The sequence below is a fragment of the Ovis canadensis genome, chromosome 20, assembly GCF_042477335.2.
Source record: "Ovis canadensis isolate MfBH-ARS-UI-01 breed Bighorn chromosome 20, ARS-UI_OviCan_v2, whole genome shotgun sequence".
NCBI classification, from domain to species: Eukaryota; Metazoa; Chordata; class Mammalia; order Artiodactyla; family Bovidae; genus Ovis; species Ovis canadensis.
Window position 1 is genome coordinate 24,394,918 of NC_091264.1, and position 106,333 is coordinate 24,501,250.

Consider the following 106,333-nt stretch of genomic DNA (forward strand, 5'->3'; position numbering starts at 1 on the left):
CAGGGGAGACACGGATCATGCTTCTAGCTTTGCCTCTTTAATATGTCGTGTGACCTAGAGCAGTCATGTGACCTCTCAGTCTTCTGAAATCCTACCCCTGTGTGATTACCTCTTCTATGTAAAGGGGCTGATCTACCCCGAGTAATTAAATTGTAACAGTGGCAAGAAGATGTTGAGTCGCTGTGTTTTCAGAGGAGGCAGAAAAGAGAATGGGGAGGCCATACCCATTTCAGAGTCAAGCCTGCATCCCAGATCCTGGCTTCATCCGTTCTTAGTCAGTCATCTGGGCAGGCTGACGTTTCTTCACTTCAGTTTGCGCACCAGCAGAACGAGGCTAGCAGTTCTTGCCTGATGAGTTTGTGGTGGAGCGCCTGGCACACAGGAAAGCTCTGAGTTGATGGTAACCATGAGCTCTCATTAAAGTGTCTGTGCCTTCTGAAGGCCGGGTAGGAGGTACAAGGCGGTGGGGAAAGAGCTACTCTACCTGGTAGGTAAGTTTCCTTCCAGCCTTCCAGTTTGGAAGTGCTGCTGACAAGGGCAGTGTGCTGGAATGCATGGCATTTTTGGAACCTTCTCAGAAGAAATGTGTGACTGACAGGAATCTATGGAGGGTGGTGAGGCTTGGCTGCACTCGTACTCAGCTGCATCAGAGTCTGGCCTGAACGAGACTGCTCCTTCCCAGGCACTACTATACCTTTACTATCAAACAGTTGTGGTCCTTGTTCCTTCTGTGAAGTAGTCGAAATAACAGCAATAGCTACCACCTGTTGAATGCCTACTGTGTGCCAGGGTTTTCCCATTCATTAGCTCATTCAATTAACACCATAACCCAATGAGGTTTCTATTTCCTTTGTCATAAAACTGAAGCTTGCCGAAATTAACTTATCTGAATCACACAGCTGAGATTTGAACGGCAGTTTAATTTCACTCTAGGGCCGGTGTGATATATGCCTCAGCTATGCAGTTGTAGGCACATACCCGTTTTATAGATGAGGAAGCTGAGGCTCAGCGAAATGAAATAAATTACCCAAAATAGATGGCTGGGAAATGGTAGGGCCTGACATTGACCTTGGGGTACTGTTGTTTCAGTACATGCATGTTCTCCATTAAGACTATATCTTCTGTTAAGATAGAGGCACCGGATTCATTTAACAGATGGGGTAGCTCGGGAGCAGAGAGAGAAAAAGCAAAAGCTCATGGAAAGAGACTTGGCAGTGGAGGTGAAGCCCCTAGAGGCGGCAGAGAGCTGGCAGAGCTGTCCCTGGAGGCAGGATGAGAGCTGAGAGGTATTAGCTGTGGGTCCCCCAGCCCCACCCTTCTCCCTCGACATCTGCAAGAGCAATTAGAATGAAGTGAATGTCAGCGGTGTCCCTGAAGGATAGAGGCACCCAAAAGCAAACTGCCCCCTGAGGCGAGTGTGGGAGGCCCCGGAGAATGCAGGGACATTTTACCCACCCCACGCCACCTGCACCCCGCACCCCCCGCCCGCCGCCCCCTTGAGGGTGTGGCATGTGCTGCTGCTGTGTAGAAGCACTTGCAAGAGCCATCTCCTTATTCCTTCCTTGTCACCGTCCTGAGTAAGTCTCCCGTCGTGAGTCCCTGCGGAAGTGGACAGGACAGAGGGCAATGTGACCCACGCCCCGCTCCTACAGACTCCTCTGAAGGGCTGAGGGTAGGCACGGACTAGAATGGAAGGTGCGGAGCAGGGCGGGGAACTGCCTCTTCTGCCCAAAGGTGGAGAAAGCTCACCTTCCTGGAGGAACAGAGGAACAAACAGAGGAAAGTAAGGGGGGGGGGGGAAGGAAATGAGTAAAAGACACTGAGCCTCCCAGAGATATAGCAGCTAAGGTGGGGCCACCCACCCTTCCCTCCCTGCGAAGCCAGGGCAATGTCCACACTCAGAGGATCAGGAAATCACGCTGCCCTAGAGAGAAGGTCTGAGTTAACCTATCAATCTGCTCATATAGAACCCTCCATGCCCATGTCACCTGTGCTTTAGAGGGTGGGCGGGAGCCCTCCTCCCTAGGGACCCAGAGGAGCTCACACCAGTGTCCGAATCAAGGCAGAGACAAAGTGCAATCTCCCTTCCCTGCCTGGGGGGCGCTAATCAACCCTCTGTGCCCCAGTGTGGATAGGCACCCTCTGGTTCTTCTTTTTTTGAAACCACTCTCCTGTTTGGGGCAGAGTGGATGGCAGGTTTGCACTTGTCCTCTATCCCTACACATAATTGGTGGCAGCAGGCAAAGCTGTTTCACGGGGAGGGGTTTGCCAGGGGAGTGAAGGAGGGAGAGAGCCCTAGAGTGAGGGGGCTGAAACGGACCTCGGAGATCATCTGACCCAAACGTTCGTGGCCTTCACTCCATTCCCATGTTCTGTGTGCTCCCATCCCAACCGCCATCTCTCATGCCATGCAGGGAATTCTCAAGGCCTCCTCCCCTAGGCTTCCTGCGGGCACTGTCTCCTTCCAACCACTGAGCTAACCCAGCCTCTTCTTTACAGTGACGATGCTGAGGTGCGATTTGCCCAAAGGTAATCTTCATCCCAGGGTAGAGCCAGGACAGGAAACCCAGATGCCTGAGTCTGCATCCTCCCACTTTTCCACTCAGTCCCTAGAGGAGGAACGCCTTCATTCTTCTCCCTGGGGGTTAAGGAAACCTCTGACAAAGCATAACTGTCACTCAAGCTGATACGGGCTGCCAGTGTGAAGGGTCTAAGAACTGAGTTATTTTCAGGGGGATGCTGAACATTATCCCTTCCTCCAGGGTACCCTAAAGACAGACTCTTTGAGGTTGGTCTGGGTCCCAAAGGTCTCTTTCCTCCAGAAGTTTGGCTCTGAAGCACAAGTGACTGCCTAGGGCCTGGCAGTCTTGTTCTGACCGAACAAAGCTCCACACTCCAGAAAAGCTCTCACCACTATCAAGAAGCCCTTCATCTTTCCCCTAGGATGGAAGGAGAGAAGAGGCAGCGCTGGTACATGCATCAGGTGGTGCTGTCCATGCTTCAGGGACACTGCGATGTTGACACACTTTGCCCCTATTTCTTAAGATATCGTTTATCTTCCCCTTTCTGCCCCTGCAAGTTGGAAGGATGAAGGCTTAAGAATGTTCTTGTGAGGACCACATCTTGAAGGTGGGAGGGCAAGTTTGGAGGAGAGAGTTGCGCCTATTTTGGGGGTCTCTGTGTTTATACACATAGTCAGGTTTCTGCGGGTTAGCTTTTGCCCTGTGCTGAGCGCGAGAGTGTTTTTTACACATGAGTCCAGGTCTCTACCGGGAGAAGGCTGAGCGGGCTACCTCCGAGACAGTAACTGCAAGGCAGTCTGCCCTAGAGCTAGCACTTTCAGCTGGGGAAAGGCTAACTTCTTTTTGGTCCTCGATTAAAGTGGACTAGGCACTAGGAATGGGAACTGAGTCCCGAGGGCGTGGGGGGTGTGGCGGAGGTGAGTTAGGAGGGCATTAACCCGGCCGCTGTCAGCCGCTCTCAGCTTTCCGAGGTCCTGTGTGGCTGTGCCCCGCGTGTCGGGCTGTGTCTGCGGGCGTCCCGGAGTGCTGGTGCGATTCGGTCTGCCCCGGCCTCCCCGACACCCTTCTCTCTCTTTGTCTGCTCTGTAGGTGTGCGTGCAAACCCGCGTCGCATAGCCCTCGTCGCGTGCGAACGCGGGGGCGCACCCTGGCTCCCCCGCGCTTTCCGCCGGGTAGACAGGACTAGCCGGAGCCCGGTGCTGTTTGGTCTGGAGCCGAGCGGGGCTTGCATTGATCCATTGATTGTGCGCGGTCTGCGCCTGACCTCCCTGCTCCCGGGGAAGCCGTCTCCATGGAGACCGGGCCCGCTCCCCCAGCGCCGGATTGTAAATTCCTGCAGGCAGCGGCCCGGCAGCCTGGGGAGGGGGCCGCCGCGCCCGGGCGCGCAGGGGGAGCGGCCGCCGCGCCGAGGCCCCATTTGAAAGAAAAAAGGGCACGGAAAAGGAGGTGGAGGAGGAGGAGGGGGGGGGGAGGAAGAAAACGAAAAGGAGCGAGGAGAGGAGGAGAAAGAGGAGGAGGAGGAGGAGAGAGGCGAAGAAAAAGAGACGGAGCCCGAGACACGGAGAAAGAGCGAGAGAGGAAGAAAGAGAGGCAGAAAGGGCGTGTTTCTGGCGCTGCGTTTCTCCTCCCCTTTCCCAGGTCCCTCGCCGGGGCTCTGCGCGCTCTCCGCGGCAGCTCTCTCCCGGCGGAGCTGGGAATTGGGTGGGATTGTACGGAGCAGCCCCGCCGCCGCCGCTAGCGGAGCCGGCCTTGGAGAGGGCGGGGGCTCCCCTCCGTCAGCGGCGCCGGGCGCCCCCAGCCCCGTCGCGCCCTCCTCCGCCTCGCTCTCCCGGGCGTCGCGCCGGGAGAAGCCGGTAGCACTGGGAGCCTCCCGCCGAGGGCGCCGCTGTCCGCGCCCCGCGCCCACAGACCCCGGCCCGGCCCCGGCCGGGCGCCCTCGCCCCTCTCCCCTTCGGCTCGCGGGGGCCCGGCCCGCTTCCGCCCTCCCTGGGCTGCGAGACCGGCCCCGGCCGCCCGGCCGCCCGTAGCTCCAGCCATGGGCTCGGGGCGCGTGCCCGGGCTCTGCCTGCTTGTCCTGCTGGTCCACGCCCGCGCCGCCCAGCACAGCAAAGCCGTGCAAGGTAAGGAAGGAGGGGCGCGCGGCCGCGGGGCCGCCGGGGTTTCAGGGTCCGAGGGCGGGGGCGCGATTTCCGAGGGGCAAGGCAGGTGCTGGGAAGAGTGCTCCCGTCAGGACCGGGCACCGTGCACCCAGCCTCCTCGGCGGGGGCCCTGACCTCTGGGCACTACGCCCCGGGCGAAAGGCTGCAGGAGACGGCGCAGCATGGATGAGTGAGAAGCTTGGGGAGCCCTGGGCAGAAGTGACCACGCGCCTCCGAATGCTGCCCGACTTCACTGCCACCCCAGCATCTTCCAAAGACTTCCTGCCCTCCAAAAGTATGAGAGAGAATCTTCTCTTCTCCCAAACATTGCCAGAAACTTAAGTTTTGGCCTGGAGAGACGGAAGGAATGAAAACTTTTTCAGCCATGTCATACATTTCTTCCCCTTGCCCCCAATTCTCCTCAAAGTTAGAAATTTCATAGTTGTCTTATCAGAAAAAAAAAATGTTAAGGAAAAATAGGATCTTTTATGGAAAACAAAACAAAACAAAAAAATCAACTTGTTTCCCTCTGGATGCAAGAGGGCTGAAGAAGTGAAGAAAATTTCTGTGATTCTGGCTCCGGGCAAGAATGTCGCATTTCTGCCTCTTTGGGGGAAATCTTTTTCGTCTTGCATGGCTTTCATTTCTTATCATAATATTTATTTATTAAGGCCTTGGGTTTCCAATTCCATTTAAATCCAGGTCAGAATTGCATTAAAATAACAAAGTAAAATTCCAGGCTGGGGAGCTCTGACAGATCCCTCTAGGAATTAGGGAGAGAGAGAGAGAGGCCCTCCCGCCCCCATCTCTGACCCCAGGCTCCTTGCCTGGTCAGTCCCAAGGCTGTGCTGGGAGAAACCAGGCTGGTGGGCTCCAGTTCTCTTGGGGACAGCCTCCCCTCCCCCTTGACCTCCTGCTGCACCCTTCCCCCATCGAGTCCTCACCCAAGAAGAGATTTACATGGACAAAAAGAAAATTCCTCCTAGCAAAGCTTCACGCAGGAGGATATGATTCTGCCTATTGTCCTAGGGGCTCCTTGAAGCTGGGCTGGGGTGTGGAGGTGGCTGGGCCAGAAGGGAAAGTTGAACTTGGGAGTCAGGCAAGCCTGAGTCTCTGGCAGTCAGGTTGCTGTGTCCTGGAACCTGAGCACTTGGCTCTTAGGCTGCTCCGGGTCCTGGATGGACTCCTGCTCCGTTGAAAGGAAGGTGCTGTTATCGGTGCACCCTCTTCTCTAGCACTGCCTCTTCAGCTGCCCTCTCCCTCCTCCAACCTGTTCTTCAACAGAAACAAAACACGAGAGACCCTCTGCTGTCAAATACCAGACCCCATCCCTACCCCCTCCAAGCCCAAACTACCTCTCTTCCCTAGTCCTGGTTCCAGACAGCCCACTACCACTGCCACCCCCAGCCTGGGAACAGCCCTCCTTCCACTGTGGATTTGCTTGTGTTTTCATAAACAAAGCTGGCTTTTGTAGTGCATGCTGACTTACTCATAACATGGAATTAGCTAGGGAGTTTAGTCTGAAGGAAGGAACAGATTTCATGCAGTAATCTAGAGACAAGATAAGGGCCTCTTTCAAGTTGGAGCCAGTGTCTGTAGTGGCCTCATGAGACTGGAGCCAAAACGGGGAGCAATCAGTATCCTCAAGGGGGTTCTTGGGGCAGATGGAGAGTCTGAGAAGGGACAGGTGCCCTCAAGCCAAGGCTTTCAAGCCTGGGAGATCAACTATCCTTCAGGGACAGAGGGACTCAGAATCTCCAAGGTTCTTTAGGGCTCCCGCTTTCATTTTATCCTGCTGCTGCTGCTACTGTGGGAAACGCAGCCAGAGTGGAGACCCCTGCCCTCAAGGGACTTACAGACTCTAGTGTTGCCCAGTGCTGAGCTCACGTCAGCCACACTTGCTCTGTCTGCACTGCAGTTAGCTTGGCATCGTCCTTCCTTCTGACCCCAGAGTCTAGCCAGGCATAGATTCTAAGCCAGTCACCTTTAACCCTACTATTCAGGACATTCAGGTTTGCTGGGTTAGTGGCACATCTTTGGTCCCAGATCTGCACGCCAGTGTTGCAGGAAGGGCAGTTACTGAGCAGGCAGGGCAGCCTTACCCATAGGCAGAGCTGTGGCCATCCCTGGCTCTCAAACCTACCTCCAAGATCTCACCAGTGCCAGAAGGTGTGCCTTGAATGCCACATGCTTTCAAACGAAGCTCTAGTGGGTCTTTAAAATACAAATAACCTTGGCAAGTATCTTGTCAAGAGTTACTATAGCACTGGGGATAGCTGGGCCTCTGTGCCTATTCTTGAGAGATTCACCAGGGGGAGAGCCAAAGTAGTGTGGACTGGAGAGGAGGGGAGAGACACAGAAGGGAGCCCGGAGTATACAGGTGAACGTGCGAGCGTGTGTGCGTGTGTGTGAGGTCTACCACCATTACCCACAGGTGACACAGTTGGGTGTATGTGTCTGCTGTGACTGTTGTTAGGCATGTATACAGATGTTTTGGTGTCTTTGAGAGCTGGTATGGATGAGTGGGTGGGTAAGCTTCTGTGACTAGGAATTGAGTGAGCATGAGGGTACATGGTTTTGAGTGTTTTTCAAGTGCCTGTCTGTGTATTTTAAAGTAGACAGACTGGATAACCAGGATAATTGTTAACTTAAAAGCATTAATTTGCTTTGCTTTTTTTTTTTTTAAGGGGGGTGGTGTGCAGCAGTGGTTAAAAAAGACCTAATCCTTGCATGGGGCTCAGGTTACAGCTGAATGAAAAGGTCTCCTGGGGAAGACTTGTCCCCAGGGCGGCAGGGCGCGCCAGCCTGGACATTTAGTTTACCTGGTTGTTTTCTTTCCTCATTAGAGACAGAATTTTGATAAAGTCGTATATTTAGAGTTTGCAAGTAGCACCGTCCCTGGGACTGGGAGCGTTCATCTGGCAGCAAACAGTGTCTCTCTGTCTCGGTGCGTCTCTCCAGGTCTCTGTCTGGGTGTAAGTGTGTCTCTCTCTTTCTTCCCCCCACCCCTCTCTTCCTCTTTAATGTGGCTGTTTCCTCTCCTCCCTGCTTCCCTGGGCTCCTGTGGCTGGCTCTCACAGTGAGGGGACTGTTCCTCCTAGCCCCTCCCTCCAAAATACAAAATGAAAACTATAACCCTGTCAGCGGGTGAGGGTGGCCCCGTGGGCTGCTGGCTGCTGCCCGGGCCCCAGCCAGGCCACTTGGGGGAGAAACAGGGAGTCAGCCCCAACCTTTGGAGCCTGATCGTCCCTTTAAGCCTGACCCCCACCCCTCATTTTTCCAGAGGGTGGAGAAGGGGGGTGGACTGCTTAGAAATTCCTCAGGAATCCCTTTGACCTCTCTTCTCTCAGTGACATGTCCCCTAGGGGGATGGGGAAAGCCCACAGCCAAGGGAGAACTTTTCCCCTTCCTACCTCTCATCTCCCAAGTCTCTGCTGGGTGGAGAGAGAGAGAGGGGACAAGAAGGCACAGAAGCCAGAATCACTACAGGCGGAGGAAGAAAGTTATCAGCAACCCCTCAGTGAGATTGTTTCCTGAAACCTTCAGGAATCTGAGCGCATGAGAACCGGTTTGAAATGTGAATGGCTGGGGCCTGTTGTAAAAGGAGCCAGCCCTGGGTGTGAGTTTGAGAATGCGTGGTGTGCACTCACTAGGGTGTGTGAGCGTGCGTGTGCATGACTCAGGGTGTGTGTGTGTGTGTGTGAGCGTGTGTGTGCATGACTCAGGGTGTGTGTGTGTGTGTGTGTGTGTGTGCGCGCGCGCGCCACTGCTCCGGTGAGAGGAAAAAGGAAGCAGAAAGTGTGCGTTTTGTTTTCATTGGAGAAGTGAAGAAGTGGAATGGCTTGGTCCTGTGCCTTGAACTGGGTGTGGGGGAAGGGAGCAGATGGCTTCAGACCCTCCTGTGAAGATGGAGGTGAAGAGCTGCTGCCTGAACTCACCCCAGGCCCTGCCCCCGGCTCGGGTCCCCTCGTGTCGGGGTGTGGGCCTCCGTTGACGGCCCATACCCCTAGCACATGACCGCTAATAAGAAAGAGTCCCTGTCAGGGCTGGAAACTGCGGAGCTGCTCTGAGGTTGGCAGTGCCCGCAAGAGGCCCAGACCTGGGGACAGCTTCTTCGGGCTCAGCTATTAGACAGGAGTCTGGAAACAGAGGGACTGCCGATCCTTGTGGGGGGAAGTGATACAGCTGCCAACCCAGAGCTGTTTGAGGGGTGGGGGAGCTGGGTACCTGTGCTGGGAGGGAACATGGACCCTCTCCTTGCCCCCTTTGCCCCCTCTGTCACCAGACTGCCCATTCTGTTCATTTCATACCCACGTACTGCCAACCCCACAAGGCATGGGGTAGGGACTATAACAGGTACCAGTGGGTTTAGGTCAATGCAGAGCCCGGGAATTGGACCGTTTGAGGAGATAACTGAAATTCTCCTCCTCACATATAAAATGGATGAGAGTATCAGTAGGGTCCTTTTCATCTCTGAGATTATGCATCTCTTCAAAATACTTCCTGCTGGGGGGGGAAAAAATCCTTCCTGCTGACGGTAGAAGACACTGTAGCAAGCCCCTGTCCCGCAGCTGGGCCTCCCCAGGCTGAATCTCATGCCATTTTCTCCCGATTCCCGCTTCACGGTTCCCTGCCAAGTCCAAGTCCTCCACCCGTTTCCTGGGGCCCCATGGGCCTGCTAGTTCTTACTGTGTCCTTAAGTGGGGTATTTCCCCTTGGAAACAGTCCCTGCTGCACAAGTGTGTGCTTCTATGTGTGTAAATGTGTGTGTCTCCAATAGCGTTGGGAAGTAGAGCTGAAATGTTTCTCTTCTGGGAACTGAAGACCAGCTAGGCAAGGCCCCACGGCCCCAGTCCTTGGTCCTCTACCCTGTACTCTCAGTTCCAAGACTAGCCCTTGCTGTGCTTCTCCAGCCTAGATATCTCCCCTCGTCAGGCCACGGCACTGCTTTGTAGCTGCCACTGGGTTTGCGCTTTGGCTCTGCAGGTGGACGGACACCCCTGAAATAGCGTACTGTGGCCCTCACGCTTCCCTGTGCTTTCCCTGTGGCTGGAACCAGGGCCCTGGAGAGCTGTGGGGTTGGGGTTTCAGAGCCCCGGGCCAGGGGCTGTCTGCATCTGGGAACAGACCTGGGCGGGACCCGCTGGGCTGGAGGGGAGATCCAAAACAAGGAAACAGACCTGAGGGGTCCCTGGAAGAAGGTGGGGTGTCAGGATATGTGGGCTTGGGAGGGGAGTGGGAAGAAGTGGGGTGCTTGAAGCATAGACCCTGGGGAGCAGGTTTACAGAGAGGACGTTTTTACAAGTTTCCAATTGTATTTGTTTGGAGTTTTCCTCCGGCGGTCTGAAGCTGTTAACAGCAGGAACCTGTATCCCTGGTGTTTGGTTTTGTTTCTAACCAGCTGCTTGGCCCAGTCTAGTGACTCCAAGGGCAGGAGGCACCTGCCCACGGCCGTGTCTCCTACCCCTCCTCATGGCAATGCCGTCTGCGCCCACCACGGTGCAGCCCGTGCCCTCCCTGCCCACACTCAGCCCTGCTCTCTTCCCGGCTGCTCCTGTGCCCCAAGCCGGGGAGGACCCGCACCCCCAGGAGCATCCTAGTAACAGCTCCAGGCCATTCCGTGGTTCTGGAGTGGACGCTTGCTTCATGCTGAACCAAGTGCTGAGTTGGAGTGGGTGGCGGGGGAGGCCACAGTGACAGCTAAGGCGTGCATCTCTCCCTCATGTGTTTATAAAAGGCAGTGTGCAGTGTGAGAACACCAGACTACGGGCCAGAAAACCTGGGTTTTCTGACACTGGCTGTTTTCTCTTCCCCAAGATATCATCTCTGGGCTTGTTTCTCATCTAGTCAGTGACAGACAGGACTGTTTGAGGATCACATGAAATGACCTAAGTGAAAGGCCTTTACTGGAATTAAACATCATCTGCATCATCGTTTATCTTGTTATTTTCCACATCACTGTGAAGAGATAAGACTGGTCTTCATGAAGCAGGGACTCTGCCTGCTGCCTGACTCCCTGTCCCGTGTCCTGTCCTTTCCTCTCCACTCCCACTCCCTCTCCTCTACCCGTTCTCTAAAGACCTCTGACTCACGGTGGCGGGTTCAGTCCACACTGAAAGGGAGAACATTCTTGTCCATCTGGGGGCATATTCAAGTAAGCAAGGAGCTGGGTTGGGGATCAGATAGGACACTGTGAGGCTCAGCCCTGGGCCTCTCCAGCTGCCAAGCACCAACTGCTTTTCCTGGCTCTTCAGTTGAGCAGGCTAAGCTTGGATAAGAGGGAAGTGTACTTTTTAAAAAGAAGAAAGTGCTCTGTCCTCTCTGCCCATGGGGTCATCTGTGTGGTTTCTGGGCTCTTTCCAGGCCTCGTCACCCCTGCCTGGGCTTTGTCCAGGCCGAGGATGGGCCCAGGCTCCGGCTGCGGTCATATCCCAGTTCCAAATTGGGAAGACGGCCTGATAAGCCAGAGCTGGGGAGCCAGGCTCGCCCAGTTCCTGTAGCTGACCTAGAGGTGGAGCAGATGTGCACACGTCGCAGGTCAGGGTATCGTGGGTGACAGCTGGGCTCGCTCTACTTTGAGTGTTACTTGGATGTGGGAGGCAACATGGAAGAGCGGGTAAGAGAACTGACGAGGAGCAGCAGTGGAACCGTGGGCCCTGGTACCGTCATCGGGTGTTAGCACGGAGGCTAGGGGACATCTGTCTAACAAGGATGCACTCAAGAGATATTTGAGAAGCCCCAGGTAACATCTGAAAACCCTGAGGTTCTGTGAAACCTGTAGGATTCCCTAGAAATCCTGTCTTAAATTTGTCGGTCCCCATCTCTTCTTACCTCAGCACAACCAAATAGATGCCTTTAAGTGGGTATCTTCCCTTCTCTGAGTTTCCTGTCTCCCTACCCTTAACTTAGGACTAAATTCCTTGGGATTGTCTTCTACCCAGAACAGTTGTAGGGTTACAGAGGAGAAAAGAAATGAATTTTTTCTCTATAGAAACATAGAAAAGATGCCAAAATATAGACCTCACCCACTCACCCACAACCGATCCATCTATCCATCCATCTACACATCTGTTTAGCAAATATTTACTAAGTGCTTTCAATACATTAGTTTGTCTTGTTCACTGCTGAATCCTAGCACTAGTGCTTGGCGTGTTACGAATGCTGTTTGTTGAACTGTTGCAGGAATATGCTCAGCTCTGTTCTAGCTGCAGTACAGGTTTCAGAGATTCAGAAACCATGGCCTCAGGGAGCTCACAGCTTCCTTTGGAAGATAATACACAGAAACTAAAAGTTAAATAATGGTATATGGTAGCATATAAGATGGAGAAGGCAATGGCAACCCACTCTAGTATCCCTGCCTGGAGAATCCCAGGGACGGGGGAGCCTGGTGGGCTGCCGTCTATGGGGTTGCAGAGTCGGACACAACTGAAGTGACTTAGCAGGAGCAGCAGCTGCATATAGGAGGTATCTGTACAAGACAGCAGTTGGTCAGAGGATGCAAGAACCTGATAGTAAAATCTCCAGAGTTAAGAGAAAGGATACATTAGAGAAGGCTACCACAGTCAAAAGGCGGCTTCCCAGCAGGGGTACCTGCACTGGGTCCTCAGTGATGGGTGAGGTTCAAAGGCATCTCCAGAGAGGAAAATAGAAGGTCGATGCAGACCTGGCACACATCTGCGGGTATCCTGGCTGGGCAGGAAGAATGCCACAGCCATGTGAGCACGTGAGGGCATCAAGCAAACTGCTCTGGACCTTCTCACTGGGCCCAGTAAATTTGTCCACAACTACCCCCAGCCCCTCTGAGTGTAGTAAGGTAACCACGGTAGTAACCCAAAGGTGGAGTAGACTCTACCTACAGGCATCTGCTTATCTGCAGCCTGCATTCCTGCTCATTTCAGTGGTGGTTATTCCAGAGCTGGATCTGGGCAAAATTTTGAAGCAGATAAAGCATTTCCTTGAGGGTCCTCCTGCCTGCCTTTTAGGGTACACTTCCCCATCCTCAGAAGGGAATCTTAGGGCTGCCCGTGTCATAATACTTCACCTTTTCTAGTCTGCTCTACCCTCATATTCCCTGCCTCATCCCATCCCTCCTCCCTACATGTATCAGAATTTATGGAGTGCTCTGCTAGGTGCCGAAGCAAATCCAGAAGAGACGTCAGATGGTGCTAGGAAAAGCTGCTGCCGTTACAGACCTGTGCGTTCATGCCGGAAGGGTGAGACAGGGAAGTCCTGGCTTGTCTATGGTGACTTTGCAGCCGCCACTCTCCCCTAATTCAGCTTGTGAGCCAGCCCAGTGCTTGAAGTTGGGGTAAGGGCACAAAAGAACTGCCTTCACAAAGGACTGTGGAGGGCAGCTTTGTGCTTCCCAACTGGCCGCCCACCCGCTTCGCCCCACTCCTGAACCAGCACAGGCAGAGCAGGCAGTGATGCAGATGCCCCCGGGGATATGTCTCTCCAGATCCCCTGCTCCATCACATGTTCCCCTGGGGCTGCATCTCCCCACACCAGGCCTCCAATGGGGCTTTGATAAGGGGACTGGGGGAGAGGACAGGGTTCAGAAAGGATACTATGGGGACGGTTGGAGAGAAGGAATAAAAATAACAAGCCTTTACTGAGCACTTACTGTATGCCTGCACTGCAGTACTAAGTACTTGCCAGGACTAACTCTTTCGATGTTCCTGGTGGCCCCATAACCAGATGCTATATCATTATTCCCATCTACAGAGGAAGGAGCAGTTAAGTTCAGAGGCTGGCCCAGGACCACACAGACATGCATGCAGCTGGCATCTGAGCAGACACAGTCTCACTCCAGAAGCCCCTTTCTCAAATACTCTGTCGTGCTGTTGCCCCTGGTCTCTTGCCGGCTTGGGCAAATAGTCTATCACATTGTCTGAGTTGGGAAAGGAAGACAGACAGCGGTCCAGCCTCATCCTGGAGATCCCGATGCAGCTGGTCTAAGAGAGACATTTTCAAAAGGGGAACCCCAGGGTGCAGCCACTGGTCTAAACCAATCCCCACCCGACAGCATCCCCTGGTTTGTCAGGCCAGCTCATAAACACCTGCACCCTGAGAGAATGAACTAAGATGAGACTGTGCCCATGGGTGCTGAAGGGATCCCCACAGACTGGTTGTGAGTGGGCAGATGTCAGGGGAGGGAGCCTTGAAAGAATGGGCTGGCAAATGGAGACACTGGATATGATTTGGGGCCCTACTTCAGAACTCTGTTTTAGGACTGTTCTGCTGCAAAAGATTCCATCCAAATAGTTGAAGGGTCCCTTCCTCAGTCAGTAACCAGTCAAGTGAGGAGAGCTGAACATGCCGCACAAGATGAGTGAGCTGAGGCAAACCCAGTCTCCTCAGACCTGGGACTCATCTGGAATAGGGCTTACTAGGAAGAGCTTTTGGGAAGACAATTTTTGAGCTAGGTTTGGAAAGTTGGGAACAGTGCGTCTACAAGAAAAAAGAAAGGACTGCATCTCAAATGCAAAAAATGAGAAGTGCAAATGTGTGGAAAGGAATTGAAGCGTTTGGTGTTGGAGAGGGCAAGTTTCATGAGCCGAGAATGGGTGGCAGTGGTTGAAACGGCATGAAAAGCCCAACTGCCCGAAGGGTCTAAAGGCTCTTCCAGGAGGCCCGGGGTTTGCTGCAGTCAGCATCAGGACCCACTCTAGTACCTGCAAGCACTGGATCGGCAGCAGAGGAGAGAACCAGGAGCTGATGTGGACTGTTGAAAAGCCCCAGATGATTCAGACAGGCGGGTACCTCTAAGATGGCCCCAGAGGAGGAGCTTCCCGATGAGTATCCAAGGTGCCCTGCTGGCTGCTGGGGAAGAGGGCTCAAAGCAGGATAATAGGATGGTTATTAGTCACTGGGATTGCCCTGTGCTCTGCACCTGCCTCTGAGACTCACAAGTTACCAGAGTAGAGAGGGGACCTGACGAGAACATCTCAAACTTTGGATTCCATTTCAAGATTGGAATTAGTTGTTAAAAGATATTTTCCCCACCATGGGGGCACGTGCAACTAAATGTGGGGACAGAGAATAAGGATTTAGATCTCAGAGTGCCTTGTCTTTCTTCATGCATCTAACTATGCTTGAAATTTCCTTTCCGCTTCTAACACTTACCCAGCTTCCAAAACTCAAACTTGAGTCCCACTCCAAAGAGTTTTTTGGCCTACTTCAGTTCAGTTCAATTCAGTCGCTCAGTCGTGTCTGACTCTTTGCGACCCCATGAATTGCAACACACCAGGCCTCCCCGTCCATCACCAACTCCCAGAGTTCACTTGAACTCACTAGGCCCAGGGTATTTCTCATTCAGAACTCCTAGAGCTGAATAAGGTTCCAATAGAACCTCCCACGCTGTTGGAAACATTCCGTACCTGTGCTGTCCACTAGGGTAGCCTTTAGCCACATATAGCTATTGAACATTTGGCCTGGGGCCAAACTTTACATTAAATTAAAAATACCCCCATGTACCTAGTCGGAGAAGGCAATGGCACCCCACTCCAGTACTCTTGCCTGGAAAATCCCATGGACGGAGGAGCCTGGTAGGCTGCAGTCCATGGGGTTGCTAAGAGTCAGGCACGACTGAGCGACTTCACTTTCACCTTTCACTTTCATGCACTGGAGAAGGAAATGGCAACCCACTCCAGTGTTCTTGCCTGGAGAATCCCAGGGACAGAGGAGCCTAGTAGGCTGCTGTCTGTGGGGTCGCACAGAGTCGGACACGACTGAAGCGACTCAGCATCAGCAGCAGGACGTACCTAGTGGCTACTATCTAAGACAGTATAGTCTTAGAGCACCTATTGTCTGAACCAATGATTTTATACTTATCATCTCAAGCTTCCATGTATTAGGAACCTAATATTTACTAAATACTTTATTAGGTACTTTATACAAATTATCTCATCAACTGTTCACAGCCTCTCATGAGAAGGCAGCCCTACATTAAAGATGAAGAAATAAGAGAATCGGAAAACCCTATTGAGTGACAGAGCTGAATTTGAATTTGGGACTGAACTAACTCCAGAGTTAAGGCTCTTTCTATGCTAGAGTGTTTCTTAGTACCACTTTGTCTTCATCAGTTGGACAGACTGATTCTCCATGCAGCCTCTTACTGTCTAAGGTCCCTCTTGTCCTCTCCCATGAACTAGAATCCTGTGCCCCCCTCCTCTCCATCCATTCACTTTGGGGTAACTTCCTAGGGTGAACCAGCAGGCAGACACCATCACTGCAGAGCCTGAGGGAGGTGAAGAAAAAATAAATGTGAATTACAGCAATTAAATCACTGGGCATGGTGGGCTTTGCAGAGGGGGTCCAAGAGAGTTGGAGGATAGAATGCAGAGCTGAACAGAAGCCCAGAAGACTTGAGGCAGGTGTTTGAGAGCACTCTTCCAAATTTCAGTTCTCTTCTTAGCCCTAGGAAGCCTCAGTCCCTGCCCCTGAAGTACTTGAAATAAAAGATAGATAACAGATAAACTGTTTCAAGCTAGGACTCATGGGTGTCTATACATTGGAGCGATTACTGGTCCATTCATTCATTCAGTGAAAAATATATCAAGCACCTTAAGGATTTAGATTCAGTAGGTCAGCAATCGAGCCTGAGAATCTGCATTTGAACAGAAGCTAAGCAATTCTGTGGCCCACAGATCAAACTTGGAAGTTATGATCATTTTCTGCAAGTAAACGAAAAAAACGTTTTCTTTTTCTTGCAGGTTGCTATGCTATCCTGGGTTTTCCCAGTTCACAGCTGGAAGTGGTCTCTTCCTCTTCTGATCTTCTCTGTAGTGGAGATTCTCAAGCCTGGCTGCATGTTAGACTCCCCTGGGTAGCTTTAGAAGCCTACTGATGCCCACGTTTCAGCCCAGACCAGCTGACCAGCATTCTGGGGGTGGCACTTGGGCATCTCCTAGGGGAGCTGACTCTGATATGCAGCCACGGCTGAGGACCCCCTTTTTTATTCTAATGCCCTCACGGCACCCAAACATATCCTGCTTCATGTCACTCGCGTGTTTCTCCTCTTGGGTGGGCTGAGTCATCTCTGAACCGCCACAGCCCCAGTTATAAAGCATTTCAGCTGAAACAAACACTTCCCCCTATTTCAGTTCAGCTTTATGGGCATCATAACATTGCCCCAGAAGCTGCAGTCTTTTGCCCAAAGGTGATAAATTCTTCTCTTTCCTGTGTCCTTTCTGAACATCATCTTTTTCTGCCAGGTCTTGGGTGGCCCCTTCTTCAGCGTAGCTCTTGTGAGTAGATCAAGGTGCACCTGGGGTTAGATGAAAGCACTCAGAGTGGCGGGATGGATGGGCCTGGATGAGTCAGCTGGGGAACTGCAAAGACTGCACTTATCAGGCTTTGGGTTGCTGGTGCCAGCCCCTGCCAGCTCCTAGTCCCTCCACTGTTGACAGCACAGGGGCCTCGGCAAATCTTCTGGGATGGAGCTTCTTTCCTTTAAAGATTCTTGGCGCCATGGTGGGCAAGTGGGAGCAGGCCTGGTCTCAAATAGAACTGTGAGGCAGAGGAAGATTCCTCAGATGCCCCGTCTCCCTTTCTTCCTCCTTTAATTACCAGCAGTCACTGGACACTGCCACTTGCCCAGAGGCCACTGTCCTCGTGCCTTTCTCTTCCCCTCCCTCTAAGCCTGCTCCTCAGAAAGGTAAACTAATTCACCCTAGGTTGAAAGTTTCTAATCAAGTTAAGTGTGCTACCTACCCAGTCCAAGGGTTTTTTGTTTTTAAATCAAAGAGTAGTGTTTCAAATGATGGAATTTCAGCTGTCATTGTGGATTAAGTATTTTTGAGGGGAGTGGGGGTTCTTTCTGAATTCCTGAAATTACAGGGTCAGCCCACTCTGAAATCAGAGAGGTGTGGGAGGCCACCTGCTTCTGGAGGGGTTGCTGTCTGTTGTAGAGGAGACGGGATTTTGCCCCAAGGAACCACCTTCAAGATACCCCTTGGGAGGCACCAAGAGAGGGTCTCACACGTCCCTTCTGCCCCTGCCAGATGTGGACGAGTGTGTGGAAGGGACTGACAACTGCCACATCGATGCCATCTGCCAGAACACCCCACGATCGTACAAGTGCATCTGCAAGTCTGGCTACACGGGGGATGGTAAACACTGCAAAGGTGAGGCTGGGAGCGCACCTGGAGAAGGGAGAGCTGCCAGAGGGGGAAACCGTGCCCCCGTCTTCAGCTGGCCACGCTGTGCACCAAGCCCTGCACTCCCTGCTGGCGTGGGGACGGGGCTAGAGGAAAGCAGCTCCTTCCCAGAGAGGGTATTGTTTTCTAATTTGCACAAAGACACCATATATACACACTCAGGCCCGGGTGGGAACAGTTCACAGCCATACAACCTGACTGGGTGAGGGGATCAGGATCACGGGACTAAGGCCTCAGGTTCCCTGCTATTGGAACCTCTGTCTTTAGACTCTTACACCATGCCCCAAAAGTTTGAGAACAGACAATTTACCCTAGGGCAAATTCATACTATAAACAAACACATCTCCTCATAATTAAAGCAATGCAAATTAAAGCAGTCTTGAGATGTTATTTTAAATTTATGACCTTCTGTGTTGGTTAAGACTTCAATAGACAAGGTATACTTATTAATTCCCGGTGACATTATAAATTGAAAAGTGATTTTGTCATACCTAGCAGGAATCTTGAAGTCATTTATACCCTCCAACTCAGGAATTTCATGTTTAGGAACTTATTTAAAGGAAATTCAAAGAAACAATATATGAGAGAAGATGTTTTTGATGCATTTATGAGAGAAAAATAAATGGAAGGAATCTAACAATAGAAAAAAGGGATTAATAAATTATGATGTAGCAACATAATGGAATATTTTGCAACCATATACAGTGATAATTAGAAAGATCTGATGGAAGTGTAAAAATATTTATGACTGAAGTTTAGATGCAAATAGCTAAATGCAAAATGGTTTGCAGGCTATGAGAGTAACTATGGAAACAGAGAGACACACAAGCACACACACACACACAGAGGTTTTATATTTTTTAAAAAACCACCATAAAGCTGAGCCCAGGGACAGACGGTCAGGGGCATGCAGGTGGGTCCAGCTGCCACAACTATTTGCCCACAGATGTGGATGAGTGCGAACGGGAGGATAATGCAGGTTGCGTGCACGACTGTGTCAACATCCCTGGCAATTACCGATGCACCTGCTATGATGGATTCCACCTGGCACATGACGGACACAACTGTCTGGGTGAGCGAGGGTTGAAGGGATGTGGGCAGGGGATGTCTTGTGGAGAAGGAGATGTTTTCAGCATTTCCCACTCTCAGGCATGGAGAGGAAAAGTAAACGAAAAGCTGCATTCCCACAAAATAGAAAACAAGGCCAGCCTCCCCTTTGAGACAAGATGCTGAGGATGAAAAAATCCTTCTGAATGAAAACATTAAAGAGATGCTGCTATAAAGTGTTCTCAGGGGAAGGGCCAGGCGATGACAATAGTGGGCTTGGTCACAGCGGGTGGGGCATGGCGGGAAGGTGGTTTGGCTCCAGACAGATCCTGGCCCTGCTGCTTACTCGCCATGCAGACTTGGGCAACAGGGAAGGTAATAACCACCCAAAGGGCTGCAGTGTGATGACACAATGTGTGTAAAGAGCCCTGTACCATCCTTAAGAAATTGGTAAGTGCTCAGAAAACAGGAGGAATGTCATTGACGATGGTGCTTCCCTAAACTTAGGGTTAGGGTTCCAAGTCTTATTAACCTTTAGCTTTTACGGGAACCCTATATAAGTCATCCATGCCCTGGGCCTCAGTTTCTCCACTGCAAATTGTAGGAAAGAACTTGGCTAGAGTCACAAAATCACCAGGTTGGACTAGAAGGGAGCAAACAGAAGGACGGAATGTGGGACAGGCTAAGAGGAGGAGGACAGGGATGGGGAGAAGTCAGGGGCGTAGGAGACGGGACGGGAACAAGGCAAAGCCAAGGACTCCTTGGCTTTTCCTCCAGGTGCACTCCTCAGTCAGGAGCCTGCGAGGCCTGGGCCCCTCTGCCCTTGGCCAGAGTGAAGCACAGGGTCTCAGGGCTCAGCAGAGAGGAGCGGAAGAGAAGGCCCTAAGGAGTCAGATGCCTTTGGACCTAGACTGGCCCATTTGGGTCCCTCTCCGATGCCTCCTGCACCAAGGAAAACGGAGAAGGACTGTGAACTTGGGAGGGTAGTAAGGCGCATGAGATGGAGTCAGGGCACTGAAGCGGGAGCCCCGGGATGAGCCTGGGGATGGTGATTTGGGGTTGGTAATTAGGGTGTGGCCTGGCAGCTCTTTCCCCATCCCTCTCCGCCAAGCTACCAGACTTTGTTTTGTTAAACCAAAATAGGAGAAAGGCTAGGGAATGTGGCAGCAAGCCCAGGCATGGGAGAAAGGGAGGAAGGACAGGGCCATGGTCCTTCCACAGAAATGGTCCCTGCCCCGCAGTGAGTTGAGGCTCACTACCTCTCCCCACCCGGCCCCTCCAACCTCAGCACCATTGCCAGAGCTCTCCCCGCACACAGAGCCCTGAGTCCCTGGCTGCTCGTCACAACCAGCTGCTCACAGGTCTTGCCCCTGACCAACCTCCATCCTTGTCTTCATCTCTGCTCCTCTCGCTCTGCCTCCTTTCCTGATCTCCTCTGCCTTCAGACCCAGTTTCAACAGGTGAGGGAAAGAGAGGCACATCCTCCCTGAGTGAGCCATTCTCGCATGTCCCCTCCCCACTCGCTTCCCTGAGCCTGGCGGTGGGATGTGAGAACCGCCTGGCTTCCGGCTGGGTGCTGGGTTTCAGGGAAGGCCCGGCTGTGCCCGCAGCCTCACCACCCGCCTGTCCTGCGCAGATGTGGACGAGTGTGCCGAGGGCAACGGCGGCTGTCAGCAAAGCTGTGTCAACATGATGGGCAGCTACGAGTGCCACTGCCGGGAGGGCTTCTTCCTCAGCGACAACCAGCACACCTGCATCCAGCGGCCGGAAGGTCAGCCTCTGGCCGGGGGGGCCGGCCCCGAACGCCCGCGCTTCTCTCTCCGTCTGCTCAGGAGCCCTCCCTCAGTCCCCTCAGGTCTACCCTCTGCTGCTCCTTTTGTCCCTGAACCCAGTCATATCCTGAGGGTTCCGTGGACAGATACTCCGGTAGAGTGAAGTCTGGGAGAATTCATCTGGGGCTGGGGGTCACGGTGGGATAGAGGCTACCCTGGGACATCCTCTGTGTCCAGATCTAAGGCGGGTTTGCTCCTCACTGTAGAGCACTGACCAGAAAGTTCACTTGGGCTTTTCCATAAGATGCTACAGAAAGACCCGAATGAACTTTTTTGCCAAGCCCAATAGATGGCCGAACCCTAAACCGAGGTCACCTGGCCTCGCCTGTGCCTCATTCCTCGGGTTGGACTGCGCACGCGTTGTCTGTTTCTGTGACTCCACCCTCACCTGCCTGCCCACCCCCAAGGGCAAAGACTAAGCCTAATTCATCTCTGTATCCCCCAAACCTAATATACTGCCCTGATTGTAGTAGAAGCTTAATAAATATTTGTTGAATAAAATGTATAATAATGACCCATGCCAATTACTCTTCACTCACATGATAGATGTTATTTATCTTTTCCCAGTTTGACTGTAAACTCTTTGAGAAAAGAGATCATGTCAGATTTTTCTGGGTCCCTCCTACATCTACCCAGTATAAGCACAGTGCTGGGCAACTATTAGACACTGTTTTTAGTTGCTTGAAGGAGAGGGTGATCATGTAGAGTTTAGGGGGCCTGGATGTATCATTCAGAATAGCTATGAGCTCTGCTCGGTGGCCAGGACAGGGGGCCTGTGATGGGGAGAGTCAGTCTCTGTACTGCAGCCTCCGTGAAACTGTCCCAGTTCCCGAGGCTCATGGCTTCCCTTCTAGTCTCTCTTCCTCTAGGTGCCCAGGAGCACAGCACATTCACCCCGCCCTCCTCTTCCCTTTTAGAAGGAATGAACTGCATGAACAAGAACCATGGCTGTGCTCACATCTGCCGGGAGACACCCAAAGGGGGTATTGCCTGTGAATGCCGCCCTGGCTTCGAGCTCACCAAGAACCAACGGGACTGTAAATGTGAGATGACTGGGATGGCAGTGGGGGAGAAGGGGCGTGGGGCCTCAGCAGCAGGAGTGGGGAGAGACGGGTGCGCGGGAGAGGCAGCTAGCTTCGAGGGCCAGATTCTGCGTTACAGAGAGCCGGAGTGCCCGGGGGAGGCAAGCTGACAGGCCTCCTGCCCTCTCTGCACAGTGACGTGCAACTATGGCAACGGTGGCTGCCAGCACACGTGCGATGACACGGAGCAGGGTCCCCGGTGCGGCTGCCACATCAAGTTTGTGCTCCACACTGACGGGAAGACATGCATCGGTGGGTGAGGCCAGTGGAGAACTCAGTCCACTTGCGATGGGGGCAGGGGTGAGGGCATCGGGGAACCAGGGGAGGGGGAGCACCGAGGTGGGGCTCAGGTGCTGAGCACAGGAGCACTGGGGAGTGGGCTGAAGCCCCCAGCCGGTGGCAGGTCTAGTGAGAGTGAAGGGCTCACCCAACCTTCCTCCTCTCCCCACCCCTTGGTTCTGCACCGCTCCGCCCCCTACCCCCACCCCAGGAGCCTCACCATCCTCTTAATGCAGGATGAAGTGTTGACAGGTTGGGAACTATCAGCTGAGGTGCTTGCTTGACCCCAGGCTGTGGTCAAGAAGGAGGAAAAAAGATGGGGCAGTTGGTGAATTAAGCCTGACCAGAGGCCCTAGTTGAGTAGTGTGGTGAGATGCGAGCTGTCACAGCCCACTGTCCACACTCAAGGGTGGGACAGAGTGCCCTTTCCTGGGATAAGTGGGGTTGCCTGGCTCCAGTATCTTCCTCTTTCTTCTGTCCCTCCTTGCTCTCCTCCTTCAAATCTCCTTTCCAGTCCTTCCCCCTAGGCCCCCATGTTCTCCTCTCTCCTCCATATTCCAGTGGAGCTCTGCCTGGGGTCCTCCCATTTCTTCCCCAACTCTAGAATCCCACCCTCTCACCCTTACTTGGTCTTCTTAATACCTGGGCCCCTTTTCCTGAATCCCTAGGCCTTACCTCACATATCTTTAGGTCCATAGATGAGTTCAGTTCTTTGATTCCTAATTCCCTAAATCTTCAGGGGTTTTGTGTGTGTGTGTGTGTGTGTGTGTGTGTGTGTGTGTGTGTGTGTGAAGGTCAGTTACAGAATGCTGAGAAAGATGATGGGACAAGGTGTTCCCTTGGCAAAGTGGAAATGAAAGTAGAGTCTGGGCAGGGGAAAGGCTGTGTCTTGGGCCGGGCAGAGGCAAGCTTGTCCTGTGGGCATGCGTGTTTACAAATGGCCATTCATCTCATGGGCTGCAACATGCTAGGGATGGGAAGGTGTGAACACAGTCGTTTGGTGTGTTTATCAGAGACAAGACATTCTGTTTCAGAACCAGACTGTCTTCCAACTCACTCCAGAAACCCCTCTGTCTCTGCAGAGAGCACTGCCTTTCCCCCAGACACAAGGACTGAGCAGGTGGGGCTCTTCAAGGCCTCCCTCAGGTGCCTGCTCCAGAAACTTGCACACACAGTTCTAAAGTTCCTTAAATTCTCTCTTGCTACGTTTCCCTCTGAACTAACTCTCTTAAACCTTGCAACATATTCGGGTCCTCATGTTGCCTTCTCGAGGCTGGTTTATTCCAGCTCCATTCATTTTTTCCCTCCTAAGTCTAATTCTTCTGCTTTCCAAACCTCCTGCGATGCCCTGGACGCACTTACACACCCTTAGAGACTCCCAGAAGAAACTGCATGCAGCCCCCAAAGGAAAGCTGCATGTGTCACGACGGGGCTGTGGATGGGAGGCCGGTCCCTCTCTGATGTTCTGTTTAGATAGTCCCGGGCATGGCTGCTTTGAACATACTCCCATTAAGCTTGAGCTCTGCTATAATGCAAGACCCATCCACCCTCTGGGCCATGGCCAAGTGAGGCAGAAGAGAGCAAATGAGGCTGTTCTAAGGTTCTATGTCTTTTTCAAGTCCCTCTCCCTTTTCTCCAGAAGAACTCATTTTACCTTGACCTGCATCTCATTTTTCTCCCCAGCCCTGGTAGGAGGAAATGCCATCATCTGAGGCCATCGGGATGTTCAGATTTAGTGGGGAGACTGAGAGGGCAGTAGTTGAGCAGTCAGGGTGGGCGCCCTCTGGGATTTGGGATTCGGCAGTTTGTAAGACTTGAGGTTGCACCCCAGCTCTGCCTCTGGCATGCTGTGTAGTACTGGGACCATGACTGCCCCTCCCCGAGACTCCATTTCCCACCAATTGCTTGGTGGGAGCCTGGCTTCTTTGAGGGTACCAGGCAGGGCGAGGCTGGGGAATGAAGTGTAGGAGTCTCAGAGCTCATCATCTGGGGCCAGTGGTTTGGGCCTGCAGGGCGGAGGAGGAGGGTGGGAGGGGGTTGGGGCACAGAGGGCCACAGTAGCTCTGCCCAGCATCTAAACAGCTTTTTTACAATGTCAAACAGGGGAAAGGCGGCTAGAGCAGCACGTACCCCCTCAGGCCGTTTCTAATGGTAAATATGTCTGCTCTCTCCGCTTGCTCTCACTGGCTTGCTAGGGGAAGGGCTAACCCGCTGGGGCTCCCACTAACCGCATGCCCACTGGGCCCAGCCTGACTGGGCTCCCCGGCAGCCTGAGCGCTGGGCCCATCGAGTGACAGGAAACCTGGGTCCCCAGGAGCTGGCCCAGAAGACTTCGTGTTGGTTTTCTCTCTCTGATGCGGTCACTCTCCTCTCCTTCCTCTCACATTCCTTTGTCCCAGCTCCTTCCTCACCCAGCTTCTAACACCTCCCCCACTTCCCAACTATCTGCCCCCACCCTCCTACACAGCTGAAGACTGCGCCAGCTCCACGTAGCCAGCATGCCCACAGTGCCACCCGAGATCAGGGTGGGATAGGGTTAGGCGCCATCCCCTCCTTAGGGTCTCTTTCTTGGGTTCTTACCCGTGTTAGCTCACAGTCCCAGCACCTCTTGTCCTTCTCTCCCACCATAACGGTTCAGTGCACGACATTTGAGTTCAGACAGACCTGAGCTTGAGTCCTGGCTCTGCCACCTTCTAAGTGTACCTCCCTAAGCAAGCTCCTTTCCTCTCTGGTCCTCAACTTACTGCTAAGTCACTTCAGTCTTGTCCAACTCTGTGCGACCCCATAGATGGCAGCCCACCAGGCTCCGCCGTCCCTGGGATTCTCCGGGCAAGAACACTGGAGTGGGTTGCCATTTCCTTCTCCAGTGCATGAAAATGAAAAGTGAAAGTGAAGTCGCTGTCATGTCTGACTCTTAGTGACCCCATGGACTGCAGCCCACCAGGCTCCTCCGTCCATGGGATTTTCCAGGCAAGAGTACTGGAGTGGGCTGCCATTGCTTCTCCAATAAAAGAGAGAGAACGAGAGTCCTCTCTTAGTGTTCCTGCGATAATGGAGATAGCGCACTAGAGCGTCTACTAAGTGCCTGACACAGAACAAGCACAGATTAAACCATGATTTTAATGCACGACCTGAGGAGCAAAGGTTTGAGGCAGCCAGAGAGGCCACTCGGGAGAGCTCTGCCCTGGGGTGGCGGGCAGGTTCGCCCACCTCCTGGTCCAGCCTGGGATGACCCCATGCTGGCCCTGCTGCTCCTCGCTGGGGAGCCCCCGGAATTGACTAGACTTGGTGCAGGCCCTCTGTTCCCCTCTCCCTGCTCCGGGGCTTAGAGGGCTTCTCATGCTAAGAACACTTGTGGGGCTGGCTGGGCTTGGAACCTGAAGCCAGGGTTCCCGCCTAGCTTCCTCCCACGGTCTTGGAGACCTAAGGAGACTGAGGTGGGGGTGGCACACAGGAGATCCCACTGGGACCAGGGCATGGCCGGGGACCCATAGATAGAGGTGGGCTTTTTCTGAGCCCTTGCTTTGCTCTTCTCCTCAGTGACGTGGGTTGGGCCTGAGTTTCAGGAGTCAGAGATTCAAAATGATAGCGCTCTCCAGTACGTTTCTCTCAGTTCTCTTGATTCTGAGATCCTCTCTTCTCTCTTCCACAGCAGAAGCCTTTTATCTCTCTAATGGGAGAATTCTAAGCCCCACCCCCCCCCACCAAGGATGGCCCACACCTCCCTCACAGTCCCTGTCAGGGCCTTGCACTTTTTAAGCTGATGTTTCCCCCACCCCCCCCCCCCACCCCCGGGCTCATCTCACTCTCCTGAGCTGCAGTTTAAACCTATTTTTCTCCTGCTCTAAATTCAGAAAATAGGGAGTATGGCCCAACTATATTCCCCCCAACTCCAACCTCTCAGCAAAGGTAAAGCTTCAGTCAAGAGGGAAGCAACAGAAGAAAGGCTCTGAGGTCCTTTAACTCTCTCACTTACTTTCTTATGTCCTTCCTTCCCCCCTGGATTCTTCTCCTTTTGCCCCTTCCCCTTGCTTAGACAGTATCTCCCCATTAGGAAAGTAAAATAACAACAGAACAGCCAGCTTATCTCTATCTGGAACTAAGAGGACTGGGGAGGAGCTGGAGGTAGCCAGGAAGGCGCTGGGGAATGATGGAGTAGGAGCTGTCTCCTCTGGGATCTGTCTTAAGATAGCTGAGCAGAGAGGAAGGGGAAGATGAATTGACGGTCGTCTCCCGGCTGTCTTAGGAATCACCAGGCTCACTCTCCTCAGGACTGTCCCACCGTGACCCCACCCGCCAACGAGAGAGTCAGGGGGAAAGAGGAGGAAACGCCTGTTGCCCCTTCTTGTTTGCTCCCTGGCAGTGAGAGCCACCCTTACTTAGCTTTCCCTCCCTGCACCCTCCCCTCTCCGCCTCCTCCACCCTCAGCACATTCCTGCCTGACAGCTCTGGCTTGTACCTGCCTCACCGCTGTCCACCTTGTTTCAATCAAGTAGGGGGCAGGGAAGTGGACTGCTTGGCTGCACTTGTGAGGGGCTGGGGGCTGGGAGTGATGGGAGGAAGGGGGCTGGGAGCCTCCACTTGATGCTCCTTCCGCAGCACAGGGAGGCAGCCAGGGCCTCCTCTTGGGCCTCTGTGCCCTTTCTCTGCCCTCTCCTCTGGGACTCCTCCACGCCAATAGCCAGGTGACCATCCCCCACCTCCCTCCTAAACAGAGACCTGTGCTGTCAACAATGGGGGCTGCGACAGCAAGTGCCACGATGCAGCGACAGGCGTCCACTGCAGCTGCCCCGTGGGCTTCATGCTGCAGCCAGACAGGAAGACCTGCAAAGGTAAGGGTTTTCAGAGGACAGGAGCGTAAAGATAAGAGATTGTGACCGGAGACAGGGTACCTCATTGTGGGACCTCCTCAACCCCCGCAAGTTATCCTGACTCTAAAGAACTGAGGCTGTGACGCAGGCTTGTCTCCTGTCCACCTTCCCCATCTCAGGCCAAGGGGCACAAAAGTCCAGCCAGTTCCTTAGTGTCCCTGCCCCGCTTTGTTTTGCTTCCTCTCGTTCCTAGTCTCCCTGCGGGTCTCTAACCCTCTTGGTTAATGAACATGCCCTTCACGTTTGTTCCTGAGTCTGGAAGGGTGTTTGCGCCCTGATTATGTATGCACAAGGTCACAGGTGTGTTCCTTCTTAGCCCACAGTCCCCAGACCTTCCCCGTGGAAAGGCTGTCCCCATCAGAGGGAGATTAGGGGAGCAGGTGGGAGCACTGACGTTAGAGTCTGGCTCCCTGGGTCCAGATTCCAGCTCGGTCTCTTATTAGCTCTGTGGTCCTGGGCTAGTTCTTTAGTGTCTCTGTGCCTCAGTTTCACCACAGTAAAGGTTCAGTGCCTCACAGAGATGCTACAAGGATTAAACGAGTTACATATAAACTACATGTAAAGTCTTAGAACAGTGCCTGGCAAATGGTAACAATGTGTTAGCTACTATTATGATAGAATTTCCCACACTGTCCATTCTATTTCCCTCTCCTTTTGATGAGCCCAGTTTAGGGGAAAGGCGCAACAAGGGAGGAAAACGGGAGGGTGGCCCTACTGAAAATACGATTCATCGGGTCTGTGTCCCTCGGTCGCAAGGTGGAGGGACTGGAGCAAGGCTGGGCATGCTCTTTGTGCCTCTTGGCCCAGCAGCTGGCAAACAGACCAGGGAGGAGGCTGGGGCCGGGCTAGGGTGGGGGTGTATGTGGTTGGGGCAGCAGGTCAGACAGCCAGAGTTGAGAAGTTTGCTGCTAGGAAGGACTGCTGACAGGTACGCTGAGAGTAAAGTGCAGGACTGCCCTCTCTGCCCCCTCCCCCAAGTCAGGGTGAGTAGCCTGGGTCCTGTCTGCCACCAGCTTGGGGAACTTGACCTCAGGAAGGAAGCCACTCACATACCCCCTCCTTCCCTTCCCTTCCCAGTGCTGAAAGCTGCCTCGGGCCTGAGTCTCTCCAGACCTCCCCAGTCCAGCCCCCTGCCTGGCCCCCGCCCTCCCCCAGCAGCTCCCCAGCCTTACTGGCTTTCCTGGAGGTCCTTTCGCCTGGCCTCTCTTCCAGCTCTTCCTCTCTGACGTGCTGCCCCTTTGGGTCTCCACCTCTTTGCCGCCCCCACCCCCAAAGGCTCTTACGACAGGCCGGGGTGGGGGAGAGTGAAGGGATAAATCCTGTCCACCAGCTTTTTTGGAGAGGGGCCATCAGTGGCAGAGTGAGGGGCAGAGACTAGCCCTGTAGGCCAGATGCCCACCTACTTCTAAGCCACTCCCTGAGGGTCTGACACTGGTTCCCATCTCTCTCGTTCTAAGAGGACTCTCAGACCCAAGAAATAAGGTGTTACTAATGGCCACAGATATCCTGAAGAGGGAAGAAACAGAATCCTGAAGAGCGAAGAAACAGAGATGGGAGAGAAAAAAAAGTCAGCAGAGGCAGACCCAGGGCCCTCCTTGATGTTCCCTGTCTCTGTGAGGGAGGGAGGGTCTTGTCTCCTCATTTGTCCCTAGCCTTCAGTATTACCTTTGGTTCTATTTTGTCCTGATCCCCAGACATAGATGAGTGCCGCTTGAACAACGGGGGCTGTGACCACATTTGCCGCAACACAGTGGGCAGCTTCGAATGCAGCTGCAAGAAGGGCTATAAGCTTCTCATCAACGAGAGGAACTGCCAGGGTGAGCAGACCTGGGCCAAGGGAAAAGCCTCTGGAGAGTTTCTAGAGTAGGAGAGCTTCAAAGAGGCCAGAGGGCCAGAGTATGAGAAGCTCAAAGGACACTGTGGGGAGTCTCCATAGGCAGTGTCATGCTGTGACCTAGCAAACATGCTCCTTCCTCTTGGCAAATCAGCCCTTCTGGGGCACGCGGCTCGACAAGGAGGGAGGAGGGGATTTCACCCCAGTTCACATCCTTGGCAGGATCTGACCAGCCTAACCACACATGGTGGCCCTAATCCACAGCACAGATCTCCAAGTTCCTGACTTCAAAGACTGCAAATGGAGGGGCTTAGGGGGGTAGGTAGGCATTGCTGAGTCACAGCTCTTAGGGCTGGGCCAGAGGTAGGAACTCTTCAGTTTGAGGGAGAAAGCCAAGGCCCCTCCCTGGGGCCCTTCACCTGAGTAGGAGTCACAGGGTCAAGTGGCCCCAAGACAGATGCAGTGGCTTGAAACCTTGCCCTTCCAGATATAGACGAGTGTTCCTTTGACCGGACCTGTGACCACATCTGTGTGAACACGCCAGGGAGCTTCCAGTGCCTCTGCCGTCATGGCTACCTCCTGTATGGCGTCACCCACTGTGGGGGTAAGCCGGCACCTCTGGCCCTCAGCCCCTCACCTCCTCGCCTTTCAGCTGAACACACCCCTGAGGGGGCTTGTGTCTGTGGGCGGTCCCCAGGTGCATGTGCCATGCCTACATCCATCATGAGGAAATGGGAGAAATGAAGACAGTGGAGACACTGGGGTATCAGGGAACAGCATCCTGTTTCCAAAACTTCTGTCTCCCATCCTCATCACTGTCCCTTGACTTTCATCCTTAGCCCCCAGATTACAACTCCTCTGCTAGGTAGGCATGGAAAGCTTTTAAAACTTTGTTAGCTTGGCCCCTTCTCAATCCTTCTTTGGACTGAGAACAGAGACCAGGGAAGAAGGTCCTAGGTTTGAACTCTTCTCAGACCCGGGAATCATCTTAGGGTACCTGGAACTCTAACCAAAGGCCCCCCACTCACCGCTCATGTCCTGGCTCCTGCTCCCCCCATTGTTTGTCTGTGTCTCCCGCCTCCTTCCCCTAGATGTGGATGAGTGCAGCATCAACCGGGGAGGCTGCCGCTTTGGCTGCGTCAACACTCCTGGCAGCTACCAGTGTACCTGCCCAGCAGGCCAGGGCCGGCTGCACTGGAACGGGAAAGACTGCACAGGTGGGTGGCGCCCTCTGCTGGCGGAAGCTTGCACTGCAGTTTCAGGGTAGGGGGTCCCTGGGGTCCTGGAAATTGTGGAGTTAGGGTATGAAGGAGTAGGGGATGGAGAATGTAGTCGTTTGAGACATGGGGTTCCCAGTAAATAACTCCTTCGTCCATTTCCATGTACAACTGCAATTCTGCATGTAGCTCATTCTCTTCCTCCAATTACACACCTGACTGACAGGCTAGAGCGGGTAGGGGAGGAAGAGCCTCTCTTCCTCAGGCTTCTCTCCTCTTCCTAGAGCCAGTGAAGTGTCAGAGTAGTCCTGGTGCCTCAAAAGCCATGCTCAGCTGCAACCGGTCTGGGAAGAAGGACACCTGTGCCCTGACCTGCCCGTCCCGGGCCCGGTTTTTGCCAGGTATGTAGAGGAGGTTGCTGGAGGGCTGGCAGGGAGGAAGCCTGGCTGTTTAGGCAGCTCCCCTGCTCCCCTTGGGTTCCTTCAGCCAGTGAGGGGCAGGGGGCATGTCAGAGCTGTGACAGCCCCCTTCTCTCAGAGTCTGAGAATGGCTTCACCGTGAGCTGTGGCATCCCCAGCCCCAGGGCTGCTCCAGCCCGAGCTAGCCATGCCGGGAACAGCACGAACTCCAACCACTGCCATGGTGAGCACCAGCCCAGACGCCTTGTCTCATGCTACTCCTGGCTTATTAACCCCAATTTCCCTTCCTTATTAATCCTCCTGGCCTTATTTTTTCCTGGATCCCCTTCTTTACTCTGTATTTGTCCAGCCCTGCTGCCTTGCTCCCTCTGCCCTTGATGTCTGATGCTCTTGGCTTTTGTAACCCCTCTCCTCCAGCCAAGACCCCGGGCCCAGCTTCCCAATACCCTCTATAGCCACCCCCACCCTCACGGGGCCCCCAGGCTGTGCTGAGCTTCTGCCATCCCTCTAGAGGCTGCAGTGCTGACGGTTAAACAGCGTGCTTCCTTCAAGATCAAAGACGCCAAGTGCCATTTGCACCTGCGAAACAAAGGCAAAGTGGAAGAGACCAGCAGGATCGCGGGGCCAGGTCTGGACTGGGGACCCCGATCCAGTGGGCTATCTGGCCGCCAAACCCTTCCCACCCCTCACCTCCTCAGCTTAGTGAGAGCTCCAAAACCCACTGACACCCTGAATTCTGGACAGAGCAGGGGAAGAAGTGGTTGCAGGCGCAGGGTCCAAGGAAGTCCTAGGATGTTCCCCACAAACTAATTTCTATACTAAACTAGAAGGACAGTCAAAGATCTGGTGAGATCTGTCTGGGTCGGGATGGAAAAATGAAAGCCAGGAGTGAGAACACTGTCTCCAGGGGGTACCCCTGAGGTTGACAAGGCCTCTTCCCTAGGTGGCACCCCCTGCTCTGACTGCCAGGTCACCTTCATCCACCTCAAATGTGACTCCTCTCGGAAGGGCAAGGGCCGACGGGCCCGGACCCCTCCAGGCAAGGAAGTCACTCGGCTCACTCTGGAACTGGAGGCAGAAGTCAGGGCCGAGGAGACCACAGGTGGGACTGGGGACACCGTTGGGAGGATGGAAAGGGGAGGGCAAAGGTGGGCAAACAGCAGTCTTGGCAGCAAAGGGAAAGGGCAGAGCCTGTCAAAGGGCGGAGCCTGTCAAAGGGCGGAGCCTGCCTAAAGCTAAGTTGAGGACCCAGTCCCTCTACCCAAGCCCCTCCTAGCTCCTCGCTTTGCTGCCTCGCCCTCCTGCTCACAACCACTCTTTCTCTTTCTTCTCCAACTCATAACACCATCCATCACCAGCTGGCTGTGGGCTGCCCTGCCTCCGACAGCGAATGGAACGGCGGCTAAAAGGATCCCTGAAGATGCTTAGAAAGTCCATCAACCAGGACCGCTTCCTACTGCGCCTGGCAGGCCTCGATTATGAGTTGGCCCACAAGCCAGGCCCAGTAGCTGGGGAGCGAGTTGAACCAGTGGAGGCCTGTAGGCCTGGGCAGCACCGCTCTGGGGCCAAGTGTGGTAAGGGAGCTTGCTGGGGAGCAGGGGAGTAGGGAAGGCTCAGCTCGGGTCTGGTTCAGAGCAGGACACTTTACATCTCTCAAGGTGTGAGGCAGCCAAGACCCTCCTGCCCATCATCTTCCCCTCCTTGGTCCCAGACTGAGCTCTAGAGGGCCATCATGTGGAGCTACCAACACTCCTGCACATGGCTTTGGCCCCTGAGCCTCCCCAGCAGGATTCTGTCTGATCCCAGACCAAGAGGTTCTCCTTGAATCTGGGGGAGAGGGAAGGGGAGCCCCAGACCTGGGTGGTGGGAAATAGGTGGGGGTGGGTGGCTAGCGCGGCCGACTCTCCCTCAGTCAGCTGCCCGCAGGGAACGTATTACCACGGCCAGACGGAGCAGTGTGTGCCATGCCCAGCGGGCACCTTCCAGGAGAGAGAAGGGCAGCTCTCCTGCGACCTTTGCCCTGGGAGTGATGCCCACGGGCCTCTCGGAGCCACCAACGTCACCACATGTGCAGGTGCCAGGGGAACAAACAATACAGAGTGGGGTAGGGTGGGCACTGGGACGCCCACAGCATGGGACTTCCCAAGGGCAGGCCCAGGTGCCAGGCCACTCTCCTCGTCAACATCCTATTTGTGTGTGCCTCTGTCCCGAGACTGGGGGACCCTGTGGGGATAACCAGGACCACCCCCATCAGAGTCGGGCCCTTGGCTCATTGCAGGTCAGTGCTCACCTGGCCAACACTCTGCAGATGGGTTCAAGCCCTGCCAGCCGTGCCCACGTGGCACCTATCAACCTGAAGCAGGAAGGACCCTGTGCTTCCCATGCGGTGGAGGCCTCACCACTAAGCATGAGGGAGCCATCTCCTTCCAAGACTGTGACACCAAAGGTGAGTGGGCTCCTTACCCTGGTAGGATCCCCGGCCCCAACTGCCTCCCAAACTCTCTCCAGATCCCCAGAGTAGACCCAAGTATGCTGCCCAACCATCTTCCCCAAACCACTAAAGGCCCAGCTGCATGACCAGCCCCACCATCCTACTCACACGACGCATCCTGGCCCTCCAGCAGTCCTAAGCCTGGGAACTGGGGAAAGAGTAACAGCTCCACTTAGCCCTCTGCTTTGCAAGTGGCGCCACCTCCCCTCAAAGCTGCAAACGAGTTTCTCTGCAGATGGCTGTGCTCAGTGCCCGAGAGAACAGGCTGACACTGTGACCAACCGCGCTGGCTAGTTTGTTTCCTCCTGGGCCTAAATTCTGGCGTGACTAGGGAAGGTTGGGACTCCAGAAGGAACTCTAGTGTCTTTTGTTTATTCTCTATGGTGAATGTGTCCCTGCCCCAGAATTCCTGCTGGCCTGCCATCTTAACCCCTGCTCCTCCCCCCTGCCTGCAGTCCAGTGCTCCCCTGGGCACTACTACAACACCAGCATCCACCGCTGCATCCGCTGTGCCATGGGCTCCTATCAGCCTGACTTCCGTCAGAATTTCTGCACCCGCTGTCCAGGAAACACAAGCACTGACTTTGATGGCTCCACCAGTGTGACCCAGTGCAAGAGTATGTGGCAGGCCAGGCTGTGGAAAATGGGGTGGGGAGGCCTGGGAGCAGTAGGCTTGGGAAGAAGTGGGAGGTGGGCAGGGTAGTGAACCAGCAAGGAGCAGAGCTGGGGGGCGTGGCTAGGCAGGCAGGTCCCACCCTCCCTCTCTCCCCAGCCCACCTACACTCAAGGCCTGTTGTTGGGCTGGGCCCTGAAGTGCCCTATCCCTGCAGGGGAAGGAGACAGGTAGGAGGGAGGTACGGACAGGTAAAGGGAGGCAAGATGGTACTAAAAGGGCAGGAAGGAAAGGGGAACCCAGAACTTGGAGGAGATGATGAACTCCATGTGTCTGACTTCCACTTCAGAACTCTTCAATTTCCCCAGCCTGTTCACCCACTGACTTCTCTTCTCTTTCTTGCTTTGCTCACCGGGCTTGGCTACAGATCGCCAGTGTGGTGGGGAGCTGGGTGAGTTCACTGGCTATATCGAGTCCCCCAACTACCCAGGCAACTACCCAGCTGGTGTGGAGTGCGTCTGGAACATCAACCCCCCACCCAAGCGCAAGATTCTTATCGTGGTACCCGAGATCTTCCTGCCATCTGAGGATGAGTGTGGGGACGTCCTCGTCATGAGAAAGAACTGTGGGTGGCTGCAGAGCCGGGCCAGGGAAGGGCAATCCATATCTGGTTGAGGGGGGAGAGAGAGAGAAAACTGGTGGTGGAAGAATTGGGGCAATGATGAGTAAGGCCTTGGAAGCAAAGGAAAATAGCAATGAATGCTACATGTCCAGTGGAGGGCAGAGTTAAGAAAGCCAGCTTTGGGAGTGGAATTCCAATAGTATTACATGTGTTACTTTCCTATTCTAGTATTTTTACAGCTCCATTCATTTAAATATTAAACTTTTCACACTGTGTGAGTGCCTGGGTGTCAAAGAACAGGCCCAGGGCCATGAGAAAGGATATGTGTATGGGTGTATGGAGGGGCTAGGGGAGCTGCGCGTATGAGGGAGGGCCTCTGTCAGCCTGAGTCCTCACTCTAGGACGACTTGGGGAGCTTGCCCGGCTTTCTCCTGACCTGCTGCTTACCTTCCCAGCCTCCCCATCCTCCATTACCACCTATGAGACCTGCCAGACCTACGAGCGCCCCATTGCCTTCACAGCCCGCTCCAGGAAGCTCTGGATCAACTTCAAGACAAGTGAAGCCAACAGCGCCCGTGGCTTCCAGATCCCCTATGTTACCTACGATGGTGAGCAAAGGCAGGAGAGCCAGGGAGGTGGGTGAGAAAGGGCAGGTTCCAGGGTCTCAAAGGGAGGAGGAAGAGTTCTCGCTCATCGGCCCCTCCCCTTCATGGACTTTGCAGAGGACTACGAGCAGCTGGTAGAAGACATTGTTCGAGATGGCCGGCTCTATGCATCTGAAAACCACCAGGAAATTTTAAAGGCGAGTGAATATTAACAATAATGACAGCCAGTGTTTAATGAGCATGTAACAATGGGCAGGCAATATGCTAAGTGCTTACTTGAATATTCCCTTTGATACACACAACAGGTCTATGGAGTAGGTACTTTTATCATTCCTAATAAAAAGCCTCTCATCTTTATGGAAGAGAAAGCTGAGGCACAGAGAATTAGAGAACGTGCCCCAGTGGTAAAGCTGGAATTGGAGCCCAAACCCATACTCTGGGTAAGAGAAAGGGAAGATGAAGAGATGAAATGTCCTCTGCCTCTTCCACCAATGAATATATAGAAAATGAGGTTTAGAAAGATGCTTTTGGGATTTCCCTGGCAGGGAGCTCTCTCTTCAGTTCCCAGAGAAAAACAGTGCTCCTGTACAGCGTTTCTCAGGGTTAATTCAGTATGCTGCTAAGTCACTGCAGTCGTGTCCGACTCTGTGCAACCCCAAAGACGGCAGCCCAGTAGGCTCCCCCATCCCTGGGATTCTCTAGGCAAGAACACTGGAGTGAGTTGCCATTTCCTTCTCCAATGCCTGAAAGTGAAAAGTGAAAGTGAAGTCACTCAGTTGTGCCCCACTCTTAGCGACTCCATGGACTGCAGCCTACCAGGCTCCGCCGTCCATGGGATTTTCCAGGCAAGAGTACTGGAGTGGGCTACCATTGCCTTCTCCAGTATAGACCTCTTTTAAAGGAAAAGAAACGTTTCCAACATTGAAGGGTGGTCTGGATACTCAGGTCCATGGATCCCAGTTTGAGAATGTCTTACTGAAGAAACTATAGTCCTAGTCACAGTATTATCCTTCATCAACTATCAATGCAAAAAACTGTTATTTTATGATAGATAAAATAAGTTTTTATTATTATCAGTGCTCGCTTCGGCAGCACATATACTAAAAAAATAAAAATAAAAAAATAATTTTTTATTATTATCAAAATGAGACACAATGACAAAAATCTCCTAGAACTGGCTGACTGCAAAGAATATCTCAGCAATGCTTCTCAAAAAATTTTAGGGCATCTGAATCCTTATTTCAAATGTGCTGTGAATTCCAATGCATAAAGTAGAGGTACCATTTTGATTAAAGTGGAGATGAGAGGCTGGAAGCTCCACCTCCTGTTTTAAAAAATCTCCTGATGCAATGTGAAGAACACTAGCCCAAAAGCCAGAAGAGCTGAGTCCTAATGCACAGTGCTTGGCACCCAGTAGGCTCTCCACACAGCATATTGCTGTTTCAGACAGGTGGTCAGGAAAGGCCTCTGAGAAGAGACCAGAATGAGGTAAAAGGCTACCTATTAGAAGATCAAGAGAGGCTCATTCCAAGCTCAGGAGCATAGGAGCCATACAGCATGTTCAAGAACCTTGAGGCCAGTGTGGCTCAGCAAAGCAAGGAAGAATCAAGGGGGGATACGGGAAAGACAACAGTGCACAGATCACATCCCATCGATGGGGCATACAAGGGATTTAGCTTTGCTGAGTCACAAAGAACCCAGAGAAGTGTTTAGAATAGAAAAAGGACAAGATCTAATTAAAAAACAAAAGCCATTCTGCTGCTGCTGGGGATAGGGAGGGAGAACAGTCTGTAGAAGGACAAAAGTAGGGGGAAGTATGGCGACCAGTTAGGAGGCCATTGCCAAATGAAATGATGGTCTTGGACAGGGTGGTAGCTATGGAGACAGTGAGAAGTGGTCGGACCTCGGATATATTTTAAAGGTAGAATCAATAGGTTTCGCTGTGGTTGTAAGAGAGAGGAGTCAAGGATGGCTCCAAAGACTGAGACTAAGCAATGGAAGGATGGAGCTGCCACTGACTTGAGTTGTAGAATTCTAAGGAGCAACAGATGGTGGGATGGGATCCATAGTTCACTTTTGGATATGCCTATTAGGCATCAAGAGGGGCTGCCGCTGGGTGGAGGCTGGTGGTCCTCTTTCCCACCACTGACATTGATGCTAATATTGCCACTTGCCAACCTCTGCAGGACAAGAAGCTCATTAAGGCCTTCTTCGAGGTGTTGGCCCACCCCCAGAACTACTTCAAGTACACAGAGAAGCACAAGGAAATGCTGCCAAAATCCTTCATCAAGCTGCTCCGCTCCAAAGTGTCCAGCTTCCTGAGGCCCTACAAATAGTGCCCCTAGGCCCAAGACCCAGGTTTTGAAGCCCCCAGACTCTTTAGCCTTCAGAGCCAGCAGCCCCCACCCTCAGATGAGGGACTCCTTCTGATCTCTCTTTTTGGAGAGGAAAAAAAGTCTCCATATAGACTAAGCGCTCTCCCCTTCTGTTCCTCTAGCTTCTTTTCCTTGTCTCCTTTGGCCTCGCTCTTTCTCTTTACTTTCTCACTTCCTACATGCTCCTGGAAAAGCCATTCAGTGCTGGCTCTGTTCTCCCGAGGGGTGGAGGGATGGTATCCCGCTCCCCTCCCTAGCCACACTGCCCATTTCACCAGCCCATATCCTCAGCCCTGTCATCTTGGAAGGGTGCTCAAGGCCCACAGAGGAAGTGGGTCTACTGGGGGAAGGGGAGGAGGGGCTTCTGCTGTTAGAGGTTGTGCCTTGCTAGTCAGGAGCCAAAATGTCCCCTGACTGTGCCCCCCCCCACCCCCCCACCCCCCCGCCAGGGATATTCTAACAGCCCAGGGTTCTGCCAAAGAAGCCTCTGACTTACAGGCTTAATGTCAGCACTCATCCTCTGGGACACCTGGTTTGAGCCCTGGACCGCCCAAACAGCCAACTTTCCTGTCTATGTGCAGCTCCTCTCCTTCTTGGCCCATGTCTGCCTGGGGTCCAATCCATGAGGGCTTACAAAAGGCCCACACTACTGGCTAGTGGACACCAACTGAATGAAGAAGAGCAGCAGGGATTACCATGTTGAATATGCAGCTGGTGCTCCCCAAGACAAAGATTCTCTCTGCAGGACAGAAACCAAGTTTTCTAGCATCGTCCAAAAAAGAAAACAAAAAGAAAATGTGTCCTTTAAAGGACTAGACTACAGAACAATTGGAAGCCAGCCTCAAACACTAATCCCTTTTCTTACTTGTCTTCCCTGGCCCAGCCATTCCCTTACTCCCACCTGAGTGCTCCCTGGGGGAGCCCCACTCCCCATGCTAAGTGTTGCCCTTAAAGAAACATGACTGCTGACCAAAAGCCAGTCTGGGCCTTGCCCCCAGAGTTGTCTTTCCCCTGCAGTCCTGGATGGCTTGTGGGCTCCACCAAAGAGGACCCTGCTCTGCAGCCAGCCCAGAGCCACCTACCTCTGGCCCCAGGCCATGGGCAGCAGGAGGAATGTGTGCACCTGGCGAGCCTTCTGCCCACCTTGTCCACATCTAATAAGTGCAATCATCTTGAGTCTGTCTATGTTGACTAGAGGGAGGGGTTTTTGTTTTCTGGTCTTGTTTTTTGTTTTTGTTTCTTTCTCCTCTATTAGAACAACCCTATTTATAGCTGCCCAAGAGAGAAGAGTGCATGTTTGGAGTGGAAGAAAAAAGGTTTTGAATCTCATGAGCCTTGAGTGCTGGAGCATCTGATCTGTCCCTGCTCCACCAGCAGAGACACCTGATGTGTAGGACAGTAACTATGGGGACTTGGTGGAGCAGTAAGGAGAGGGACCTGTGTTTGCTAAACCAATCCCACCATCCCTATGCCTCCATGGATTCAGCATGGACCTCAAGACTGTAGAGGCCGATGGAATTGGTTAGTGATCCTCCACCCCGAGTAGGGAAAGCCTCCATCTTTTCCCTGCTCTCATCCATTTTTCCCCTGATGTGCACGAGGAAGAGGACCAGGACAAACCCCCTGGGGACAGGCTGACTCAGGGCCCTGAGGCCAGAGACGAGGCTGTGGGAGCCAAGAATAGGACAGCTATCCAGGCATGGAGTTGTTTGCCTGACCTTGGCCATTCTGCCTACCCCTGTTTGCCATTTCCTCTTGGAGCTGACTTCAAGCCTAGCTTCCTCAACTACTGCTTTTCAAAAGGAAGAAGAATCAAGTCCATGCCCAACTCCAGATCCTTCACACACTCCACCTTCATTCAGTGCTGCCTGTAAAATTATTTTCCATTTGCTCCTTCTAGTTCCCCCAAAGCTATACCCCTATTCAATCAAAAGCCAGTTGACTCCTATGGCTCACTTCTAATGACTATCTCAAGCTATTGTTCCTCAAAGAGGCTCAACAGCGAATAAAGGAACCAGCACGAGCTCCCCTTTGCCCCACCCCCACTCCCGCCCCAAGTCAGTAGCATTCACCAGCCTTAGGCAGTAGGTAACCGATGTCACAGCTAGATCCACTGACATCCATTAGCCATCCAACACCATGGCCTGGGGGTGGAGTATCTGGCTGCCTTTGTCTCTCTGGGCCAAAGAAGGCTCTGCTATAGAGATAAAAAATGGTTGCTTCCAAGCAGGCAAATGGTCATTTAATAGAAGGATCCACACTTTGCAGGAAGTGCCATGAAAATTGCTTTAACCAACTTTGACCATCCTCATTCTCCACCGGAAACTAGGATAACTTTCTGATTCCTCTCTCCCTACCATTTTGCATCTCTCTCAAAGCCAGAGTGCTTCCCAATACATGCCTTCAGGGCCTGGCTCCTTGCTCTTCTTTCCTTTCCTGTCACCCCATACACAGAAACACACTTCCTCTAACCATTTATTCCATGGTTTCTGGGGCTTACAAATGATTTCCACAGTACGGAAAGTACAGACCACCAAGCTTCTTAACTGATGTCAAGACAGATCCTGGAGACCAGATGAAGACCTACTAATATCCACCAAATTTGATTTTTAATTTAGGTTGTCCAAGTTGGGAGTTAAGAATCCAGGCAAAGTTGCTTCTGTAGGCCCAGGGGCATTAAACTAAGAGTTAGTAGACTGAGGGGTTCACATTCAGAGACTCTCTAGGCCTTTACAGGTCAGAAAAAGAGGTTTTTATCAGTGTAGGGAAGTAGGAAGATGGTATAAATGGGAACCCTTCATGAACAAGCCAAGAGGTATTTGTAGGGTCACAGTATTGACCCTACATAACTGAGATCTTATTTATCTTAGTACAAAACCTGTCCTGATTTGAGTCTCAGAATGGGAAGCCATTCCTGCAAGGGCTCCAAGCACCAAGTGGTGCATATCAGAAAGGCACTTATGACTTCAGCAATACAACAATCTCTTTTTACTTCTCTTTCTACATCTTTTTGTATTATTGGGCCAGGCCCATTCCCAAAACCTAGAGGAACAAAGTCAGGAGAAAACTCACCAGAGCCTGGACTTGAACTGCCCTGCCCCAGGCCTACAAATTCCCAGAGGCTGACATCAAGCTGTGACTGCTCTGACTCCCTCAGGACTGGATTAGTTTGAGGTGTTGGAGGTTCAAATTCATTGCTGAAAGTTCAGTAGTATAGCCCTGGTCTTTAGCACTAATCAAAGTTTTCTTATCTAAGAAGTTCTCTCCATACGCATGTTTGAGGTGACTGGAAATTAGGGGGCTGTATCTCAAAATGTCAGAAAACATGGAGTGGTGAAACTTCTGTATTTGCTGCTTAACCTCAATATAGCAGGCTCAAACTAGAGAAAGGGAGACAAAGTATAACTGACCATAAGCAGAAAATAATGTTAACCTGCTTGGCTTCTTGCTTAAGCATCATGAGAGAAAAGTAGAAGCAGACAACACAAGGATATCCTTAAATTTTACTTGTCTCAGAGGTAGCATACTCTGTCCTTGGGCCATTATTTGGACTAGGAACCCTCTACAAAAATATGTGATAACAGGGACTATAACCCCCAGTTCTGTTATCAGCTTATCTAGACAACACAGATTATAACCCTTTAGACAAACTGAAAATATTCTTCTGTGTGAGCTGAACTTAAGTTTCAGAAAATAATCATTACCATGTGGGAGGCTTTTTTCTTTAATGCAGAAGAAATCTCAAAATATTTGTATATCTACCTTCCACTGCTGCCGATATAGTGAGCATCTCCTACACAACAATAAATGATGCAGTTCATAGAGTATTTTGCACTTGGGGAAAAAAAAATGTATCTGAACTTGTAAAAAATGTTTGGATTTTGTATTGTCCTTTTTATAATTATTATTAAAATACTAAATGAAACGCCTCAGCCTGGCATCTTTTTCTGTCTCAATAGTTTACCCTAGAGCTAAAAAATCCTTTGAAGAAAAAAATGTGTCTTCTGGCTTTCAGACAGGACTTACCCCAATTTGTCATTTATCCTTCTTATTCATAATGATTTTAGAATCTGAAAAGGCTTGTCTATTTTAAAAAGCAGTATCGAGAATTATCCTGAGTGCAAGAAATTTGGAGCATCATTGCTCATCATAGTACAGGACCCAAAATCCAACCATAAGACTTCCCTAGCTATCCAATGGTTACCGCTTCACTTTCAATGCAGGCGGTGCAGGTTCCATCCCTGGTTAGGGAGCTAAGGGCCAAAAACCCAAAATGAAAAACAAAAGCAATATTGTAACAAATTCAAAAAAGACTTTAAAAATGGTCCACATTAAAAACAACAACAAAAATCTAACCATGGTTCACCTTCCTACTTTAGATGTCCCATTTCTAGCAAAGCACCAACACAGAGTCACCAGGGTTTTCTTTCTATGCAGTACACTCTTGGTCACAAACAATATTCTGAAGTACAGATCATTCAGCCACTACCAACATTAGTACATAGGTCATAGGAAAGTAATCTCTAATCTCTTAAAAATGAACAGTCTCAATTTCTAGGCTCAGAGATGATTGTTGCCATTATAGAATTCCATGACATGAAAGTTTATTGGATTTAATAGTTCTGTGATATAGCCATTTAAGAGGAACAAGGAAAAATCAACCTGATCAAAAACTATGCATCTAAAAAAAAACACATCTGTAAAGCACATGGGTGCATTCTATTGCACAGTTACTGAGCTCATCATTGAATATTAGGCTATCATAGCTTGATAATAACAGCCATGCTCAAGATCTGGATTCCTCATGTAAGACTGATTACAACTGACCTTTCCACATGGATCTGCCACCAGGAGAGAGAGTCCAGTCTACTTGGTGATTATGAGTATAAATTAATTCAATGGCATTCTATTTCATACATTAACTTCCTGTAAGTTTGACTCACACCTTTGCGTCAACTGACAAAAATCACATTTTTAGAATTGCAAAGCTGAGGACCATATCCAGGTTCATAGTTAATGGCTACACCAACTTCGGGTCATCTTCTCTGACTTCTTTCCTGCTGCTGCTGCTGCTAAGTCACTTCAGTCGTGTCCGACTCTGTGTGACCCCATAGATGGCAGCCCACCAGGTTCCCCCATCCCTAGGATTCTCCAGGCAAGAACACTGGAGTGGGTTGCCATTTCCTTCTCCAATGCATGAAAGTGAAAAATGAAAGTGAAGTCACTCAGTCATGTCCGACTCCTAGTGACCAGCCTCCTCCGTCCATGGGATTTTCCAGGCAAGAGTACTGGAGTGGGGTGCCATTGCCTTCTCCGGACTTCCTTCCTAACCCTCTTCCATTCCAAACACACCAAGCCTACACCTCCTCACTAGGACACTTGCAATTATGTCCTAGAATAATGTATAGTCAGGACCAGTGAAGTATGGGTCTGTCTATATCAAGCAATCTTTAAAGTGAGGCACATGAAGACTTTCCAAGGAAATCTTCCTAAAGTATGTGAAGACTTTCCAAGGGATACCTTGGCAAGGAAATCAATCTGAGGAGAGTTTTAAGCAAAAACACTCCAGTTTCTCAACTTCTGTAAGAGATCTTCCCTAAAACTAATCTGTTTGAGATCCAGCCAGCATATATACATATTCACATTAACTCCATTCCAACTCCTCTTTCACCATAGTCCTTGTCTTACTTTACAAAAGAAAGGTGTTTTCCTCACCTACACTGAATCTTGACGCAGGGCCCAGAGTGTAAAAACCTGGGGAGTAGAAGGAAGGAGTTGTTTTTTCCCTTCATAACAAAATATTCCCATTACAATCAGTACTCTTATTTCATCTTAGAACATGTTTCCTATTTTCTACCACCAGCTAACAAAAAAATGAAATTGTTAGCTGCTCACACCATTATTTCCTACCAAAACCCTTTTTTACTTAAGTTTGATCATGAAGTATAACAAAATTATTGGAGTTCTTTCTTTCTTCTGTTACATGATTCTTTAACTGTTCCCAAAAGCCAAACATGAGAGTTCAACACAAGTAGATACCTGTATTTGCCAAGGAACTAACTAACACACCTTCTATGCTACTTTTAATTTAATAAATTAACTAATAGATTTAGCTATACATTTTATGGCATTATTACAAATTATACAATGAGAAAAAGTACCATCTTGGTTTTACAGGTTTTATATTAATATTAGATCTATATAATCTTAATCATGACTGACTTTTAATAACCTATTTTATAAGCTACAGTTAATAATTTATTTCCTGGTGATTTTATAATATCCTTTAAAATGAGTATTAATTAATTATTTAAATTGAAGAATAAAGTCAGATCTTTTCCTAATAGAAAGTAAATCTGATCTGAAATGAAGACTGGCTTTTCTGACTCTACAAATGGTAGGTATTTTCCATATGGATATGAATCTGCACTTCAATATTTTAATAAAACGATACTGAAAGCATGTAATAATAAAAGAATTTTACCGGTGAATTCTTCTCTCACCACAGTGTGTCAGCTTGGATTTTTATTCCTCTTTCTCAGCTCTATAGTTCTTCTGGAAAAGATCAGTTTTCATTCCAATCCCTAAGAAAGGCAATGCCAAAGAATGCTCAAGCTAAGAGACAATTGCACTCATCTCCCACACTAGCAAAGTAATGCTCAAAATTCTCCAAGCCAGGCTTCAACAATATGTGAACTGTGAACCTCCAGATGTTCAAGCTACTTTTAGAAAGAGGAACCAGAGATCAAATTGCCAACATCCGCTGGATCATCAAAAAAGCACAAGAGTTCCAGAAAAACATATATTTCTGCTTTATTGACTATGCCAAAGCCTTTGACTGTGTGGATCACAATAAACCGTGGAAAATTCTTCAAGAGATGGGAATACCAGACCACCTGACCTGCCTCTCCAGAAACTTGTATGCAGGTCAGGAAGCAACAGTTAGAACTGGACAACAGACTGGTTCCAAATAGGAAAAATGAGTATGTCAAGGCTGTATATTGTCACCCTGCTTATTTAACTTATATGCAGAGTACATCATGAGAAATGCTAGGCTGGAGGAAGCACAAGCTGGAATCAAGATTGCTGGGAGAAATATCAATAACCTCAGATATGCAGATGACACCACCCTTATGGCAGAAAGTGAAGAAGAAATAAAGAGCCTCTTGATGACAGTGAAAGAGGACAGTGAAAAAGTTGGCTTAAAGTTCAACATTCAGAAAACTAAGATCATGGCATCCAGTCCCATCACTTCATGGGAAATAGATGGGGAAACAGTACAAACAGTGGCTGACTTTATTTTTCTGGGCTCCAAAATCACTGCAGATGGTGACTGCAGCCATGAAATTAAAAGACGCTTACTCCTTGAAAGAAAAGTTATGACCAACCTAGATAGCATATTAAAAAGCAGAGACATTACTTTGCCAACAAAGGTCCATCTAGTCAAGGCTATGGTTTTTCCAGTAGTCATGTATGGATGTGAGAGTTGGACTGTGAAGAAAGCTGAGCGCCGAAGAATTGATGCTTTTGAACTGTGGTGTTGGAGAAGACTCTTGAGAGTCCCTTGAACTGCAAGGAGATCCAACCAGTCCATCGTAAAGGAGATCAGTCCTGGGTGTTCATTGGAAGGACTGAAGCTGAAGCTGAAATTCCAATAATTTGGCTGCCTGATGCGAAGAGCTGACTCTTTTGAAAAGACTCTGATGCTGGAAAAGATTAAAGGCAAGACGAGAAGGGTATGACAGAGGATGAGATGGTTGGATGGCATCACCGACTCAACGGACATAAGTTTGAGTAAACTCTGGGAGTTGGTGATGGACAGGGAGGCCAGGCGTGCTGCAGTCCATGGGGTTGCAAAGAGTCGGACACGACTGAGCGACTGAACTGAACTGATAGTTCTTCTAGGTTACTTGGTGGCAGTTTGAGCCTAAAGCATCGCCTTCCTCTGGAACTCAAAGACCTAGGAGGAGCTTCAAACTGTGACTAGACTCCCAATGGATTCACCTGAGGATAACCCAACCTAGACGCTGGAGTATCTTAAAATGTTGATGGATGAAACTTCCTAAGCAATGCCAGTTGCCTCTTAAGTCTCTGAAATGTTAACAAAGAACCTCAGTAACTTAACTCTCAATCCTAGTATCAAACTATCATATCTACCAGAAGATCCACCTCAGTTTATTGGGAAGTTTCCTGGTGAGGAAAAAACCCAATAAGAGGAGAGGCATGAGGACACTGTTGAGTGAGCAGAGATACAGGATCCAAAGGTTGACTGAATCTCTTAGACTTTCCTACGGCAAAGGAGTTCCTCAGTCTTACTACCAAAGAGAGCTACAGCAGGAGGAGGACACAGACTGGATCAAGAGTGCGAAGATTTCAATGTACCTGTAGTTACTGCAGGTTTAACAGAGATTCTTCCGAGGATAATTATGAGAATTATCACAACACAACATACAATAATTATGCCATGGAGTTGAATGGGTCATAAACCTTATTCCTGTATTATTTTTTCTTGCTGGTAATTTTAGGATTATTATGAAGCAGCTTGGGAAAGACTGTGTGCCAGTATTTTGATAACCTATAAGCTGGTCTTTTGTTCTTGCATTTTTTTTTCTACCTTAATCTGGTTAACTTATGAAGAATCTATGTAGCTTGTATTTGAAATGATTTGAATATACTTCAGTTTCACTTTGATTTGACAAAAAGAAATACTAATTAGTCTCGATAACTCCAGAAAGAATGAAGGGATGGAGCCAAAGCAAAAACAACACCCAGTTGTGGATGGGACTAGTGATAGAAACAAGGTTCGATGCTATAAAGAGCAATATTGCACAGGAACCTGGAATGCTAAGTCCATGAATCAAGGCAAATTGGAAGTGGTCAAACAGGAGGTGACAACAGTGAACAACGACATCTCGGAATCAGCGAACTAAAATGGACTGGAATGGGTGAATTTAACTCAGATGACCTTGGAAAAAATGGAGTAGCCATCATGGTCAACAAAAGAGACCGAAATACAGTACTTGGATGCACTCTCAAAAACGACAGAATGATCTCTGTTCGTTTCCAAGGCAAACCATTCAATATCACGGTAATCCAAGTTTATGCCCCAACCAGTAATGCTGAAGAAGCTGAAGTTGAACAGTTCTATGAAGACCTACAAGACCTTCTAGAACTAACACCCCAAAAAAGATGTCCTTTTCATTATAGGGGACTGGAATGCAAAAGTAGAAGTCAAGAAACACCTGGAGTAACAGGCAAATTTGGCCTTGGAGTACAGAAGGAAGCAGGGCAAAGGCTAATAGAGTTCTGCCAAGAGAACGCACTGGTCATAGCAAACCCTCTTCCAACAACAAAAGAGAAGATCCTACACATGGACACTGAAATCAGATTGATTATATTCTTTGCAGCCAAAGATGTAGAAGCTCTATACAGTCAGCAGAAACTGTATAGCTAATGTGGCTCAGATCATGAACTCTTTATCGTCAAATTCAGACTGAAATTGAAGAAAGTGGAGAAAACCACTAGACCATTCAGGTATGACCTAAATCAAATCCCTTATGACTATACAGTGGAAGTGAGAAATAGATTCAAGGGACTAGATCTGACAGACAGATTGCCTGATGAACTATGGACAGAGGTTCATGACATTATACAGGAGACAGGAATCAAGACCATCCCTAAGAAAAAGAAACGCAAAAATGCAAAATGGCTGTCTGAGAAGGCCTTACAAATAGTTGTGAAAAGAAGGGAAGTGAAAAGCAGAGGAGGAAAGGAAAGATATACCCATTTGAATGCAGAGTTCCAAAGAATAGCAAGGAGAGATAAGAAAGCCTGCCTCAGTGATCAATGCAAAGAAATAGAGGAAAACAATAGAATGAGAAAGACTGGAGATCTCTTCAAGAAAATTAGAGATACCAAGGGAACTTTTCATGCAAAGATGGGCTCAATAAAGGACAGAAATGGTATGGACCTAACAAAAGCAGAAGACATTAAGAAGAGGTGGCAAGAAAAAACAGAACTGTACAAAAAAGATCTTCACAACCCAGATAATCACGATGGTGTGATTACTCATCTAGAGCCAGACATCCTGGAATATGAAGTCAAGTGGGCCTTAGGAAGCATCACTATGAACAAAGCTAGTGGAGGTGATGGAATTCCAGCTGGGCTATTTCAAATCCTGAAAGATGACACTGTGCAAGTGCTGCACTCAATATGCCAGCAAATTTGGAAAACTCAGCAGTGTCCACAGGACTGGAAAAGGTCCGTTTTCATTCCAGTCCCAAAGAAAGGCAATGCCAAAGAATGAATGCTCAAACTACCACACAATTGCACTCATCTCACATGCTAGTAAAGTAATGCTCAAAATTCTCCAAGCCAGGCTTCAGCAATACGTGAACTGTGAACTTCTACTTGTTCAAGCTGGATTTAGAAAAGGCAGAGGAACCAGAGATCAAATTACCAACATCTGCTGGATCATCGAAAAAGCACAAGAGTTCCAGAAAAACATCTATTTCTGCTCTATTGACTATGCCAAAGCTTTTGACTGTGTGGATCACAATAAACTGTGGAAAATTCTGAAAGAGATGGGAATACCAGACCACCTGACCTGCCTCTCGAGAAACCTGTATGCAGGTCAGGAAGCAACAGTTAAACTGGATGTGGAACAACAGACTGGTTCCAAATAGGAAAAGGGAGTACGTCAAGCCTGATGCGAAGAGCTGACTCTTTTGAAAAGACCCTGATGCTGGGAAAGATTGAGGGCAGGAGGAGAAGGCGACGACAGAGGATAAGATGGCTGGATGGCATCACCGACTCAACGGACATGAGTCTGAGTGAACTCCGGGAGTTGGTGATGGACAGGGAGGCCTGACGTGCTGTGGTTCATGAGGTCACAAAGAGTTGGACACAATTCAGCGACTGAACTGAACTGATTAAGTCTCAGGTAATGTCTGTTTCATAAGCCTGTAGTTCTGTAAGATGAAACTCAGTATCAAGAATTTGAAACAAATTAACTTGTGGAAGGAATGTAAAAAAAATATTGGTTGGCTTGGCCAGAGCATTGTTAGTATGTTGAAATGTAATAAAAATTTTTGATGTGCTGTTTCAATTTTCAGTAGTGAATAAATGTGTTTATAGAGGATCTTAATAAAACTTGAGACTTATTTGAACACCCTTTAAAAAAAGGAATTTTATCCAAAAAATTGTATTGGCAAAGAAATATGAAAATCAGTCTGATTAGCCCCTGAGTGAAAAGATGACATAATTATTTTGATAAGACTGAAATCGATACTCAAACGACTAACAAATCCTTTTGCAAGATCTGTGGTTTCCAATTCTTTTAATTAAATAAAATTTTTAATAAAATTAAAGGAGGAGTCTATTTGGTAATGTGACACTTATGAGGAATTGTTGTGATTGTTGGCATGTAATTCAGAAATAGTTCAAAGGCTTTAGGGATATCATTTTAACAGTCTCTTCCTTTCCTAATGTGAACATTTCTCAACATTTATGTCTATAAAAATAAAAAACAGGTAGAGAATTGTTGGGCTTCCCTAGTGGCACAGCACTAAGGAATCCACTTGCCAATGCAGGGGACACAAGAGATATGAGTTCAATCCCTGGGTCAGGATAATTCCCTGGAGTAGAAAATGCCAACCTACTACAGTATTCTCACCTGGAAAATTCCATGGGCAGAGGAGCCTAGCGAGCTATATTCCATTGGTTCTCAAAGAGTCATTGGACATGACTGAGCACACACAGAGAACTGTTATTGCACTTTATATCCTTCCACCATTAGGTAATATTAGTCCAGGAACTCCTAAACTAGTTGAGGAAAAACACCATATTTTTCATTAAGAGATACATTTTTAATAAAAATTGTACTTTTTTCAGTTTCACAAGTTATAAAAATATGTAATATATTTATATTGCTTAATAAATTGTGTACTAACAATCTGATTCACAAGAAACTTTACAACAAAGCCTATGGTCATAAGAAACAAACTTAAATATATACTCAATTTTGTTGCAAAGAAGGTAACAGTGATCAATAAAAGACTTTAAAGCATACAAATATACTAATTAGGATAAATTTCTAGGGGAAGTGAATTAGAAGTTCAATAAGAAGAGGAACCATATAAAATTTAAATAAATTGTAAATAAAGGGAACCATCTAAAATTTGTTAAAGAACTTGTTCATATATCATTAAACGGATGCTGGTGGGCATCAAATATTTAGGGTATTTGCAGTCCACTAGATACATTTAAGTGGAGAAGGCAATGGCACCCCACTCCAGTACTCTTGCCTGGAAAATCCCATGGACGGAGAAGCCTGGTAGGCTGCAGTCCATAGGGTCTCAAAGAGTTGGACACGACTAAGCGACTTCACTTTCACTTTCCACTTTCATGCATTGGAGAAGGAAATGGCAACTCACTCCAGTGTTCTTGCCTGGAGAATCCCAGGAATGGGGGAGCCTGGTGGGCTGCCGTCTATGGGGTCGCACAGAGTCAGACACGACTGAAGCGACTTAGCAGCAGCAAATACATTTAAGAATGATATAATGGTTTTAGTTTAAAACATCAAAATTTGCAGTAAGTCAGAAATTACATCCTCTACAAGTATTTATATGATGGAAAATTTAGGTGTCAATTTAGGAATGAACAAGGAGATACATAGTTCTTTAAAATTCTTTTACAGAGTTCATTTTTAAAAATGTCTGAAGATCACCAGCCTATACTGTATATTGTGGAGATGGGTTTCAAAGGTAGAACAGAACCTGCTAGAAATGATCTTCGATCCTGCATTCCAAATTATATTTCTCCCCAGTTCTCCTGAGTACCTGAAATTACCCATCATCAGAATCCTAATACTTCAAATTCAGACACTGGTTTGCCACAGTTTTTGTTGTGTAAGAGAGGTGATTACCAAACAGATTAGGATCTGCAAGGAATATGAGAAAGGATAGATGTATTTTATTATAGAAAAAGGTGGTGGGGGTACAAATTAGGACACCTGAGTATTAGTCTCTGCTCTATGCCTATCTAGAAGTTTATGCTACAGGACAAGCTACTATATTCTCTATCTAGGTAAAGTTAATGTAAGTTAATAAAATAACTTGTTAAACTTCCACCAAAAAGGAACAGGGAGAGGGCACCTTAAAGGTCAGGCTGCTTATTTCTGTACCAGGAGGTATAGAAAGGATCGGGACTACCCAGGTGGTGCTAGTGTAAAGAATCTGCATGCCAGTGCAGGAGATAAGAGACAGGTGTTCAATCCCTGGAAGGGAAGTTCCCCTGGAGGAGGGCACAGCCACCAAATCCAGTACTCTTGCCTGGAGAATCCCATGGTCAGAGGGGCTGGCTCCTCTGACCCCCATAGGGTCGCAGAGAGTCCGATAGGAGTGAAGCAACTTAACACACAGCACATAGAAAGGATTAATTATTAACCACAAGAATAGGCCATCAATTGTCACTCACACCCCCCTAAGCCGAGAACTTGATAAGAACTATAGCCCCAGTTCCACCTCTGGAACTGTGGTGCCCAAACTAGGAAGATGCGGAACAGAGAATGTCTAAAACCGAAAGGGAGGCTTTGTGGAAAGCAATCACCCATGCCTCCTGTGGCATCTTTAGCTACCACAGACCCCAAACACAGTACTTTGTAAACGTTTCTAGTTTATTGGAATACTGCCTTCAAAAAAATTTTTTTAAGTTAAATTTTTTTTTGGGGGGGAGGGGAGAGAGGAGACAAAAGAAAGGAGTTAAAGTCTAAAAGGACAGAGAGGGTAAAGCTTCTCACCTCATTCGTCCAGTCACCCAATTCCTCTTCTAAGAGGCAACCTTTACCAGTTCCTCATCTAACTTCTCTCTTTTATTTATTTTTACCAAACACTCTCTTTTACTTTGTTTGAAAATCCTCCAATCATAGTCCCTCCTGGTGACAGGGGGAATCCATAAAAGGCCCTGGCTTTGTTCACCCCGAAACGAACCTACGAGGATCAGTAGTAGCTGGTTTTGAGGCTGGGGTGGGACTGACGGGGGAATGAGAGTGAGAGAACCCGAGAGGACCGTCAGGGCGCACTCCCTAAACAGGCGAGTCGCTCACGGCTCCTCGACGTCGTCCTTCTCAGTAAGGTGCTAGTAATACCTGCAGTTGCTTCCTTCAGGGGGTGGGTCGAAGATCGCAGGCAGTGCGTGCTGACTGCGCACAGCAAAGCGCCTCAGGACCCTAAAGGCGCAGGAGGCCGCCTGGCGGCTCTGAGCCCTGAGAAGAGGCAGGGCTTCCCTCACAATCTGCCCCTCCGGCCCTCCCCGGCACCAGGAGCGCACCTTCTCGCCCGCAGGCGGCCGACGTGACGGCGCAGAGCCCGCGGGGCCTCGGACTCCTCCCCGCGCCCGCCTGAGGCCTCAGGTGACCGAGTCCCCTCTTCAAAGGAACAGGTGGCGGCTCCTTATTGCTATAGAGACGACCCGGCTCGCGAGCCGCGCCCAGGCCCTGACCGGGGCGTCGTGACGTCATCACGCCCTCCCCGGGCGCCCAGCCTGGCGGGCGGCGCGTCACCCGGGTCGGGGGGCGGGGCGGGGCTCTGAGGGGCACCGTTCGAGACCCCGGCCGCCCGGGCTCCGGCGGCCCGGGAACCGGGATAAGCGAGACGGCGGCCGCCGCGACTCGGGGTGCGGGGTGGAGCCTGCCCTGTATTTTCTATACGGGTTCCCGGGCTCGGTGGAGGCCCGCCGAGAGGAGAGGAAAAGTGCGGCGGCCCTGGAACCTGGATATCGCGCGAGGCAAGCGGCTCGCGGGCGGGCGGGCTATGGCGCAGGCGGGTTGCGGGGCCGGCGCTGGTGGCGGGGCCCGGTGCATGGCGGTCTGTCGGCGGAGTCGCCCTCGGGGGCTGTCAGGTTGGTGGCTGCGGGAAGAGTGGGTCCACCGTGCCCAGGTGGGAGGCCGGGTGGGCGCAGGGTCCCGGGAAGGTCCCGAGCCTGGCGTGCCCACCCTCCTCTGGCCCTGTAGCTCGGTGGCCGGACTGCTGGTCGGCGGCCTGGCCCTCCCGCACCTCGGGCCCCGGCCCCCATCCCTGCCCCCCAATTCCGCCCTGCGACTCCTGCCCTGTGACTCCCACGCCCCACCGTGTGACTGCGCCCGCCCCCATCTCTGACCCCCCACCCAGTGACCGTAAGACCTCACCAGCTAATCCTCACTTCTTACTCATTGACTCTGGTCAATCCAGGAACTTCCCCTGCACTGCCCAGGGACCCACCAACACAGTGACTCCCCCAGCTCTGAACCAGTAACTGATGACCAGACATCCCCACATCCCCTCAAACCTTACTGACTCCACTAGTCTGGTAACCCGTCCAGTTCTACCCTGTATTCCCCCACACACACAAACTTGGTGACTCCCCTCAAACCTTTTCTGGTAACTCCTAAACTCAGCCGTCTAAAATAGTTTCTCACCCAGTCATCTTCTAGGTAACCCTCGATATCTGATAATCCATTCTTTTCCCTGTAACTTCGTGACCTCATTCCATGTTCCCCCTCCATCCCGAAGTCACCTCCGCTGACGTCCCTGTCTGCACTTCAGCCCCCCAGTGTCAACCAGCACATGACTTAACAAGTGCTGTAGCACAGAGCTGGTGCCCAGGAAACTATAGAGATGAATATGAAGCAGATGTAGTGGGAGGCATCAGAGAATCTGGATTGAGTATGTGGTCCCAGATTCGTCTTAGCTCTGCCACTAGAAGTCCTTTCCTCTCTCTGGACCTGAGTTTCTCATCTCTATTATGGTAAGGTTGGGTTAAATGACCTCAGTTTCCTTCCAGCTGTGAAGTTCTAGAATTCTCAATCAAGATAATATTTGTTTGCAATCATTTTTGTATTCCTAGTTAGAAGTTTACTGTTGTAACCTTACCCCAGGATCCACTCACTTCTTAACCTTATTCCTTCACTCCTGTGACTCCCTACACAATAGGCTGTACCCATTTCCCTTGATCAAGCCTCATCAGTTAACATGTTTGCAAAGCAGGATAAGAGTATTTCAGCTTGGGGTATTGATGTGATTAGAGACCTCCTCTGGTTTGACTCTGGCCCTTAAGCTATGGTGCCTTGGGCATATCTTTTAGCTTCAGTTGTCACCTCTCCTCCTGGAGGATAGCAGTAGTGCTTGAGGTATTCAAGCACTTGGCACCAAGCCTAGCCTAAGGGAGCCCTTAAGTATATGCTGAGAAGCTCTTATGGGTCTTAACTCCACCCTGGGTGCTAGGGAGTCAGCAGATAATGAATGCAGGGCTCACACTTTGCATTATCTTTGGACCCCTGAGCTCTTGGGGTCCCTGTCCTCGTAGATCTCCTATGGCCCCCTCAGTTCTTTGGCTCTTGACTCTGGTATCTCCTTAATGAAGATTAGCACTACTGTGTACCACGCTTTGTATGTGTAAATTAAGTTTTCCCTTCACAAACCCAAGACGTGATTCTTCCTTTGTCTACCACTATCTCCCATACTTTGTTTGTTTTGGTTTAGTTTTAAACAAATGATGAACCTGGAACTCACACAGATGAGTAGCAGAGCTGGCTATCTGAACCTACGATCTTCAAAACTCTTTTGATCCGTAGCTCCTAAACCTACCTGGGTTTCCAGGTTACCCTCAGCCCCTTGTTCCTTATTTTCTAATAATTCCTAAGCCCAACATCAACACTTGCCATGACCTCCAAGGTTTCTATTAATATTAACCTTCGCCACATGGCTTGGTGTCTTCCTCAACCCATTATTCATAACTTCTGACCCCAAGTGTCCTGAGACCCCTGCACCTTAGTACCTCTCTTTATCCTTTGTCCAAATATCCTCTCACCCTATGAGTCCTTGGAGCTCCCGCTTATCCTAAGGCGTCTCCCATCTCACTGGCACTTTACCCCAAATCCTCTCATCCTAAGTCTGCTTACCCCTAGGTATTCATATAAATAAGAGATTTCCAATCTGTTATGAGTGTCCAGCTGCCTCCCTTCTGCCATCCATAGCTACATCCTATTACCCAAAACCTTTATCTAGTAACCACTTCACCCGGCTTCAGTGAAGTGACCCCTTTCCATTCCAGTGGGAACCCATCCTTCATAATCTGTACACCCTCCCATTCAAAGGTCCCTCCTTTTCACAAAGGTCCCTCCTGTTCAGTATCTTGTGAGATCCTACCTCTCAAGATTCTTGGATCATGTGGCATCTTTCTCACTTCCATCAGTGATCTTTTCAAACCAGAGTCGTCCCTTTCTTTATCCCTATTCCTGTGCCCCATCCATTCTCACAGTGCCTTTTTCCTACCTTACTCTTTTTCTCTGATGCATCCTCACCTCACCAATCTTGGTAACATTGATTATGATGTAAACCTTTCTTCCATCTTAATTCCGCCCTTCTTCCACTCTCCTGTGCATCTAATTCCAGGGGGATATGAATGACCAGGCACTTTCTCCTTCCTACACAGCCTGGCCAACCAAACCTCATTGGTTTGTCCAAAGAGCTGCACTCTTCTGATAATAGATCACTAAGGTCACAGTCCTTTAGGTAGCCAGGAGAGGGTTCTTGGAAGTCCTTCTGAATCCATCTAGCCATGTCTCCTTGACACAATCTCTTCTGTTTATGAAGCTCCTTGTTGTAAATGCTCTCAAAGAGTAGAACACTTTGATTGTCAGCCTTGAGGTAGCCCCATTGTTTTCCAAACCCTGGGAGGACTTTCCAGTTCTCTGCCGCCAGGAGACCGGATGGTAAGTAGCAACATGTGACATGAAAGATCCACTTCCAAAAGTCTATTCTGTGGGTCACTGAATTCTCTGATCCCGTATAATACACGTATTGGCTGTATAGCAGTAAGTTCAGCAGAGGGCAAAACTAGAGTTAAGGAAGAGGTAAATCTTAGGGTCTGCAAATTCTGTGAATTGATTTTTTTAAAAGGAACTTTCGCCTTAGGTTTGTTTAATCTCTCAGGCTAGAATGTATTCTGCCTTGGATGTTAGTTATTCCTACTCCACTTTTCTCACCCAACACCCATCCTCCACCCCACAACTGTGATTTCCTTAAGAACAGAGGCTGGGTTTTCTTATCCTCTATCATCTTAATCCTGTCCCTCATATGTAGCAGGTAGTCAGTAAACACTTACTGGATTGAACAAGCTCATTCAGAAATTCTGCCTCAGATACAAACAAGTGAAAACAGCTCATGTCTACATCTATTTTGTAGCTACAAAACCCTTCTTCCCAAATCCCTCCGAACATGATAAGTGGCAAGTCCCTTGATTTAAACAGTCTGGAATTTAGATACTTCCTTTTTTAGTCATTGCTTTGGGGAGAGAATGGATGTAAGTGCTTTTTTCTAAACTGTATTTCTGGTAAGACTAGAGAAATTGGTTGATATAGTTGCTAGAATACAGTGTTAACAAGACCAGAATGTGTCATATGTAGATCAGTTCTCAAGAAAACAGCTTCATGAAGTATTTAGTGGGGGTTGCAGAGACAGAGAATAGAAGAAACCAAATTGACATAATGTTGGTAATTGTTGAATTTGGGTAATGGGTTCATGGAGTTCATTATACTATTCTTTCTACTATTCTGCATGTTTGAAATCCATAATAAAGAGTTCGAGAAAGAAGAAGAGGACAGCTAGGTGAACACGTGCAAGTTTAGCACTGTTCCTTGAAAGATACCTCAAAGCAGATGAGTTGCTGTTAAACTGAGTCAGTACTGCTGTCTAGTCCCAACCTATTTTTGACCTCTTCTGTTTATGAGGTATCAGGAAGCCAAAGCCAAAAATTAGCACGATGCAGAATTGTACCATCCTGGCAACAAGCACCTGTTGCCCTGGTCCTGCCTTGCTTTCCAGCCCAGACCTGGTTTCTTGTAGTAAGGGACTGGGCTGGACCTAAGAAGAAGGAGAAGCTGTGCGGGGAGTGAGGGAGAGGTCAGAGCTCAACCAGGGTCTTCCCCTTCTGGCCTGAACCCTTTAGATCACTGGGAGATTCTAAAGGTAAGGATGTTCATTCATTCATTTACTCATTCATTCATTCCACTAATGTTTGCTGAGTATCTGCTAGAAGCCAGGTACTTTTCTAGTACCGGGGATAGAGTAGTGAATAAAACAAAGCTCCAGGATTTAAGTAGCTCACCTGTTGGGATGAAGCAGAAGCACATGATAAACAAGTAAAATATATATGGAGAAAATTAAGCAGAGAAGGAAGATAAAGAGTACCAGAAGTCAGGGTATTAAATTTTATTAGGGTGGTCAAGGAAGGTCTCACTGAGAGGTAACATCTAAGCAAAGACCCAAAGGAAGTTAAGGGGTGAGCCAGGCATTTATCTGAGGGAAGTATATTCCCTCTGCTGTCAGAGAGCAAGTGCAGAGGCCCTGAGGCAAGAATATGCCTCATATGTTCAGGAGATGTGAGGACACCAGTCATTTTGGCTGTAGGAGGGTGAGAGAGGAGAAACACAGCAAGAGATGTGGGTGGGAGGAGATTTGTGGTAAATCGTATTAGGCCTTATAGGCCCCTGGATTTTTTGTGAATTGTGAATGAGATGGGAGCCATTGGAGGGTTCGAGGCACGCAAGTGGCATGATCTGACATAAAAGATCATTGTGGCTGCTATGTTGAGAATAAGCTGTAGTGGGCAAGAGTGGAAGGAAGGAAACTGATTATGGAACTACTGCTATAGTCCAGGCAAGAAAAGTGGGTAGCTCGGACCCAAAGTAAAAAGCCGAAGCGTGAGAAGTGCTTGAATTCTGGATATGTTTTGAAAGAGGAGCCAGTAGGATTTGCTGAAGGATTGGAAGTGGCATACGAAAGAAATAGAGAAGTTGAGGATTGCGCTGTCACTTTTGGCCCGAGCGGTTTAACAGTGGAGTTCCCATTTACTGAAAAGCGGGAGCCTGGAAGAAGGGCACACAGCAAGGAAGGGAGCTACGGGGTTCACTTTTGAATATGTCAAGTTTGAGGTGTTTCGGGACATGGAAATATTGAGTAAGCAGCTAGATACACAAGTCCCCTCGACTCGGTGAATGTCTGCCCTTCTGGGAACTGAAAAAACTGTTACCAGGCCAGAGACAAAGGCGCAGAGTGGAAGGACACTGAGGGCTCCGGTGTGAGGCTCAGCTCTGCCCCCGGGTAGCCATGTGATCCTCTGGGGACTCCTCTGGCAGCTCTGGCCTCGATCTCTTCATTTGCAGAATGACTGCTTTAGACTAGAAATGAGCTGTCTTCTCAGCCCCTCCCGCTGTGAGAGCTGATGAAGCAATGCTTAGAGCTGGTGAGATAATGTATCTGTATATCTGAGAGCATGTTGGAAACTGCTGAGCTCTACACAGGGTAATGTTATTGGTGCTGAGTCCTCTGTTCCTTCACTAAAGCAATACCCAGTGAATGCCTGCCATGTTCTGGGCTCTGGACACAGAGGATCCAATGACAGGGAGATATATCCGTGCCCTCATGGAACACTGCAGTCGAGCCGCCTGGTGTAGTAACTTCATTGCTGAGTGCGGAAGAAGTGGCTGGGGTCTGACGGTCGGTCTAGTGTGGTGTTGGCCAGGGAAATCTTGTTCTTGAACTGGGTCTGGGAGAAAACTGTGGCTGTCGTAGATGAGGCAAGGTGGTAATTCAAGTGAGGAAAAAGTGGGCATCCATCTGGGGCTGGAGAAAGAGCTGGGACTGTGGGGTTCAGCTCCTTCCCTCTTCCATTCCTTCACTCAGCATGTACTCTTCTGCCAGGAACTTCTTCTAGGGAGCTTATGTCTCTGCGGTAGATGAAGTGTTTCAAAGCCAATCTCAGAAGTTTCAATCAGATCTGATTCACAATAAGTGGAGCTGATTTAGGATTCAAATTTGAGCTAAAGAGCTCAGTTAGCTATGTGACCTAGTAGTGCTATTCATTTAGCATCTGTGGGCACATTCTTTGTAAGGTGCTAATTAAGCCGAAATGCTTGCTCTCTAAGAACTTGAATTATTAGCAGTTTAACAGTAAGTAGGAGTGTGTTATTTTCATCCCAAAAGAGTTAAGTTTAAGGGAAAAATAACATAACTGGCAGAGTAATCCCTTCACTGCATCTGGAAGCACAAACATCTTATCCTGTGTCATTTAAATGTTTATGTTTCTATTTAAGGAGAGTCTCTGACCAACTAAACAAGAATATAAGATAAAAGGACTTTGGCAGTCCAGTGGTTAGGACAGGTTAGGACTCTGTGCTTCCGTTGCAGGGGGCACAGGTTCAATTCCTGGTCAGGGAACTAAGATCCTGCATTCTGTATGCCTTGTGGCACAGAGAATAGTAATATTTTTTTAAAATACAAGATACAGCCCATCTCCAGAGAAGGCAATGGCAACCCACTCCAGTACTCTTGCCTGGCAAATCCCATGGACAGAGGAGCCTGGTGGGGTGCAGTCCATGGGGTCGCTAGGAGTCGGACATGACTGAGCGACTTCACTTTCACTTTTCACTTTCATGCATTGGAGACGGAAATGGCAACCCACTCCTGCATTCTTGCCTGGAGAATCCCAGGGACGGGGGAGCCTGGTGGGCTGCCGTATCTGGGGTCGCACAGAGTCGGACACGACTGAAGCAACTTAGCAGCAGCAGCGGCAGCATAGCCCATCTTAATGAACAAGATCCCTGGAGAAGGGAATGGCAACCCACTCCAGTATTCTTGCCTGGAGAATCCCATGGACAGAGGAGCATGGCGGGCTATAGTCCATAGGGTCCCAAAGAATCAGACGCGACTAAGCGACTAACACTTTCAACTTTGAATGAACAGGTCACTCGCAAAATGAGAGTGGGTATGTAAGCAGCATCTTGTGCAAGTAGCTCTTGTTTTCTGTCCTGTCTTTTTCTGGGATGAATGTTAGACCTCAGCGCCTGAACGTTTTCTGGTGGGGTTAAGCGTTGACGGATTGTTCTCTGGAGAACCTGCAGCCCCTATAGTGCCATCAGCAATGCACACTTGCGCCTGCCTCTCCTGCGCTTGACAACATTGATGGTTGGATATTTCTTTTTTTTTTTTTTAATTAATAGACTATTTCTTAGAGCAGTTTTAGGTTTATAGAAAAACTAAACAGAAAGTACAGAGAGTCCCTGTATACTCCCTTTTTACGCACCCCCTACCCTAACCCTCCCAGTTTCCCCCAGTTAGCATCTTACATTGGTGGGGTATATCTGTTACAATTGATGAACCGATGTGGAGGCATTATTATTAACTTAAGTCTATATGGCTCACTCTTTGTGTTGTACACTCTGGATTTTAACAGGTGTACAATGTCAAGTATCCACCATTAGAGACTTATGCAGAATAGTTTCACTGCTCTAAAAATGTCTTCTGCTCTGCCTATTCATCCCTCCCCTCCTTCCCCGGCACCCTTGACAACCACTGATCATTTCACTGTCTCTTTAAGTTTTTTCTTTTCCAGAATATCATATCATTAGAATGATACTGTATGTAACCTTTTCAGACTGGCTTCTTTGACTTAGCAAAGTGTATTTTAAGGTTCCTCTATGTCTTTTCATGACTTAATAACTTTTCTTTTTATTGCTAAATAATGTTCCATAGTATGAATGTACCACAGTTTGTTTATTGAAGGATGTCTTGATTGCTTCTAGTTTGAGGCAATTATGAATAAAGCTGCTATAAACAGCCATGTGCAGGTTTTTCTGTAGACATAAGTTTTCAACTCATTTGGGTAATTACCTAGGAATAGGATTTCTGGATCTTATTGTAAGAATATGTTTAGCTTTGTAAGAAACTGCCAAACTGTCTTCCACAGTACCATTTTCCTATGCCATTTTGCATTCCCACCAGCATTTGGAGTTTTCAGTGTTTTGGATTTTCAGCTCCTGTAATAGGTGTGTCGTGATATGTCATTGTTTATTGGCTGTGAATACTTTCGCTTTGATTTTTGGTAATTCAAAAGTATAATATCATCATGATGATTGTTTCTTGTTCTTTAATTACAAATGAGAATGAACCGTTTTTGTGTGTTGTTTACTTAATATTAGTGTTTTTTGGCTTGTGTGGATTCATATTGTAGCCTTATTTGTCCAGGGGAAATTTGGTATTATTCTTGGAGGTTTGTAAGTGTCTGCTGTGGCTTTTTCTCCACCTAGTTTTCTTTTATTGTGGTAAAATACACAGAACGTAAAATTTGCCATCTTATCCATTTTTAAGTGTACAGTTCAGTTACATGTGTTTTTTTATTTTATTGGAATATAGTTGATTACAGTGTTGTGTTAGTTTCTGCAAAACAACAAAGTGCATCAGTTACACAAGTGCATCTATCTGCACTTTTTTAGATGTTTTTCCCACATAGATCATTACAGATTATTAGTTTCCTGCGCTGTGCAGTAGTTCCTTATTAGTTATTTATAAGTTACATGTGTTTTTAATATCATGCCTTATATTTTATTTCTTTAATATTTCCCCCTAATGCTGAGGGTTTTTTAAAGCCAACTCTTCTGACTTAGATTTCTTATGCTTCAAAGGGCCAAAACTACCTCCTCTTCCTATTTGAGATCTGGATATTATTCCATTTTGATTAACTGATAATATAAATTTAACCTTTTTGTCCCAGAGTGGTTTTAAATAACATGTTTCTAAATAACTGTGATGATCCAGTCCCTTCTGAAACTGTCAAATAGCCCTTCTCAAGCACGCAGTGACCCCAAGCTGAATTCCAGTAACAATTCAAATGTAACCTCCTCATATCTGTATTAATTTGTTTGTTGATATAAAGTGATATCTTTAGGATAACCCTTCCAAATTGCCTTTTTTTCTGGACTTTTTTTTTCATGGACTAAAGGTGAGTTTGAAACTAAGCCATGATTGCTCTGTTGAGTGTTTACAAACTAAGGTGTTAAATTCACTTAAACATTTGTCTGAAAATTAGATTTTTAAGTTATCTGTTTTAGTTTAAATGAATGCCATTCTGCAGTAAAGGAGACTGTATTTTCATTGGCTTTTTTGGAATTAAAAATAATCTATTTTGCCCACCCTTTTCTGTGACTAATTCAAACTTGTAAAATGGCAGTAGCCAAATAGGAACCATACTAAAAAGCACTTTGGGCTTTTAACATCAGTGTGCCTTTTGGAAAGAGATGTTTAGCTGATGTTTTAAATGTGTTTCTGTTATTAATTTCCTGTTTTCTCTTTAGTTTTTGGAAACCCACAGAACCAAGCCTGTTTCACTACGGGTTTTGTGTGTGCATTGAAGTCTTTTTCTATAATAACAAATACTGAATCATTTTACTACAGCCCTTCCAAATCTGCTTCTTATTTGTTTGCCGCTTGACTCCCTCAGTCTTTGTCCCTCCCAACCTAATGTCACTTTGTCCTTTCTGAGAAGTTTTCTGTATTTCCACATTAGTAATTATCTGAGTGAAAATTGTCATTTTTTCCCCAAAGTTGAACATTTCTCTGTTTCCAAGCAAATGTTTTCTTTTTTTGGTTCCTCTGTACCCTCTGGGCTGACAGAGTCCAGAAACCCTTATTTCAAATGTTCCCAGAATTCGGGTTAGCAGAAAATGATAGACTAGCAAACAGGTGCCTATAGTCCAGGCGAAGCCCTGCTTAGGTGTGGATCAGATTAGATCTGAACCATGACATAGTGGAGAAGCACGTGGCTACTCTGATTTCCCATCTGTCACACCTCTTATTTTTCTGCTTTGAGGAGACAATTTAAGCCCATCTTTTTTCACAGAGAAAGATTCAGTGTATCTAAAAAGTTTTTCTAAATGTTATCTCACTGGTAACTCTATGTTTACAAGAGGAAACACATTTATACATTATGAAGTCATAGAACTGTTTCCTGCACCAGAACCAACAATAGGTTAAGTTCATTTAAAAATGTAACAAACAGGAACTGAACTTGCTGCTATAATTCTGGGTGTGTCAGTCTCCCTTTTCATCCCTACCTTTTGTGTGGCTCTTATTCCTCACCACACCTCCCCCTAGACTAGCTCTCCATTCAGCTCGGGTCATTAGGGAGCTGGTAAAAATTACACCCTCCCAAAAAGAAAACATAGCAGCTACTGCTCCCCCACCCCCAGCTCCCCCCTCCCCTTTGTCAGAGGGCCACAGGAGTTACAAATCTGAAATGTCCAGTACAGGTAGGAACTGCTCAGACCCAGCCATCCTCAGGCAGTGGCAAGCCTTCTTTGGCTTTGCCAATGTCCCTGCAGTAGTACCCGGGTAGTACTGGCACAGAAGGCTTTGGAGTTGACCATTATTTAACAAAAGAAAGGGAGAAAAATGGCAATCAGACACTTGCATGTGCCTGGCAGCCAAGAAGCAACTTCTTACCATCCACAGTCAGGCACTGTTGGAAGGCGGATTCAGCCATCCGGAAGGGCTAGAGAGCAAGAGGGGACTGTTTTATTAAAGGTTTATGTTATGAGGCTTAAGGAGGAAAACTGAATATTTAGCCTGGACATGAGAACATGGAAAAGAGTGGGGATTTGTTTTCTTTGAGTCTAAAAAGCGTTATTTTGGGAAATGTGGCTGCTAGCTGTTCCCTCCTTCTATGTGGTCAGGTTGAGAAGAACCAGGATTAAGTTGCAGTGGGTGAGGTGAAAGTTAAACAACCAGTATTCAAGTGTTCTAAGAGCTGATGTTGTGTTGCAGTGGATTAGCAAAAGGAGGAAATAAACCAGATATTAAGAGGTATGGACTCCGGGGCCAGCCAGCCTGGCTTACATCCTGGCTTCAGCACTAACTTGTTCTAGCACCTTGAGCAAATTACTCCACCTCTAAGCTTCAGTCACCTCAGCTGTAAAATGGGGATAGTGTACTCCCTTCCTCATAGGATTGTTTTTAAGATTAAAAGGGATAGTATAGAGTACTTTAAACAGCAGCTGACATGTATTAAGGGCTGTATATTTAATAAATGTAATTACATGAACGGTGGCAAGGATTTTAGGGTCATTTGGGCCAACAGTTCATTTTACAGATTAAGAGGCAATAACAGAAGGTGAAATTGAGGTGACAAGCCTTTCTGCAGATCCCAGGCTGTTGTCAGTACTCCTAGCTGTTACAGAAATACTCATTGCTTCAGAAGCATATCCTTTTAGGTTCCCCCTTTCATCCCCTTCCCTAGAGCCAGCATTTCTCGAGTAATTCCTGTGTGCCTTCACTGTGCTAAATGCTGATGTATATGACCTCATTTCATCCTGACAGTAACATGTGACGAACATGCCACTGTTATCCTCATTTTGTTTTTAAGATGTATCATCTAAATTTCCGAGAGGTCCAGTTACTTTCCAAGGACACACAGCTTGAAAGAGGCAAAGTCTAAGTTAGAACCAAGACTGACAGCAGAGCCTGTGTTGTTAACCATGGCATGGATTTTCCTCAGAAAATCTCAGTAGAATACAGATGAGCTAAGTTAAACCAACCATTGCCTCAGCAGCCACAGGGCCCAGCCATAAAGATCTGAGGCCGTTTTGTAATCCCTTTTCAACTTGTAGCCTGCTTTGTTTTCAGACATAGGTCTCTCAGGTGTATTATTTCTGATACGGTGCTGTTAATATGAAAACAGTTCACCAAAAGAACTTCTCTCCCTGGTTAAGAGAATGAAAGTCGAAGGTCCTCGGGCAGTCCAGTAGAGGCCAGGCCCAGGGCTTTCATGAGGTAGGGACCATGTTGGGGGTCATCAGGACTCTGGGCAACACTGGGGTCAGTGCCAGGATCTGAGTAGACCAGAAAAGATGAGTCATATATCGGCATTCCCACCTAGACCAATGGTTCCTTACCTCCTTCAATCCCTGTTAGACTCCGATGACAGCCATGACTCTCCCCTCTTCAGAAAAATGTGCAAGCTCACACACCAAAACGTGTTAGCAGGTGGCTTCAGGGTTCGTGAACTCCAGCTAAAAACCTCCGTGTTAGGCAGCACAGTAGACTGCCTAGGAGCACTGCTCTGGTGCCAGGTGGCCTGGATTCAAATCCTTTTCTTTCACTCACTAACTGTGCAAGCTTGAGTAGAGCTTCAACTCCCTCAACTGTAAAATGAGGATAATAATAGTATTTAATTAAAGGGTCATTATGAGGATTAAACAGGTTACCAAATTTAAATGCCTAGTACATGGTTAGCTCCCTGGTCATAATCACTCTCAGTGGCAGTAGCATTGCTGTCCCCAGAGCTTAGCCCATTCAGTAAATGTTTATGGACAGAAGGAATGAATCATTCCAGTGGAGATGCCAAGTCTAACACAGAACGTCCCCACCAGTGTGTCACAAAGGGGCTATAGTTACGTCAGGGTACTTACCCACTCAGCCCTTTGAACTGCCAAAGCTCTAGCTGGTTGCTCATGACTTCAAGCACCAGCACCCAAAGTGTGACATACAAATATCCTCTCTGGGTGCCCTAATGTGATAACAGGCTGGGCAGCACTGATTGAGAAGATGAGCCGGCAGCTAGTAAGAATCCAGTAGGCCGTGCAGACTTCGAGTCCAGGAGAATCCTATGGATGGGTGGCAAAGAGGACCTTGCCCTGGAGCAGGGCTCCAGTACACTCCGTCCCACAGCAGACGCACAGTGAGCGCTGCCAGTCGGACGCGTCAGTGCTTCCCTGCTACAAGGACCGGCAAGTCACAGCTCAAGGATGTGTGGAGAGCCTGCAGTGAACCAGGAACCGGGTTTGGAGCCCGAAGTCTTGTGTAGGCAATGCCTGTTAAAGAGGAAGAGATAGGCATGTGACCCTAGGACTGTGAGTGCCAGGAAAATGTGGTGGCCGGGGCTGCTGGGACTCCTGAGGGGACCAGCCTTGCCTGCAAGGTGAATGAATTCCTAGGGTGATAGGAAGCCACTGAAGAGTTTTAATCATGGAAGTAGTAGGTTTATATTTGTACTTTAAAAACAAAAAAGGCATTCTGACACAAAATTTGAGTGAGAAACAGGCAAGAACTTATTGGCACATATTAGGAGGTTCTTATATTAGTCAACAGGTGTGGTGATACTCAGCTGGAATTAGGTACCTTGACTTTCTTGTCTGTCTTTTAATTATTTAAATTGAGGTATAATTGACATGCAACATTATATTTGTTTCAGGTGTACAACATGAGGCAGTATCTGTATATTGTGAAATGATCACCACGGTCAATTTAGTTAACAGCCAGTACCATGTGCAATTACAGAATTTTTTTCTTGTGATAAAACTTTTAGATTTTATTCTCTCAGCAACTTTCAAATATGCAATACACTCTTATTAACTGTAGTCATCATGCTGTACCTTACATCCCCCGGGACTTATTTTATAACTGGAAGTTTGTACCTTTTCACTCTCTTTACTCATTTTACCTACCCCCAACCCCTGCCTTTGGCAGTCACCAATCGGTTCTCTGTATCTATGAATCTTTTTTTTTAAGGATTCCACATATAAATGAGATCATATGGTGCTTATTTTTTCTTCGCCTGACTTATTTCACTTAACTTAACGTCCTCAAGATGCATCCATGTTGTTGAAATTGAGTGTGTCTGTGTGTGTTGTTGCTGCTGCTGCTGCTAAGTCACTTCAGTCGTGTCCGACTCTGTGCAACCAGGCTCCCCTGTCCCTGGGATTCTCCAGGCAAGATCACTGGAGTGGGGTGCCATTTCCTTCTCCAGTGCGTGAAAGTGAAGTCGCTCAGTCGTGTCCGACTCTTAGCGACCCCATGGACTGCAGCCTACCAGGCTCCCCCGTCCACGGGATTTTCCAGGCAAGAGTACTGGAGTGGGGTGCCATCGCCTTCTCCGGTGTGTGTGTGTAGCTCTTTGTTTATCCATTCACCCGTCAGTGGACACTTAGATTGTTTCCATGTCTTGGCTATTGTAGATAATGCTGCAATGAATATGGAAGTGCATATATCTTTTCAAGTTAAGGTTTTTGTTTTCTTTGGATAAATGCACAGAAGTGGGATTGCTCGATCAAATGGTAATTCTACTTTAAGTTTTTTGAGGAGTCTCTATACTGTTTTCTATAGTAGCTACACCAATTTACATTCCCACCAATAGCACACAGGGTTCCCTTTTCTCCACATCCTTGCCAAAACTTATTTTTTCTTATCTTTTTGGTAATAAAATATTCTGATAGATATGAGGTGATATCATTATGGTTTTGAGTTGAATTCCACTGGTGATTAGGGGCGTTGAGCATCTTTTCATGTACCTACTGGCCATAGAAAGCTGTCTATTCATATCATCTGCATGTTTTTTCAGTTGGAGTGTTTGGCTTTTTGCTACTGAGTCATTTGAGTTCTTTGTGTATTTTGCATATTAGCCCCTTATCAGGTACAGGATTTGCAAATATTTTTCCCATTAATAGGTTGCTTTCTCATTTTATTGATGGTTTCCTTTTAGTTTAACTTTTTAGTTTTTTTTAGTCCCAATTGTTTATTTTTGTTTCCTCCGCTTTTGGTGACAAATTCCACAAAGAAATCATTCCCAAGACCGGTGTCAAAGAGCTTACCACCTATGTTTTCTTCTAGGAGCTTTATGGTTTCAGGTTTTAAATTCAAGTCTTTAATCAATTTGAATTAATTTTGTATATGGTATAAGATGGTGGTGTTCCTAGACTTCTGAGGATAAAGGAGGAATCAAGAATGACCCCACTGGGAATCCCCTAGTGGTCCAGTGGTTAGGACTTTGTGCTTTCACTGCAAAGGGGCTGGGATCAATCCCCGGTCAAGCAGCTGAGGTCCTGCAAGCTTCATGGCCCCCCAAAAGAGAATGACCCCACTGATTCTGGGTGAACAGATGGATCTGCGCACAGGAGAGATGCCAGAATGGTCACAGAGAACCAGCAACAGCGGAGCTGGCCTTCTGCCTTCAGTGGGCCTCCCTTCTAGGGGAGTGAATTTAAAAATAGGTTTTATAAACAGTTGACTTATTTATTTACTGACTTGTTTGGCTGCACTGGGTCTTGGCTGCGGTATGCAGGATCTTCCGTTGTGGCCTGTGGTTTCTAGTTCCCTGACCAGGGTTCAAACCCCGGCCCTGTGCTTTGGGAGCACAGAGTCTTAGCCTCTGGCCTAGCAGGGAAGTCCCTAAAAGTGGATTTTGATGAATGAAATTTTACTTTACAACCAATTTGGCTGGCATGTTTCTCTTGAATGCTCAGTCTTTAGAATTCTTAAATGTGTATATTTCAAACTCTTAATAAAAGCCAACATAGTTCTCTACTTTGAAGAATTCATCTCTTTTTCTTCTTCTTCTTGGCTGGCCTCATTCACTCTCCCTGTGTGTCCTTGCAGCAGGAGGAAGCCATGCAGCTCATAATATGACACTGTCCGTTTTCTCAGATTTGTGACGCAAAAGGAAATCTCTAACCTCAGCTGTGGCTCCGGTGCTGGGAAGAAGCCAACTTCATGTCTGAGTGCACAGGCAGGAGTTTGCCATGGAGAGCTTGGGGCTGCAGCCGGTGACCCTCAGTGATGGGACAACGGCCTACGTCCAGCAAGCTGTCAAAGGTATTTCCGAGGACCACAGAATCCCGCCCTGTCCCAGTCCAAGAGTCTCACGACCACCCTGCCCTCTTGCCTGCTTGCCACAACTTGCTCTGCATGAGAATATCTCAAGGTGATTGATAGAAAAGTAACTCTAAAATATAATGCCACCTAGGGAGGCTAGAAAATCAGATTAGCCTAGCTACAGGAGCCAAGATTCCCTTATGTGTAGTAAGAGGTTCATAAATATTTCTGGCATGGATGAACACAGTGCTGCTTGTGACTTCCTGCTTTTCAAATATTCCCTATCCAGTTTTCTCAGTTCTTTCTAGAAGCAGTTCATTTTAATTTAAGCAAGTTTAAGCAATCAGACTATCTTCCAAGCCTGTACAACATACTCCTTAGGTTCAGGGTAGGGGGCCCCACTAGGATGACCAGAAAAAAGGTACGGGGCACATAGTTGAATTTTAATTACAGATAAACAGTGAATAATTTTGTAGTGTTAGTATGTTCCAAATACTGCATGAGAAAGCTATGTATAAACATAAGATTAAATACTAAAAGCAATAACATAGTAACACCAAGTACTAAAAAAAAAACACTTCACTGTTTATCTGCAATTCAGATGTACCTGAAATTCAAATTCTCAAGGAACTTAAATTCAAGGGGGCATGGAGTCAGAACAGAGCATTGTTGAAGAGCAGGGCCTTCTGGCCAGGACACTCCCTGTCCTGACAAGCTCCTTCTTTTCGCCAGCATTTACAGGCAGGCCAGATGGCATGCGCGTCTTTCTTGGACAGCACCGGCCAAACACCGCCTCGTTGCTTCTCTTTATTTCGCCTTTCCTGCACTCTGTGAGCACTGCCATCCTCATTTTTCCACTGTCATTGCAACATTGCCCTCCTTCATTTCAACACATTATCAAAATGTATTTCAGGTCCCAAGCTTATAAATTGTTGATTTCATTTTAAATCGGCTGCTTCCTGATGACAACAAAGAGGCTCCTTAATAGCATCAATAGGCTCTTTCCATATGATGACGTGTGGAGCTGGCTGGCTTTGTTTTCTTGAGAATGGACTTCTCTAGAACACTTGTGAAGCCTGCAGCCTTCCCATCAGAGGTCTTTGCCCTCTCACAGCAGTCTCAGCGGGATGGAGGAATTCAGGACCTGTTGATCGGGCTGCGTTTACTCTATGGACCTGGGTATTCCCCTTGCCTCAGTCTTCTGTTACGAATTAATGGTTGAATGAATGAAAAAGAGAAAAAAAAAGAAGTGCCTATGCTTGGCCTTGGAAAGCTACTCTCTTTTCTTATGTCTTTCCTTCTTATGTCTGGATGATTTCTTTACTTCTCCGACCTCCCCATTTATATCTTTCTCTTGTCACTCCTCCTGGCTCTGTTCTCTTCTTCCTCCATGGTGCTATAGTGTGTCCTTACATGCATGCACACACACACTCACACCCAACAGATTTCATACTGCTTAGAGTATGAGCTGGCCTTGAGGAACCAGAACTTCACTGTTCTGAAAGGCAGCTCTCTTGCAGGTGAGCTCCTTTGATGCTCTCAACCAGTGTACTTTCATCTCTGTCAGCAGGCAGCTCTCTCTGGGCCCAGCTTAATCAGCCAGAAGCCCTAAAATGTTATGAGACTTACCTATAAACAGGGTAAGCATGAAATGTGTTATTCAAAGCTGACACTTTGGAGAGTGGAAGAACATGCTCTGAATAAAGGCACTGGGACCATTCCAGGCAAAACAGAACCTACAGTCATCTCTGCAGTGGGGTATGAGGACCCTGACAGTCAGCTTTTCTCCCCACCACCAGCTCCCCATGCCTCTCCCCACTGTCACCTCTGCTTGTTAGGAGAAGCCCTAGGTTGAGAATTTTCCCTTAATGACTCTTCTCAGCATGTTGTTTCCTGTCTTGCAGCAGCACCCACTTTCCTAGCAGAAGCTCTGCTGATACTTTCAGATCCCCAAGTACTAGTGTCCTTGACAGGGCAGCCTGCTGCTTGCTGGGCAGGAGGGAAGAGGGGGTTGGTCTCCCCTCGTCTCAGCTGCATTTCTCTCCTACTTCCTACCTTTGTCCCCGCCTTACCTACTCTGGCTGGGTTGTAGAACTGTTAGTTACAGACCCAAGAAAACTGAGTTTGGGGACAAGTTTGAAAATTCTTCTGAGGGGTAGACATCAGCAGAGGTGAGCCAGAAGTAACTGTCTGGTCTTGAAACTTGTAAGTAAGTGAACAAAGAAACCACTTGACATTGAGTCTTCAGTCTCCCTTCTTCCCTTTCTCCCTTCCTTTACCCCTTCTCCCTTTCAAACTCCCTGGACATAAGGAGAGGCCTATATAATTCTAATTCTAAATCTAAGAGCCTTTTGCTCTTAGGAGAGTAAACGGAGGCACAGAGAAGTTAAATAAGTTGTCTAAGATCACACAGCTGTTAAGAGGTAGAGCTGAAATTCAGACCCAGGAGGTCTGGACTGGTTGTAGAGCCCTTTGCCTTTTTGTGTGGGTGGGGCGTGCTGTGCTGGGCATTTGTTGCCCCACAGGCTCTTCTCTGGCTGCAGCGAGTGGGGACTACTCTCTGGTTGCAGTGGCTTCGCCTGTCGCAGGGCTCTAGGGCACTCAGGCTTCAGCAGCTGCTGCATGTGGGCTCATTTGTGGCTCCTGGCTCTACAGCACAGGCTCAGTAGTTGGGACACACGGGCTTAGTTGCTCCATGGCACGTGGGATCTTCCTGGACCAGGGATCAAACCTGTTTCTCCTGCATTGGCAGAGGGATTCTTTACCATTGAGCCACCAAGGAAGCCCCAGAGCTCATTGCTTTTAACCTGTAAGTTATACTGCCTTATCAGAGGGTCTTGGTCTTGGCATACTGCCACAGTAGGAGACAAGGGAACATATTTTGATTTAGTTAATTTGAGTCAGGTCTGAATTTGGATCCATTTGGGGCCTTACCAGATTTCAGGGAATCCTTTGTTTGCTGTTTCGCTCAATCTCAGCAGCTTACTGCCAGGTTGGAAGGCCCTGCTTTGGCATGGGTAGAATAATAAATAAAGTTGCTCCTCCTGTGAGTGACAGAAGGGGAATCTTTTGGGAGCTTAGGGTTCTTCATGGCAGGATGTCTCTACCTCAGTACCTCTGAGGCCCAGACCTGGGAGGCAGGGAGTGAGGTAACATGGAGAATGTCTAAGCTGTGCTTAGACATGCAGACTATGCCTCCAAAAGGCCTCTGCTAAAGCAGGCAAGTGTTCCTCAGCCCTCTTCTGGGCCTGGCCCCCTTCTCTCCATTTCTGCTCCCACAGGAGGCAAGCTTCTCGAGGGGCAAGTGATCCAGCTCGAGGATGGGACCACTGCGTACATTCACCAAGTGACAGTGCAGAAAGGTGAGGGCATCCCAGGACACCCCTGCCACATGGGGAGGCCAGGCAGCCTCCCCTGAAGGAGCCCTGCTCCCTGACCCCGCGCTCCAGAGAAAGGCAGGCATTGCTCTCATTACAGAACCTCTTTCCTTTGAGGATGGACAACCCGTGCAGCTGGAAGATGGCAGCATGGCCTTCATACACCGCACACCCAAAGGTGGGGTCACAGTCCTCATGACTGGTGAGAAGGAAGGGAGGCAGAACTGGCTGTGGTTGGGGGATAGCATTGTGCACCCTGGGAGCTGGGGCAGAGACATGGAGCTGTGGGCCCCACACTCACCTGGATTAGCAGGCACCCCTGCCTTTCCTGGCGTGGACCGCACGAGCAGCTGCTTCTGCCCCTAGGAGCCTGAGCATGGGAGTCCATGGCCTGGGCCTGGCGGCTCTGGCTCCAGCACAGCCACAAAGTGTTAAGGCTGTAAATATGATCCAGTAATATCATCCAAAACCAGGACGACACACTTAAGTCACATTTTTTAAGAATGAAGCTTTTAAGGTACTGAAGAATAATGGTTTATTTCTTCTACAAGTAGTTTTTTGAGCAATTACTGCATGCCAGGCACTAGGTGTGGCGTATACAAAAGAGAACAGGGTTGGACATAGTCCCTGCTCTCCTAGAGTCTAGTGGGGGAAAGGGCTTGAAATGAATCATCATGAACTGATCACTGCAAATGGGGTTCAGACTCAGGGAGGGCTTTTCTGAGAAAGTGACGCTTGGGCTGGGAGCTGGAGGATGGAGTGGGCCTAGCTGGGAAAGAGCAATGGCAAGAAGGGTTCAGTACTCCAGACAGAAGGAACAGCATGTGTGACCTGGAAACGGGGGTGGAGGTGGGCAGGGAGAAAGAAGGGCACATTCATGGAACTGCCAGGAGCTTGAGTCCTGGAGGGGAGGGCAGAGTGGGTGAGGTGAAGCCAAGCAGAGAGGACAGGGGCCAGAGCACTGGGGCTGCAGAACAAGGGTTTGGGTTTCTATCCTGAGGCCAATGGACATGGTTGAACTGCTTAGGCTGTCAGGTAACAAGACCACACGTGTGTCCTGCAGAGCTCCCTCTGGATGCTGTGCTGCCTGGAGGGAACTAGGCGGGGTAAGGGGCCACCAGTCAGGAGGTTCTTATGGTCGTCTCGGCCAAGATGATGGTCCTCTCAGGTCCTCACCGAGCTTGTGCGTTCCCAGTCAGTACTCCGTAGAGGACCTCATCCTTAGGATAGGTGGCCCCGGAGGGAGGGCCAGTCGGAGCGGACCACCAAGGTGAGGGAGCAGGAGAAACCGAGGCTAAGACCCTCCTCGGTATATGTACCTCTCCTTACCTCAACACCCAGGTCCCAGCCGCATCTCTTGCCCTTGTGCAGCTTCTGGGCTAACCGCATGTTCCCTGCAGAGGGCTATGACCCCAGTGCCCTGGAAGCCGTGCAGCTGGAAGATGGCTCCACCGCCTACATTCACCATCCCGTGGCCGTGCCATCAGACGGCGCCATCCTGGCCGTGCAGACAGAGGTGGGGCTGGAGGACCTGGCCACAGAGGATGACGAGGGCTTCGGCGCGGACACAGTGGTGGCCCTGGAGCAGTACACCAGCAAGGTGAGCTCTCTAGACGACAGGGTTAGTCCTGTGCCTGCACATGGCCAGGGCTACTCCCTGCGACCCCCAGCCCAGCTCCCCCGACTCATCTCTCACGGGTCATCTTCTTGGGCAAGCGCCACAGCCCAGCTGGGGCCGCCAACAGCTGTGTGCACTCCCGCTCGTTTATGTGTCTCTGCAGAGGGAGGCAGCTGTAAGAAACAGCGGTGCCCGTACGGTGGGGACTTAGGCCCAGCTTCGCTTTGGCTGCACTGTCTGAGAAAACCTTTGCCAGCGACTTTTATTAGTTTTCCAGTCCTCTGAGGTCAGATGTTCTTGTGTTTATTTCTTCTCTGCGACTCATTAAGTCATTTGGGAAAATAACCTCGGTAGGCAGTGACGAGAGCAGATGTAGCGGAGCAGCTGGGATTCTTGGAACCCGGGGCTTGCACAGTAGCTCAGCTGCAAAGAAAAGGGATCTTGGCTTTCCAAACATTAGTCAGTCTAGGCTCTCTCTGCTGGGGCCGTGGTCCTGCCTGTAGGGGAAACCGGTTCAGAGATCTGAGAGCCTTCCAGACCAGGGTCCTCCCTCCCCGGCCGAACTGCAGCGCCTCAGGGTGGATGTGGCAGGGCTTCCTGAAGTGCGCATTTTACCCAGGGACTGGGGGAGTTGTTTTTATAATTAAACTAGTATAGCTATATCGTAGAAGAGAAGAGGAAGTCCTTGTGTCTTTTCAAGTTGAAAAGACACTACAAAACTTTGCAGTAGGCCCTTCTGGGCTATGCCCACTCCCACCCCCATTCTGTAAGGTGTATTTTAGAAGCTTTCTGCTGTTGGAAAGACAACCAAGCTTTAATTGTGAGCCCTGAAATCTGTGCGGGCTCGGCCTCTGCCGTGTGCTGCCTCAGTCACTCCCCTCTGAGGCCTCAATTTGTTCCCATCTCGTATGAGTTGGGGCCAGATGATCTCAGAGAGTCATTTCCAGCCCTGAAGTTTTGATTCCCTCAAGAACCAGTGGGACATGGGAGTGAAATCTGAACGCTTGACTGGGTTCGCCTGCCGAGCAGGCCCAGCCACCTGTGACCCTCTCCTGCCACCCACCAGCTACTCGAGTGTCCGGGAAACTTTGTCAGCTGCCTGACCCCTTGACCTGGAGCTGACTAGACAGACCCGCTGTGGATTTGGTCTCCCTCCTTTGACTCCTGCTCACCATGCCTTCCAGAGTTCAGTTTCAAGAGCTCCTGGGAAGGCCACAGTGTCCCAAAAACAAAGGCTAAGGGACAGTTCCAGCAGGACTCTGCCTAGGAAAGCACAACAGTAAGGCTCCCTGAAGCCAGAGGCTGGTGTGGAATGGTTTTTGGCAGGAGAGAGGGAAAGGAAGGGCTTGTCAGCAGCCGGGTGCTGCAGGTAGAACTGGGCTTCGGGTGGGACTCACAGGCCCCTGCCCTGGGCACCTGTGCACTTTGTCGGTTGGGGCCACCTCGCTTCTGGTGAGCCGAGGTGAGCTTGTCCCCATAGCCAGCCCCTTGGCAGTGCCCTTTCCAAACACAGGTTTCCCCAGGGAGGAGGGAATCTCTTCCCGTCAGAGGATAAACGTGTCCAGAGCAGCAGCCTCCACGGTCAGAAGGAGGGCAGCTGGCCCTCAGCCCAGCTCAAGTGTGGCTGTTGCGACCACTCCTGCCCGCACCTTACCTGCCCGTCTAAGAGATGCCCTTTCTCCCCAAGATGTCAGAGCCCCAGTGACATCTAGTCGTCTCTGTCCATCAGAGCTGGTGGTGACTCCACTGGCAGCCCTGTTCCTTCTGCAGCAGGCTCAGCGTCTGTTCCATCTGTCTAGATCGATCACCCGGTTGTGCTTCTCCCCCTTGGTAGGTTTAACCCTGTTTATTGGGTCTTAAGGTGCCAGCTGGTCCCTGTGTTCCACCTCTTCCCTTCCTTCTTTGAGGAGAATACACATAGGGACCCCAAGATTTTTTTCCCTCAGGTTCTGCACGAGAGCCAGGCTCCTCATAATGGCAAAGGACAACAGGTTGGGGACAGAGCATTCCGCTGTGGCTACAAGGGCTGTGGGCGTCTCTATACCACCGCGCATCACTTAAAGGTAAGGTGGCTGCAAAGAGCTCTTAGCCTTGTCGTCTTCCCAGCAGGCTGTAATCCTGCCTTCCTGCTTTGACTGCAACTGGTCCCTGACCTCAAGTTGCTCATTGCTTCCTGGAAGGAAGAGATGAGTGTACAGGAATGTCAGTACAGGGGCCTGTGACACACGTAAAGAGTGCAGGAGGGAAGAGAATCAGGGAAGGCTCCCTGGAGAGGGCATCTCCGCTGAAGAGGAAGCAAAATAAAGGAGGCGGCCGATGCTGATACTCTGGGCCCTAAAGAAACCGAAGAGCCCATTCATACCCTCTCCCCTCTGAATGACATGGTTGCTTGTCCTCACAGGTGCACGAGAGAGCTCATACCGGTGACCGTCCATACAGGTGTGATTTCCCCAGCTGCGGAAAGGCCTTTGCCACAGGTAACCTACCTGGATGGAGACCAAGGTGGACTGCTTCCAGCTGAGGGTAGAGAGCTCTAGGTTAGCTCTGAATGTTCCCTCAAGGGAGCCAAGCACCAGGCTGCCTTCCAGAAGAAACTGCTGTCTTAGTGCTCCAGCTGCAGGGCACTGTCACTGCAGGAGGCCCTGTCATGGAGGCAAGAAGCAGCCCTGACAGACCAGCGGGGGTGCCAGTGGCTGCAGGGCTTGCCTCCCTCTGGACTTCATTTTCCCTCTCAGCTGGGGCCCTGAGGTCATAGGTTCTCTGGATCTCCTCTTCCGCGGGTTCTCGAACGGCGCCAGCTGGCCCTGGACAGGGCAGGGAGCAGGGACCGCTGCCCCAGCCCCACTTCTCTGCCCAGGCAGCGGCGGGACGGAGGCAGACACGGGCGCTCTGTGCCAAAGGAGGCCCAGAGCCTCACGGGGCACATCTTAAGGGAGAGCGCCTCTGCCTTAGCCAGACAGATGGTGAAGACAAGGCCCCGCCCAGGGCTCTTCTCACCCCTTCCCGCCCCCCTCCACCCTGGGACAGGATATGGGCTGAAGAGCCACACGCGCACCCACACTGGTGAGAAGCCATACAAGTGCCCAGAGGAGCTGTGCAGCAAGGCCTTCAAGACCTCCGGAGACTTGCAGAAGCACGTCCGGACCCACACTGGTAGGCCGGGCCCTGCCCGCCCAGCCCAGTTAGGACCTGGCCCCAAGCCCGGGGCTTAGCCCGCTCTGCGGGACCTCTTACTGAGCTGCCCTCACCCAGCGGGTCTCCACAGGTGAACGCCCCTTCCGGTGCCCCTTCGAGGGCTGTGGCCGCTCCTTCACTACATCTAACATCCGCAAGGTACATGTGCGCACCCACACAGGCGAGCGGCCCTACACCTGCCCCGAGCCCCACTGTGGCCGCGGCTTCACCAGCGCCACCAACTACAAGAATCACGTGCGCATCCACACAGGTGGGCCAGCTGGCATGCGCGGGCCTCCCCCTCTGAGGCCCTAGCCCCTCTACCGAAGGCTTCTGACCTGAGACACCTTCTCAACAGAGGGTCATTGCAGGCTGGTCTGCGGGCGGGGCACAGGGTCCCGAGGTTCCAGCTGTGCCCCCAGAACTGCTCTTTCACTTGCAGTGAGCGAGCAGTTCCTCCATTACCAGTTGGGGCTGATCTGATGGGCACTGCTGGCCTTGTCAGCCCCCTGCCCCCATCTGCAATCCGCCCCCTCCAGCTGAGCTCCCAGATAAAGGCCAGGGTCAGGCACAATGGGGAGAGAGCAGAGTGAACTGTCTTCGGCTCCTCACGTCGTCCCCTGTCCATGTGACTCCTGTGTATCCTAACCCTCCCCCAGTGTTACGTCCCTGTCTTAGCTTCTGTGTCATCTCTCGGACACACGCGTCCCCTCCCTCTGCCATCATGCCTGGCACATCCCCATCAGTCATCCCTCTCTGTCTCCTGCTGCTTCTGTTCACAAGGCCCGGGTGCCCCTCACCAGCCCCTTACTAGCCTCAGCCTTGCCCACCCCCATGTCTTCTCTCCACCTTGTCTGCGGGCACCGTGGTCCCACACTCACTTCCTCTGTCTCTGCCGCTGGCCACCTTCCCCAGCTCTGTCCCTTCAGAGTCCCAGATCCCAGTCGCTCTTCCTCCCTCTGGCTCTCTCTTCGCCAACCCTGCCCCTCCTGCTCCCTTAGTTTCCCCCTTGCCAGCCCCAGGCCCCACCCCCCTCACAGCCCAGTGTCCCCAGGGGAGAAGCCATACGTTTGCACGGTGCCAGGCTGCGGGAAGCGCTTCACCGAGTACTCGAGCCTGTATAAGCACCACGTGGTGCACACACACTGCAAGCCCTACACCTGCAGCGCCTGCGGCAAGACCTACCGGCAGACCTCCACCCTGGCCATGCACAAGCGCAGCGCCCACGGCGAGCTGGAGGCCACGGAGGAGAGCGAGCAGGCCCTTTACGAGCAGCAGCAGCTCGAGGGTGAGGGCTGTGGGCAGGAGGTGAGAGTGGGGATGAGCCGGCCTCCCCAGGACCACCTGGGGGCAGGTGCCAGCCTGGGCTCTCCTTTACCAGCCGCCTCTGCAGCCGAGGAGAGCCCGCCACCCAAGCGGCCCCACATTGCTTACGTGTCAGAGGTGAAGGAAGAGGGCGATGACCTCCCTACCCAAGTGGCTATGGTGACCGAGGAGGACGGGGCCCCCCAGGTGGCTCTAATCACTCAGGATGGTGCCCAGCAGGTACAGGCCGGGGGGCAAGGGGTGGGGTGGTCCCCTCTGGCTGGTACCTGCCCCCCTCTCTGGGGAGCTCCAGGTTCTAACAGCCCCATCTTCACCCAGGTTCTCTTTTTCACCCTTGTGGATCTCAAGGGCTGAGGGCGAGGCTCCCAACTCCCTGTAACACAGGCCGCCTGCTCGTGCGTCCAGCTCAGTCTCTGGGGCTTCTGGAGCACAGCTAGTAGTTTCCCTTTTTCCTTGAAGGCTGACAGGTCCTATTTCCCGAGTGAAACACCTGGATGTCCTCCTTCAGAGAGGCATGTTGGTGTATGGGCCAGAGCATGGTGTGGCCTCTGGAAGCCTGGGCTTTCGTGCCAGCAGCATAACCCAGCCTCTGTCTGCACGCTCACTGTCAAGTGCATCTGTGACTTCAGAGTTGATGACAAGGATGAAGCTGGGTAGAGACCCTGAACTGCATGGAACAGAGCCCTGATGCAAAGTGGTGGTGAACAGACGTGGTCAGCAGAGTTCTGTGTAGCCTCTCTGCAACCAGGGCCTGTTTCACTTGCTTGTCCTGATCCCTCTGCCCTGTGACAAGAAGCTAATCCTCTAGTCTACCAATAAGCAAACCTGAAAGAGCAGGTTCATCTGCCTAGGGGCTTTCAGGCAACCCTCCCCTCCACTCCTAGCTCATCTTCCTCCTTCCTATTGGCAGGTCAGCCTGTCCCCAGAAGACCTGCAGGCCCTGGGGAGCGCCATCAGTATGGTGACGCAGCACAGCAGTACCACCCTTGCCATCCCCAGTCACGACGATGACCTTGCCACCTCTGGCGCACACACAGTCGCCATGGTCAGCGCTGACGGCTCCCAGACGCAGCCAGTACGACCAGGCCGTTTGCTTGGGGTTCTTCCTCTCTTGTCCTTCCTTTCTGTGGGACAGGCTTTACAGTGCGGGCTAAATTAGTCCAGCCTTCTTAGGAGGACCAAGATTCCCACAGATAAAGCGTCTTCCCTACAACTCCTCTGGGTCATCATCAACTCTTTGTTGACAAACATTGCTCTGAGAGTCAAGAGACAGTTTGCTTGCTGCCATAGGCATGTTGCATGTTACTTTTCCATGAGCTTTAGTCCATTTTCAAATAAGGGTATTAAATTACCTGTGGGGCCTTTTACAGCTCTGTCCTGAGGCTCAAAATTCATAAATTAAGTTGACTGTAAGTTAAAGAAACATACAGCCTCCACTTAGGGCTTCCCTGGTAGTCAGTCAGTAAAAGAATCCGCCTGCAATGCAGGAGCTGTTGCTACTGCTAAGTCACTTCAGTCGTGTCCAACTCTGTGCGACCCCACAGATGGCAGCCCACCAGGCTCCCCTGTCCCTGGGATTCTCCAGGCAAGAACACTGGAGTGGGTTGCCATTTCCTTCTCCAATGCATGAGAGTAAAAAGTGAAAGTGAAGTCGCTTAGTCGTGTCTGACTCTTAGTGACCCCATGGACTGCAGCCTACCAGGCTCCTTCATCCATGGGATTTTCCAGGCAATAGTACTGGGGTGGTGTGCCAACCCAGGTTCAGTTCCTGGGTTGGGAAGAAAGATCCCCTGGAGAAGGAAATAGTAACCCACTCCAGTGCTCTTGCCTGGAAAATTCCATGGAAGGAAAAGCCTAGTGGGTTATATAGTGCATGGGGTCTCGAGTCGGACACAACATAGTGATTAAACCACCACTGCCACAACCCCCATTTAGCTCTGAGCCCCAAGCTAGCTCATTAATCAGACTCAGTGATTTTATTCATTTCCTTCTGAGTTGTTCCCAGATACTTTGCTTGAAGGGATTTTTTTGGATTGGGGATTGGGAGAATGTAGGTAGGTTGGAAAACCTCATTCTTAATATATATTTCAGGTCACAATCATCACCTCTGGGACTGTGGTGGCTGAGGACTCAAGTGTAGCATCCCTTCATCATCAACAGGTGGCACTGCTGGCCACAGCCAATGGAACGCACATTGCGGTGCAGGTGAGGAGACTGGTGGCTGCAGAAAGAAGCACGAAGGGCAGGGAACTCCGTGGAGGGCTAGAAGAGGACAGCATTTGGGCCTGAAGGTGCCCATTTCAGACGACAGATCCCTTTCTGCCTGCATCCACACACCTGTCTCAGGCCCAGCCTCTTCCTTCACTGACGCAGGGTGGGGAGCCCCTTTTGACCTTCACGGTAAATTTCATGGCAGTCTGCCTTGCAGTCTCAACCCTTCATTTCTTCGTGTCCCTGTTCCTTCATCTGGAAAATAAGGGGGCTGAAGTAGATGATTATTCCAGCCCGCCATTCCCCTTCCATCAGCAAGCTGCTCTGTCTGACCCTGGACCGTTCCATGGCTCCTCACCATGCCTAGCCTAATAGGGTTCTATCAGTGAACTTCCTGTTTCCTGGGGCCCTACCGAGTGCTCAGGTGTGTGTGACACTGGGTGGGCGGAGGACATTCAAGAAAGTAGACCACATACCCTACCACTGGGCCCTGGGAGGGAGAGTCTCACTCTCTCCTTCCTTCTCCATAGCTGGAGGCGCAGCAGACCTTAGAGGAGGCTATCAGCGTGGCCACTGCTGCCATGCAGCAGGGGGCGGCGACCCTGGAGACCGCAGAGTCAGAGAGCGGCTGCTGAGCCCGAGGGCTGCGTCCCACACCACACTGAAGGAGGCGCCGGGCTGCACAGGCATCCTTGCCTCCAAGGGCCCAGGCTGTGGCTGACGTGCAGGTGGCCACAAAGGTCTCTGGGGCAAGAAGGCAGCAAGAAAACGGCTTGAAGGGCACAGGAGCCCTGCCCCCAAGGAGGGCCAGGCAGCTGGAGTCAGGGAGTGCATCATCCTCAGGAGCTAAGGAGGACGAGCTTGATCTGCAGGCTACACTGGGGTGTCCTCCCCCCAGAATCAGCTGAGCACCCTCTCTCCTCTCTGGAAAACAACCATCCTGCCCTCGGTCCATCCCCCTTCTCAGGTGGCGATTGGGGCTGCTCTTGGGACTGGTCCTCTACTTCCAACTGGTCATTGCCCACTCTGGGAGCAGTCAGACAGCTCTTGCGCCCAGTAGGGGCAGAGCGGGCCCAGCCCTGCCCCTCCCAGCAATAAACACCTCCCCGGAGGCCAGTCGAGGTGTCTGGCCCCTTGGCAGCAGGGACTTTCTGCCACCACCGTCAGAGTTGCTCAGGGGCCCATGGCTGGAGATAGGTGCCCAGCCCCATGCCCACCCTGGCTGCTCCCCAGCCTCTCTGCAGCTGTGGCAGAGAGGCCAGGAATGACCTTGTACATACTGGGGATTGGGTGTAATTTGTTTTATTTTTTTTAATTCCATTTTGATAATTTTTTTTCCTGCTCTGGATGGTGGTGGCAAATGGGTGAATGAGTATTTAATAAAAGTTCCAAGTTTCCACCTGGGTCTTTCCTCCCTCCTTTCAGCTTTGGGCCCTGGTGCCAAGGGCACAGACCTCACGCAGCCTCAGTGTCGGACTGTAGGGCCTGCCCTCCCAGGAGTGCCGGGGAAGGAAGCCCTAATGTGAGAAGCCCCAGGGAGTGGCCGGTGGCTTCCTGCCTGCAGCTGAGCAGGTGGGCTCCAGGCAGCCAAACAAGGCCAGTGTGACCACTGCTTCCAGGCTCTGGTTGGATCTCAAGCCTCAAGATGAGTAGGGTGGAGGAACTCTGTTTTTTTCTACTTTGCCTTGTGATACGTCATCACAGCCCCTCCAGACCCAACCACTTCTCTACACATAGCACACAGTCCACTGCTCCAAGTGAGCAAAGCCCCACCGACTGGGGGTACCCTTGCCAAGGCACCCAAAATCTCTGATGGCTCTGCTGCCCTGGTGCTGAAGTGCCAGCTTCGATACCCAGCTCTGGGGGTACCCACCTAGGTGTCTGGGACCATGCTGTGGGAGTCCGAAGACACAGCTGGAGTCTCCTGAAAAGTATGCGGTAGGACCAGACCAGCCCTGGCGGGAACAGTGGAATGCAGGAAAGGCAGGTGATGGAGAGAACGCGTGGCTTTGACCCCTCCTGCTTGGGAGCATCACAGGCATTGCAGGTGGAGGTGTCTCTTTTCCTCTCCTCCACTGTCACGGATGTGCCCCCCTCTCCAACACAGGCATCCTAGGAGATGCCTAGCAAACTCTCCTTTGCACTTGCTCCTTGGAAGGACAGGTGCTGGGGTATGCCCCCGAGTAGGGGTGCTTCAGTTACCTTCAACATCCAAGGCCACTGTTGGTGGCAGGAGTATGCACCAGCCCTCACAGGTACTGAGTCTAAAGAAACAGAAGCACTGATGTGGAGGGTCCTGGGTCCCCACCCTCCTGCTCCCAGCGCCCTGGAAGCTGGGCCCCACCACGGGGCTCATCCCATGAGCTTCAGAGTCTCTGGGTCAGAGCCACTGGGCCTCAGAGGGGGCAGTCCTCTGGGTGCCTTGTTAAGAGCCAAGGCCAGGGGATAAGGAAGCGGCCAATCACATGCCAAGTCCTCCCGACCTAGAGAGGCACCCTGGCCCAGTTCCTCCTCCAAGTTCGTATTGGTGGTGGTGGGAAGGGCCCCGCCACCACAGTAGTGTTAGACGGCCTTAAAAGAAATGCTTTACCCAGAGCCTAACCCAGCTTTACACCCATCCTCAGACCTTTTTACAGTCTATGAGGTGAGCATTTCTCCTGCTTTACCAATGAGAAGCTGCGTGAAGAGGTTACGTTGTTCATCCAGAGCCTCCCACCTGGTAAGTGTGGGATCGGTACAGGACCTGCCCCTTGCTGTCTGACTCCAAAGTCAGGACGGGCTCGCTTTTCCTTCAGCAAGCTGCCTCTGGGGGCCCAGGAGGCTCGGGGGCTGAGGAGGCTCCCAAAGGGCCTCAGGCCCAGGGAACTAGGTTGAACAGAGCTGGGGCCATAGCTTCCCAGGGCTTGGTCCCCAGTCCCAAGCAGGGAGCGGGGCCGCTGAGCAACAGGCTGGGTCCTGCCAGCGCGGGAGCCCACGAGAGCAGGCAGGTGGAGCTCTTGGTCCGTGCCGCGGGCCCTGCTGCGGTCTCTGCTGCCGTTTGCATTTCCTGAAACCGGATCTTGGTGTCAGAGCCGCCCCTGGGCCGGGCGGGCGCCTCAGCCATGGCCCTGCGCAAGGAGCTGCTTAAGTCCATCTGGTACGCGTTCACCGCGCTGGACGTGGAGAAGAGCGGCAAGGTCTCCAAGTCCCAGCTCAAGGTGAGGGGCACCTGGGGCACAGGGGAGGCTGGCAGATGCGCCTCAGCAGCCCCTGCTTCCTGGGAGCTAGGCATGAACCCTGTGCTCCTCCAGGGGCACCGCAGCTAGCCAGGGGCCCCGGAAGGGTGGGGGGCCGGTGCTGGGTAACTGGGGTGACGTGGCCCGGTAGAGGCTGCTGCCCACCATCCAGAGGCCCCAGTGAGGTGTGTGCAGGGCCATGGTCCAGAGCCCCGACCCAAATTCTCAGGAGAGCAGAGGCGGCATCATGGGGTTCTGAGGGCCATGAGCCAAGCTACATCCCAGATTCCATGTGATGAGCACACGTCTCCCCGGAGTCAAGCTTGGGCATGCACCTTACTCCCTCCTGCTGCTTCCTCCTGGCTTTGAAGAGACAGTTGGCTAGTACTTGTCAGTCACTTCCTCCCGGAGCTGAGAGAGAGGGTTTAAGAACCTCTCGTGGCCCCAAGGGCTCAGTCGCCCTTGGCAGGAGAGCATCTACTCTGTACCCTGCCTCCTAGGCGGGACAGAACTGGGAAGGGGCAAGGACTGAAGACCCCAACATACTGCCATTCACCAACCCCCTCATGCCCACCAGGTTGGGAAACTTACCTTAGGCCTTGAGACTTCTAGCAGGGAAGGGGTAGAATCTGAGTCCAGGAAGAGCCCCATCAGTGATTGCCCTGAAGTTCATTGCTTGGTCCTAGATAATTCCTGGGAGACCAAAAAGCTTCTGTCCTGCACTCCTGGGTTAGTGCTGCCTTCACCCTCGTCAGTGGGCAAGAAGCAAGGCCCCAGGCCACTGGAGCCGGGGGACACGGGGACAGGATGAGGGAAGCCTCAGCCCTCTGGGGTCTGCCTTAGGGGCTCATTCATTCACTCGACAAATATTACTGAGCACCAGGTATGCGCCTGGCATGAGGCTAGGCCACAGACTCTTGTATCTTCTCCTGCCGCCCTCCCCTCCCCCGGCAAAGGAGGAGTATAGTCTCAAGGAAACCTCCATTCTAAATGACTGAGCAGGTGCCTGGAAACCTGAGAAATGAATGGGACAGGATAGGCATTGTTTCCCCTCCCTCTACTTTGCTGAACTTGGACATGATGAACTTGGATATCCCAAACTGGTCCTATCCCATAATCGGCCCCTTAGCCAGACTTGTCAGCATCTAGTAAATGATTCTTGGCTCTCCCAGGAAGGAGAGTCCACAACCACCTTTGATCATCTGAGAGAATCTCCCAAGAGGCAGATTCTTCCTCACATTCTACTTAAATCCTCTTATTGCAGGTTATGTAGTCTAGTGAGCTCTGCAGGGCAGACAGAGGAAAAGCAGATCATCCAAAACCCATCCTTGCAGAAACTCCATGTCCTATATCCGCCTCCCATGTTGCCCCTTTAATATCTTCCAGGAACAATCCCAGCCTCCATAGTTTGTTGTCTCCATTTTCCACCACTCCGTTAGCTGTGGTCCCTGTGACACCTCCAGGGTCTCTCTTTCCCTCACAAATGGAAGGTACTGCATTTAGATTTCCTGAGCCCACCAGCCAGTAAGCCTCTTAGTTGGAGCATCTGTCTTGGCCTCTACCTGGGCAGATGCCTGTTCCCCCACCCCCACCCATTGAGTATTTACAAGGAAGACTGCATGGGGAGGATGCATAGTCGAACCATCCATCCACTGTCTTTGTACCACATCACAGCTCACAATGAGCCCACTGCCAGCAGCTTCTGCGGTCACACAGGATTAGTGGTAGATTTCAACCCATCAACAGAAAACGTGTCTATTCTGGGAACTCAAGTAGCAGTGGGAGTCTCAGGCCAGGCAGCAGGTGGACCAGCAACCGCAGGGCCCCTGTCATAGGAGAGAAAGATGAGGAAGGCAGTTCTCCCACCAGCCCATGATACTAGAGCCTGGGATGGGAGGAAGTAGTGATAGTTCTGGGGGTGGGGATGCCGGAAAGGCAGAAGAGCAATAGAGAAGTGGTCAGAAGGCAGAGGAAGAAGCAGATGAGAGATAGAGATGAGCAGGGCACACTCCCTCCCCGGAAAGACTGGGTAAGAAGGGAAAAGACCTTGGGGTCAGGCTGTGCTCATCAAAACTGTCCCTGGCCTTGGCATCCTCTTTTGGGAAGAGGCCGGGGGACCTGCACAAGCCCAGAGCAAGCTGGGACAGTCACCCACTTCTCTCCAACATGTTGGCAGAAAGGCTGCCACCAGCCGTCCTGGGCAGAGCCCAGATGGGGCCAGGAGGAGGAGGAAGAACAGCAAATCCTCTGAGAAGTACCCCCAAGGAGTCAGGATTGTCTTCTCTGAGGGGTCTGAGACTAGGTGTATGGTTAGAGCGGCGTGTGTCAATGAGGATCTTAGGAGGCCTACCACTTCCCCTTGACCAGCAGGAGCAGAGGCAAGGCAGGGAGGGTGAACTGGGGCCTTTCCTCCTTGAGTCTCTGGGGTCCCAGAATCCTGAGCCTCTAGTTGGCACTCAGGGCAGTCCTGGGGCCCAGGGAGGGAGTCGTGCCCACTGACAGCCTCTGAGTTTTGGGCTCTACCTCCTCTGGAGAGGGACAACAGCCTTTCCCTAGGTGCTGCTGCTGCTTTAGACGTGTCCAACTCAGTGCGACCCTAGGAACTACAGCCTGCCAGGCTCCTCTGTCCACGGGATTCTAAAGGCAATATTACTGGAGTGGGTTGCCATTGCCTTCTCCAGGGGACCTTCCTGACCCAGGGATCAAACCCAGGTATCCTGCATTGCAGGCAAGATTCTCTACTGCTGAGCCCACCAGGGATGTCCTCCTCTAGGTGAAGGGAAGTTAATAACAACTCCAGTTCAGGAATCTGATGACAGGTCTTCAGCTTTGCCCGGACCTCTGCCTGCTGTGGTCGTGGTCTTCTCAGTCTAGAGTGTGAAGGAGGGAAGGATGATTCAGTGATACAGAGCCCTTGACTCAGAGCCATACAGGCCAATACCTATATTGTTCCCCAGCAGGATGACCTTAGGCAAGTCACTGCCCAGCTCTGAGCTATAAAGCCCAAGGGCTGAACTGGGGATCACAAGCTCTCCAACCAGCCTAGGAAAGTAAATTTTAACAAAGTATATATCAAGTAGGTGAAATTGATCCTGACACAGCCTCTCCTCTCTGCTTCCTTCTCTGAGCCTCCATCTTTCCTTTGATGCCTATACCCAATCCCTCCAGCCCCTTCTTGCTCTCAACAGGCACACAGCCAATCCAGAGAGTCTCCCCTTTTAAAATTCCTGGTGCTCCTCCCTCATGATAGTAGTTTTGCTTTAGTACCCACTGGTTGAGAAAAATATATTCAGTGACTCTTAAAAAGAATCTATACATTTTAAAAGAATCACTCAGCACCTGGATACATTTAAAGACTACAGGCCATATAAAAGAGGGAAATTAGTCATTCTCTTTGCAGTTAGTGATCGGTACTTTTAAGGATGCCCAGATGCTCTGTATCTTCATCTACTCCTGAAGTCTAAGAACTACAGGATCATGGGCCTGGCACCCATTGTATCGCTGCACTTAAGTTTTTAGGGAACTTCCCAGGTAGCACCAGTGGTAAAGAACCCGCCTGCCAATGCAGGAGACTCAAGAGACGCAAGTTCGATCCCTGGGTTGGGAAGATCCCCTGGAGAAGGAAATGGCAACCCACTCTAAGTATTCTTGCCTGGAAAATCCTATAGACAGAGAAGCCTGGTGGGCTACAGTCCATGGGGTGACAAAGAGCCGGACATGACTGAGCTGCACACAACACATATACACACACACACACACACACACGCCCCCAGGGGAGAACCACTGCCCCCCAAACACACCCCACATGCCCCCAGGGGAGAACCACCGCCCCCCACACACACATACCCCACATGCTCCCAGGGGAGAACCACTCCCCCACAGCCTACAGAGGAAACAGTGAATAAGTGATGCCTCTCAAAGGTCAATGGCTGCCAACCCAGAGGTCAGGGGCTGCCTAGGTGGGTGGGGGAGAAAAAGAGCCCTCTCTGGGGGAGCCCAAATGGCAACTTGTGAAAACTTCAGACACCTGGACCCCACCCCTGGAAACTCTGAGTCGGTAGGTCTGGGCGGGCCCTGGCAGATTTCAGTTTCAACCAGCTCCCCAGGTGATTCTGATGCTTAATCTGAGCCCATGTAGCATAGAGACCTAGTGTAGGGCTTTAGGGTCAGACCTTGACTCTAAAGAAGACAGTTCACCTCTCTGAGCATCGGTTTCCTCCTCTGTAAAAGCAGGATAAGGAACGTCCCCTCCTCCAGGGCTAAGGAGTGATTGAAATCGGCAGGTGACTGCTGCGCACGCTCCCGCCGCCGCCGTTTCCTTTCCTGCAGGACGCTTCTCTGGCCACGCCCTCTGCCCGCCCCCAGCCCCTTCCCTCCCCTCCCCGCCACCCCGCGCCGGGCACAGGAAGCCTGGCAATCTGAGGTCAGCTGGTTTCTCCAGGGAGAGGCCCTGAACCCTCAGTGTCTGGAGCCTTTGATTCCTCTTTGTCCTGAGAGCTCACAAGGGTCAGAGCCTCTGCCCGGGGCTCCTCAAATTCCACTGGCATAAGGTACAAGCGACAGAGTTCTTAGAGGACAGCGTGGGCCAGCGAATCCAGGAGACGAACGGTTCAGACAGCTGTGTGCTGCCGGGGGGCAGCTCCTGTCCTGGGCGGGAGAGGAGGCCTGCAAAGTCTCCTTGAACTCCATTTTTAGAGGTGTGGAAACTAAAGCCCAGCGAGGTTAGTGTAGATTCAGTCCACTTCCATCTGACTTTTGTGTTTTTCCCATTTCTTCTCTTGAAGCGCTGAAGTTCATTCAGTAGGTATTTATTGAGTATCCTGTTATGCCAGACCCAGCGGTACAGCAGTGAATAAAATAAAAAAGACAAAAACCCGCACCCGTGGGTTGACCATTCTAGTCAGAGAAGGCAGATGAGTAAACACAGTAAGTCAGAACTCATGATAGGTGACACGGAGGAAAAATAGAGCAGAAGTGAGGATAGGGAGTGTGGGGAGTAGAGGGGGTGGGATTTCAGATTTAAATAAGGTGGTCAGAGAAGCCCGCAGCCCCCAAGAAGGTGGAGAGGGGGTGAGCCGTGTCTTGGCTGGGACAAAGAATGTTTCAGGCTAAAGGAATAGCAAGTGCCAGGGCCCTGAGACAAGGGCGTGCCTGGCGTGTCCGGGGAACGTCTAAGGGGTCAGAGTGGCTGGACAGAAGGGAGCAAGAGGGATGAGGTCACAGAAGGTATAAAGTGAAATCTCTGGAAGGACTCCAAGATTTCACCCTGAGAACCTTGGAAAACCACTGCAGCACTTACGTTAGACTTCAGGGGAGTTTAATCAAAAACCTTGAGCATGTAGGGGATGCACTGCTGAGCTCTGGAGTCAAGGTTAAGATGAGAGTCCTTGCTGCCCTCAAGGAAGGTAGAACAGCCAGAAAAGCTCACACAAACAAGAAAGAGCAAAAGAACATTATTACAAAGCAACTTAATAGCAGGGTACATTAATAACAGTGGTTAATGGCACCCTTTGTTTTTTATCACTAGAGCTTAAATTTTTTTGTAATAAAAACAATATATGCTCCCGGCACAGAAAATTGTGCTTTTTAAAGAGGTTGAAATTTGTTATAAAAGTAAAATATGTTTTACTGGTTAAAAAAAAAATTCAAAGACAAAAATAGTGTTAAAGAAGGTGAAAGTCCCTCCCCTCCCTGGGGAGGGTGGTAGGGTGATGGTTGTTAACAGTTGCTGAGTCTTCTAGATTTTTTTCTATGTACAAATAAACACGTTAGATTGAACCATATGAAATTGCTGACATTTGATTGTTTTGGCCTACTCAAATAGCAGTTTAAAATGGTTCAACCTAATATTTGCACGCATATTGTTTTAGAGATATTTCATTCTAGAGCGTACTTTTTTCCACCTGCCAGTATAGTATACATATCTTTCCATGTCTGTTCACACAAACATAATAATAAAAATAGCTCACAACCTTTATTAAGCAATACCTTTTATTGCACTGTGTGCGAGGTGCTGTGCTGAGCACTTTGTTCTAAAACAGCCCGTGGAGCAGGCCCCCTTATTTTCCTCAAAGAGGAGACTAAAATCTTGGGGAAGTTAAAAATCACTTGCCCGAAAGCATACATGTGGTAGAAGTAAAAGTTTTCAACCACACACAGGTCCATGGTGTGGTATACCTGTCCTCTCTCGAAGGAGGCTCAGGCTGTCTCCAATGCCTTATATATTCTTTTTTTTTTTGGGGGGGGGGGGTGGCAGATTGTGCCAGGGCATGTAAGATCTTAGTTCTCTGATGAGGAATCAAACCTGTGCACCACTCACAGGAAAGTCGGAGCCCCAGTCACTGAACTGCCAGGCATTTCCCAATGCCTTATAGTCTAAACAATGGTTCAGTGGGCATTCTTGTACAGTTAGCTCTGTTCCCTTGAGCATCTGTAGGTTGGATGATTAAAAATGCTGGGGTCATGCCCAATTTTACATCTAATAGAGTCTTGCCCTCCAGAAAGACTACTGATTCACACCTTGACAGTAGGGCATTTGAATCCCCATTTCTCCACAATCTCCTCAATGCTTGATAGTATCAGTCCTTTGCATCTTTGTTAATTTGTTAGGTTAAAAAAAAATCACACTTACTATACAAGGAGAGAACTTATATTTGCTCTGGCTCTCTATCTATATATCATCTTACTCTGCCCTCACAGGCCCTCTGCATGGTGGGTGTTATCCCATTTTACTGACAATGAAACTGAGGCTCAGGGAGTGAAGAAGTTTCTTCAAGGCCTCACAACTAGAAAGTGAAGGTCCCTGGCCTTCCATGTTCCCCCCTTCACTGGAGTGTAGCATTTGGCTGGGCTATGCAGGAAGCTTCCTCAAAGAGGTGCTCTAGGAAACTCGAAGAAACATAAGGACATGGGTAATTTGAAAAGAGGCCAGGAGACAGCAGGTAGAAGTGTGTGAAACTTAGAATAACACCTGTCTCTTCAGAAGTGGGTATTTCTCTTGTGTTGGTCACTCTGGATTTTAAGTGCAAGCATTTAGCAGCAGCACCTCTTGGAGTGTGGATTAGTATCCTATGACCATAGATGTGTTAATCATGTCTTCTCTGATTATAGGTGGTAGAAACCAAACTCAAAATAGCTTAAGGGAGATGTTATATCTTGGCTCACATAAACGAAACTCCTAGCATAGTATTGGCTTCAGGCTTGGCTGGATCTAGGTCCTCAGATGACGACTCTCTTTATTGGCTTGATAGCTTGATAGTATTCTCTGTCCTTGTTGTTGTCGTCCAGTCGCTCAGTGGTGTCCGATTCTTTGCCGCCCCATGGACTGCAGCATGCCAGGCTTCCCTGTCCTTCACTATCCCGGAGTTTGCTCAAACTCTTGTCCATTGAGTCAGTGATGCCATCCAACCACTTCATTCTCTGCCACCCCCTTCTCCTCATGCCTTCAATCTTTACCAGCATCAGGGTGTTTTCCAGTGAGTCGGCTCTACGTATCAGATGTCCAAAGTTTTGGGGCTTCAGCTTCAGCGTCAGTCCTCCCAATGAATATTCAGGGTGGGAAAGATGTTAGCTGCGTCTGTCTTCTAGCACCTTAACTCTTTCCAGGTTTACCCATGGAAAGAATATACCTCTTCTCCACTAGAGGAAGCAAAAATCCCAGGACTGCTTCTCAGTGGCCTAGAATTGGTCATGTGCATTCTCAAATCAAACACCGTGACTCAAAAGTGCCCAGCCATGCAGCCAGATGGGGTAGGGGTGCAAACGGCTAATACCACAGACCCTGAAAATGGAGGAGAGGTATTTCTCAAAGGAAAGTCAAGGCTGCATTACCAAAATAAGGAAAAAGGGCGGAGTTCATCAGGAAGAAACTCCAGATGTCCTTTAGAATAAGAGAAAAGCAAAGCTATAGATGGCACATGAGATAATTTGAAGATGATGGGAATGAGAGTTGGGGTGGGGGCCACAGATAATTGCTCAGGCGGGGGAAGTGAGGGAAAAGAGAAATACTGATCCCCTCACTGGGCCCCCCAACTTCCTACTTTGCTGAGTTGAACCTGAGGCTCAGGAAAACATTGCAGAGAAGTCTCAAACCCTTGTCCCTCTCCTCTCACAAAAGAGAACAAGGAAACCAAGACAGTAGGCACGCCAGCTGGGAGGTGTTGCCAGCTCCTGCCTTAGAGGAGCTGCCTCCAAGCTGAACTGCTGGTGGTGAAGCAGCCCTTCAATACAGCATTTATCGACTACCTTGGGTGTGCATAAGAAGACAAGGTGTTGTCTCCAGAGTTTACTGTATAGTTGGGGGATGAAGGTGAGGTCAATATTTTAATAAGGAAGCTGCCTTCAGAGTCAGGAACACCTGTTTCCAACCTTAGCTCTGCCACCTACTTTTTAAAAATATTTTTCATTTGGCCATGCCAAGTCCTAGTTGTGGCATGGGGTTGGAGAGATCTTGAATTTTGGTTGTGGCGTGTGGGATCTAGTTCCCCAACCAGGGATTGAACCCAGGCTGGAACTGTGAAGTCTTAGTCTTAGCCACTGGACCCCCAGGGAAGTCCCTCTGCCACTTATTCTTAACGTCTCCAAGCCTGAGCATCTTCATCTGGAAGACAGGGACACTAATGTCTGGATATCGTGGTCACCGAGATTAGATCTGGGGTATAGAAAGCACCTCATACAGTGGCTGGCACAGAATAGGTGACAGTTTTTCCTCATTCACACTTTCTGTGATAAGTGCTATCACAGAATTACACCAAGACAGTTTTATTTTTTTTCCTGATCTCCTTGTTGAAGCTTCAACCTCTTTGCTAATATGATGGATTTGTTAACCTACCCATTTACCCCGCCGTCATCCCTTTTAGCCTTGTCATCCACACCCCCTGGACCATTTCTTGTGCCCCTTCCTGGCTCCCTCTCCAGCTCCCTTCCATCTTTAGAAGGGCAGTTGTTGGAACTGAACACGCCTTTCCTGGAGCAGGCTCACTGGACTCCAGGTGCAATTCAGCCTGACCCCGAGTCTCTGACGGTAGATGTCAGGTTTCTGCCCCTGAGCCCTGGGATCTGCTGAGCTGAACTGGAATCTCAGGCTCTTGTTCACTGAGTGCTTGCGCAAGTAACTGAGTCCCTTGAACCTCTGTGTTCCCGTCTGCAGGAAGGGAACACACCTGCCTAATGAGTGCCAAAGGGCATGGCTGCCTGGGTTTGAATCCCAGCCCTGCCAGCTCTGTGCCTTTGCGTGAATTACTTAATATCTCAGAGTTTAGGGGTCTTTTTCATCTGTCAAATGAAGATGTTAACAGTTGTTCTGGGTGTTAAGGGAAATATATGCAAAGTACTGAGCACAGTTCTTATTGCATAGCAAGTGCATATGTTTTTACTTTTTTGTTTTTTATTGAGGTATAATTGACATTTTAATTTCAGGTGTACAATGTAATGATTCTTTATTTGTCTATGTTGTGAAATGATCATGAGAAGCCTAGTTAACATTCATTGCCATGCACGGTTTAAAAAAATTGTTTTTCTTGCAATGAGAATTTTTAAGACCTACTCTCTTAGCTACTTTCAGATGGCATACAGTATTACTCATTATAGTTACCATGCTATATATTATGTTCCCATGACGTATTTAAAAACTGGAAGTTCGTGCCTTTTAAGCACCTTCAACCGTTTCACTCACCACTGCATACCTCTTGCAACCACCAATCTGCTCTCTGTATCTGTGAATCTCTTCTTTTCCCTTTTTAAAAATTCCACATATAAATGAGATCATACTGTACTTGTCTTTCTCTGTCCGATTATTTCACTTGGCATAATGCCCTCAAGGTCCATCCATGTTGTTGCAAATGGCAAGATTTCATTCAGTTTTTCATGACTGAATTACATTCCATTGTAAGTGTTCAGTTCAGTTCAGTCACTCAGTCGTGTCTGACTCTTTGCGACCCCATGGACTGCAGCATGCCAGGCCTCTCTGTCCATCACCAACTCCTGGAGCCTACTCAAACTCATGTCCATTGAGTAGGTGATGCCATCCAACCATCTCATCCTCTGTCCCCTTCTCCACCTGCCTTCAATCTTTCCCAGCATCTGGGTCTTTTCCAGTGAGTCAGTTCTTTGCATCAGATGGCCAAAGAATGGAGTTTCAGTTTCAGCATCAGTCCTTCCAATGAATATTCAGGACTGATTTCCTTTAGGATGGACTGGTTGGATCTCCTTGCAGTCCAAGGGACTCTCAAGAGTCTTCTCCAGCACTTCAGGTCAAAAGCATCAATTCTCCGGTGCTCAGCTTTCTTTATAGTCCCACTCTCTCATACATACGTGACTACTGGAAAAACCATAGCTTTGACTAGACGGACTTTTTATTCATTGTGTGTGTATATGTGTATATATGCATATGTATGTATATATATATACAAAGAGAGAGAGGGGGAGAGAGAAGTTTTAGTTATGATTGAGCTAAATAATGTGTGTAGAAGGCTTAGCCAGGATGGGGGTGAGGACGACAGGGGCGGTGGGAGCAGCCCTGTGGCCCAGCTCGGCCAGGGCTCAGGAAGGTAAGCTCCCCTCTGTCTCAGGTGCTGTCCCACAACCTGTACACCGTCTTGCACATCCCTCATGACCCCGTGGCCCTGGAGGAGCACTTCCGAGATGATGACGATGGTCCCGTGTCCAGCCAGGGATACATGCCCTACCTCAACAAGTACATCCTGGACAAGGTGAGGGCCCCTTTCACCTCTCTCCACTTCCCAACCTGGCCAGCACCCTAATTCCTTGCCACCCCAACTCCTCCCTCCATGAACCCCATCTCTGTCCCCTCTGTCCACCCATGCCCCCATCTCCACCCTTACATCCCCGTCACTTGCCCCTTTTTGCCCCCCTTTAAACTCACTCCAGCTCCCTCCTCTCTATCCTAGCCTCCACCTTCCCCACGATCTTTACCCCTCCCTGCCTAGCTTCCAGCTGTCATTTTACAAGCGCTTTCCAGCTCTCTGCTAAGTCTGTCCCCTCCATCCTCCTAGCGGTCACTGTCTTCTCAAGTTCTTCTCGACTGTTCATTTCCTCCTGAGCTTCCCCTTCTTTCTCCCCGGCCTGAGGGACTGAGCTCCTCTATGGATCAGGAACTTGGGTGGATGTGGATGCGGGGAAGTGATGCATGTGGCAGGGCTGGGGATTTGGGGGTCAGGCTGGTTGGCCAGACAGCTCCCTGATCATCAGCTCAGGGATTGCTCAGGGATTACTCAGTTGAGAGTCCCAGCATGGCAGGGTGGGGAGCAGGGAAACAGATGACGCTGAGAAGCCAGCTGGAGCCTAGTTGGGTGGTGGAGCTGGGCCGAGGCAGCCTTCACAGCTGACTTGCAGGCCTGGTGGCAGGTGGAAGAGGGGGCTTTTGTTAAGGAGCACTTTGACGAGCTGTGCTGGACCCTGACGGCGAAGAAGAACTACCAGGTGGATAGCAACGGGAACAGCATGCTCTCCAATCAGGATGCCTTCCGACTCTGGTGCCTCTTCAACTTCCTGTCTGAGGACAAGTACCCTCTGATCATGGTTCCTGATGAGGTGAGCCCCAGGGACTTTATCACTTAGGGTCAGGCTTCAACAAAACCATGAAGGAGGCCAAATTGTCTCTCTACTTCCCCACATCCTCTGTCTTCTTTATCTCTCCACCTGTCATACCCGCTCATCTCCAGACACTTAGAACTGCCCATGTCAGAGCAATGATGCCTTCTCCCAGGAGGTCCAAAACTACACCTCCTTCAAGGCTCTCCTCGCTCTCACAGTAGGAAAATGATTCTGCAAACTGTTTACACAGAGGTGTGAATGCCTGATACATTACTGAGCGTTTTGAAACGAAAACATTTAAAATCAAATGGCAGGATTTCAGGCACTGTGGCAAACTGAGAAGGGTGCTATTTTAGGGGAATAGAGACCTTCCAGGGAGATCTCTCCAGTCACTCCCAAGTGGGCGGCCAAGTCTGGTCCTGGTTCCAGATTTTCTCTTCTTGTCTCCTACAATATAGAGGGGAGCCAGGACGGACTCAGCTCAGACCCCAGAGAGAGGGCATCCTGGGAACATCAGCCTAGAACCCAGCTTCTACCTTCTCAATTCATGAGTGAAGCTGGGGCAGGTGACCCCTTTGGCAGCCAGCCTGCCCCCTCCCTCCACTACCCCACTCCCCTGTCCACTCAGCCTTCTCCTGACCCTTTCTGCCCTCTGGTGTTGGTAAAGATCCCAGGGCGAATCTAGGTCTTTTGAGTAGGGCACAATGGGGCGGGGGCGGGGGGTGGTGGTCCGCTGTATTTACGAGAGGTCTTGGCCTGTCTAACTGCACTCAGGTTCGTGCCCTTGCTTCTGTCTGTGGGAAGAGTGGGGGTGCCCCCACCCCACTCCCAGCCAAGACCCAGTAGCCCCCAGAGTGAAAGTCCTGCAGAGAGTTTTTCCAAGAAGCTGTTGGGGCAGCAGAAAGAAGTGTGTCTGTCTTCCCAGACACAGACAGCTGGCCGGGTACCTTTGTCAGACCCCTGCCAGCAAGGGCGAGGTGGCCTCTCCGAGGCCAGAAAGCTGCTCGCTTTTGTGATCAACACGCAGTGTGAACTAACTGCAGCAGGATGTACCCCAACCACCACTTCCTGTTCCTCTGCAACAGGCTTCCTGTCCCTGCCCTGCTCGCTCCCACCTCCCATCCCCTTGCCCTCTGACAAGGGAACGATCCCCAGGGCTGGGGCCCGGGGCTTGGAATAGGGACTCATGGGGTGTCGATCTGAATTGAGCTCTGGCTGCTACCAACTTGCTGTGCGATTCAAAACAAGTCACTTCCCCCTCCCTTGAACCTCAGTTTTGTCATCTGCAGAGTGAGGAGATTGAACGAGAGGGCCCTTGTCCCCCACTGACGTTTTCTATGACTCGCTGTCTCTGCCTGGCCCTCAGTCCTCAGCTCCCACCTCACGATGCCCTTAATTCAAGGCAGGAAGGACTGGAGCTTGGGGAGAGGATATCTGAATTGAAGCTGGGGCCCCAGGATCCCCTCTCAAATCTCTACTCAGGAGTCCACCCGCGTTTAGTCATTTAGTCCTCTGACACGCACCCACCCCTCCATCCTGCCAACCCCTGTCCGTGGTCACTTCTGCCCTAGCTCTGGGAGCCTGACGGTAGCGACCCCTGGTGTCGACACCAGAAACACCACCTACTGCGGCCACCAAGCCTTCCCTCCTTCCCTCCAGGTGGAATACCTGCTGAAGAAGGTGCTCAGCAGCATGAGCTTGGAGCTGGGCTTGGGGGAGCTGGAGGAGCTGCTGGCTCAGGAGGCCCAGGCAGCCCAGAGCAGCGGGGGGCTCAGCGTCTGGCAGTTCCTGGAGCTCTTCAACTCAGGCCGCTGTCTGCGAGGCATGGCGCGGGACACGCTCAGCATGGCCATCCATGAGGTCTACCAGGAGGTCATCCAGGACGTCCTGAAGCAGGTCAGGCCTGGCTGGGGACCAGGGGTGGACCCCGAGGAGGGTGGGGTCGGGGCCGAGGATGCCTCTGACTTTGCTCTGGCTCTGGCAGGGCTACCTGTGGAAGCGAGGGCACCTGCGGAGGAACTGGGCAGAACGCTGGTTCCAGCTGCAGCCCAGCTGCCTCTGCTATTTCGGAAGTGAAGAGTGCAAGGAGAAGAGGGGTGTGATCCCACTGGATGCGCAGTGCTGCGTGGAGGTGAGGGCGGCAGGTGAAGGGGTGGAGCACGTACTGGAGTAGGGCCCAGAGGGGCTCTGGTGTAGCCTGAGGGCAAGGGGTCAGGAGGAGGGCAAGGCGGGAAGCCCCAGTGACTTCCCCACCTAAGATTCCTGCTTAGGTGAGTGCAACCCAAATACAACTGACCCCTGAACAACATGGGTTGGAACTTGGTAGGTCTATTTACACATGGATTTTTTTTTTCCATAAATACATAACAGTACTGCACCATCCTCAGTTGGTTGAATCTGCAAATGGAATAACTGGGATACTGAAAGTGAAAGTCACTCAGTTGTGTCTGACTCTTTGCGACCCCATGGACTGTAGCCCACCAGACTCTCCTCTGTCCCTGGAATTCTCCAGGCAAGATTACTGGAGTGGGTAGCCATTCCCTTCTCCAGGGGATTTTCCCAACCCTAGAATCGAACCCAGGTCTCTTGCATTGCAGGTGGATTCTTTACAGCCTGAGCCACCAGGCTGACTTTAAAGTTATAAGTGGATTTTTGACCAGGCAGAGGTTTGGTACCCCTAACCCCTGAGCTGTTCAAGGGTCAACTGTATACCTGAATGCCTCAAGGCCGTTCTCAGCCATGTCAGCACTTTTTTTTTCTTTTAGAAAAGTAACACGTTTTATTTTTTCCTTCCGGTTTCATTGAGATATTATTGACATACAGCACCGTGTAAGTGTAAGGTCTACAGTATAGTGATCTGACTTACACATATCATAAACTGATCAGCACAGTAAGGTTAGTGACCATCTGTCACCTCATATAGGTACCAAATTAAATAGAAAAAAAAAATTTTTATGTGATGAGTAATCTTAGGATTTACTCTCTCAACAACTTCTATGTATAACATTTGTTGTTGTTTAAGCTTCCCTGGTGACTTATCCATAAAGAATTCACCCCCCAATGCAGGAGCCACAGGAGATGCAGGTTCAGTCTCTGGGTTGGGAAGATCCTCTGGAGGAGGGCATGGCAACCCACTCTAGTATTCTTGCCTTGAGAATCCCCATGGACAGAGGAGACTGTCAGGCTACAGTCCATAGCGTCACACAGAGTGGGACACAACTGAAGCGACTTAGCATACACGCAGTCGCCAAGTTTCGTCTGACTCTTTTGTGGCCCCATGGACTGTAGCCCACCAGGCTCCTCTGTCCATGGGATTTCCCAGGCAAGAATACTGGAGTGGATTGCCACTTCCTTCTCCAGGGGATCTTCCCAACCCAGGGACAGAACCTGAGTCTCCTGCATTAGCAGGCAGATTCTTTACGACTGAGCCACCAGGGAAGCCTCATATTTCAATATAATCTACAGCAGTGTTAATTATATTTTCCATGTTGCATGTTACATCCCTAGTAAACTTTCTTATTTTATATCTGGAAGTTTGTACCTTTTGACCGCCTTCATCCAATTCCTCCTCCCCTATCCCCTCAACAAGCCCACTTCCCACCTCTCGGTAACCACAAATCTGATCTCTCTTTCTATGGATATGTTTGTTTGTTTTTGAAGTATAATTGACCTGAAACACTATGTTAATTCCTGTTATACAGCATAATGATTCAATATTTCTATGTATTTCAAACTGATCTCCACGATAGTTCTACTTATGATAGGTCACCATACAAAGATAACTATGTAATCATAATTATTGACTATATTCCCCACACTATTCATTTTATACCCATGACTCACATTTTGCAACTGGAAGTTTGTACCACTTAATCTCCCCTCAACTTTTTCTTCCCTCTTTCTACATCCCTTACCCTCTGACAAACAAATCTGTTTTTTTTCTCTGAAACTGTAACTCTATTTAGGGTTCATTATGTCTGTTCAGTTGTTGTTGTTGTTTTAGATTGCTTATGTCAGCACTTAAAAAAAAACAAAACAAAACTGCAAATCAAATCCAATACTAAAGTCACTGGTGAATGATGTGGCCTTTGCTAAAGATTTCAGAGGCGATAACTTACGACTCACTCTATCCAGCAAAATTTTCTAAAAGTCTTCTTTAAAGGTCTTTCTCCTTCACCCAAATTCCATTCCCTTTGGCAACAGACCAGATAAGGACTTCCCTGGTGGCTCAGACAGTAAAGAAGCTGCCTGCAGGAGACCCAGGTTTGATCCCTGGTTGGGAAGATCCCCTGGAGAAGGAAATGGCAATTCACTCCAGTATTCTTCCCCAGAGAATCCCATGGACAGAAGACCCTGTTGGCGACAGTCCGTGGGTTGCAAAGAGGCAGACATGACTGAGTGACTGATGCTTTCACTCTGGCCACTCTATAGTTCCCTATTCTTTCTCCTTTCCTATCCCTTTTCCTCCTATTATTCTCTCCATTATTTAAAGGCTTAAGGAAACAATTTTAAAAACTATAGTAAAATACACACATATATATATAACATGAAATTTGCTATTTTAATCATTTTAAGTATTACAATTCAGTAGTATTAAGTACATTCACATGTAACCATCCCAATTATCCCAACCATCCCAATTATCCCAACCATCCCAATTATCTCAACCATCCCAAAGGCTATAAGAGTTGTGGGGACACCCCAAAGCTTTTTCTTTTTATCATCCTAAATAGCAGCTCTGTACCCATTAAGCAACAACTCATTCTCCCTTCCCTCCAGTCCCTGGTAACCTCTATTCTGCTTTCCATTTCTAGGAATTTGCCTATTCTAGGAGCCTCATATAAGTGGAATCATACACCATTTGTCCTTTTGTGTCTGGCTTCTTTCACTTAGTATAACATTTTCAAGCATGTTTTGGCATGAATCAGGACTTCATTCCTTTTAATGGCTGAATAATATTTCACTGTATGGATGGACTATATATGGTTTATCTCTTCATTCATTGGTGGATATTGGGTGGTTTCCATCATGTTGGTATTATGCATAATGCTGTTATGAATATCCATGTACAAGTTTCTGGGTGGATATATATTTTCTCTTCTCAAGGCACATACCTAGGAGTAGAATTGCTGAATCACACAGTAATTCTATGTTTAATTTTTGAGGAGCAGCCAAACTCTTTTCCATGGTGGCGCACCATCTTACATTCTCACCAGTAGTAAATGAAAGCTCCAATTTCTCACTAACACTTGTTATTTTACATGAAAAACATTATTGTAGCCATTCTAGGCTGTGTCCATCTTTGTCATGTAAGGAAACAACTATCATTGTGCAAAGAGCACAGATCTAGGCAGAAATCCAGCTCCACCACTAACATGCAGTGTGAATCAGGCATGTTCCTGGACCTCTTAGAGACTTAGTTTCTTTCTGTGTAAGATGGAGCTAATAATCTATGCCTGATACAGACTCTAGAACACATGAAGCTCAGTGGGTAGCTATTATTTTCCACTAGAATGTAAGCTTAAGCAAGGCAGGGATTTGGTCTGTTAGGCACATCTTAGTAGTATCCCATATGCCCAGAGCAATGAGTGGCCTGTAGACAATACAGAATATCTGTGGAATGAATGAATGGAGAACTTTCTCAGCAGGCAGGCTTCTGCGGAAATGAAAGGTCTCATTAGTGAGGGCCCTGTCATGAGAGATGTTGAGCCCTGATCTGGATAAACACTGAGTTGTCGCTGTGTGTAGGCCCCACAGAGAGATAGTAATAGGAGAGCTGTCCCATCTTCAATGCGCAAAGGCTATAAGAGTTGTGGGGACACTAACCTCCAAACCCCGCCTGCAGACTCCTGGCAGAGTGGGTGGAAGGGGTGTCAGGAGGAGATGATGGTCAGCCAAGGGGGTAGGGGCTGGAGCTGGAGCCCCCCTGGGGCAGGTGTGGCCCTTGACCCCAGTGAAGCCAGCCTGTCTGGGCCTTCTCCCAGGTGCTGCCCGACCGAGAGGGGAAGCGTTGCATGTTCTGTGTGAAGACTGCCTCCCGCACCTATGAGATGAGCGCCTCCGACACGCGCCAGCGCCAGGAGTGGACAGCTGGTGAGTGCTCGCGGGGTGGCGTGGACCTGGCTGGGCCCCAGTTGCCTCATCGGTGAAAAGAGAGTGAGAGCCCTTTGCCCAGCAGGAGGCCGGAGGCTGGATAGGAGCCACTCCAAAGGCCCCTTTCTGGCGGTGGGCCCCCCGGAGGCCCCCCTGTCCTCGGCTAGCCCCTCCCGCTCCCTCCGCAGCCATCCAGACGGCGATCCGGCTTCAGGCCGAGGGGAAGACGTCGCTGCACAAGGACCTGAAGCAGAAGCGGCGCGAGCAGCGGGAGCAGCGAGAGAGGCGCCGGGCTGCCAAGGAGGAGGAGATGCTGCGACTGCAGCAGCTGCAGGAAGAGAAGGAGAGGAAGCTTCAGGAGCTGGAGCTGCTGCAAGAGGCGCAGCGGCAGGCGGAGCGCCTGATGCAGGAGGAGGAGGAGCGGCGCCGCAACCAGCACCGGGAGCTCCAGCAGGCGCTTGAGGTCCAGTTGCGCGAGGCAGAGCAGGTATGGCTGCACCCGGGCGGAGGAGGTGGGCCGAGGGTTGAGGCCCCCGCCAGGAGCTGAGCGCCGGGGGGCGGGGCCTGGGCTGGGGGCGGAGCCACGCACTGAGGGATGAGCGTGGAGGTGGGGCTTGTCTTGAGTGATTTTGGCGGGGGACAGAGATAGGTATGGGATGGGGACAGGGCCTATAGGGTAAGGGACTTGGCAGAAGGATGGCTTGAGAGGAGAGATGGTGTGGGGCGGGGCCCGAGCCTACGAATTGGGAAGGATGGAGTGGAGAGATAGGTGTAGAGTGAAGCCAGGTTGGGAGACCTGGCTGGCGGGCGGGACCTTGACAGAGGAGCTGCTAAAGACCTTGTGTCTGGGGATGAATTTGGACCGAGGCTGGACTATGTGGGACCTGACTTGATCTGAATTTATAACGAGGCCAGTCTGGAGAAGGTAGGATGGGAGGAAGGCGGGATGAACCTGGAGACGGACTAGAGGTGTAGAGGCAATTAGATTTAAGATTTAAGAGATCTAGATCTGGAGTCGAGACACTGTGGGTTCCATACCAACTCTGCCTCTTAGGAATCCTGTGATCTCAGGTAAGTTACTTGGCCTTTCTGTGCCTCAGTTACCTGTGACATGTTGATGCCAATAGAACTTGGTTTATAGAGCTGTGGAAAGGAGGATCAACTAAGGAGATACTTTTGAGTTATAATTGCTCTCACAATTATAATTATAGTCATTCCCTTGCTACCACTAGTCTAATTATAATTATGAAACATTATATTACAATGTATAATAATAACTATTAAGGCTGGTGCTAAAAAGGGAATGACTTGAGCCCCTTTCCCCCATGTGGTTCACTGATCCTCATCAGACTTAGTCAGGTTTTCAGAAGGGGATCAGATCAGGAAAATCTGACCTGAAGGAACTCCCCAGACCCTCATCCAGAGATAACTAGCTGGGCTGGCCTCACAAAGCCCTGGGGAAAGGGCAGCATACCGGCAGCCTTCCTCTGCCGGGCCCCTGCTAACCTGGCTCCCTGTCCCCTATTCAGGCCCGGGCCTCCATGCAGGCTGAGATGGAGCTGAAGAAGGAGGAGGCTGCCCGGCAGCAGCAGCGCATCAAGGAGCTGGAGGAGATGCAGCAGCGGCTCCAGGAGGCCCTGCAGCTGGAGGTGAAAGCTCGGCAGGACGAGGAGGCCGTGCGCCTCGCTCAGACCAGGTAGGAAGGTGGCCCCTCCCTGACGCCCCCACCCTCCCACCTGTCGAGCACCTGTGAGGTGCCTCAGCCTTGGAGGTGACACAGTGGACACCCCGCAGACTGCTAGAGGAGGAGGAGGAGAAGCTGAAGCAGCTGCTGCAGCTGAAGGAGGAACAGGAGCGCTACATTGAGCGGGCGCAGCAGGAGAAGCAGGAGCTGCAGCAGGAGATGGCCCTGCAGAGCCGCTCTCTGCAGCAGGCCCAGCAGCAGCTGGAGGAGGTGCGGCAGAACCGGCAGAGGGCCGACGAGGACGTGGAGGTGAGGCCTGGGGTGGAACAGGTCGCAGGTGGCGGGGTGAGCCGCGGCACAGGCTCTGGAACCTTCCCTGGAGCTCTATCGCTCAGGCCCTACCATCACCTGACTGTGTGGCCTCTGACAAATGGCCTAACCTCTCTGAGCTCCAAGTCCCTCATCTGAGAAAAGGGACTGGTAATTGCATTGCTATGAAGATTAAACAAGATAGCACGTGCTACTTGATATTCAGTAAGCACTGAAGAAACATTAACTGCTGGTTTTATCATTGTTACTCATCTGGGCAAAATTGTTTTCCTCCTGCTCTTCCAGCCCCTACTTTGCTATCCCTGCACTTTGGTTCCACTCTTTGGAACCCACATTTTTATAGAAGATTTTTTTATAAAGACAAACTTTTGATGTTTTATTTTTATTAGTGTTCCTTATTTGATTTTGCTTTGTTGGCATACATGGTCATTGTAAAAAAATTCAAACACAGAAATAAGTATCATAAAAAGAGAAAATTCCTCTATGATTCCCCAGCCCGCAGCCGCTGCTAATGGCTAGATGGACACTGGAGCAGAGGTTTCTGCATCAGGTCCTGGACAGGTGGTGCCACACAGTGGTTCGGAGCTCCATGTTTGTCCCTGGGCAAGTCACTTAACCTCTTTTGAATTTGCTTCTTAGCTTCTTCTCTGGAAGTTAAGTAAGATATTAGTACATTTTAGCTGCTTGATAAGTGGAAACTATACTTATGATTATTTTTGACTATTTGAGGGTCTTTGAGTCCCCTGAAATTGGATGGCAACTTTGTTCATACACGTAGCTCTTTATGAACATACATGAGTTTTTCTGGGAAGATGATCAATAGCCTTTGTCGGATCCTAAGGGGCCTGTGAACGTGAAAAGGCTGAGACTTGCTGTCTTGGATGTTGGCTCTGACCATTCTCCACTGGTCCTGCCCCCACAGGCTGCTCAGCAGAAGTTGCGCCAGGCTAGTACCAACGTGAAACACTGGAATGTCCAGATGAACCGGCTCATGCATCCTATTAAACCTGGAGGTGAGAAGGGTTAGACCCTGGAGCTTTCCATGGAATGGAGAGGGACAAGGGAGGGAGGAGGGGAGACCCCCACATCTGCAGAGCCAGCAGGGCACAGCAGGTCAGGGGGTGCTCCTCTCCCCGAGGGCTGAAGTAAAGCCCCTCAACTTCTCCCCTTTGCGCGCACCTTGTTGCTTCCTCATACCTGCCTTTTCTCTGCCAGACAAACGTCCCACCACCAGCAGCTCCTTCACAGGCTTTCAGGCCCCTCTACTTGCCCGCCGCGACTCCTCCCTAAAGCGCCTGACTCGCTGGGGATCCCGTGACAACAAGACCCCTTCACCCAGCAGCAGTGACCAGCAGAAGTCCCTCAATGGTGAGGAAGACGCTTCCAGCTCAGCTTCCGCCTCTGAGGAAGATAAACTGGACCTGGCACCGGAAAACTAACCTCTGCCAGTCTCTTGCCCCCAATCTCACACCTACCAGGACCTGGCCACAGCTGGCCTGTGGGTGACACCAGCCTCTGCAGAAGAAGGAGCGGCAGCCCTGGTGCCCAGGGCCCAGGCCCTCGGACCATGAAGCAGCCCGGATTGGAACCTGGTTCTTTTTTTTTCACCCCAGCCCCAGGCCTCAGACCACTGAGGCTGTCAGGGATGTTGATCCTTGAGAACTTGACCCTGTGCCTTAACTCCAAGGGCCCTATGCCCTGGGCTGGGAAAGAGAGTCAACAAGCAAGCCAGGGACTACCTGTCCCCAGACTGCCACCAAGTTTGGAGGCACACTTCTGAATAAAAACTGCTGTTGGAATAAATTATGCAGCAGGTTTCTTGTCTATTTCTCCTACCATTTTCTCTCTTCTTAAGTCCAGTTACAGATCCCAGGAAGAATACGGTATAATGCAGTGGCTAGGAAAGTGCACTCCGCCACTTACCAACTAGGTGACTGGCCAAGTTTCTTCACTTCCCTGTGCTTCAGTTCCCATGGTGATAAAACAGGGAAAATAATAGGGCTTCCCTTTTAGGGTTGTTCTGAGGATTAAGTGGCACATGAGAAAGCACCACTATTGATATTGCCCGAAAGTGTTTATTGAGCATATATTCTGTGTCTGGAAATTTCTCAGGTTATTTGTCATGGCAACCCTGAGAGATGGATACTATTATTCTCTTTTTTAACATATGGGGAAATTGAGGCTCAGAGAGGTCAGATAACTTGCCTAAAACCTTTCAGACTTGCTTCTTTCCCATAATGGGAAAGTGGAATGGAAATACAAGTGTAAGGAGAAGAGGAGACAATAAAATTTTTGATTGCTGAAGAAGAGCTTGCTCATGGTTTTTTTTTTTTTTTTTTTTTTTTTTTACTGTCTTGACCATTTAAAGAAATTGAAGTGCAGTTAATTTACAGTGTTAGTTTCAGGTGTACAGCAAAGTGACATATATATTTCAGATTCTTTCACATTATAGGTTAAGATATTGAATATAGTTCCCTGTGTTATACTGTAGGTCCTTGTTTGTCTGTTTATTCACTATGGGATTTGAGTCTTATTTAACACATTTAAAAGGGTAATATAGTAGTTTTAAGGGCACACCAGGTGGTACAGTGGTAAAGAACCTGCCTGCCAATGCAGGAGACACAAAAGACACTTGTTTGATCCTTGGGTTGGGAAGATCCCCTGGAGTAGGAAATGGAAACCCACTCCAATATTCTTGAAAATTCCATGGACAGAAGAACCTGGTAGACTGCAGTCCAAGGGGCGACAAAGAGTCAGACACAACTAAGTACATACGCCTGCCATAGTAGTTTCATAATAAAATGTTAATGTTTATAAACTAGTAGAAATTACATCCATCCTCTGCAAGTGTTTGAAACCAATATGAAAAACATTAGATGCCACCTTAAGAATGTGCAAGGAGCTGCATTAGTTCTTATATATTCTTTTAGGGATAGAGGGGCAAAAATTTTGAAGACTACTAACTGTGAAGGACTGTGACTAGAAAGATAAAATGGGAACTGATTAGACATTCTTGGAAGCCAGGTAGTGTTTAGACTTGAGGTGGCAGGACAATCTCTAAACCTCAGTCTCCTCAAGTGTAAACGGGGTCCGTTCCTGGCTTTTGACCATTCTATGACGGGACACAGGAGGTGTTGCTGTTTGCGGCAAGGCAGGGAAAAGAAGACCACCCTGAATTGGGACTGGCATGAGAAGCTGTCAGTCCTGAGGGACATTTTTGGGAGCAGGAGAAGATATTTTGCTGTCTTTTAATTGCAGGGTTAGAAAAGAATGCCCTTGACCTTACCAATATCCTGGACAAAGGAGAGTGTATCCAATCTCTGATGCCTTCAAAGATACCTATAAACTAGGGGCCATGTGCAAAGTGCAGTCATTGCTGCCCCAGGTCACCACTCTGAGGGTTGGGGAGGTAGGGCAATGGACTGGAAGGACTGGAATGTAACAGGCTTTTTGCAAACAGTTGTCAGGATATGTAAAGTGCCTATTTCTCAAGCCCAGTGTCACTCTGGGCCAAAGAGGCACCCCTCAGTGATGCCGCTCTGGCCCCTGCTGTAGCTGAGAAGGACAGAGAAGGGCTGAGGAGGCCGATTTCAGGAGGCCAAGGAGGACTCCCCCTGCCAGCTGGATCTTGAAATGGCTGTGGAGGCCATCAGATCCAACAGTTCAAAGCAGGTCTAGCCTTATTCCACACTGTAAGTTACCATTCAGTTACACTGTGATTGGGCATCACAGCAGGTTTTGGTAGCTGAGCTCTCTGGCTGGTCTGAAAAGGTTTGGCAGGAACCAAATTTTCCCATTGTGAGCTGTGCCTGTGGGCAAATCTAGTCAAAGTGAAGATCTAGGGAAGCTGTATTGGTCTGTTTTGGACTCAAGCAACAGAAGCTAACTGATTTAGGTGAATATATATATACATACACGCACACACATCCTTTTAGTATAAAAATGAAGTGAGGTTTAAAATGTACTATCTCTGGGACTTCCCTGGTGGTCCAGTGGTTGAGACTTCATGCTTTCAATGTCGGGAATACTGGTTTGATCCCTGGTGGGGGAACCAGGATCTCACATGACTTGTGGCAAGGTTAAAAAAAAAAAGAAGGAATAAAAAATGTACTATCTTAACAGTGTTCCCAGAATTTCTTTTAGAGAAGGAGCTGTCTTTAGGGGAAATGAGTCTTTTAAAGGAAGGAAGT

At 49.9% G+C, this 106,333-nt stretch overlaps 3 protein-coding genes and 1 pseudogene across 12 annotated transcripts; all 4 read left to right on the forward strand.

The window, feature by feature from the left end:
- The first annotated feature begins 4,021 nt into the window (after positions 1-4,021).
- On the forward strand, positions 4,022-37,903 carry SCUBE3 (signal peptide, CUB domain and EGF like domain containing 3). 5 transcript variants are annotated; one of them, XM_069564166.1, is made up of 23 exons: positions 4,022-4,642; positions 17,665-17,787; positions 18,767-18,892; positions 20,504-20,638; positions 21,617-21,742; positions 21,917-22,033; positions 24,164-24,211; positions 26,776-26,892; positions 28,626-28,748; positions 29,253-29,369; positions 29,857-29,982; positions 30,267-30,383; positions 30,520-30,624; positions 30,913-31,029; positions 31,345-31,503; positions 31,760-31,975; positions 32,314-32,475; positions 32,680-32,847; positions 33,348-33,509; positions 33,933-34,130; positions 34,583-34,735; positions 34,850-34,929; positions 36,919-37,903. In XM_069564166.1, the coding sequence occupies exons 1-23, from the start codon at positions 4,558-4,560 to the stop codon at positions 37,066-37,068; spliced, it is 3,030 nt and encodes a 1,009-aa protein (XP_069420267.1). In that variant the 5' UTR covers positions 4,022-4,557; the 3' UTR covers positions 37,069-37,903. The 5 variants fall into 5 exon arrangements, with proteins under 5 accessions (XP_069420267.1, XP_069420270.1, XP_069420271.1 ...); XM_069564169.1 differs by having other exon boundaries at positions 4,023-4,642; positions 34,649-34,735; XM_069564170.1 differs by lacking the exon at positions 32,314-32,475 and having other exon boundaries at positions 4,023-4,642.
- A 7,198-nt stretch (positions 37,904-45,101) lies between these two features.
- On the forward strand, positions 45,102-45,592 carry LOC138425827 (developmental pluripotency-associated protein 3-like; annotated as a pseudogene).
- A 5,967-nt stretch (positions 45,593-51,559) lies between these two features.
- Positions 51,560-80,665, forward strand: ZNF76 (zinc finger protein 76). Of its 6 annotated transcripts, none has more exons than XM_069564173.1 (14): positions 51,560-51,891; positions 67,395-67,562; positions 70,844-70,924; positions 71,040-71,117; positions 72,340-72,539; positions 74,504-74,620; positions 74,959-75,034; positions 75,585-75,710; positions 75,823-76,002; positions 76,786-77,019; positions 77,113-77,276; positions 77,968-78,132; positions 79,149-79,262; positions 79,799-80,665. In XM_069564173.1, the coding sequence occupies exons 2-14, from the start codon at positions 67,490-67,492 to the stop codon at positions 79,901-79,903; spliced, it is 1,713 nt and encodes a 570-aa protein (XP_069420274.1). In that variant the 5' UTR covers positions 51,560-51,891; positions 67,395-67,489; the 3' UTR covers positions 79,904-80,665. The 6 variants fall into 6 exon arrangements, with proteins under 6 accessions (XP_069420274.1, XP_069420276.1, XP_069420275.1 ...); XM_069564174.1 differs by having other exon boundaries at positions 51,639-52,005; XM_069564178.1 differs by having other exon boundaries at positions 51,643-52,005; positions 71,057-71,117.
- A 1,114-nt stretch (positions 80,666-81,779) lies between these two features.
- On the forward strand, positions 81,780-103,946 carry DEF6 (DEF6 guanine nucleotide exchange factor). The gene is made up of 11 exons (XM_069564172.1): positions 81,780-82,465; positions 93,052-93,192; positions 93,848-94,033; positions 95,696-95,932; positions 96,021-96,167; positions 100,021-100,129; positions 100,318-100,616; positions 101,659-101,825; positions 101,924-102,122; positions 103,066-103,156; positions 103,359-103,946. Exons 1-11 carry the CDS (start codon positions 82,370-82,372, stop codon positions 103,580-103,582), a joined length of 1,896 nt encoding a protein of 631 aa, XP_069420273.1. The 5' UTR covers positions 81,780-82,369; the 3' UTR covers positions 103,583-103,946.
- The last annotated feature ends 2,387 nt before the right edge of the window (positions 103,947-106,333 follow it).

What these genes read in the sequence shown, in the direction of transcription:
- SCUBE3 (XM_069564166.1), top strand. Translation starts at nt 4,558, where the DNA reads ATGGGCTCGGGGCGCGTGCCCGGGCTCTGCCTGCTTGTCCTGCTGGTC. An exon ending in CCCTCAGGCCGTTTCTAATG is followed by an intron (nt 24,212 to 26,775) that starts GTAAATATGTCT and finishes CCTCCTAAACAG; the next exon opens with AGACCTGTGCTGTCAACAAT. An exon ending in CAGCAGGATCGCGGGGCCAG is followed by an intron (nt 31,030 to 31,344) that starts GTCTGGACTGGG and finishes CCTCTTCCCTAG; the next exon opens with GTGGCACCCCCTGCTCTGAC.
- ZNF76 (XM_069564173.1), top strand. Translation starts at nt 67,490, where the DNA reads ATGGAGAGCTTGGGGCTGCAGCCGGTGACCCTCAGTGATGGGACAACG. An exon ending in CCACCGCGCATCACTTAAAG is followed by an intron (nt 74,621 to 74,958) that starts GTAAGGTGGCTG and finishes TTGTCCTCACAG; the next exon opens with GTGCACGAGAGAGCTCATAC. An exon ending in CGGAAAGGCCTTTGCCACAG is followed by an intron (nt 75,035 to 75,584) that starts GTAACCTACCTG and finishes ACCCTGGGACAG; the next exon opens with GATATGGGCTGAAGAGCCAC.
- DEF6 (XM_069564172.1), top strand. Translation starts at nt 82,370, where the DNA reads ATGGCCCTGCGCAAGGAGCTGCTTAAGTCCATCTGGTACGCGTTCACC. An exon ending in TCCAGGACGTCCTGAAGCAG is followed by an intron (nt 95,933 to 96,020) that starts GTCAGGCCTGGC and finishes TGGCTCTGGCAG; the next exon opens with GGCTACCTGTGGAAGCGAGG. An exon ending in GCGCCAGGAGTGGACAGCTG is followed by an intron (nt 100,130 to 100,317) that starts GTGAGTGCTCGC and finishes CTCCCTCCGCAG; the next exon opens with CCATCCAGACGGCGATCCGG.